Here is a 143,771-nt window from a genome sequence, read left to right on the forward strand (position 1 = left end):
GAATTGGAAGATCAATTTCCTAAGGAACCCACACCAGCTACAACTCAAGCATCAAAGCCCTCTGTGGTATTTGAAGACATAAGGGTGGTGGATCCCTACAGGAATATTCATGGTGAACCTATTATGCCAAAGGATGAGCCAATAGAGTGGGATAATATACCAATTCCTGACTTCAGCTTACCAATCCTCAGCAAGCCAAAAAGAACAAAGTCAAGGGCAGTCAAGAAAGTGAAGCTGTCACTTCTCAAATCCAAATCAGTAGTTAAAGCTCAACCCAAAGCCAACATGGGAGACTACTTGTACTTGTGTGACATCAAAGAATTTTCAGATCTAAATCTTTATCTGGATGAACTGGATGAAGTAAGGGGAATTGATGCATACAGGAACCTACCTGAAAGGTTAGTGTTCAAGTACAAAGGAGGAAAAGAGATTGTGTGGCCACTTCACAGGATTCTTCAAGAGAGCCAAGCTGTGCTGATTAAAATTTATTCATCCTTCAAAAAAAACTTTGGGTTCAATCTCACTGCAAGAAGACTAGTATTGAAGAAGATTGAAGAACTAAGGAGTGTTAGAGCTAAAGATGCACTCCCAGAGACTCTAATCATCCCATACACAGGGAGAAGAGTGCATCTTAGGCCCTACTGGCTGATGGAGTTCATGGATGACAAGGGTGTGAGAAGATTCTTTAGACTAGAAGACCAATTGAGTATCTCTAGCAATGAGACTCTCTTGGAAATGCAAGAAAAGCTAGATCTCTCAGAATCTGATGAACTGGAATTCCACAGGCAGCTCCAAAATCAGATTGAGGAAAATAACAGAAAGCTTGGAAGAAGATCCAGACCTTCAAGGAACTAGAAAAATCTGCTCAGACTAGAGGAGCATCTTGAAATGACTGTGAGTCAAACTTTGTACATTTTAATTAATTAAAGCACTTTCAATATTATCTACTTATCTTTAAAGCTGTATGTTTAGGATATTTTGTTATCATCAAGTATTCCTTAATTTATGGCTACAATTCCAGTAGACATAAATTGGGGGAGATTGTTGTGCATATGTTGTGTACTTGATGATTTCATAAACAAAACATCTAAGTAGATTTTACTTAGTGAAATTATGTAGCACTCGACGAATAAGAATTATAGTCCCGACGGATGTTAACTTATTATCCATCGAGTGAGTAGCTTATGTAATAATAAGTCTGTAGCACAGTTATGTATACACCTTTGTATAGAATCTGTAGTAGCATATAAGTCATGTTGACTTTAACTAGATATGCATAATAGGTTAATTAATTGTACATAAATGATGTCTTGTAATTCTATATAAGTGAAATGAAGTCATATGCTTGATTGCTACCCGACGGATAACCTACAAAGCAACCGACGGATGATCAACAACCCGACGGATGATCATGTACTCAACTAATAAAGAATTCAAACAGCAGTTGAACAGTGAAAAGCTGAGCACAACCATCGAGATGTATACAAACCTACTGTGGAAGCCCATTAACTGGGTAATAGAGGACGAAAAGCAGCAAAGCTTAAGACTGATAGTTTTTATATTTATTCAGTCTTTTTGACTTTATAATCTTGGTAATATATAAACCAAGAATGTAGCAAATAGAAAAAAAGAGTTGAAATACAAAAAAACAGAGAAATCTTTGTAAGCAGAATTATTAGCATTTCCCTGTAATCTCAGTAGTTCAATTTGTAAGTAGCTGTGAGCATTCTTGCACACAGAATCCTCTCGATATATAATATATATCTCTGGTGGAATTGTTTAAATCCACCAGAAAGTTTTTAAAGACTCTTGTTTTTAATTACTTATATTTTGATTCAATTAAGTTTCTATTCCGCATTGTGCTAATCAAAACAGGTATATCTATATTCGAGTTGAAGGTTCAAGAATTCCATTCAACCCCCCTTCTGTAATTCTTGCTATATTGTTAAGGGACTAACACTGGGGCATTTCAACATTGAGATGGATGTATATCAAGTACTTGATTTGGCTCGATGTCGTCTCCTGGCGACCACCTTTAGAGAAGGCGCTCAGCAGTGGTTCCAGAAACTTGGTCCAGGTGTGATCACATCTTGGGAACAGATGAAAACTTTGTTTCTAACTCAGTTCTAAGCTGCAGTGAAGTATACGCCACCGGTTACCACACTGGCCAATGTGAAACAGAAGGAAGAAGAAAGCTTGACCTCATACTTTAAAAGGTTCAATGCAGAATCCACTTTGGTGAGGGGCGCAACTGATGAAACACTGAAAATACTTCTTATAGCTGGTCTGCGTGTGGGAACAGATTTCTGGAAGCACCTGCAAGGGAAGGACCCTGTGTCGTTAGCTGATGTGCTTGCGCAAGCGGAATCATTCAAAGCGATTGAGCAGTCGCTTGCAGAAACAAAAAAGAATGATAACACCCACAACTCCGAGGGGCGAGCCAAGAGAAGAGATAGATCCGGGAGCCCGGATTATCTGCGGAATGCCATAAGCCCTAATAGGGTGAACACCGTGAACACGCGGAGAGAATGAAGCCCGCCATCGAACTATGAAAGGAGAGTAAGCAACTACACTCCACTGGCAGCATCCATTGATCATATCTTCGAGGTGAATAAGGATAGAGGAATCTTCAAGAAACCAGACCGTCTGACTTCATGGCAGAGTAGAGATAAGAAGAAGTATTTTGATTACCATGAGTCTACTGGCCACGACACCCATGAATGTCGTTACCTGGAAGATGAAATTAAAGAATTGATCAAGGCAGGATACCTGAGAGAATGGATTGACAAGGTAAAATGACGCATGGGGAATGATGACAAAGGGAAAGATGAAAGGCAACCCCCGCGGGAAGAGGATGCTGAAAAGACAGCGGAGGTTAAGTTCCAAAGAGCTAGTAGTATCAGGGCAATTTTTGGAGGACACCCCTTTGTCGGTGATAGTAATCGGGCAGTGGAAAGAAATGCAAGAGAAGCAAGACACCCGCCACTTACCAACATTCATAGTTTGGGAGATAGACCTCCAAAAATATTCAAAGGGGAATCAGGTGATATTACGTTCAGGGAGAGAGAGTCGAGATGGGTACATCATCCCCACAACGATGCACCGGTAATAACTATGCTTATTGGGGCAATGAATGTGCATCGGGTCTTTTTGGATAATGGGAGCTCTGTGAACATCCTGTATTACAGCACGTACAAAAAACTGGGTTTTACGGATAGCGACATGTATTTTGAAGATGCACATGTCTATGGCTTTACTGGAGAAGCAGTGGGAGTTATGGGTTCGGTTAGGCTTCCCGTCACACTTGGGGAATGAGCTCTGTCTGTCACTCAAATGATAGATTTTAAAGTGCTGGATCAAGACTCTGCGCACAACATGCTGATGGGCAGACCTTGGTTACGGGCGTTCAAGGTAATAACCTCGATACATCACTTGATGATAAAGTTCCCAACACCTAACGGGGTAGGTAGTCTGAGAGGGTCGCAATACGGGTCACGCGACTGCTATCATAAGGCTGTTAAGGAATTCCGCAGGAGAAAATACGAGGGAAAAGGTCTTCCATTTGAGGGTGTAGAGGACATTCATACAAAACCAAGTGGAGAGGTTCATGCCCACTATTTTGTGGAAGACCCAGAGGAGGAAGAAACCCATACTACCAAGACCCCTGTTTTGACGTTGGGGAATGTTTCGAGGATTCGTAGTGTGGAAGAAGTTGTGGTGAACCATATAGAAGAGATCATGCAAAAGAAGGTTAATGGAGAAAAGTTGGAAGAAAGAAGTGAGATTTTACAAAGCCTCGAAAGTAGCCTCAAGGTGGATGCTCCTCAAAAAGAGGACGCGCCCTTGAAGAATGAAAATGGAATTGAGGTTGATGCTCCTCAAAATGAGGACGTGCCCTCCACACCTGCGTTGCACAAGACCATGCCTTGTCCTGCAGGTAGATGCTCCCACACATGGGGACGTGCCTCGGATGCAAAAATGGGCGTCGAGGACCCCCGTGACTTTGATCTGGATCCCAGGATCCCTATGTCTGCCGAGAAGACGGGGCCGGCCGAAGACACAATATATGTTTCGGTCGATAAGGGTGACCCGAGCAAGGTTTTGAAAGTGGGATCTCAACTAAGTGATGAAATGAGAAAAAGACTTACTCATTTTCTGATTAAAAATCTCGATATCTTCGCATGGAGTCATTCGGACATGGTGGGAATCGACCCCGGAGTAATGTGTCATCGGTTAAACAATTCCCCTAATTGCACGGGCGTACGACAAAAGCGTCGTCCAGTGAGCGGGAAAAGGGCGATAGCATTAAAAGAAGAGGTGGACCGACTATTGGAAGTGGGGTTGATCAAAGAATCTTACTACCCCGAATGGCTTGCAAATCCAGTGCTCGTAAAAAAGCCGAACGGGAAGTGGAGGAGGTGTGTAGATTTCACAGATCTCAACAAGGCATGTCCAAAGGATAGTTTCCCGCTCCCATGAATTGATTAATTGGTTGACGTAACGGCATGGAATGCCTTGCTAAGTTTCATGGATGCATACTCTGGTTACAATCAGATTCTCATGTATGGTCCCGATCAAGAGCATACATTCTTCATCACTGACAGGGGGCTATACTGCTACATAGGAATGCCGTTTGGATTGATTAATGCCGGCGCAACCTATCAGCGGTTGGTGAATATGATGTTCAAAAACCAGATTGGGAGAACTATGGAGGTGTACGTGGATGTATGTTGGTAAAATCCAAGAAGGCGAATGACCATATCGAGCACTTGATGGAAATGTTTAACATTCTAAGGAGGTTTCGCATGAAGTTGAATCCAAAAAAGTGCGTGTTCGGCGTGGAGTCGGGCAAGTTTCTTGGATTCATTGTCAACCATAGGGGAATTGAAGTTAACCCCGCAAAGATCAAGGAATTGTTGGATATGAAATCACCCACCAATGTGAAACAGGTGTAGAGCTTAACTGGAAGGATCGCCGCGCTAAATCGATTTGTTTCCAAATTGTCCTACAGATGCAAGGAATTCTTTAAGGCGATTAAGTTGGCAGGGAAAGATTTTGTATGGATGTCAGAATGTGAAGAGGCTTTTAGAAGGATCAAGGAACAACTGGGAAACCCTCCCATGTTGTCAAAACCGTTAGATGGAGAATCTTTAATACTGTACCTTGCAGTGTCGGAGTATTCAATCAGCGCTGTTTAAGTAAGGGAGGAATATGGGCAACAGTCACCAGTGTATTATGTGAGCAAGCGATTATACGACGCTGAGACTCGCTACACAAGCATGGAGAAACTGGTTTATGCCTTGATCTTTGCGTCAAGGAAGTTACGGCCGTACTTCCAGGCTCATAGAATTGAAGTCCGCACAGCATATCCACTACGGCAAGTCCTTCACAAGCCAGAATCATCGGGGAGGATGTTGAAATGGGTCGTAGAGTTGGGACAGTCTGACTTGGAATACATGCCCCGTACAGCAATTAAAGGACAAGCCTTAGCCGATTTTTTGTTGGAATTTGATTCTGTTGTTGATGATAAGGCTTTGGTAGTGCTACAGCCCCCTCGTAATGAAGAATCTTTGGAGGATTTTTCACATCCCTGCTGGATCTTGCATGTGGATGGGGAAGTTAACAATGGAGGATCAGGTGCGGGTATAGTACTCGTGTCTCCAGAAGGCCATCATCTGATGAGCGCAATTCACTTCAAATTTTATGCAACAAACAATGATGCAGAATATGAAGCATTGATCCATGGCCTAAAGATCGCTTTGGAAATGGGAGTGCGGAACCTAATTGCGAGGAGTGACTCAGAGCTAGTGGTAAATCAGGTGAATGGGGGGTTTCAAGCTCGAGGACCGCAGACAAAATTGTACTTGAGATGCGCGCAGCGCCTGATTGAAAAGTTCAGAGAAGTTAAGCTGAAGTGTGTACCGCGGGAGAAGAACAGCAACGCGGATGCCCTGGCAAAAATAGGGTCGCAGTAGGAAGTTGTGTTATTGGGATATATACCCCTAGAGATCCAGGAGAATCCCTAGCATCCCGGAAGTAGAGATGATGCAAGTGGATGTGGCACCCAAGGAAACATGGATGACACCCATTCTCGCTTATATTCACAAGGGAACCCTCCCCGAGGATAAGTTCAAGGCTCGGCGACTCCGCTACCAGGCTGCAAGATATGTGGTGTACGATGAAATTCTGTATAAGAGGGGCTTCAATCAACCGCTGCTTAGATGTGTTGATGAAGAGGAAGGAAATCATATCTTAAGGAAAGTGCATGAAGGAATATGTGGCAATCACTCGCGGGTAGCTCGTTCGCAATGAAAGTTTTGCGCCAAGGATACTATTGGCCTACAATAAAAGAGGATGCTGCAAATTTCGTCAGGGCATGCGATCGCTGCCAGCGCTTTGCAAACTACTCATCTATGCCAGCGACGCTCTTGACGTCTATGATAAGCCCGTGGCCATTTGCCATATGGGGGATAGATCTTATTGGGGAGTTGCCCAAGGCTAAAGGGGATATCAAGTATGCGGTGGTAGCGGTTGATTACTTTACTAAGTGGGTAGAGGCTATGCCATTGGCAACTATCACGGCAAAGAAAATCAGAGATTTCGTTTTCAACTCCATTGTTTGCAGGTTTGGTATTCCTTACAAACTTGCCTCTGACAACGAAAAGCAGTTCGACAGCAAGGAGTTGCGGCAATTATGTGAGGATCTGAAGATTAAGAAGGAGTTTGCAGCAGTTTATCATCCTCAAAGTAATGGACAGACAGAAGCCGTGAATAAAATAATAAAGCACACCCTCAAGAGTGATGTGGTCCTACAACACTACTCCACGATCTACTACGGGAGAAACTCCTTTTATGCTGAATTACGGCTATGAAGCTATGGTCCCCGTGGATGTTGGTTCGGGATCGCTTCGCAGAGATCGTTACACAGAGGAGGATGCAGAGGTTAATTAAAGGCTTCATTTCGATCTCTTGGAAGAAATAAGGGAGAATTCTCAGCTGAGACTTGTGGCGTATCAGCAACATGCTGCAAGGTATTATAACAAGAAGGTAAAGGGACAGCTGCTAAAGGTAGGGGATTTGGTGCTTAGGAAGGTGATGCCAAACACGAAGAATCCCCAGCATGGAGTGTTTGGAGCTAATTGGGAAGGACCATACAAGATAAAAGCCATCTTGTGGAAAGGGACTATCACCTTGAGGATAAGGAAGGGAAACTGGTTCCGCGAGCTTGGAACGCTGAGCATCTCCGGAAGTATTATCAGTAAGGCGCGGCTTTGGCCCCTTACGTATCTTTTTATCTACTTAGGGTTGTGCCCAGATTATAGACTAGAAGCAATAAAATTCCTCCTAGCCTAGGGGGGTAGTGCATGTACTACTTACCTTAGAACTAGTTGAAGGATCATTTTTTCGAATAAAATCCCCACAGGGCATAATAGTCGCGGGACTGGTGCACCTTTGACACCAGAGCGCATTATTAATAAAAACTTTGAAATTCTCCAAAGGGTTGTTTATTTGTTGATTTACTTGGTTGTATGACGCGTCCTAATCACAGGACGCGCCTTGAGTGGTAATTCTATACAGATGTTAATAGAAACGGTAACTGTTAAAGGGAACAACAAAATCAAAGTAAAAATGGAACTAAGGCGCGTACTATTTCCAAGGACGCGCCCAAGTTATCTTGGTTAATGCTCCTTCAATTTTATGTTTCTTTGATTACGACATTTCATAACTAAAAAGAAAAGACACTCCTTACAAAAGACGCGACCAGTACGAAAGGCTAAGTGTATATTTAAAATAAAGGGTGGACGCGTCAAGACATTAGGACGCGCCCCCTCTTGCTTTGTGCCTTATCTACATACACAAGTGCAGCATGGTATCATGCTCGTGAAGTATATACTATTCAGATGATTCAAGGACGTGCCTAACTAAATGGACGCGCCTATTAAGAACAATTACTTGACATATGACAGTGGAGGGAATAACAACAAAATTCCAATGTTGTCGTGTCCTCATCATAGGACGCGCCCCTATCTATGATAAAACAAGATTAAGAAAGTAAAACGATATGCATAAAAGTAATAAAAGAGAAATATCATAAAAGTGCAAGTAAAAGGAGTTCAAAGATAATCATTGCAAGTTGCAAGGCTTGAAGGGGCCCGCACCCTTAAAGTAGTTCACATAAAATGGAGAAAATAGACATAGGACGCGTCCTAGGAAGGAGGCGCGTCCTGAGACTTGTTTTGGTTGTCTGGAAGAGGAGGCTGAACGTTAAGTGGAGAAGGCGCTGGGGACGCGTCACCTTCCTCCAAGCCTAGAAAAACCCTCTTGCTTTTGATGGAATCCGCAGCTCTGATTCTGAAATCACTTACCCATTTCTGGGTGTCTTCATCAAACTTGGAAAAAGAATACTCTGGGTCATTTGCAATAAACCCAGAGCACCATTCCTCGAACCCAACTACGAAACCATTCTGACAGATTAGCTTCTTCTCCTCTTTCCATCCATGCAGTCTGTCATCGTTCAGAGTGTCAAGCTCCAGCTGCATGGTGGAATTTAGTGTGATAACACTCTCCATCGCTTTCTCCATAGAGGAGACATTACCTTCCAACACAGCTTTCTCCCCCTCAAGACGCGTCATGTCCTCTTACAGGCGCTTGATCTCGGCATCTTTCTCTTGGCCAAGAAAGTTGATGTACTTTTTCAATGATTTGATTTTGTCTTCAGCCTGGCTTTTAGCAGTGTCAGTAACAGCAAGACGCGCCCCGAGTCTAGCAGCCATGTTGGCACTTTGTCTGGCGTGCAAATGAAGCTCGGCTACAGCCCTCACCATGGCTTCTTCTGTTTGTTCCTCAGTCCTGAACGTCCAGCCTCAAACTTTATCTTCAGTTTCAGTGTCTTTCTTGCATCTTCTAGCTTCTTTCCGCCCTTCTTTCTGCTTGTTGTTGCGTTCTGCCTCTTGCTTCATCTTCCTATTTGGTTCAAGCAAGGTATTAACAAATTCAGTGATTATCTCCATAACTCTGTTAATCAATTATGTCTTTTTTTCACATTAAAGACATAAATGCAATTAGTATATATTTGATTCTCCTGGTATATGTATGATTTACTTTGTGTATTTCTGATATGTGTATCATATATTTCCTTAACAATCGTTATATATACCTAAATGACAAGATTATTTTTGATTTTGTGTCCAGATAATCTAAACTTAGATCTGCATTTTCACTATCAAAATTGATTTCATTTCTGATTTTGTTGAATTTTGAAATTTGATTTCTTCTGATACATTTCTGATAGTGTGTATATATATATTTGGGTTGATGAATTATAAGTTCATACTCAAGTTTGCTAGGGTCTCCGTTTAATCTCGATAGTGGTAGATGGAATAATTATGTTTGTTTTTATCACGATGTAATGGTGGTTTGTTGATTTCGACTACTGTTTATCACTATCATCATAGATGTAGCAAATTATGAACTTCTATTACCAAGGTCTTACTTTCTGTGTGTAATCTGCTTCAGTTTGATTCTTTTTATATAATAAAATTCTGAATTTGTGGCTTTAGAACCTTTTAATAACCTGAGCAATTTTGGTTCAGCAGCACATCATCAGTAAAGAGGACATTTGCCTGTTTCAGTACAAATTGAACATTCATACTTTGGATTTGATCAACTACACAACATCCTACATTTCCACATCCTAAAATTATTATTTTAATATAATTGATATGGTCTTTTACTTAAACGAGAGTCTTATCACCTGGGTATCTCAAAAGCAACGCTGTGTAGCACTTTCTTCATGCGAAGCAGAATTTATGGCTGCTACAGTAGCTGCTTGTCAAGGAATTTGGTTGAAAAACTTGCTGAACTGCATAACAGACTTGAAGACTGGACCTGTGGTGATTTATATCGACAATAGGTCAGCAATCGATTTGGCGAATAATCCAGTGTTCCATGGCAGAAGCAAGCATATCGACATACGATATCACTTCATTAGTGAATGTATGGAACGCGGTGAAATTGAAATCAAACATGTAAGTTCAGAGAGTGAGAAGGCGGATGTCATGACAAAAGCTTTGTCTGCAGTTATGTTCGAGAAAATGCGGGAACTGTTCAGTGTCAAGAAGCTGCAGAAGAACGTTTAGATTATGGGGGTGTGTGTTGGAGTTTATTAATCTAAATGTTTTAATAATTAGCTGTTAAATAGTATTTTAATAGCAGCTGAATTAGTCATGTAGTAGTCAGAGTGTTTTTAGGAGTCTTTGAATAAGTCTTATAGATACTGGAGACACGTTAGAAGTAGTTGATGTTTTTGTGCCACTATGTGTGCACTGCTATCATTATATTTCCCTGTAATCTTTCATTCTAGTTAATCATCTGAATACATTATTTTTTTCTCAGTTTAAACGTAAACACATGTTCTACTTGTTTCTTATTCTAATAATGAGGCAGCCAGATCGCAGGTTTCCCGATCCCAGTCTCCAACCTTTATGGTGGGTGCTAGCGGGTCGGGTGGTGGTGATGCTGGTGGCTCAGGCCCAAAAAAGGTCAGTTTTTCTTTGGGGTTGCTCGTCGGAATAACTTGTCCCATGTCAGTACCCAGGATGAAGAGGAGCTGATGAAGAGGTACGACTACAAGACCTGATAACTTGGTTTCTTCCCAGGTCTTCTCCTTTCTCTCACGTGCTGGGACCCGGCCTCCGCAGTGGTTTGGGTGCGGTTAACCTGCTAAGTGGGGGTCTCTGCAAAACAGAACCGGAGGGGGGGTTGTGTCCCGCGGCAACTCCGGTGTGAGAATAAGAAATGGGCTTTCTTGAAGAAGAAGAAGAAGAAGAAGAAGAAGAGGGAAGAAGGAGCTATTCAAAAATATGTGAGGGTGTGTGTATGTGAGTATAGCAGTCAAATATTTTCCAACCCCTAAAACCCTCTTTTTGGGGCCTTTTATACGTCCCATGATTTAGGGTTTTTGGGGTTTGTACCTCTTCATCCTGGCCTTTGATCATTCTTGGTTGGTGATAGGTTGGACGGTCCAGATGAGCTGTGTGGTCAGGTGTCCTTTCTCCATCAGAGCTGTCTTGGGATGATTACCCATAAATGGTTAGGATGCCATTGTTCCATTTTGGGTAACATGAGACAGTTGACTCTTTTGTCCTGTGTCACGTGGCACCGGGGACCACTTCGGCTTGGGCCTGGGGTGGCATCTCTTTTAGGCCCCTGTTCTTCTATATGGGCCTGGTTATTTCTGGCCCATCATTTGCCTCCCACTCCCTTATGCGGGTTTTCCCGGATGGGGGAATAGGAAAAATTCACTTCTTTGACTTGTCTCATGACCCCGGGGTGTTGCTGGGTACAAGTCCCCGAGGTTGTGTTTGGGTAGGCCTTTTATTTCTTGGCACTTGGAAAAAAATTTGTCATTTTTCCTTTGTCTTGTGGCCCCTAACCCCGGGGTGTTGTTGGTTACAAGTCCCCGGGGTAGTGTTTGGGTAGGCCTTTTGGTTATTGGTGCTTGTAAAAATTTTATCATTTTTCTTTTGACTTGTGGCCCCTAACCCCGGGGTATTGTTGGTTACAAGTCCCTGGGGTTGTGTTTGGGTAGGCCTTTTGGTTATTGGCGCTTGAAAAAATTTTGTCATTTTTCCTTTGACTTGTGGCCCCTAACCCCGGGGTGTTGTTGGGTACAAGTCCCCGGGGTTGTGTTTGGGTAGGCCTTGGTACAGATGTGACAGGTGGTTAATGTTCTAGCGCTTTTCTCGGAGTGTCAGGCGGCGGTTGAGCTTCTTGTACAAATATATGTGTAAGTATATGTGTATGCACGAAACATTGCAGTTTTTCCCCCCCTTTTTGCCTCAAAAGTCGCGCATGTTAAATAATTACTGCTGTGTAATCATTAACTGCAGCGGTTATTTTCTGGACGCTCAAGATTGCGCCACGTGTTCTCGATCAACGGACCGGATTGCGGGGCAGTTGAGGGGGTTAAAGCTCCTTTGGTGCCTATAAATACCCTCTCCTTCTCATTTCTTTTTCCTTTACGCAACTGCGAATACATCTTTCAGCCATTTTTCTAAGTCGAATTTGGGAAACTCTTCGCTTTTTGAAGCCGATTTATTCTCCTGCTTTCTTGTAAGTTCTTGAACTTACCAATATACTTTTCTTATTTCTTCATGATTGTTTAGTGAGTAACTGTAGTTAGGCTTTTTGGAATGCATGTATACTCAAGTATTTGGATTTGTATATCTCTATTGTGTCGAGTTTTGGTGAATCAAAATAGGTTGTTTGCTGTTTAGATTTATAGTTTTTATTTTGCGAAGAAAAAGTCGGTGTTTGTAGAGAATCTGGGTTTGTGTTTTGGTATGCATATGTGTGCAAATGAGGGTTTTAATCTGTGTAAAACTGGGCTTGATTTTTACTTTCATGACTGTTCATAACATGCGATATAGGCTTGTATATGTATGTGTAGGTTTGTTTGATATGATTTGGTATATTGATTTTGAAGTTAACTGTTTCTGAGTAGCTTTTGTGTTTCTTTCTTTTCTTTTACTTCCCGAAATGGCATAGACTCCGGGGTTATATGGTTCAGAGGGGTAGGAAGAAACAATTAGCTAACCTGAAGCATAGACCCGACCGTCCCCACTTTGGATTTCCCAAATTTTCTTCTAGTGACTCTTCCCCGGAACTGGAAAATATGCCTCCCCGTCGCAAGCCATAGTTGAGGAGCTGCCTACCTTTCTATTAAACCTCGGGCAGACCTTGGGTAGGAGAGACGGGTCATGGATAGACATTGACCATTACTTCATTCGGACTCGTGAGAACAACCCTCCCCATGATTATTACTTTAGGGATCTCACCACTGCTTATAGGCCCGGGGGCTTAGAACCTTATGATGAGGCCCGCATGGATCAACTTTTTTATAATGCCCCGGGACAAGATATGTTCCTGCCCCCCGTCATCCCGACCTCTCCGAGTACACCTTCCAGCAGATAGATGATCTGGTGAAGGCTGTATTTCACTTCGGGGATGATATGGAGTGGAGGTGGCCTGAGCCTCACGAAAGAGTTTATCACCGTCCCGCTGGTGGTTGGGTAGGAATTCCCTTGGAGCATCTGTGTAGTATGAGACCCAATCTCCATCAGTTTACCAAGTCCCTGTGTCGTGACGTCTATGGGATACCCTTCACCCAACTAGCTCTGAACTCTATTAAGTGGGTTTCCTGGTTCCTGGCCTGTTGCCATGTGAAGAAGTACCTTCCGACTTTTAAGCTTTTTCATTATCTTTTTAAAATCAAAAAGTCCACCTTGCCTTTTCTTTTTGAGTTTACCTTTAATATAGATGGTTATGGGCTCCCTTCTGATGCCAAAAAGGCTCCAGTCTTCATGTTGAACTCGCTCCGGGGCTGGCACCAGGAGTTCATCTTCGTCCGGGGGTGGGATATGGAGTTTATGCCTTTGTACAAAACTACTTTGAAAAATAGCAGGTTCCCATCCGAGAGGCTTGGTGGAGATGCCTTGACGAAGATGTACGACTTTGTGGTTGCTCTTGGTGCCCAGTGGACCCGGGACACCTTTTTAGATAATCAAACATTGTATAATGTTGGTTGTAAGTGTTTTGCCTTAGTAGTTTTTTCCTTGTATTTTTCCTGTTGTGTATCTCTGTCTTGTTCATTTGAATGACTGTTGTTCCTTGTGCAGGTCTTCCCTTCCTGAACCCCTTCAATTACGCTATATCGCAGCAATTTAAGGATTTGGCTGGGAGGTTCAAGAAGATTGGTGGTGTCGTGCAATTGGACTCGGGAAAGAAGGTAGTTGATGCAGGTAGCGGTTCGCAGACCCGGGATGCTGGTTCCTCGGGCAACAGTGTGAGGCAGAGTGCTCCTGTGATTACCCCGCCTGTTGCCCCGGAGCCTGAGGAGGTTGAGGTGGTTGAGCTGGAGAAGGTGGAGGTCGGGTCTTTAAATCCGCGGAAGAGGAAGGCTGTGGCGGAAGCTGTTGGAGGGTCCGGAACCCCACAGCGCAGGAGGGTTTCGGGTTCGGGTCCTTCGAAAGAAGAGAGCCAAAAGCTGGTGGAGGAGGATGCGCTGAAGAACCTCCTGGCTCGGATGACCCTGGATGATCGCCGGAATGAAATGTTTGATAACTATGCTACCCCGGCTGACTTTGACTGCTATGCCACGGAGGATCTGGATACCTTCCTCGATCATCTTGTCCGGGACGTTTCGGAGGTAAGGTCGTTCCCTTAACATTTCCCTTTTCTATCCTTGTGTTGGTACTTAGCCGTTTTGTTTTCAGGCCAATGCTCGGATCAGCGGCTGCTCTACCATTCTCCACAACTTCCGCATAAGGGAGACGAAGACTAAGGCTACGCTGAAAGAGCTGAGTAAGGACAAGGAGAACTTCGCCAAGTATCGGGAGGTGAAGGAGAAAGAATCCTGGGAGCATAAACAAGCCGTTGCTGAGACGGTGAAGTCTCGGGAGGCTGCGGAGCAGTTGGTGGGATCCCTCCGGGCGGAGGTGGAGAACCTGAAGAAGGAGCTTGCTGCTAGGCCCCCGACAGAGGAGGTGCTGGAGTCTTTCCGGGGTACCCCTGCCTACTACGAGGAGCTTAACAACAAGATTTTTGAGAAGGTCAATATCTGCTGGGACGTTGCTTCTGCCTATCTTGCTGAGAATCCGGGCGGCGATATGGACGGATTCATAGAGCTATACCTTGCTGAAGAGCTCCGTCGTGAGGAAGCCCGAGCAGCTGAGGCAGGTACTTCCGGGACTCAGCCGCCTCCGCCTCCCGAAGAGGGCCGCGAGAAGACTCCTCCTCCTCCCGAGAATTGAAGAATGAAGACCCAGGCCTTGTGCCTTGTAATTTACTTTTCGTAACTTGCAGTTATTTCAGACTTAGCCCTTGTGGCTTTTAGACTTTGTTATTTGGTTTCCGTATTGACTTTGATTTGGATTTGTCTCGGGGCTTGATTTGCCTCGGGAATTCATGTAAATATATTTCCCTTTTGTATTTGGTTTTGCTTTCTTTTATCGAAATTTTTCTAAGTACATGTGGTTCCTGTCGCGGTCCCCGGTAGGGGTTCAAAATTTTAACTGAGAAATTTTCTGAGTACACATGGTTTGTGTAATAGTCCCCGGGAAGGGGTTTTTAAAATTTTAACTGAATAAAATTTTCTAAGTACACATGGTTTGTGTAATGGTCCCCGGGAAGGGGTTTTTAAAATTTTAACTGAATAAAATTTTCTAAGTACACATGGTTTGTGTAATGGTCCCCGGGAAGGGGTTTTTAAAATTTTAACTGAATAAAATTTTCTAAGTACACATGGTTTGTGTATAGTCCCCGGGAAGGGGTTTTTAAAATTTTAACTGAATAAAATTTTCTAAGTACACATGGTTTGTGTAATGGTCCCCGGGAAGGGGTTTTTAAAATTTTAACTGAATAAAATTTTCTAAGTACACATGGTTTGTGTAATGGTCCCCGGGAAGGGGTTTTTAAAATTTTAACTGAATAAAATTTTCTAAGTACACATGGTTTGTGTAATAGTCCCCGGGAAGGGGTTTTTAAAATTTTAACTGAATAAAATTTTCTAAGTACACATGGTTTGTGTAATGGTCCCCGAGAAGGGGTTTTTAAAATTTTAACTGAATAAAATTTTCTAAGTACACATGGTTTGTGTAATGGTCCCCGGGAAGGGGTTTTTAAAATTTTAACTGAATAAAATTTTCCAAGTACACATGGTTTGTGTAATAGTCCCCGGGAAGGGGTTTTTAAAATTTTAACTGAATAAAATTTTCTAAGTACACATGGTTTGTGTAATGGTACCCGGGAAGGGGTTTTTAAAATTTTAACTGAATAAAATTTTCTAAGTACACATGGTTTGTGTAATGGTCCCCGGGAAGGGGTTTTTAAAATTTTAACTGAATAAAATTTTCTAAGTACACATGGTTTTTGTAATGGTCCCCGGGAAGGGGTTTTTAAAATTTAACTGCATAAGATTTTCTAAGTATTATAGCGACGGTGATCGAATGATAGTAGAATGATTTTGGGCTATGGGGCGCTCCAAATCGGTTTTTTCATTTAAATCATTAGGACAACAGTACATTCTGGCAAAATGTTGAAAATTACATCAAGCTGCTATAGCCTAGAAATTGAGGAGATGTCGGAATGTGTGGTCTACCTTTATTGGTAGAATTTCCTTAGGCGAGCTACATGCCAAGTGTTTGGGACTTCGGTCCCCCCGAGGTAGCTTAGCTTGTAAGTTCCTGGCCGGAGTACTTCTTTAACCCTGTAGGGGCCTTCCCAATTGGGCTGGAGCTTTCCCTGATTATTTGGGTCTGAGGCCTCTGTGTGTCGGAGTACCAGGTCTCCTTCTTCATATTCCCTGATTCTGGCCTTCTTCCCAAAGTGGAGCCTTGTCTTTTCTTTGTAGACTTCCATCTTTCTTACTGCTTCGTCTCTTATCTCATCTAGGAGTTCCAGGTTGGTCTTAAGCCCTTCAATGTTTGAGATTTCGTTGAAATTGACAACCCTGTAGGAAGGGGATCCGGTTTCGATTGGAATGCGGGCTTCGGTACCGTATGCAAGCTTGAAGGGGGTCTCATTCGTTCCCGCTCTGGGGGTGGTTCTGTAGGACCACAAGACTTTTGGGAGCTCGTCAGACCAAGTTTTCTTGGATTCTTTTAGTCTCTTTTCCAGACCCCGAAGTATGGTTCTGTTGGTTACTTCGACCTGTCCATTTCCCTGAGGGTGTGCAACCGACGCTCTTTTGTGCTTAATTCTGAGCTCTTTTAGATATGCTTCAAATTCAGACCCGACAAATTGTGGGCCATTGTCGGAGATGAGGACTACAGGGATCCCGAACCTCATGACGATCGCGTCCATGAACTTGATACAATCCTGTTGGTTGATTATCCTCATGGCTTTAGCTTCTGCCCACTTTGTCATGTAATCAATGGCTACCAGGACGTAGCGGAGGTCGCCTTTTACTCGGGGGAATGGGCCCATGATATCTATGCCCCATACAACGAACGGGATAGGAGATAACACTGATGCTGGCAAGCTCGGGCTTTGTCTGGGGACATTGCTGAATTTCTGGCACTGGGAGCACTTCTGGACGTAAGCAACGGAATCGGAGTGTATCGTGGTCCAGTAATACCCTTGCCTGATGATTTTGTAAGCTAGAGCTTTGGCTTCCAGGTGGTCTCCGCAGATGCCTTCATGAACCTCCCGGAGGCAATAGTTGGCCTCCTCAGGATCTACACATTTCAAGGTAGGTGCGGAAAAGGTTCTTCTGTATAGCTGACCCTCTTCCAGGAAGAAACGAGCAGCTTTGTGCTTCAAATATCTGGCCTTGTTCTGGTCTTCTAGGAGTGTCCCATCTCTTAAGTAAGCTATATAAGGGGTCATCCAATTGTCTGGGCTCCCGATGCACAGGACCTCAGCTCGCTCTGTGCTGGGTACTTTGAGCTCTTCGAAGTATACCGAACTAACGAGATCGGAGGAATTTTGCACGAGTTTGGACAGCTCGTCCGCTTTGAAGTTCTCTTCTCTGTTGATCTGAAGTATGGTGATGTCGGGAGTGGCTTCCAAGATGCTTCATACCATTGTCTGGTACTGTGCCAGTGTTGGATCTTTCGCGATATATTCTCCGGTGGTTTGCTTGACCACGATCTGAGAATCACTGTGGATGGTCATTCTTGAGACGCCGAGAGATTTCGCCAGCCTGAGCCCGGCAATGAGCGCTTTATATTCAGCCTGATTATTCGTTGCCTTGAAAGCGAAAGTTATTGCCTGTTGAATGGTGAAGCCCTCCGGGCTAATAAGGATGAGGCCCGCTCCGGACCTTTCGGCCGTGGATGAGCCGTCGACATAGAGCTTCCAGGAATCCATGCCCGAGTTGGTTCTCTCCGGGGATATCTCTCGGGGTAAAGGTTGAGTACTTTTCGGGAAGGTGCATTCCATCACAAACTCGGCTAAGGCCTAGGCCTTTATTGCCGTGCGTGGCACGAATTTGATGTTGAATTGACTTAGTTCAATGGCCCAGTTAACTAACCTTCCAGAGGCATATGGTTTGTGAATGACCTTCCTGAGCTGCTGGTCCGTGACCACTCTGATTTCTCGGCCTTGGAAGTACTGCCTCAGCTTCCTGCTGGAATGTATAAGGGTCAAGGCAAACTTTTCCAAGTTTGGGTACCGAGTCTCGGCATCCTTGAGGACTTGGCTGACATAGTAGACGGTGTTCCTCCTTCCTCCCGGACCAGTGCCGAGGAGACGGTTTTGGGTCCGGCGGCGATGTAGAGAGACAGAGGTTCGCCGGGCTTGGCTTTGGAGAGCACCGGGGGGTCCATCAGGTGTCTCTTGATTTCTTCAAATGCTGTATGACATTCTGGTGTCCACTCCACTAACTTCTTGTTTCGGGCCCCTCTTAGTAACTCAAAGAATGGGAGACATCTCTCTGCTAGTTTTGGGACAAATCTTCGCAGGGCTGTTAGGCATCCAGCCAACTTCTGGATGTCCCTCTGTGTTTGGGGTATCTTCATTTCCATGATGGCGGTGATTTTCTCTGGGTTCGCTTCTATTCCTCTTTCGCTGATCAAGAATCCCAGGAATTTGCCTGAAGGTACCCCGAACGCACATTTCTCCGGGTTCAGCTTCATGTTGTACTTCCTTAGGTTGTCAAAGCACTCCTTGAGGTCTTTTATGTGATCCGGGGTGGCGAGTGACTTGGAGATCATATCGTCTACATAAGATTCCATGTTCCTCCCCAACTGGCTCTTGAAAATTGTGTTCATCATTTTCTGGTAGGTGGCTCCAGCGTTTATGAGTCCGAAGGGCATCATGATAAAGGCGTAGACCGCCCTATGAGTAATGAAGGCCGTTTTGGCGATGTCTTCGGGATTCATGCGAACCTGGTTGTATCCCAAAAAGGCGTCCATGAAGCTGAGCATGGTATGGCCCGAAGTCGCGTCAATCAGCTGGTCAATATTTGGGAGGGGATAGGAGTCTTTAGGGCACGCAGCATTGAGGCTCGTGTAGTCGACACACATTCTCCACTTTCCGTTTGGCTTCTTGACTAACACCACGTTGGCGAGCCAGTCGGGATATTTGATCTCGCAGATGATGTCGACCCTGAGCAGTTTTTCTATCTCCACGTCTATTGCTTGCTGTCGTTCGGGAGCAAAATTTCTCCTTTTTTGTTTGATAGGTTTTTTCTTTGGGTCTACGTCCAGGCTGTGCATTGCCACCGACTGATCGATTCCGGGCATATCCTATGGCATCCATGCGAATACATCTGCATATTCTTTAAACAATGAGATGAGCTCTTCCTGAAAGGATGTCTCCGGGCCTTTTCCAATTTTCAACTTTCGGGTGGGGTTCCCGGGGTCCAGTTCTATCTCTAACGTCTGGGCGGCAGGCTCTACCTTGCTTTTCTCTCTGACTTCCATGAATTTCTGTATTCGGGCGTCGGCATTGGTTTCGCTGTATCCCGAGTCCTCTATCATGTTGACATCCAGCTTTAGCCTTTTGTTGAAGTGTTCGCGATGTTTCTTGCGGCTTTGGCCTTTGGGTAAGGCCATTGCCTTCTTTCTGTTTTCCGGGTCTGTTTCAGCCATGACCAGCACCTGTCCATAGCATCTCCCCGAAGCGCCCCGGTCCCCCTTGAGTTCCCCAATGCCTCCCGGGGTGGGAAACTTCAGCTTTAGGTGAATTATAGACGGGATGGCCCGGAGCTTGGTGATGGTAGGTCTTCCCAGGATCATGTAGAGGATGCAGCGCTTATCACGTAGAACTTCATGACATGAGATACCTGTCGGGGAGCGGTGCCAAAGACCATGGGGAGGTATATTACCCCGCGGATCGGGATCATATTGTTCCCGAACCCGTAGAGAGGATCTTCGAGGCATGGATCCATGCGGAGGTGTCCCAACTTCATCCTGTTAAGGGTGTGTTCGAAAACAATGTTAGCTGAAGAACCATTATCAACCAAAATTCTTTGTACCTCATTGTCGGCGATATCGAGGGTCACGACCAGGGCTTGGTTGTGTTCGGGATCCAGGCCTTCATAATCTGCATTGGAGAAATATATGTGCTCATCTCCTGCCGTCTGTATCATCAAGACATCGCTGCCCTCATCTGGACTTCGGGGAGGGGAGGAGGTCCCCCCAAAAATCATGTTGACCACATGTTTCCCCCCACCGGAGGGTTTATCTCTGCCATCAAGCCTTCTCTGTAGGTACTGGTTCATGTTGCCTTTCTTTATCTGATCTTCAATGAACATTTTGAGAGAGAAGCAGTTCTCCGTGGTGTGGCCATGATCTTCGTGGTACCCACAATGCTTGTCCCGGGCCCTGTTCCCGGGGGGTGCCAACAGCGGCTTCGGGGGGTAATAAAAGGGCTTCCCTTTGACCTCTCTCAAGATGTCGGCCCGGGGCCGATTGAGCGGAGTCCACTCGGGCTCCGGTTTTGGTTCCCTCTTAGGTTTGGGCTTCTTTTCATTTTTCTGGTGTCTGGAGTAGTCATCCCGGGGTGGGGTCCCCCTGGATTGCTGAATATAATTGGTCTGTCTATCTGTCCTGTGCCTCTTTTCTTTCCCGTAGGGGCGGCGGTGTTCCAGGGACTCGTCATCCTCCCAGATCCTCCTGTTCATCTTCATTGAGGTGAGGAAGTCATTCTCTTTGATAAACTTGGACGCCATTGCATAGGCTGAAGCAAGGCTTTGGGGTTCCCTATGGATTAGGTCCTTCACGTAGCCTTCACATGAAACTGGGTGGAGATTTCGCCGGAAAATATTCACGGCTTCCTTTTCTTCAAGGTTGGAGAGCTGGTTGACTGATTCTTGAAATCTTTTGATAAACTCTGGGAGAGTTTCTCTGCTTCTCTGTTGTATGGTTTCCAAGTGGCATATCTGGAGTTCATTCATGCGGTTCGCCCTGAACCTCTTGAGAAATATCTCCCGGAAATCCTTCCAAGAGTCGATACCCCGGGAGGAGATTCGACCGAACCATTTTTGTGCTCCACCCTTCAGTGTTGAGGCGAAGAAACGACATTTGGTGAGGTCACTGTAGTCGTATATGTTCGAGATCTGTTCAAAGTAGTTGAGATGTTCTTCAGGGTCGGCAAGTCCATCAAAAGAGTCGAAGTTGAAGTGCTTGAGCGCTGATTCCCTGGGGGTGGATTCCAGCTTTCTGGTGAAGGGCGTGGCCGCCGCCCCGACTTCCACATCTCCTTCCACTTTTCTTTTAAGGTCCCGGAGAACTCGGGTCATTTGCTCCTGTTTGGATTCCTTTTCAGGTTCTGAATCTGAGGAGACATGGATCCGGCGTGCCCTTTTCTTCAGTTTGGCTTCTTCCTCTTGCACTCTTTTTTCAATATTGGCTTTGGCCTTGGCCTCTTCTTCCTTTCGAATACGGTCCCGGAGCGTGGCCCTCTTGATCTCGTCTCGTGTGTCCTCTGACGGCCTCTTAATTTTGCCGATTCGATCCAAGACTGAGCCCCGAGATTCTTCTGAGTGCTCTTCCTGGTCTTCAGGGTGGGTCTCAGGGGCTTTGTTCTTTTCTTTCCACAGGTCCATAGCCGCTTGAATCTGCTCCGGGGTCATATTTCCCCAGGGGTTTGTAGAGGTTTCTGCATACTTGTGGGCTGCTTTCTCTATGGTTAATCTCTGGTCTCCGGGCTGAAGCTGAGACGAAGCACGAGCTATGGGGGGCTCTTCATCTATATCTTCCATCTCGCCGTCCCTGGGCGGGGCGACCGTGGGCTGAATGGTTCCGGAGACCGAGGTCTTACTCTTTCGCGTGGTCATTATTCTCAGGACACAGTAAGGGTGATGGTGCTAGGATATGTGATCGTTCTGGAGAAATAATAAAGAGAGTGAGTTGTAAAGAGGGGGAGGGTTTTCGTTCTTACCAGAGAGGGTTTCTTTGGTTTTGTAGCTGTGCAACGTAGCTGGAGTTGACACCACGTCACCGGAGGTTCGGCCCCTCCTTCTAGCGTCAATGATAACTCGGTTTCTTCCCAGGTCTTCTCCTTTCTCTCACGTGCTGGGACCCGGCCTCCGCAGCGGTTTGGGTGCGGTTAACCTGCTAAGTGGGGGTCTCTGCAAAACAAAACCAGAGGGGGGGTTGTGTCCCGCGGCAATTCCGGTGTGAGAATAAGAAATGGGCTTTCTTGAAGAAGAAGAAGAAGAAGAAGAAGAGGGAAGAAGGAGCTATTCAAAAATATGTGAGGGTGTGTATATGTGAGTATAGCAGTCAAATATTTTCCAACCCCTAAAACCCTCTTTTTGGGGCCTTTTATAAGTCCCAAGATTTAGGGTTTTCGGGGTTTGTACCTCTTCATCCTGGCCTTTGATCATTCTTGGTTGGTGACAAGTTGGACGGTCCAGATGAGCTGTGTGGTCATGTGTCCTTTCTCCATCAGAGCTGTCTTGGGATGATTACCCATGAATGGTTAGGATGCAATTGTTCCATTTTGGGTAACATGCGACAGTTGACTCTTTTGTCCTGTGCCACGTGGCACCGGGGACCACTTCGGCTTGGGCCTGGGGTGACATCTCTTTTGGGCCCCTGTTCTTCTATCTGGGCCTGGTTATTTCTGGCCCATCAAGACCCATGCCATTGATGTGCAGAGGGCTATGGGTTCGGTGAGTTCTTGAGTTCTGATTTTTATTTCCTTGGTAAATTAGTTTAGAATTATGCTTGGATTTTTTCATGGGTTTTTTATCTGTCTTGCAGTTGGTTTCCCAGGTCAATGGCTACATTGCTCGGGGCATTGACTTGGAGACGCAGCTGTGGGAGGAGAAGTGTTGGGCTGATGCTCTCGAAAAGGAAAAGGATGCAGCAGATGCGGAGGTAAGGAGGCTTCAGGGTTTAGTTTCTGAGGTCAATGGCACCCTTGCACGGGTTTGCTGGTGTCATGCATTATAGTTTTTTTAATGCTTTTGGTTTATACTATGATGCTTAGTCCGACTTTAACATTTGTTCGGACGGCCCTTTGTGGTAGGTTTCTGGCTTGAACGCCCTTTCTTTTGCGGTACAAAATGCATCATTTAGTTTTGCCGTTCACAATTGCTTTATTTTTCATTTTAATTGTAAAAATTGTGCTTTTGCGATAGCTATATAGCACACCTAGTTAAACCTAATAATCAATAAATTAATAATCTCGCTAAAATAATATTTTTCAAAATAATTTTTAATCCCGATAAAGTAATAAACTTTCTTGGTCCGGATCTTATTAAGATTTAACTTTAATATAATATAGTTGTAACAATTTAAAACTATTTTTTTTAATTTTTAAAAAATAAATGGCATGAAGTAGACAAATATATTTGAGATTTGAAATAAGATTTATTTAATCTAATTAACAAAAATTGTTAAATAATATGAAAATGCTAATAATTTGAATTCATTAATAGATAACAATTAAATATTAGTTTGTCCCAAAATCATTTCTCTTTTTTTCTTCTTTTCTAAACACTACATATATCAACTAACAAGAACAAGCATGTTGTATTAACAATGAAAAAAGAAACAATAAAATATCCGATAACAAAAATTACTTTGTTAAATGAACACTTAAGTATCAAAAAAAATGATAGTTAATTAATTACAGGAAAAGACATGAAAATTTATTAATTTTACTTCATTTTTTATGTTGGGATCTAATTTTGGTAAACATGATTTTGAAACAAAGAAAACAATTAAACACGGAAGGTTAAAATAATAAAACTGTTTGACAAGAAAAGTTGAAAAACGTGAGGAACAAATCTACACTTAAAATTATAAAAATAATTTATTAATTAATAAAATTAAAAAAATATTTTAAAATATTAGCTAAAATAACCGTACTAAATGACTCTGCGATTACAGAGCATCAGGCTGTACAGTACAGTGCGCCCTCATTTGCTTTTGACCCCAAGATGTTCGACGCAATGTCTGAAAGAGGGACATTTCTTTCTTGGGTCTCAACAAATATGTGAAAACCAGACGTGGGCTGGTGCTTGTTCTGCTTATTTTGTCGGAGAAAAATAGTTTTTCTTTAGGGTGGTTAAGAATGGTGGTTAGTGTTTATTAATAAACAAGAGGGGTACACCGGATATGTGGAGTTTGATTTTGTCGATTTTCATGAAAGTGTTGAGAGTCTGCTAGGGCGTATTTTGGGAGGCTGACTTTCAGTTTACATCTTCTTTACAACCGGGTTCCTCGTCTGATGGATCACTGTGAGGTTCTTATCTGCATTTATAGTTTTGCAATATTCTTATTTGGGCAAAATCATGAAATTGTTATGACAGAATGGTATATGCTTATTAGATGGTAGAAGATTATTAGAAATAATGCTGAGATGAACTTGGTATAGACACTTTTAATTTTAACCTAGCGAGTACCTTAGTATACAATAACATTTGCCAAACACAACACGTGATTATACCATAAGTAACATCAAAGACCATCCTTGCAGCAATGGTGTACTTGTCGTCAATATTGACACAGTTATTAAACAACAATTGTGTAGCTGCCTGTTATTGATAGTTTGACACGATTATTAAGGACACCCTATCAACAGGTGAGCCAAACCTTTCAAAACAATGAAAAGTATATGTTGAGAAGGCGTATTAGTCTAGAGGCGTTGTCGGGTTGGGCAACTACAGTTTATTTTAGGTTTTTTTAACTGTCATTTTTACTTTGGCACCTCCCTAGTTTCTTGTTATCAATCAGAAATCAATAGTGCAAACCTTTCTCCATTTGAACAGTTTTAACCCCCCCCCCGGCGCGCGGCATTTTGCATATTGACGTAATACAAATGATTTTCTCATTCAGTCATGAATCTTTTGAGTATTTTTTTCTTTAAAATCAAGTCGTTTCCCTTCCTCGTCTTGGGATTAGTTGTCTCATGTGTGGAATGCTATTTGTTTCATCAAGATAAGGCTAGCTGATAGCATAACCAGTCTCAACAATGAGGAGTAGCATATTCAGAGATGAACATCAAAGGATGTATCTACTTACCAAAGCAAGGTTATGTGCAGAAAGTGGCAGTATAAGTAAATATATAGAGTCCAGTTTCATAGTCAAGTGTGGATAGGAAATGATTTTGAATAAAGGTAATTATTTATATTATGCATTGTTTACGGATTGAATAATGATACAGATTATAAAAATTTAACTTACTTATGTTGAAAATCAACCCACTAAAAAATAGCAAAAAGTGACCGACATCTCTTTGATTGTGCATCCTGCCCACCAATGACATAAGATAATAGTAAATAGTGGAGTTATTCTTATAATCTAATTATCTTGATTTAAATTATGATCAAAACGACGCCTCTACTGTACCTACCTCCTACAAAACCAAGTCACGTAATATCCAAAGGCCTTCACGAGTCATTACCGAAGTAAGATCGGTTGTGTGATAGCTCCTAATCCTTCCCCGACATAAATGAATGCCTCACCCACAACTAAGAAACTAGAGATAAAAAAATAGCAAAGAACAACCATTTTTAAGAATAAAACATTTAAGAAAAGGGTCAAGTGGCAATAACACCCCTACGGTTTAGACTTAGGATTAAATATACCCTTGTGATTAATAATGGAGCAAATACACCCCTACTATTAGATTTATGGAGCAAAAAACCCCTCTCTGTTATGGTTTTTAACTAACATTAATTTTTTTTACGTATATATGTATTTATACATGATACTTCATAGCAATTTACACATATAGTACACAAAACGTTCAAACTCCCATCCCTGAATCTCATGAAGTAAATAATTAGTAGACATGAGTTTTTTCTTCTCTTTAATATATTTTTTGTGGGTCATATAAATATTTGATTCCTAATTATCTTCTTTTTTGTTTATATTAATTCATTGTATGTGGGAACCAATACATACACCTGATTGATATTGTTGTTCTTTAGTGTTTTTGACTAATTTTACTTTTTTACTATAGAGTGACTCGGAAGTGGACTTGTGTTTTTGTTACAGTGGTAAATAAAAATATGAACCCGAAATAACACACACAGGAGAAGATGTAAACATACAAAATAAATTGATCCAGATTTTTAAGTTTAAATGGATATTGCCGAGAAATTATTCAAATCTATATATATGGATAACAGGAGGCGAAAATAACATGTTGTATGGAGCATAATGTAGGAGCATATCTTTTTAATTTTTTTAGTTAAAAATTTATTTATTTTTAAATAACTTTAGTTAAAAATAGTTTTTTTTTCTTCAAATTAAAAGTTAAAAATATGACATACACACATTGACAAATTCAAATATAAATTTCAAATATATTATTTATATAAAATTTAATGTATGTTTTATATAATTTAAATTACTATATTATATATATATAATATAAAATAAATATAATATACTCGGATCAGGTCGTTAGCGGATTGTATCATCCTAAATCCATGTCCACTAGTTATCTGATCTGACCCTTGATTAGACCATTCTCCGATCGGATCATTAACGGGTAGGATCTTTTTTGAAGAATCCATAGTAGTTTATTTAGCTTCGGAACGGATCGAATTGGGTCAGATATCTGATACATCGACAAATCCTAACAAATAAACATATTTTTCGTAATTAACAAGTTCAAATTTTTTAACGTCTGTTAACTTCTCCGTATATTAGGGGCTTTTTTGCTCCACAAATATGAAAATAAGGGTGTATTCAGTCCCTTTTTAACCACAAGGAATTTATTTTATTCTAAACCTATACCAGACAGGTGTTTTTGCCCCTTAACCCTTATGAAAAAGCTCTGCATTACCTCCCATCTCCCCACCCCTGGAGCCCACTAATCCAATTTTTGATGCATTGAGACGATTTATTGTTTTTTGCTTGATCAAAAAGAGCAACTGGCTCCATAATTGGAGCATGGAGTTATCTAATAAAAATGTTAAAAAGAAATATTAAATTCTTAGATGACACACTTGCTAAGCTCATATATGAACAGTAAAGTAAAACGAACTTGGTCATATGTGTCTTGGCAATTGGCATGGTTAGTTGTGGTTGATAATCTCTTGAAAAATCTGTGTTGTTTTGTTTATTTCTCTTGGACTCCACTTATCTCGATAAAATTATAAAGCCTCACAACTATTGTTCATTGCACAGATATCTGAAATGAGAACCTTTTACACTAAGCTGCTCAGACCAGATTATGTAGATTATGTATAATTGCTTATTAGTGTAGAGGAAATCCTTGGTCTGTTGTTAACATGTGTAATATAGTAATTGATATACTCTCTAATAAACTCTTTGCCCTTTGCTCGACACTCTGCTTTGTCTTTCAAGGAAGTCTTGTACTAACTTTTCCTATTACCTATTAGTTTTGATTAAAGTATTTAATATGATGTGTTTAATCTGAAAAGTATTAACCTAGTGTAATATGTCTTATTAAGTTAGTGTAATATACTCGTATGACCTAAATTTTCCGTACATTTGTTTACTTTATCTAGTTTTGAATCTTAGTTGCATGTTTGCAATGGTATCGGGTTTGGGTTAATAACGTCATGCTTTCCGGAGATAGGACCTTTTCAAGGTTCGTAAGCCTTGTTATGGTTAATACATCTCTATTCAATATTATGCATATGTGTATATATATTACAGGATCCTGAATAATAATTTGTCATTCATACTACTAACCGGTGGTATACGGTATGTTCCAAAGGATCATTCGCTTCCTAAACAATGGATATGCGTGATTGATGATAAGACCGGATATATTTATTTTTGGAATCCAGAGCCAATGTTACTCATTATCAAAAGCTCCGTTGTTTCACTAATAATGCCCATTTACTGGATAAATGTATACCCGATCAATTCAAGTTCTGCAATCCTAACATGTACCAAAGGAGGAAGTTACTTCCATTGATGACAACTATTAAAATGGTAGAGGAAGCAATCATAGACCCGTCAAAGGAGTTATCAGGTATTTGGTTGATTTTAAATCAAGATTGTGTGGTTATTTTTTTTTAAGACGTTGACTGCATTGTTAAATATAAATTTAATCCATAAACTCAAAAAAATGTAGAAAATTTAGTTTTTCATTATTTACTTAGATTGGCCCAAATGGTTGTATATGTTAAAAATCTTAATATGATTATTATATATATGAAAGTTAAAAATATTAATTCGACTTAAAAAAATTTATGTAGTACATTATTATTTAAATTAGGAAAATTAATAGTCCTCTCAAGTAGAAGTTCAAAGTGTTTCAGGTTATAAATTGTTTTGGTGCATACAATCAGGGATATCTGTAGACTATTATGTAAAATTAATTTTAAATAAAAGTACCAGAATATAGAGGTGTGCAAGTACGCATAGTAGCAGTACGATTTATCGTCACTCCTCAAGGACTAAATATAGCATTAGTCACAAATGTTAATCAAACACTTTGGTTATAAAACACCAATATTTGGTGTTTGAATTTATGACCTTTATAATGAGGGTCCAGATTTAACTAGCTAAGTATATACTACCTAAAAGATACTGATGTATTTTATCTATGAGTAAAGGAAATGATAATTATTTTCCCTTAGTAGTGGTGGATAATATAACAAAGTCGCACTTTATTAGCCGAAGATTTTTTGTTTAGAGGTTTCTCTTGGTATTATGATATTTAAATTTAACTTAAAATAAAAATAAAAATACAAACCATCAGAAGATATTTAATAACAATATTATAATGTATCTATATATATACAAAAATACAAGTTAACACATACTCCGTCCTACCCATTTTTAGTTATCACATTTCCTTTTTTTAATGGTCAAAGTAACTAATTTTTTTACCAAAGTTTAAAAGTTACTCTTACATTATATTAAAAACTGAAAATTATGTAATAAAATAGATTAAATGTTCTTTCCAATGATGTAATTTTTTCATTTTACTCCATTATAAAATATTAATAATCTTCAGTCAAATTTTAGTCAATTTGACTGCACAAAAGTCAATTATGACACCTAAAAAGGGACAGAGGGAGTATATTATTATTAACAATATAATAATATTTCTATGCTTCGTATTAAATAATATTTAAAACATGGTTAGAAGAATTATTAACAAATAAAATTTGTTAATATATCTATTTAATACAAATAATAACATGTTAAAAGACCTCATGCATAAGATATAAGTTAATTTTATAAATTTAAGTAGCATTAATTATATCACTCAAATGTGAGAAGAAGATTAAGCACCAATTTGCAGGGCTATGCAAGGTAACAAAATTAAAATTAAATGATTCAATCATACGTCACTCAAGATTTAAAGTTATTATAACCTCACAGTATAAAAACTAATTTAACTACTAACTATACTAAATTTTATAAAGAATGAATTAAATTAAACACCACAATGTAGTATACTTAGAACTCTAGTTATCCCTTTATAACAAAACTCCAACAATCTTATAACGGGGTTTCACAATATTTCAAATTTGTAGAATTTAGATTATATAAATTCTCAAAGCAATATTAAAATAATCCAAAATAGTTAACACATACACATATGTGATCGAGATGAAGCAGAGAAGTCCAAAAGATTAGCAAAAAAAAAAACTAGTTTGAAAGCACATTTGAACGTCTTCAATGCTTGAGTTCTTTTTCGCGGCTATTCTTATAATATATTATCCAAATGCAAATTAGGCATGATGAGCCTTTATATATCTCTATAAAATAGTCAATTCAATATTTTAATGCAGAAACAAGAATTTTTCGAAAAACAATTGTGGCCCTCTGCCCTGGTTGTTCCGTTCGGATTATAATAGCTAGAGCACTTCTAAATTAAATATTTTTTCAGAAGAATTTTGTGGGTTGTTGAAACGTTTTAATTGGCCTTCCGAAAATCTTAAACTGTAAAGACTGTGCAAGATTTCCAGAAAAATTCCTCTTTAAGGTGCAATCTCCTTCTTTAATTAGATGATTCCTGCGAGTAAATATTATAACTTATCAATTAAAAATTCACTTTAAAAATTCATAATAAATTAACTTTTATATTGTGACAAAATTCATAATAAACATATGCATATCATACACTTTAAAAATCATGAAACAAGTACGCTAAAATAAAGACATGTAGTAAACCAGGGTTTTATATCAGAATGAGGTGATAATCTAGGAGTGTATGGTGTGTGGTTCCATTTTTGTGTTACATTCAGTTGAGTTGTATATTTTTATGTTTGTTAATGTGTTTTAACAACGTCAATGTCAAAACCATTTTAAACAACTTAGCAAATTGGTATCAAGGCTAGGGTTTGAGGAAGAAATCATCGGTCAAGTGTCAGCGACGAAGTGAATTGGTTTCTTGCAGATAGTTTGGTGTCGTATTAGTGTTTTCAAGAGGAGCTGTGATGTATGACTCGAGTCAACTGGGTAACCCTATGAGCCTTACTGAGGGCCATATTTTAGTGTGTAAAATGAGAGGCATAGCGCTGGCAAATCGTAGTTGAGGCATGAATATTTAGAATCCAAATAAAAGCCCAAATTCAAAACTAAATTTCGGCCCAAGTTTGTAATACATCATTAGAAAAAGGAAAACCCTAACTCAAGATTGGGTTTCATTCTTGTTTTGTCATTGCATCTTCTAGCCTCTTCCCGCCGCTTTTCGCTGTGTTCAGCCTCTTGCTTCATCTTCCTCGTTGATTTAAGTAAGTTATTAACAAATCTAGTGATTATCTCCATAACTCAGTTAATTAGTTATGTCCTTTTTCTTTTCACGTTATAAACATAAATGTAATTAGCATATATTCAATTTACCTGGAATATATGTATGATTTACTTGGTGTACGTCTGATATGTGTATCATATATTTCCTTAACCATCGTTACATATACCTAATGACAATATTATTTTTGATTTTGCATCCAATTAATCCACACTTAGATCTGGACATTTTGACCTTCAAAATTGATTCATTTATGATTTTGTTGAATTTTGAAATGTGATTTCTTCTTATATAGATTCATTTTTGATATTGTATATATATTGGGGTTGATGAGTTATAAGTTTATAGTCAAGTTTGCTAGGGTCTCGTTTAATCTCAACAGTGGTGGATGGAATGATTATGTTTGTTTTTATCTCAGATATAATGGTGGTTTCTAGACTTTGAGGTACAATTTATTATCATCGTAGATGTGGCAAATTATAAACTTCTATAACCAAGTTTACTTTTTGTATGGAACCTCCTTTAGTTTGAACTTTTTAATAAAAATATTCTGATTTTGGGGCTCTAGATCATCAGTGAGAGCACATTTGCCTATAACAGCACAAAGTGAACACTTATATTTTGGATTTGCTCAATTACATGACATCCTTCATTTCCACTTTCCACTTCTTCAAAGCCTAAAATGATTTAGTGGAAGCATCGAAACTACTTATCACTTTATATGGTTTACAATGTATATAATATTAGTATCACCGTATTGATGGGATTGTGATTCATGAACCATTAGAGACTTGTAAGGAAAAAGGAAATCCCTGAAAGCAGGAAAAGTAAAGCAAACACTAGTCTTTATCATAGTAAATCAAAAATTAAAGTTATGTGTAAGTATCATAAATTAAAGACAAAATGTGATAGATTAGCACATTTCATAGTATCTCTGCATTTTGAAAAATGAATAAATAATAATGTGATATAAAAAACGTATAGTAATTGAGGTGGACCGAACTTTAATCTTTTTATGTAGTTTTTGGCTTCGAATCCGTGAAGGCACTCCTTTTTTATGGTTTTTTTTAAATAATTCTGTCTCGATGTTTCTAAAGTGCTCATTGTTCTCCGTGGCTTTTAAACTGGCCAAGGGTTAGAAAATGATCATGTGGAAATGTTATTACTTAAGTTAAATTGTTTCTCTTGATATAATACACATGTAAGTGGCAAGTATTAATATATAAACATTTATATAAGTTCATACAACCCCATCCCCCTCCCCCCCTTTCTTATTTGCAAATTGTTTGCTTAATTGTGACTGGGTTCATGGAAAATGGGAGAAGCTGCTGTAGAATGTTTGCCTTATGCCCTTTGTGTAAATATACAGTGCTTATTAGCAGAACACCTTTTTTTATTGCGGAAAGGTTTAAGTGTTCTAGAAATAGAATTAGTAATAAGTCATCAAGTACAAAATGTAAACTAGTGGTTAGCACAAATACGGTTGATGGTTGAATGTTGATGTTTCTTTAATCTGTTTGGTCTGATCCTGTCGTAACATATTTTACATCAAGTAAGATACATGGAGATGGAGGAAGCAAGAGGGGGGGGGATCATTTAAAATACTTTTTACAGAGTCATCGTTGGAAAATTGGTGAAGACACGAGCAACATTGACTGCCTTTTTATGTTACTGTGGAGCACAATAAATGCTTGACATTTTCCCTTGCAAATTTAACTCAAACCGCACCCACTCTGCTATCTAAAATTGAAAACAAAGATCATTTGAGTTGTAGTAATTACCAAGTTATTCCATCCTATTCCTTTGATTTTTGTGTCTAGACTTTAGACTAAATACTTAGAAGCTCACTAGGAAGTCTGCATTATAATGTTACAGATTAACTACATAGCTAAGATGCTCAGTAGGCAGACTGCAAATTCAAACAGATTGGAGACGATGGCTGAAGAATTACAGTCCGAGTCTGGGAATTGTCCTGCTTCCTCAGGTATAAACATATCACTTGATAACATAATAGTAAATATATACAAGTTCAGTACAACCTTGAATAATGGTATTAAAAGAAGGATAATACTGGGGTTCATGTTGAAGAGATTGTTGACAGTGAATTTGTGTCTTGCAGGGGAACATTCGTCTGCTAAAAAAATTAGTGTTGAGAAAGTAAAAAAAGGTTCTGGGAAAAAGAGGGGAAGACCAAAGAAACATATAGGTTTGGTGAAAGATCTCCTACCACCATATACACACATGTGCACACATATATACATATATGTATAGAATTTGAAGATATTTTTTGTTAAGAGTATGTTGAACTAATTATCTGTAGGTGAGAGAAGCACAGGAGCGAACGTAGATATGAAAGATTCCTGTGTAGGGGATGAAATACCAAAAATTGGTGATTTTCATCCCTCTGGTAAGGACCTTATAGTGGCCCCAGTGTCATGTCGTAAATATATACAAGTTCCTACAACCTTGAATAATGGTATTAAAAGAAGGATAAAACTGGGGTTTATGTTGAAGAGATTGTTGACAGTGAATTTGTGTCTTGCAGGGGAACATTGGTCTGCTAAAAAAAATAATGTTGAGAAAGTAAAGAAAGGTTCCGGGAAAAAGAGGGGAAGACCAAAGAAACATATAGGTTTGGTGAAAGATCTCCTACCATCATATACACACACGTGCACGCATATATACATATATGTATAGAATTTGAAGATATTCTTTGTTAAGAGTATGTTGAACTAATTATCTGTAGGTGAGAGAAGCACAGGAGCGAACGTGGATATGAAAGATTCCTGTGAAGGGGATGAAATACCAAAAATTGGTGATTGTCACCCCTCTGGTAAGGACCTTGTAGTGGCCCCAGTGTCATGTCGTAAACAACCTAGAAATGGAGTGAAAAGACACAATGGTATGCTGAGAAAAACAGAAAAGACCCCTATGCTTGAGGGCAAGGCAGATGCAACACAATATCAAGGTATGCCCTGGAACTTGGTTTATGTTAGTAGAAAATGCAGGGCCATACCTTGAAAGTAAATTTCTTGTGTGCTTCTTAATTGCTGAAAGATGTCGAGTAAAAATCTGTAACCACTAATAGTCTTGTTTTGTGGAAATCTAATTACCCGCAATTCATTTCGTGATTTAATGCAATATGCTTTTACTTTCCATGCACCAGCAAGTTGTATTAATAAACATTGAAAATATATGCTTCATAGGTTTTCTTTTGTGGTGGTCAAACATTTAAGATTAGAAATGATTAACTTGCTTAATAGATATCTAGTTTAGATAAATGTGTTCTCTTCTGAATTTCTTACCAGTCTTCTCCAAGAATTTGGTTTTATATTTTTGTCCAGCTCGATGACATGTTAGGTAATGGGGAGTTTTCGTTCGGCGAACCTAATTATTTGAAACTCTGCATGTACTTCTGAAATTTGAATTATCTAGTTAAAGTTAAGTATTTTCGTATAAGTTGACAAGAATAGCAGTGGATTAATCATGAATATTAGGCAAGAAATTCGATGACTGTTGATCAGATTAACTTGTAAGTTCGATTTTGCAGGATTTCATCCGACATTCACTAAAATAAGATCTTTTATAATTTTCTTTTCCTGTTGTCTACTTTGTGTTATGCAGTTATTCCCAATCCTGCATACTCCCATGAAATTGATAATGCGAAATATGATTATATGATGATCAATGGAGATAGTGTTCTGGATGATAATCAAACTCTATCAATGTGCTATAACGCACGACTTCCAATTGGTTCGGATGATTCAAGTGAGCAAATATAATTTTCATCTTTAACTATCTGTAATTTTCGACTAGCGCTATTATATTGGTTATATAAAGTATTGTTGTTGTTTTCAGGAACTTTGCCCGTTGACATACAAGATGATAATGGAACTCCATCTGACCATGGGAATACCGTGAGGTCTTCTGATCTTCCGAATACGGATGGTCCTAGTAAGCTGACTCTCTGAACTCCAGTTCTGATAATAATCTGATATGGTAGCTTATTATTTATGTTACTGTTATATGATCCAGGAGATGTCCCTGATCTGAATCAATGTGCTGAGTTAAATGATGAAGGTGAAGAAGTTGGAAGAGCTGCGATTTTGAGCACTGATTCTATGGAGAATGAGGATGGTGGAGATGTTGGAACAGCTGCTTTTGTGAGCACCGATTCTATGGAGAGTGAGGAGACTATTCCATTTGTTAAGCGTTCTCCCTTATGGGAAAGTATCTGTTCCGGTAAAGCCTATATGAAGATAAAACGTAAGCCGCACTTCCAGCCTTTAAAAGAACAGGAAGAAGTACTCCGCGAGGGATCTGCAATTGGTCTTGTTGTAAGTTTTAATAATCTCTGCAATTGAAAGTATTTTGAGAACTCTGGATACGTTCAAACCTCACGGGTTTGATGTTGATAAAGTTGAAGAAGCTCTGGCCCAACTTAAGTTGAAGAAGCAAAAGCTCGAGGACCTCCAGAAAGACTACATGGAAAAGGAAAGTAAGATATTAAAAATTGTCGAAGAAGGCAAACTTGGCGATGAGGAAATCAGCCAACTCTGCCAGAAGCTTAGTGAGGCTGAAATGAAGAAGGAGAATAGGGAAAAGATCTCTTCGGCATTGCGGTCAGAGCGAGCGGTGGATGCAGAGAACATTCAGAGTTTGAACGCCGAATATGAAAAAATTGTTGGTTCCATTTTGTAAATGATAATTTTTCTGTAATGCATATGCACATTAAAATTGATCTTAGATGAATTTTAGTTGCCCGTTTAGCATAGAAGACTTGTTCAGGGTTCTGAGAAAGGCTAGATAATCTTGTTATTATTATTTTTTTTAATAAAGGCCAGATAAAATTGTGCAAAGCACAGAACCAGATCAGGCCCATTCTAGCATGAGATACGGGGGCCCAAACTTGACTCTACGTAAACTTTGCTAGTCATACTTGAAAAACCAACTTGACCTGCACGTGTGAGCCATAAACTTGTTCATACGCAATTGTCTTTTGTTTTCTGTTTTTTATCGTCGTTAACCCGGATCCGTTTTCAAGTGCGCACTAGATAAAATATATGGGCTCATTGCCCGTAAATCATGTGAACCAAGGTAAATTTAATTTAAACAACAGTCTCTGATTTAGGAAGTATAATCATAAATTTTCCTCCCATGAAATACGAACATGTAACCAAAAAAATAGTTATTCCCTCTTTTCTTCTTTTGAATTTTTCATTTTTTATTTTCCAGTCATCTTTCATTTAAAAAAAATAAAAATACTTAATATTTTTTTAACAATATTTTTTTTATAAATGCAAAAAACTTTCATTAATTTAAATATAGTACAATCAGGATAAAACCCCAACTATTGATACAACCAGATGGTAAAACAAATAATATACTAAAACTTGTTAGATGATTTTTTTCCTGATCGTTTAACACATAAAATTTAAAAATTCTTGAAGTTAAAAACGAAATCAATGACATCCCAAACAATCCAAATTGCACCAAAATATCTGAAAATAACAATATCGCAATTGACCATATCACATAAATAACCCATTGTTCAGACACACCAATCGCATAAACTGATATTGAAGAAGCGGCACCACAGCTATATAGATGTTGGACACCAGCTATAGACATGCCGAATGCACCCCAACTATCTACATACTGGATATCAGCTATAAACATTTCGAAAGTGTAAACTCGTGAAGGATGAACAATATTTGTTTGTGAAGTGTGAACTCTTGCAATAATCACCACCTCCCCAGATTCGATACAGACTTTGAAGATCAAATATCAATAAACTCGTTCTCAACATATCCAACACCAAATAAAACCCAATCATAACTAAACAAAAACCCAATCATAACTAAACAAAAACATAACAAAATACTCCAAAAGGAAAGATAAAACACACACTCCAAGAGTAGAGACACACTGATGTGGATCTCTCCACAAAGAAAGAAAAGAAGAAGAAGAAAAGGGATAAAAGAAGAAGAGGATATTTCAAAAGAACACGATCAATCCAGAAACGTGAACTTTGAATCTCAAATTGCTTAGATCAATCCAGAAACTAAGTAATTCGAATCTAATCTTCAAAACAATCCAGTAATTGAAGTTTAGAGAAAAGAAAAACTAATCATAGTTTATCTCAAAACACAATTTTTATATCATCCATTGTCTCTCTTAAAAGATTACATGAGAAGGGTATTTATATGCTTAGACAATAACCCAAACCCAACCCAATAGGATTCCAAAAGAAATTCAATATCTGCTTGAATTAGCCAATATCTGAATCCTTCCAGGAAACAAATTTAAAAACCAAATCCGAATAGAAAAAAGACCAAAATCAAATACAAATTGGAAAATAAAATCCTAAGTGCTTAAAACAAGAAAAACCCTTTCAAGTGAAAGGTAAAAACTTGCAAGTAAAATTCGAATTAATAATTATATAATAATCAGCTACTTGTCCAACTTCATGCATCGCTCCTTTATTCCTTATTGTCCAAGTAAGCTGCATAACCCATATTTGCGTCCTCTCCAATTGAACATCACCACGAGCACATATAACCAAATCCAAATTAACATATTCATTCCTTGATCCTCATCACACACAAACACACAAAAAATTAAAATTTATTGAAAGGAAATTAACGAGAATAAAAGAGAATGAAGGGGTTGGGATTTTCCAACGGAGAAAATCAATAGAAGCCCCTCGATTTATTTGAAAATGGACAAACACTAAGGAGAGGAGAGGAAGGAGGCGGTTGTGTATTAGATTAACTAAATTTTAAGTTAGGAGAAAAGATGCATTCTCCAATTGTATTATTGGTATTATATTTTTTTGAACAATGTTAATAGTACAAGGAGACGCATATAGGGAGCGATAATTAATTATCTACATCTTGTTTTTCTGTACCCTACTCCCATGTTTACAATACTTTCTGTCTATCTTCTTTAAATCTTCATAAATAATTTAGATAAACATGCAATGCATGCATAATTAAGTGAGTATGGCCAATGATCTATACATATTAATATTTCTGAATATAAGGACACGTACATCAACCATCACAGTTGTTGGAAATAATACTAAATATTACAGCAACATAGAGGCAATTATATTACATTTAGCAAGACAAGACCAAGATAACAGTTAACGCAACAAAGCATGCAAATAAACAATAAACAATTAATTTATCATCCGTATATTTTTCAATATATGCATATTTGTTAGAAGATATTACAAAAAATAGTAAAAAATAAAAATAATACTGCAACAGTTCCATAAATAACCAAAAAAAATAAAAAATTTACAAAACAATATTATAACACATTAAAAAAATTTGAAAAATCAAAACATAAAACTTAAAAAGCCGTGTATCACACAATATAAACTAGAAAATCAGCGTGATGAATTTTTTCACACAAATCACGTGAGTTTAAAACATTTTATAATATTAAATTTTAAAAATAAATTTGTTAATAAAATACAATTATATATATAAAAATATCATATATTACATTTATTTTTTTAACTCAGTAATTCATCCTCAAGACCCGCAATTCCATCGGGTATGCTATAAAATCAAGTTAGTATCCAGTAGAACTCCAACAGTGCAGTAAGTTATCCATTAATTTTCCAACCCCGTAAATGACGTCCATCAAAATCATCATCTAAATTTATAAAACTCGGTAAACAGATGCCGATGGGCTTATGGGCCAAAGCAGAGAAACCGAAAAATAAGATAAAAAGTACTTATAAATGACTTTGCATATTAAAGAGCATCCGGGTGTACATTTGCTTTTGACCCCATATGTTCGACGCAATGTCTGAAAGAGAAAAAATTACTAATTTCAGTTTTCATGTGTCAAGTAAATAATAAAGAAAATGCTCCAGTAATTTTATATGGTGGAAGAATGGATTAGGTTAATATTGTTGTCAAAAATGGCGGTTAGAGTTTATTGGGTTGGGATGGGAATCTGACGGTGGTAGTGGTGAAATTGATAAACAAGAGGGGTACACCGGAACCGTTAAGTTTGATTGTGTTATTTATTTTTTGTATTAAAATTACACAAAAAACAATCACATGTCTAACTTAAATAACACCGGTCTACATGAAATATTGGCGGATTTAAAACAGATTGGATACGATACAGATTTATAGATTGGATATTATACAGATTTACAGATCAAAAATAGAAATTTTGTAAAATCTGTCTATAGTATATAAAAATATTGTCATATTGCTAAAATTTCAGATAAGGTTTTTTATTTTTTCACATTACCTTACGGTGGTCTGTCTTAAGAACAAGTTTAACTAGGTATTGTGGGCTTAATCCTTATTTATAGTACGATGATTTATCATAAAATCTCTCTTCTCTAAACCCGGTTATATAAATAGGGGCGCTTTCTCCCCTTTTTGTTACTCTTTTATTTTTGGTGTTTTGATAACTGAGAGAGAGAGTCAGAGAGAGAGAGAGCGAGAGAGAGAGATAGAGAGAGAAAGCTGGCTAGCCTCCTCGGAGGAGAAATTAAGAAAACCCCATGTCAAGAATTTACAATCCGATGATCTAAAAACTCATACAATTACTGTCTAGATAGAGAGGTAAAAACAAAGAAACTGAGACATATGTGTATATGTGTGTATCTCTATGTATCTATATCTTGTTTTTCTTGGTCTCTTTGTTTGATCTCCTGTCTTTGTTCTATCAGGGTGTACATTTGCTTTTGACCCCCAGGTGTTCGACGCAATGTCTGAAAGAGAGAAAATTACTAATTTCAGTTTTCATGTGTCAAGTAAACAATGAAGAAAATGCTCCAGTAATTTTCCATCTTTGGATTAGATTAATATTGTTGTCAAGAATGGCGGTTAGAGTTTTTTGGGATGGGAATCTGATGGTGGTGGTGGTGAAATTGATAAACAAGAGGGGTACACTGGAACTGAGGAGTTTGATTTTGTCGATTCTCACGAAAGTGTTGAGAGTTCCAGTGGGCATATTTTGGGAGACTGAATTTCAGTTTACATCTTCTTTACAACCGGGTTCCTCATCTGTTGGATCAATGTGAGGTTCTTATCTGCATTTGTAGTTTTGCAATTTTCTTATTTGGGCAAAATCATGAAATTGTTATGATAAAATCGTATATGCCTATTAAATGGTAGAAGTTTATTAGAAATAATGCTGAGATGAACTTGACATAGGCACTTTTAACCTAGCTAGGAACGTATTTTTGGAGATAAGTACCTTCGTATACCATAACATTTGCCAAACATAACACGTGATTATACCATAAGTAACATCAATGGCCATCCTTGCAGCAATTGTGTATTTGTCGTCAATATTGACACAGTTATTAAACAACAATTGTGTAGTTATTGACAGTTTGACACGATTATTAAGGATATTAACATTCAGCGGGACACCCTATTAACAGGTGAGCCAAACCTTTCAAAACAATGAAAAGTATATGTTGAGAAGGCGTATTAGTCTAGAGGCGTTGTCGGGTGGGACAACTACAGTTTATTTTATGTTTTTTAACTGTCATTTTACTTTGGCAACTCCCTAGTTTCTTGTTATCAAATACAACTCAACCAGAAATCAATAGTGCAAACCTTTCTCCATTTGAACAGTTTTAACCCCCCCCCCTTCCCCGGAGAGCGCGGCATTTTGCATATTGACGTAATACAAATGATTTTCTCATTCAATCATGAATCTTTTGAGTATTTTTTTTCTTTAAAATCAAGTCTTTTCCCTTCCTCGTCTTGGGATTAGTTGTGTCATGTGTGGAATGCTATTTGTTTCATCAAGATAAGGCTAGCTGATAAGATAACATAACCAGTCTCAACAATGAGGAATAGCATATTCAGAGATGAACATCAGAGGATGTATCTACTTACCAAAGCAAGGTTATGTGCAGAAAGTGACAGTATAAGTAAATGTATAGAGTCCAGTTTCATAGTCACATGTGGATAGGAAATGATTTTGAATCAAGGTAATTATTTATATTATGCAATGTTTACTGATTGGATAATGGTTATGATTTTTAAAAATATAAACTTAATTTATATTGAAAATCAACCCACTAAAAAAATAGCAAAAAGTGACCGGCAGCTCTTTGATTGTGCATCCTGCCCACCAATGACATAAGATAATAAGATGTTTCGGCTTTAAATTTGTTGGCTACCTATTTAGATACGAAATTCAATCTCTTATAAATTTACTAATAAGAAATCTAGATATATAATAAATGAGCTCCAAATAGTGCATTATAAGTGCCATATATCCTGCATGTGATGTTGACCAATATTGAAGCATTTTAGTAAATAGTTGAGTTAAATTAACAATTCTTATAATCTAATTATTTTGATTTAAATTATGATCAGAACGATGCCTCTACGGTACCTACCTCCTACAAAACCAAGTTTTCACGTAATATCCAAAGGCCTTCACGAGTCATTACGTAAGTTTAAGATCGATTGTGTGATAGCTCCTAATCCTTCCCCATCATAAATGAATGCCTCACTCAACTAAGAAACTATCCCTTTATAACAGAACTCCAATAATCTTATAATGTGGTTTCACAATATTCCAACTTTGTAGAATTTAGACCATAATTAAATTCTCAAAACAATTTTAAAATAATCAAAATAGTTAACACATATGCATATGTGATCGAGATGAAGTTTAGAGAGAAAAAAAACTAGTTTGAAGACATATTTGAATGTCTTTAATGCTTGAGTTCTTTTCGTGACTATTCTTATAATGTATTACCCAAACGCAAATTAGGTATGATGATCCTTTGTATATCTCTATAAAATAGTCAATTCAATATTGTTTGTTAATGTGTTTTAACGTCAATGTGAAAACGATTATAAACAACTTAGCAAATTGGTATCAAGGCTAGGGCTGAGGAAGAAATCATTGGTTAAGTGTCAGCAACGAAGTGAATTGGTTTCTTGCAGATAGTTTGATGTCGTATTAGTGTTTTCAAGAGAAGCTGTGATGTATGACTCGAGTCGAGTGGGTAACCCTATGGGCCTTACTGAGGGCCATATCTTGGTGTGTAAGATGAGAGGCATAGCGCTGGCAAATCATAGTTGAGGCAAGAATATTTTGAGTCCAAATAAAAGCCCAAATTCAAAACTAAATTTCGGCCCAAGTTTGTAATACATTATAGCAAAAAGGAAAACCCCAACTCAAGGTTGGGTTTCAGTCTTGTCTTGTCATTCTATCTTCTAGCCTCTTTCCGCCGCTTTTCGCTGTGTTCAGCCTCTTGCTTCATCTTCCTCGTTGATTCAAGTAAGTTATTAACAAATCTAGTGATTATCTCCATAACTCAGTTAATTAGTTATGTCCTTTTTCTTTTCACGTTATAAACATAAATGCAATTAGCATATATTCAATTTACCCGGTATATGTATGATTTACTTGGTGTATATCTGATATGTGTATCATATATTTCCTTAACCATCGTTACATATACCTAATGACAATATTATTTATGATATTGCATCCAATTAATCCACACTTAGATCTGGACATTTTGATGTTTTTGTTGAATTTTAAAATTTGATTTTTTCTTATATAGATTCATTTATGATATTGTATATATATATTGGGGTTGATGAGTTATAAGTTTATGTCAAGTTTGCTAGGGTCTCGTTTAATTTCAACAGTGGTAGATGGAATGATTAAGTTTGTTTATATCTCAGATATAATGGTAAGTTGTTGAATTTGAGGTAAAATTTATTATCATCGTAGATGTGGCAAATTATAAACTTCTATAAATCAAGTTTACTTTCTTTATGGAATCTGCTTCAGTTTGATTTTTTTAATATAAATATTCTGATTTTGGGGCTCTAGATCCTTTTAATAGCCTGATCAATTTGGTTCAGCAGATCATCAGTAAACACTCATATTTTGGATTTGCTCAATTACATGACATCCTACATTTCCACTTTCCACTTTTCCAAAGCCTAAAATGATTTAGTGGAAGCATCGAAGCTGCTTATCACTTTATATGGTTTACAATGTATATAATATTAGTATCACCCATATTGATGGGATTGTGATCCATAGACCATTAGAGACTTGCAAGGAAAAAAGAAATCCCTGAAAGCTGGAAAAGTAAAGCGAACACTAGTCTTTATCATAGTAAATCAAAGATTAAAGTTCTGTGTAAGTATCATAAATTAAAGACAAAATGTGAACATATGATAGATTAGCACATTTCATAGTATCTCTGCATTTTGAAAAATGAATAAATAATAATGTGATATAAAAAACGTATAGTAATTGAGGTGGACCGAACTTTAATCTTTTTATGTACTTTTTGGCTTCGAATCCGTGAAGGCACTCCTTTTTTATGGTTTTTTTTAAATAATTCTGTCTCAATGTTTCTAAAGTGCTCATTGTTCTCCGTGGCTTTTAAACTGGTCAAGGGTTAGAAAATGATCATGTGGAAATGTTATTACTTAAGTTAAATTGTTTCTCTTGATATAATACACATGTAAGTGGCAAGTATTAATATATAAACATTTATATAAGTTCATACAACCCCATCCCCCTCCCCCCCTTTCTTATTTGCAAATTGTTTGCTTAATTGTGACTGGGTTCATGGAAAATGGGAGAAGCTGCTGTAGAATGTTTGCCTTATGCCCTTTGTGTAAATATACAGTGCTTATTAGAAATAGAATTAGTAATAAGTCATCAAGTACAATTTGTAAACTAGTGGTTAGCACAAATACGGTTGATGGTTGAATGTTGATGTTTCTTTATCTGTTTGGCCTGTTCCTGGCATAACATATTTTACATCAAGTAGGATACATGGAGATGGACGAAGCAGGGGGGGGGGATTATTTAAATTACTTTTTTATAGGGTAATCGTTGGGAAATTGGTGATAACACAAGCAACATTGACTGCCTTTTATGTTACTGTGGAGTACAATAAAAGCTTGACATTTTCCCTTGCAAATTTAACTCAAACCGCACCCACTCTGCTATCTAAAATTGAAAACAAATATCATTTGAATTGTAGTAATTACCAAGTTATTCCATCCTATTCCTTTGATTTTTGTATCTAGAGTTTAGACTAAATACTTAAGATGCTTACTAGGAAGTCTGCATTATAATGTTACAGGTTAACTAAATAGCTAAGATGCTCACTAGGCAGTCTGCAAATTCAAACAGACTGGAGACGATGGCTGAAGAATTACAGTCCGAGTCTGAGAATTGTCCTGCTTCCTCAGGTATAAACATATCATTTAATTACATAATAGTAACTATCCACAAGTTCCGTACAACCTTGAATAATGGTACTAAGAGAAGCATAATACTGGGGTTCATGTTGAAGAGATTGTTGACAGTGAATTTGTGTCTTGCAGGGGAACATTGGTCTGCTAAAAAAAATAATGTTGAGAAAGTAAACAATTGTTCTGGGAAAAAAAGGGGAAGACCAAAGAAACATATAGGTTTGGCGAATGATCTCCTCCACCATTTACACACACGTGCACACATATATACATATATGTATAGAATTTGAAGATATTCTTTGTTAAGAGTATGTTGAACTAATTATCTGTAGGTGAGAGAAGCACAGGAGCGAACGGGGATATGAATGATTCCCGTGTAGGGAATGAAATACCAAAAATTGGTGATTTTCACCCCTCTGGTAAGGACCTTATACTGCCCCCACTGTCATGTCGTAAACAACCTAGAAATGGAGTGAAAAAACACAATGGTATGCTGAGAAAAACAGAAAAGACCCCTATGCTTGAGGGCCAGGAAGATGTAACACAATATCAAGGTATGCCCTGGAACTTGGTTTATATCAGATGCATGCAAGTTAAAATCTAGCCTGAAAGTGCAGGGCCATACTTTGAAAGTAAATTTCTTGTGTGCTTCTTAATTGCTGAAAGATGTCGAGGAAAAATCTGTAACTACTAATAGAGTAATAGTCTTGTTTTGTGGAAATCAAATTACCCGCAATTCATTTCGTGATTTAATGCAATATGCTTTAACTTTCTATGCACCAGCAAGTTGTATTAATAAACATGGAAAATATATGCTTCATAGGTTTTCTTTTGTGGTGGTCAAACATTTGAAGATAAGAAATGATTAACTTGCTTTATAGATATCTAGTTTAGATAAATGTGTTCTCTTCGGAAATTTCTTACCCGTCTTCTCCAAGAATTTGGTTTTATATATGTGTCCAGCTCGATGACATGTTAGGTAATGGGGAGTTTTCGTTTGGCGAACCTAATTATTTGAAACTCGGCATGTACTTCTGAAATTTGAATTTTCATATTTAACTATCTGTAATTTTCAGCTGTGAAAGTTCTACTACTGGCTAGCGCTATTATATTGGTTATATAAAGTGTTGTTATTGTTGTCAGGAACTTTGCCCGTTGACAAACAAGATGGTAATGGAACTCCACCTGACCATGGGAATACCATGAGGTCTTCTGATCTTCCGAATACGGATGGTCCTAGTAAGCTGACTATCTGAACTCCAGTTCTGATAATAATCTGATATGGTGGCTTATTGTTTATATTACTGTTATATGATCCAGGAGATATCCCTGATCTGAATCAGTGTGATGAGTTAAATGATGAAGGTGGAGAAGTTGGAACAGCTGCGATTGTGAGCACTGATTCTGTGGAGAATGAGGATGGTGGAGATGTTGGAACAGCTGCCCTTGTGAGAACCGATTCTACGGAGAATGAGGAGGATATTCCATTTGTTAAGCGTTCTACCTTATGGGAAAGTATCTGTTCCGGTAAAGCCTATATGAAGATGAAACGTAAGCCGCACTTCCAGCCTTTAGAAGAACAGGAAGAAGTACTCCGCGAGGGATCTGCAATTGGTCTTGTTGTAAGTTTTAATAATCTCGTGGAGAGCGCTTCAAAACTACAGCCCTCTTCTGACATCTCTGCAATTGAAAGTATTTTGAAAACTCTGGATACGTTCAAACCTCACGGGTTTGATGTTGATAAAGTTGAAGAAGCTCTGGCCCAATTTAAGTTGAAGAAGCAAAAGCTCGAGGACCTCCAGAAAGACTTCATGGAAAAGGAAAGTAAGATATTAAAAATTGTCGAAGAAGGCAAACTTGGCGATGAGGAAATCAGCCAACTCCGCCAGAAGCTTAGTGAGGCTGAACTGAAGAAGGAGAATAGGGAAAAGACCTCTTCGGCATTGCTGTCAGAGCGAGCGGCGGATGCAGAGAACATTCAGAGTATGAACGCCGAATATGAAAAAATTGTTGGTTCCATTTTGTAAATGATAATTTTTCTGTAATGCATATGCACATCAAAATTGATCTTAGGTGAATTTTAGTTGCCCGTTTAGCATAGAAGACTTGTTCAGGGTTCTGAGAAAGGCTGGATAATCTTGTTATTATTATTTTTTTAATAAAGGCCAGATAAAATTGTGGAAAGCACAGAACCAGATCAGGCCCAAACTTGACTCTACGTAAACTTTGCTAGTCATACCTGATAAACCAAGTTGACCTGCACGTGTGAGCCATAAACTTGTTCATACGCAATTGTCTTCTGTTTTTTATCGTAGTTAACCCGGAGCCGCTTTCAAGTGCGCACTAGATAAAATTTATGGGTCAGTAAATCTGGTGAAGCAAGATAAACCAAATTTAAATAACAGTCTCTGATTTAAAAAGCATAATCATAAATTTTCCTCCCATGGAATACAAAGATGTAACTAAAAAAAAGTTATTTCCTCCTTTTCTTCTTTTGAATTTTGAATTTTTTATTTTCTAGTCATCTTTCATTTAAAAAAAATGTAAATACTTAATATATTTTTAACAATTTTTTTTTTTTTACAAATGCAATTATTTTTTTTTGCTAAGTATATATTAAGAAACGAAAAAATAAGGAATTAACCCAAGCTCTATGACAAGCCATAGAGGGGAACTATCTATAACCAATCTACAAGCAGATTGGAGATAGAAAGCAAAAAAATATCAAAATATCAAGTCAGACCTACTACAAACTATCTTAGTAAACTTTAGAGATCCAGATAATATAGCTTTAAAATCAACCATAATCCCATCAAAAAGCTGTTGTGGACCAAAGCATTCTTTATCATGAGCTCGAGATTTTCGTTCCCTCCAGATGTGATAACAAACGATCTGTAAGCAATATAAAGAGAGAGCTCGCAGAGGCCTATCAGAAATCTGAAGAGCTAGCTCCAAACAGTGAAGCCAAGAGTCACAAAAAATATGCACCTTCAAAACGTGATAAATCATCCCAAGCACCCAGGCACTATAAGGGCAATGCCTAAGAATATGATTATCTGTTTCAGTACCTCCAATGCACAAGTAACACAGTTGAGTGCTAGTAATGCCAAAGCGAGCTAGACGAGCAAGAGTAGGGAGACGTCCATGACAAGCCACCCATTGATGATGCGCATAGCGATAAATCACAAGTTTGCTCCAAACTGCAGGAGCCCAAGAAACCTCATGCTCCTTGTTCCTAAGAGAGTTCCAAATATCCCAGTTTGTTACCTTAGTTACATCAACACCTGCCCAAAGAATTTTGTCTTCTCTATCAAGATGCACCTCTGGGAAATTATCGATCAAGCCAACGGAGAAGAAGAGGGTCAATATGATGATGCCTAGAGTTGGGCCTAGGCAAAACCCAGGTACCAGAATGAAGTAAAACACTAACCATTGCATTGCTAGTTAACCTACATTGACGAATGATTGGAGAATACAAAGTGGAGGCCAAACAGATGCCTTCCCACCAGGGGTCAAACCATAAAGAGGTAGAGCACCCATTCCCGATAACATAGGTAATGAACTGAAGAACAGTAGTGCAAGATTTGAGGATCTTCTTCCATATCCAAGATGAATCAGTAGGAATATGCATGATTCATAAGTGTTTATTGCGAAGCAGAGTTGCATGAACCCAGTTAGACCACAAACTATTGTGTTTAGTGATAATCTTGAGTAAATGCCCCAAAATTTGAGCACGATTCCAATCAATCATGTTCTTAACTTCAAGGCCCCCTTCCTCCTTTCGCAGGCAAACTGTTGTCCAAGCTATCTTGGCACCACCTTTTTGATTGATGTTTCCTCACCAAAGAAAACGAGTTAACAAAGATTGGATATGGGCATGCACAGCAATAGGAAGCATGAAGTGGTTGCAACAGTAAGCCTGAATAGCTGTGAGAACAGATTTGATAAGGCGAACTCTACCAGCAAAAAAAAGCAATAGAGAAGTCCAAGAATTGATCCTAGCAGAGAGCTTGTCAATGAGAAGAATGCAGTCATTAATGCACAGTTGAGCAGAGATGAGAGGCACTCCAAGAAATTTAACTGGCAGGGAACCTCGAGGAATACCACAGGTAGTATCAAACCAAAGTAAAAAATCTGCAGAGGCATTACAAATAAAACTAGAGCTTTTATGTACGCTTGGGGTAAGGCCACTCATCGAAGAGAAGAGAACAATATTATCCATGATATGCTTGACTGAATCGACATTAGCATGAGCAAAAAATAAAACATCATCCGCAAAAACCAAATTAGTGATGTCCATATGTTTACACTTGAAATGGTATTTAAAGTTAGGGGGCCTGGGTTTCAGTAAACAAGATAACACATTCATACATATGGTGAACAAATAGGGTGACAGGGGGTCACCTTGACGAATGCCTTGAGCACCAGCAAAATAACCATGCACAATACCATTAAGTTTCACAGAGAATTTAGGAGTGCATATGCACGCTTTGATCCAGAAAATGAAAGTGGCATTGAACCCCATCTTCTCTAAAGAGGCAAAAACAAAAGACCATTGCAACGAATGAAAGACCTTGTGTAAGTAAATTTTGAGAGCACACGGCGGAGCACCTGTTACCCTGTCATAACCTCTAAAAAGTTCTTGAGCCAAGAGAACATTATCTGAGATAACTCTACCAGGTATGAAAGCACTCTGAGCAACATCAATAAGAGAGGGGAAAGCTGTCTTCAAACAAGAAGCAAGGATCTTGGAGACACACTTGTAAAAAATAGTGCAAAAGGATATAGGACGAAAGTCTTTCATTTGTGTAGGAGTTTGAATCTTAGGTATCAAAGCAATGAAGGTAGAATTATGCACAGAGTGCTTAGTACTAGTCTCAAAGAAAGCATGCACAACTTCACAAAAAGAAGGCCCCGTGATATGCCAAGTTGCCAAGAAGAACTCAACATTCAGACCATCGGGGCCCGGCGCCCTGTTCTTCTTCATCTTCTTTAAAGTGAAATGAATAAGATCATTCGTGACTTACAAGATTGAGCTTCTGTGATGGTGGGGCATTGAATGCTCGAGAGATTAGCATCAACACAAGGAGAGGCCTTCCCCAAGAACTCCGTGAAATATTTAACTGAAACAGTAGCACAATTGGCTTGACCATGCACCAAGCCCATTGAATCCTCAAGAGCTAAAACTTTACTAGAATTCCAATTTTTCTTGTATTGGTTAAAGAAAAAACTGTTATTCTCATCCCCCTTATGCATCCATTTGACTCTAGCCTTTTGAAGTAAGAAGTGCTCTTGTTGAAGAAGACATTGAGCCAACTTATCAGAGAGAGATTTCTCAAAAGCGAGCAAATCACAATCCTTGTGAAGGACCAGTTTATCTTGAACCACTCGGAGAGAAGCTCTAGCAGAAGTCACATTATTATTATTGATATCACCATGATTTTTGTTGAGCTCCCTAAGAGCATTCTTGGTAAGTTTAATCTTTCTAGCAAGCACAACCATAGGATTACCAAATAAGACAACCTGCCAAGCACTCTGAACAGTTGACAGAAAATTTGGCAACTCAAGCATATAGTTAAAAAATTGAAAAGGTTTACCAAATTTTTTAATCTGCATAGGCTCATGAAATAAAATAGGATTGTGATCCATAATCCCTCTATTTTTGATGAAAGCATTCCCTTCTGTGAATTGAGAAAACCAAAGACCATTGGCTAACATTCGATCTAAACGTTTGTGAATAGGTCATTAGACCAAAGACCAAGTGAAAAGATCCCCCACTGTATGCACGTGCCGAAGGCCAACTTGCACAACACAATCTTTAAAAGACTGCATCTCCGGGGTCCAATGCTCTCTACCTCCAGAAACCTCATTTAAAGACAAAATACAGTTAAAATCCCCCAAGACACACCAAAGCATGAGACAAGTGCCGAGAGAGCTCAAATGAGACCAAAGAGCATGTCTATCCGCACCATCATTGAAAGCATAAACAAAAGTCACCAAAAAATGAATATCTTTCTCAATAAAATGAGCATTGCAAGTAATATGTTGAGCTGAGCTAGAGTGCAAAGTAATGTCCCAAATATCTGGATTCCAGCCAACCCAAACAAGACCATTATAATGGTAGTCATAATTATACAACCACTTCCAAGCTCTATTAATCTTTTTTGAAATACAAACTGCATTATGTAACTTGACTTTGGTTTCTAACACACCTATAAAATCTAAATGATTATCTAAAATAAACTTAATCAACTCATTCTGGTGGGGGCTCTTATTTAGCCCACGCACATTCCATGAGGAGAACCTCATCTAAGTCTGTGAAGAATAGCCGATTGCCCCAACCCCCCCAGCTTGGGGCTCTTCCTGTTTACAACCAATGTGAAGCCATCCTCATCAGTAATAGCTTTAGAGTGTGGTTTAGGGATGTTAGGTTTAGGTGTTGAAACACCAAGCCCAATGGCCACCTCCTTATGCACCGGTGTCTCCTCAACAGTAGTAGTAGTGCTTTTACTTCTGGTTCTCTTCCTTCCAGAGGTGGAAAGGTCAACAATTAGTCCTTCTGCAATAAGCTCCATATACCTTGGCAAAGCCTCAGTATCTTCATCCTGGGCTTCATGCTCAATTGTGTCAAGGGGAGGAGCCTGCACAGTGGGCCTTGCATCAAAGTTCTCCAAATCATCCTCAAGGACATGATTAACTTGTTTGGGCTCATTAATCTGAATATCATCTCCATGTTGGTCATCATCAAGAACCACATCACACCCTGCAAGTTCACCAATGATAGTGGGATTAATATCATCAACAAGAGGCATCTCAAAACCTTTGTCACCCACAAGTTGAGCAGTCTCTGCGCACCGCTCATCAGTCTGGGGCTCAATTGTGACTCCATTAGATGGAGGATCCATTTTTGGCCCGTTTGTGCGAGGCTGCGTCCCAACCCCGGATCTATTTCTGGCTCGAGGCGCAGGCCTCACAGCATCAGGGTTATTAGCACAACGAGATAGAGAATGGCCAAAAGCTTTGCACAAGCTACATGAGAAAGGTAGCTGTGAGTACATGACTAACACTTTGACAAGTTCTTCATTTCCTTCATGATCTAACACAGGAACCCAAACAAAATCAGGTCGCGGAGCAGCATACGATAACTGAACCTGAACCTGTGCAAACTTCATTGGTTCAAATCTAGAGGTATTATCATCAAATTTGAGTGGCACCCCCACTGCTTTAGCAATAAAACTCAGACCTTCACGAGACCAGTACGAGTGTGGAATATCTACCAGTTTAATCCAACAAGGCACCGTATGAATAACATTTCTCTTAAATTGGTTCCCCTCCATCCAAGGCACCAAGTACAAGGTTTTGCCCCCCATTTGAACAGAATGCAATCTGAGTATTTCATCCTTCTCTTCCACAGTTGTGAATTTGAAGGTGAAGTACCCCTTAGAGCTATAAAAAAATTTACTCAACCCTTTGTTTTTCCACATCTTGAAGCCTTGCTCACGAACAAACTTGAAATCAAAACTCCCCACAATAAAATGACCAATCAAGCTAGAATCCCAAGACTTTCTAGCATATTTGAGAAAATTAGTGGGTGGCTTCAAAGTGGCAGGCACATCCTCATTAAACATGATGCGAGCATTATCACAATTCTGTGTGCTAGTACTTGGAACATTTTTTGTAACAATATTTCTCCACGAGTTACCAACAGTGGCATTAGGAATCACAATTTCAGGAGCCTCAACATTAGTATCATTAGGGACTAAAGTTAAGACTCCCTTATTAACTTGTAGATGATCTTGTAAAGACTCTAGAGAAGCAGGAAGCAAGTCTCTAGACATACCTTGTGAAAGAACCTTAGTTTGAGCATGACTTGTAACTGAGTCAGGAGAGCAGGTTGTACGCACGTTTCCAACAGCGTGACTGTGAGAGTGCTCTGGACCCTAACTCGGACCCGTTTCATGGTGGGTAGAACCTCCATCAATAATGAGTTGAAGGCCTCCATTCAATCTCTTTGCAACAGCAGGAGACAGTGGTGCATCAAACATAACATCTGTTTGTTGAATGTGAGCAAATTTATTCTCAAAATCCAAAGCTTCAAGTGCAGCCAAAGGTTGAGGGACATGTGGTGGAGCAACATAATTATGTCCAATGAGTTGAGACATTTCATCAGAATCCATGCTACGTGAGTTTTCAGAGTTTCTTGAACCCATAAAGTGAGGAAGTGAAGAAACTAAAAGATAGAAGGGTTCTTGTTATATGGGTGTTAAAATAAAGGTAATGAGGCGGGGAAGAAGAAATTACTAAGCGTGTATAGAGTAGAGATGCACAAAAGGCCGACCGGGCTTTGACCGGGCCGGCCTTTTCGGACTTTGACTTTGACCGAGCCGGGCCAGGCCGGGCTTTCCGAAAATGACAGAGCCCGTTTGGGCCCTCGAGGCGGGCCTAACCGGACTTTTTTTGGGGCCGGATCGGATCGGTCCAGGTTTTTTTCTAATTTAAATCGGATCGAGTATTATTAGAGATTCCGAAGAATATATATGTTAGCAACTAGATCATCGTAAAAATGTATTAGTTTACATGAAATATTTTATGAAAACATTACTTTGTCGAAAATATTTAAGTTCGGCAAAAAATAAACATGTTTATAGAATAATATGTTTTATCATTGTTATGATAACAATGATATCCAAATATATATAATGTACTTATTATATCTTCTTCCATTATTTATGCAACAAAATATATAAATAATATTATTAATCACAAATATGTAAATATATATGTGTTTAAAATATTATTTATATTTATAGTAAATGTGAATTTATAAATATATAAGAAAATATATTAGAATAATCAGATTATAACCGGGCTTTTTCGGGCTTTTAATCGGGTCGGGCCGAAGCCCGGGCTTTTAACCGGGCCGGGCCGGGCTTTGCCTAAAAATATAGGGCCCGTCGAGGCCCGAAATTCGGGCCGGCCGGGCTTTGCCTAAAAATATAGGGGTCGTCGAGGCCCGAAGCCCGGGCCGGGACCGGGCCGGGCTTGACCGGATCAGGCCGGCCCAGATTTTCGGGTCCGGGCTTTTTGTGCATCTCTGGTATAGAGTGAGTGAGTATAGGAGCCGAGATGAAGGTCAGAAGGAAATACAGTTAGAAGAAAGAGAGGGAAGGACTGCTGGATAATAGCATGCACTGGATATTAGATCTGTGTAATAGTTAGGCGGGAAAATGAAATTCTAGAGAGAAGGATGAGCTTCTCACTCTAGAAAACATTCCAACTGTCGATACAACCAGATGGTAAAATAAATAATATACTAAAACTAGTTAGATGATTTGTTTCATGATCGTTTAACACACAGAATTTAAAAATTCTTGAAGCTAAAAACGAAATCAAAGACATCCCAAACTATCCAAATTGCACCAAAATATCTGAAAATAGCAACATCGTAATTGACCATATCACATAAAACTATTGTTAACCCATTGTTCAAACACACCAATCGCATAAACTGATATTGAAGAAGTGGCATCACAGCTATCTACATGTTGGACACCAGCTATAGACATGCCGAATGCACCCCAGCTATCTACATACCGGATATCAGCTATAAACATTTCGAAAATGTAAACCCGTGAAGGATGAACAATATTTGTTTGTGAAGTGTGAACTCTTGCAATAATCACCACCTCCCCAGATTCGATATAGACTTTGAAGATCAAATATCAATAAACTCGTTCTCAACATGCCGAATGCACCCCAGCTATCTACATGTTGGACACCAGCTATAGACATGCCGAATGCACCACAACTATCTACATACCAGATATCAGCTATAAATATTTTGAAAGTGTAAACCCGTGAAGGATGAACAATATTTGTTTGTGAAGTGTGAACTCTTGCAATAATCACCACCTCCCCAGATTCGATACAGACTTTGAAGATCAAATATCAATAAACTCGTTCTCAACATATCCAACACCAAATAAAACCCAATCATAACTAAACAAAAACATAACAAAATACTACAAAAGGAAAGACAAAACACACACTCCAAGAGTAGAGACACACAAACACACAAAAAATTGAATTTTATTGAAAGGAAATTAACGAGAATAAAAGAGAATGAAGGGGTTGGGACTTTCCACCGGAGAAAATCAATAGAAGCCCCTCCATTTATTTGAAAATCGACAAACCCCAAGGAGAGGAGAGGAAGGAGGCGGTTGTGTATTAGATTAGCTAAATTTTAAGTTAGGAGAAAAGATGTATTCTCCAATTGAATTATTAGTATTATATTTTTTTGAACAATGTTAATAGTACAATGAGACGCATATAGGGAGCGATAATTAATTATCTACGTCTTGTTGTTCTGAACCATACTCCCATGTTTACAATACTTTATGTCTATCTTCTTTAAATCTTCATAAATAATTTAGATAAATATGCAATGCAAGCATAATTAAGTGAGTATCGCCAGTGATCTATACATATTAATATTTCTGAATACAAGGATAGGTACATCAGCCATCACAGTAACAGTGACCCTGGCTGGCTGCAGAAGCAGCAACATCGACTACGTTCCTGTTATAGCCATGTTTGGCATTGAATTTTACCAAACTACCCACCTTTTTGTTTGACTTCCCACCCTACACACCTTTTTATCTCTCACCTCCTTGTCCCTTTTTGTCCGCTTATGAGGGTGCAGATTGCACAAATGGATTATGTTTGTTATTACAATATTTTATCTAAATTTTATTTTTACTTTCTTAACTATAATTATTATATAATAAATATTCTTAAATATTTATTTTCCATTTAAAATTCACTTAAGTAATTTGAACTGGCAAATAAATATGCTAATCATTTTATTAGATTTTAAATCATATAATTAATAAATAATGATCATAAAATAATTTAAAATTATTTTAATAAGTACTTCCTTTTAATATTGATATGGATAGAACACCTAAACACATATTAAATGTCACATTAAATTACGCTTAAAATTATTGTCCAAAATGCAATGCAAACCAGGTTGGTCAAGACTTGTTACAGACTAAACTCGTCAAAGTCCCACGAGCAGAGGTCGTCAAGTTCCACGAACATCAGACCCAATACGGCTGGAAAAAACAGAGACATGACGTCCAACATAGGCACTAACTCCTGCAAGGAAGAATCTAGGAATCACCTGCCTTACAAGATTCCTAATTACCATCTAAGTTGAAGACTTGTCTACCAAGTCTTACAACACCAATCTAACCCTAGACTCAACTCTATATAAAGAGTTTTATCCCCTCAATTTAGAACTACATTTTGCCTTAATTCTCTACAACACAGAGATATGTAGGCATCTTGCGAGAACAACTAGTCTCCACTGTGAGAACATCCATTAAAACTCGAAATTCACAAATCCTAACATTAAATACTAACAAACCCTAGTTTTTATTACACAACAAATATATAATTAATAAATTTTAAATTTTGAATTTTGAATTTTGAATTTAAAAGTATCATTATTACATCAATTTGTATGAATTGTCAAATTGAACTTTTCAGAGAGTTGTTAAATCAAATTTGCAGTGACCTGTCAACTTTAACCTTTCAATGAATTATCATTTTTAATTTCTCAGTATATAGTCACTTCAAATAATTATATCATTGAATTAACTTCCACCGCAGTTGTATAATTCAACAAACTCATCAACTTAGTTTTCTAAAAAAATTATTGAAATGAGTTCTATATATTCATAACACTAATTTTTTTATATAACATATGAATAATTCTATTCTTTAAACGAAATTGTAAGACCAAATGCTATATATAACCTGAGGGGTGTAGATGATAATCAAGATTATCATCCCGAGTCAGAAACTTATGAATCTGAAGGTGATGAAGCATACAATGAAGAAAAAGATTATTCAGATCATAGCACCGACAACGACGATGAACATTTTTCAATTGCTCCATAGTTTACAACTCAAGAAATCAATGTCCCGTCAGGTAATTGTTCAAACGTTAATCCACTTGACGATGACTTATTTGAAGGTCAAAATTTTACAGACAAGAAAACTATAATAAGTACTATAAAATAATTCACCTGAAAAATTCAAGAAATTATCATGTAATAAAAAGTGATACAACACAATATGAGGAAAAATGTGTTGTGAAAATTGTCTATGGGAAATTCAGGTTATGAAATCAAAGTGATCTGTTTTTTTGTAACCACTAAATTACCTTAAAAACATAACTGTATTTTGGGAACAATTCAAATAAATTATAAGTAAGTTACATCCAGAATAATTGCAGATGTAATTAAATATGAAGTAAGTATAACACAGGTAGATATGTCAACAACGTGGGTCATATATATTTCCTGAAAAGTAGGTAGCATTATTATAGTGTTTAAGTATGTGCGCAAAGATTATTGTAAAAATATTTACTTATATATTTTTCTTTTACCTTTATCGAGAGGAATTGTTTGTCGAATTTTTTTGTCAAATTCTTTGGTTCAAAGCATCCTTCCACTATAATCGTCAAAAAACAACATTCAACTCCATTGACTTTTGAACCTTTTCTTTTTATATTTTTACACTTGAATTCTATTTTTTTAATCTTTTGACATAATAAAATAATTTCTTAATTAATAAAATTAAAAAGTATTAGCTAAAATAATTTTGGACCATAGGCCAAAAATCAACCTTTACCGCGATAACTTGGAATCAATTTTTTAAAAATATTTACCACCCCAAATGTGAAATGTTTAGTTTAAGAATATTATATCCTTCGAATATAATAAGTGTAACAGACTTATAATCCAAAAGTTTGGTCAACAAAATAATTTCAACCGTTGTTCTAATATAATAAAAAACAGTCGGTTCAGATTATATCTATTTAAAATAGATATATTTTTAATACAATCATAAACAGAAAACAATTACTGAAACACAAATTACGATACAATATCCTAATAAAAATATGATTAGAAATCTAAGCACTTATAAATATAAAAAATTATATTGTTATCCTAATATTCAAAAACCAAAATATAATATAATGATACAATAGTAGATTGAATATAATTTGATATTTTATAATATATATTTGTAAATTAATTTCTCATCCGTATATTTTTAAATATATGCATATTTGTTACAAGATATTACAAAAAATAGTAAAAAATAAAAATAATATTGCAACAGTGCCATAAATAACCAAAAAATTAAAAAAATTAAAAAAACAATATTACAACACATTAAACAAATTTAAAAAATCAAAAAGTAAAACTTAAAAAGTCGTGTATCACACAATATAAACTAGAAAACTGGCGTGATGAATATTTTCACACAAATCACGTGAGTTTAAAACATTTTATAATATTAAATTTTAAAAATAAATATGTTAATAAAATAAGATTATATACATAAAAATATCCTATATTACACTTATTTTTTTGAACCTCAGTAATTCATCATAACGGCCCGCAATTTTATCAGGTATGCAATAAAATCAAGTTAGTATCCAGTAGAATTCCAACAGTGCGGTAAGGTATCCATTAATTTTCCAACCCCGTAAATGACGTCCATCAAAATCATCATCTAAATTTATAAAATTCGGTAAACAGATGTCGATGGGCTCATGGGCCAAAGCAGAGAATCTGAAAAATAAGATAAAAAGTACTTATAAATGACTATGCATATTAAAGAGCTATCAGGGTGTATTAATTCGTTCATGTTCAGATATATTATTCATTCAAAAATTTGAATCAATCAGGTATATTTATTCAGATTTAACAAATGACCCCCAGGTATTGTGGGCTTAATCTTTTTTTATAGTACGATGATTTATCATAAAATCTCTCTTCTGTAAACCCTAGAGGCGCTTTCTCCCCTTTTTGTTACTCTTTTATTTTTGGTGTTTTGATAACTGAGAGAGAGAGAGTCAGAGAGAGAGAGCGAGAGAGAGAGAGAGAGAAAACTGGCTAGCTTCCTCGAGGGAGAAATTAAGAAAACCCCATGTCAAGAATTCACAATTCGATGATCTAAAAACACATACAATTACTGTCTAGATAGAGAGGTACAAACAAAGAAACTGAGACATATGTGTATATGTGTGTATCTCTATGTATCTATATCTTGTTTTTCTTGGTCTCTTTGTTTGATCTCCTTTCTTTGTTCTATCAGGGTGTACATTTGCTTTTGACCCCCAGGTGTTCGACGCAATGTCTGAAAGAGAGAAAATTACTAATTTCAGTTTTCATGTGTCAAGTAAACAATGAAGAAAATGCTCCAGTAATTTTCCATCTTTGGATTAGATTAATATTGTTGTCAAGAATGGTGGTCAGAGTTTATTGGGATGGGAATCTGATGGTGGTGGTGGTGAAATTGATAAACAAGAGGAGTACACCGGAACTGTGGAGTTTGATTTTGTCGATTTTCACGAAAGTGTTGAGAGTTTGCAAGTGCGTATTTTGGGAGACTGAATTTCAGTTTACATCTTCTTTACAACCGGGTTCCTCGTCTGATGGATCACTGTGAGGTTCTTATCTGCATTTATATTTTGCAATATTCTTATTTGGGCAAAAATCATGTTGTTATGACAAAATCGTATATGCTATTAGATAGTAGAAGTTTATTAGAAATAATGCTGAGATGAACTTGGCATAGACACTTTTAATTTTAACCTAGCTAGGAATGCATTCCGGGAGATAAGTACCTTGGGGCAAATCCAACAAGATCCAAAGATCCAAATTTGGGGTAGATTACCCCAAATTCTATTCCAACAGTGATCCAAATGGTGATCCAAATTTGATCAGTTTTCACTGATCCAAATCTGGATCACTTGGTTTAATATAAAATAATGGTTTTGTTATTTGTAGTTTATGAGATTTTAAATTGATTTTTGATTGTTTAATTATATAATTAATAACTTAATATAATTAATAGCTAACAAAATTTATTTTAATAATAAAATTTAAAATAATGAGAAAACATATTTTCATTAAAATTTAAAAGTAAAAAATAAAGAGTCACATATTGCACATTAATTGAGCATTTTTGAGAAAAATATACTAATTCGGAACATTAGTGTGTATCAATAATATTTTTTATGTTAATTATTGCAATAAATGTGTTTTTCGTGAATTAAGTGCACAATTTTAATATTTTTATGTGTATTAATTTTTTTTGATTTAATTAATTTATGAAATGTTATATAAATTGTTAATAATGATTAAATGATAAATTTAAGATAAAATTGCTTAATATGAAATTTATATATTATTATGTGTAAAAAGTAATTTGGATCAAATATTTGGATCACATTGTTGGAGTTGATCAGAAATTTGGATTAGTAATTGGATCAGTTGGTGATTCAAATTTGGATTTTTGGATCACAGCTGTTGGAGATGGCCTCGGTATACAATAACATTTGCCAAACACAACACGTGATTATACCATAAGTAACATCAAAGACCCCTGTCAAAAAAAAGTAACATCAAAGACCATCCTTGCAGCAATGGTGTACTTGTCGTCAATATTGACACAGTTATTAAACAACAATTGTGTAGTTATTGACAGTTTGACACGATTATTAAGGATATTAACATTCAACTGGACACCCTATTAACAGGTAAGCCAAACCTTTTAAAACAATGAAAAGTATGTGTTGAGAAGGCGGATTAGTCTCGAGGCGTTGTCGAGTCGGACAACTACAGTTTATTTTATGTATTTTTTTCTTTCTTTTTTTAACTGTCATTTTACTTTGGCAACTCCCTAGTTTCTTGTTATCAAATACAACTCAACCAGAAATCAATAGTGCAAACCTTTCTACATTTGAACAGTTTTTAACCCCACCTTCCCCGGCGCGCGCGGCATTTTGCATGTTGACGTAATACAAATGATTTCTCATTAGTCATGAATCTTTTGAGTACTTTTTTCTTGAAAATCAAGTTGTTTCCCTTCCTCATCTTGGGATTAGTTGTGTCATGTGTGGAATGCTATTTGTTTCGTCAAGATAAGGCTGGCTGATAGCATAACCAGTCTCAACAATGAGGAATAGCATATTCAGAGATGAACATCAGAGGATGTATCTACTTACCAAAGCAAGGTTATGCGCAGAAAGTGACAGTATAGGTAAATATATAGAGTCCAGTTTCATAGTCACATGTGGAAATGATTTTGAATCAAGGTAATTATTTATATTATGCAATCTTTACAGATTGAATAATGGTTAAGATTTTAAAAATATAACTTACTTTATGTTGAAAATCAACCCACTAAAAAAATAGCAAAAAGTGACCAGCATCTCTTTGATTGTGCATCCTGCCCACCAATGACATAAGATAATAAGATGTTTCGGCTTTAAATTTGTTGGCTACCCATTTAGATACGAAATTCAATCTCTTATAAATATACTAATAAGAAATCTATATATATTATAAATGAGCTCCAAATAGTGCATTATAAGTGCCATACATCCTGCATGTGATGTTGACCAATATTGAAGCATTTTATTAAATAGTTGAGTTAAATTAACAATTCTTATAATCTAATTATTTTGATTTAAATTATGATCAGAATGATGCCTCTACGGTACCTATCTCCTACAAAACCAAGTTTTCATGTAATATCCAAAAACCTTCACGAGTCATTACCTAAGTTTAAGATCGATTGTGTGATAGCTCCTAATCCTTCCCCATCATAAATGAATGCCTCACTCACAACTAAGAAACTATCCCTTTATAACAGAACTCCAATAATCTTATAATGTGGTTTCACAATATTCCAACTTTGTAGAATTTAGACCATAATAAATTCTCCAAACAATTTTAAAATAATCAAAATAGTTAACACATATGCATATGTGATCGAGATGAAGTTTAGAGAAAAAAAACTAGTTTGAAGACATATTTGAATGTCTTCAATGCTTGAGTTCTTTTCGTGACTATTCTTATAATGTATTACCCAAACGCAAATTAGGTATGATGATCCTTTGTATATCTCTATAAAATAGTCAATTCAATATTTTCAATGTAGAAACAATAATTTTTTGGAAAAAAAATTGTATCCGACTTTTTGGCTCTCTGTCCTGGTTGTTCCGTTCGGATTTTGATAGCTAGAGCACCTAAATTAAAGATTTTTCCATAAGAATTTTGTGGGCTGTTGAAACGTCTGAATTGGCCTTCCGAAAAGTCTAAACCGTAAAGACTGTGCAAGATTTCTAGAAAATTTCCTCTTAAAGGTGCAAATCTGCAATCCTTCTTTAATCAGATGATTCCTGCAAGTAAATATTATAACTTATCAATTAAAAATCCAAACTAATACAAATTAACTTTTATATTGTGACAAAATTCATAATAAACATATGCATATCATACACTTCAAAAATCATGAAACAAGTATGCAAAAATAAAGACATGTATTGTAAAAGATAAACAAGGGTTTTATATCAGAGCGAGGTGATAATCTAGGAGTGTAGAGTGCGTGTCTCCATTTTTGTGTTACATTCAGTTGAGTTGTATATTTTTATGTTTGTTAATGTGTTTTAACAACGTCAATGTGAAAACGATTATAAACAACTTAGCAAATTGGTATCAAGGCTAGGGCTGAGGAAGAACTCATTGGTTAAGTGTTAGCGACGAAGTGAATTGGTTTCTTGCAGATAGTTTGATGTCGTATTAGTGTTTCTCATAGTGTTTTCAAGAGGAGCTGTGATGTATGACTCGAGTCATCTGGGTAACCCTATGGGCCTTACTGAGGGCCATATCTTGGTGTGTAAGATGAGAGCCATAGCGCTGGCAAATCGTAGTTGAGGCAAGAATATTTAGAGTCCAAATAAAAGCCCAAATTCAAAACTAAATTTCGGCCCAAGTTTGTAATACATCATAGCAAAAAGGAAAACCCTAACTCAAGATTGGGTTTCAATCTTGTCTTGTCATTCCATCTTCTAGCCTCTTTCCGCCGCTTTTCGCTGTGTTCAGCCTCTTGCTTCATCTTCCTCGTTATTTCAAGTAAGTTATTAACAAATATAGTGATTATCTCCATAACTCAATTAATTAGTTATGTCCTTTTTCTTTTAACGTTATAAACATAAATGCAATTAGCATATATTCAATGTACCCGGTATATGTATGATTTACTTGGTGTCTATCTGATATGTGTATCATATATTAATTTAACCATCGTTACATATACCTAATGACAATATTATTTCTGATATTGCATCCAATTAATCCACACTTAGATCTGGACATTTTGATGTTTTTGTTGAGTTTTAAAATTTGATTTCTTCTTATATAGATTCATTTATGATATTGTATATATATTGGGGTTGATGAGTTATAAGTTTATGTCAAGTTTGCTAGGGTCTCGTTTAATTTCAACAGTGGTAGATGGAATGCTTATGTCTGTTTATATCTCAGATAAAATGGTAAGTTGTTGAATTTGAGGTACAATTTATTATCATCGTAGATGTGGCAAATTATAAACTTCTATAAACCAAGTTTACTTTCTTTATGGAATCTGCTTTAGTTTGATTTTTTAATATAAATATTCTGATTTTGGGGCTCTAGATCCTTTTAATAGCCTGATCAATTTGGTTCAGCAGATCATCAGTAAACACTCATATTTTGGATTTGCTCAATTACATGACATCGTACATTTCCACTTTCCACTTCTCCAAAGCCTAAAATGATTTAGTGGAAGCATCGAAGCTGCTTATCACTTTATATGGTTTACGATGTATATAATATTAGTATCACCCATATTGATGGGATTGTGATCCATAGACCATTAGAGACTTGCAAGGAAAAAGGAAATCCCTGAAAGCAAAGCAGGAAAAGTAAAGCGAACACTAGTCTTTATCATAGTAAATCAAAGATTAAAGTTCTGTGTAAGTATCATAAATTAAAGACAAAATGTGAACATGTGATAGATTAGCACATTTCATAGTATCTCTGCATTTTGAAAAATGAATAAATAATAATGTGATATAAAAAACGTATAGTAATTGAGGTGGACCGAACTTTAATCTTTTTATGTAGTTTTTGGTTTCGAATCCGTGAAGGCACTCCTTTTTTATGGTTTTTTTTTATAATTCTGTCTCAATGTTTCTAAAGTGCTCATTGTTCTCCGTGGCTTTTAAACTGGTCAAGGGTTAGAAAATGATCATGTGGAAATGTTATTACTTAAGTTAAATTGTTTCTCTTGATATAAGACACATGTAAGTGGCAAGTATTAATATATAAACATTTATATAAGTTCATACAACCCCATCCCCCTCCCCCCCTTTCTTATTTGCAAATTGTTCACTTAATTGTGACTGGGTTAATGGAAAATGGGAGAAGCTGCTGTAGAATGTTTGCCTTATGCCCTTTGTGTAGATATACAGTGCTTATTAACAGAACACCTTATTTTAATGCGGAAAGGTTTAAGTGTTTTAGAAATAGAATTAGTAATAAGTCATCAAGTACAATTTGTAAACTAGTGGTTAGCACAAATACGGTTGATGGTTGAATGTTGATGTTTCTTTATCTGTTTGGCCTGTTCCTGTCGTAACATATTTTACATCAAGTAGGATACATGGAGATGGAGGAAGCAGGGGGGGGGGATTATTTAAATTACTTTTTTATAGGGTAATCGTTGGGAAATTGGTTAACAAACAAGCAACATTGACCGCCTTTTATGTTACTGTGGAGCACAATAAAAGCTTGACATTTTCCCTTGCAAATTTAACTCAAACCGCACCCACTATGCTATCTAAAATTGAAAACAAATATCATTTGAATTGTAGTAATTACCAAGTTATTCCATCCTATTCCTTTGTTTTTTGTATCTAGAGTTTAGACTAAATACTTAAGATGCTTACTCGGAAGTCTGCATTATATTGTTACAGGTTAACTAAATAGCTAAGATGCTCACTAGGCAGTCTGCAAATTCAAACAGACTGGAGACGATGGCTGAAGAATTACAGTCCAAGTCTGAGAATTCTCCTGCTTCCTCAGGTATAAACATATCACTTAATTACATAATAGTAACTATCCACAAATTCCGTACAACCTTGAATAATGGTACTAAAAGAAGGATAATACTGGGGTTCATGTTGAAGAGATTGTTGACAGTGAATTTGTGTCTTGCAGGGGAACATTGGTCTGCTAAAAAAAATAATGCTGAGAAAGTAAACAATCGTTCTGGGAAAAAAAGGGGAAGGCCAAAGAAACGTATATGTTTGGCGAATGATCTCCTACCACCATTTACACACACGTGCACACATATATACATATATGTATAGAATTTGAAGATATTCTTTGTTAAGAGTATGTTGAACTAATTATCTGTAGGTGAGAGAAGCACAGGAGCGAACGTGGATATGAATGATTCCCGTGTAGGGGATGAAATACCAAAAATTGGTGATTGTCACCCCTCTGGTAAGGACCTTATACTGCCCCCACTTTCATGTCGTAAGCAACCTAGAAATGGAGTGAAAAAACACAATGGTATGCTGAGAAAAACAGAAAAGACCCCTATGCTTGAGGGCCAGGAAGATGTAACACAATATCAAGGTATGCCCTGGAACTTGGTTTATATCAGATACATGCAAGTTAAAATTTATCCTGAAAGTGCAGGGCCATTCTTTGAAAGTAAATTTCTTGTGTGCTTCTTAATTGCTGAAAGATGCCGAGGAAAAATCTGTAACTACTAATAGAGTAATAATCTTGTTTTGTGGAAATCAAATTACTCGCAATTCATTTCGTGATTTAATGCAATAAGCTTTAACTTTCCATGCACCGGCAAGTTGTATTAATAAACATGGAAAATATATGCTTCATAGGTTTTCTTTTGTGGTGGTCAAACATTTGAAGATAAGAAATGATTAACTTGCTTTATAGATATCTAGTTTAGATAAATGTGTTCTCTTCGGAAATTTCTTAGCCGTCTTCTCCAAGAATTTGGTTTTATATATGTGTCCAGCTCGATGACATGTTAGGTAATGGGGAGTTTTCGTTTGGCGAACCTAATTATTTGAAACTCGGCATGTACTTCTGAAATTTGTATTTTCATCTTTAACTATCTGTAATTTTCAGCTGTGAAAGTTCTACTAATGGCTAGCGATATTAAATTGGTTATATAAAGTATTGTTATTGTTTTCAGGAACTTTGTCCGTTGACAAACAAGATGGTAATGGAACTCCACCTGACCATGGGAATACCATGAGGTCTTCTGATCTTCCGAATACGGATGGTCCTAGTAAGCTGACTATCTGAACTCCAGTTCTGATAATAATCTGATATGGTAGCTTATTATTTATGTTACTGTTATATGATCCAGGAGATATTCCTGATCTGAATCAGTGTGCTGAGTTAAATGATGAAGGTGGAGAAGTTGGAACAGCTGCGATTGTGAGCACTGATTCTATGAAGAATGAGGATGGTGGAGATGTTGGAACAGCTGCCCTTGTGAGAACCGATTCTACGGAGAATGAGGAGGATATTCCATTTGTTAAGCGTTCTACCTTATGGGAAAGTATCTGTTCCGGTAAAGCCTATATGAAGATGAAACGTAAGCCGCACTTCCAGCCTTTAGAAGAACAGGAAGAAGTACTCCGCGAGGGATCTGCAATTGGTCTTGTTGTAAGTTTTAATAATCTCGTGGAGAGCGCTTCAAAACTGCAGCCCTCTTCTGACATCTCTGCAATTGAAAGTATATTGAAAACTCTGGATACGTTCAAACCTCACGGGTTTGATGTTGATAAAGTTGAAGAAGCTCTGACCCAGCTGAAGTTGAAGAAGGAAAAGCTCGAGGACCTCCAAAAAGACTGCATGGAAAAGGAAAGTAAGATATCAAAAATTGTTGAAGAAGGCAAGCTTGGTGATGAGGAAATCAGCCAACTCCGCCAGAAGCTTAGTGAGGCTGAACTGAAGAAGGAGAATAGGGAAAAGACCTCTTCGGCATTGCAATCAGAGCTAGCTGCGGATGCAGAGAACATGCAGAGTATTAATGCCGAATATGAAAAAATTGTTAGTTCCATTTTGTAAATGATTATTTTTGTGTAATGCATATGCACATTAAAATTGATTTTAGGTGAATTTTTGTTGCCCGTTTAGCACAGATGACTTGTTCAGGGTTATGAGAGAGGCTAAATCAAATTGTTCTTTCTTTTTTTTGATAAAAGGTAGATAAATTTTCTATCCATCTTCTTTAAATCTTCATAAATATTTTAGATAAACATGCAATGCAAGCATAATGAGCATGGCCCAGTGATCTATACATATTACTCCATTTGTCCTAAAAAAACGTTTCTCATTTATATTGGACACGTTTGTCAATGTACATTTTTAATTGTTAATATCTTTAATTTCGTAATTTCGTAGTAGTATTAAATATAAAAATTTCACTGTATTAATGTATTTATAAATAAAAATCCAACAAGATCACTCATGACTATATTTACTTTTATAAATTAGATATAAATTAGTAGTCAACTTACGCTGAACAGTGTAAAAAATCAAAATGGAAAACGACGGGGAGAGACTAATATTTCTGAAATATAGATGCAAGGACAGGTGCATCAGCCACTACAGTAACAGTGACCCTGGCTGGCTGCAGAAGCAGCCGCATCCCTCCCTCTGCTGTGCACCACACACAAGATGACACCTTGTCTTTTCTCGGTCCAACTGGGCCCCACACTACCCCAGCTTCCGTGGTGTGTAGGTTCTACTCCCTTCTCTTCTCAGTTTAGTATCAGATAATCTTAGCTATCGGTGGTGCGATTTTTTCTCAAATCGTAAATTAACTCGTCTTTGTGGTTAGATCAAATTTTCAAACCGCACACGTATTATGTAATTTCAGAAAATCACATAAATCACATCATGAAAATATGGCGCGGTTTGTGCAGTTCATTTATTAAAAAAATTATTATTTACACATAAAGATAATAAAAATTTAGCTAATATGGGGCTAAAAAAATTTGCTTTCGGTTAAAAATAAAAAAATATCACTAATTGTAATATTTAAGTCAGCATTTATATAACACAAAACTAAAGTAATTAAAAATTGAATCTATAGTATATAAATATTTATATATATATATTATAAATAAATAAATATATGAAATTGCAGTACGGCGTAATTGAACTGCAATATTAAAATGTCAAATCATAAATTATACCGCATTATACGGTTTATTAAAAATTCAAAATATAACTGTACCACAAAAAATTAAACTCACATTTTATGGTGCTGTATGAAACAATTCGGACGATTTTTGTGATTTACGTGTTTTCATAGTCACCCCTAGGATATCTTCACTTGGACCAACTACTAATGCATTTTGTGTACCAAAAAATTGGAGTATCTACGATTATTTCCTATGTCCTAAACTCTAATGCCACGTACATGTTTGATACTCACTCTTTCTCTCTTCCATTTGTTTACACTTTATCCCTTCCATTTATTTATATTTAAAAAAAATCAAAAATAATAAATAATAAATTTTTTATTATTTTTAAAATAACTACATCCACTCTTTTTTTAATATACCCACTTTATACCTATAATATTAATCGATCTCACTATTTTACTTATTTTTTTAACTTTTCTCAACTATTTTATCATTTTTTTTAAACTACATGATCAACCCAAATGTAAGAAGAGATTATGTTTTTTCTTTTGTAGCACGAGTAGGAGTCGAGTTAGATATGACAATCAGTGCAAAATCTTGGACCACAAAAGAGGACACTGTCATACTTTAAAAACAGCCTCCTCTTATTCAGCTGACACCCACTTCAATTCAATCCCCCCATGTCCTTGTCCTTCTTCTTGGTCAACTTTTTCATCACCACACACCTCTTGTTTGGTTTTTCATTTATGATTTTTACTTGTAATGATCTGATCGATACCAGTCATATTCGTTTGTGTCTGTAATCGCAATCGTTGGCTCGGTTGCGTCGATGAAATCCGTTTATTCGTACAAGTTTCCGAGTACCCGTATTCAACATCAAAATGCTCGGCCAAACTCGGTTCGGTTGCGAGTAGCCGAGCACTCTGTTAAATTTGTTTGATTCAGTTCACATCCGATTTTCGAATAACATATGTTGTTTTCTTAAACACTAAATATATACATCAGAAATCTTATTGCACATAACTATATTATTGACAATACAGGATTATCTTTAAGTTGTGATTTTGCATCTTCGCAAGACATAAGTGGAATACTAAAGTCTTAAGGTTGCAACTTTTATTCATGGTAATGAAATCTAATTACAAACAAGCTTATTGCATTACTAGCAATCAAGAACTACTTGATTAAGACCAAAACCAAAAGGTTTGTTCATCAACAGAAGTACCCAAGTTGCAATTGTCTGCTGTCAAGTCGTCGTAAGACTCGATTTTAAGCTTTGGGAGACATGAGGCTGGCAAAATCCTGCATGATTCATCATCATCTTCATCTTGGGAGAAATCGGATAAATCTGGTTCTAAAACTCGAGAAGAATCTACAGGCTCGAATAAGGATACATGGTTTGCATCAGCGCTATGTGGACTCTCTGAATCGACAACATCGCTCTTGGCTGAATTTGCATCCTCCTGCTTAATTGTCATCACATTTGCACTGATTAAGTGAGAAATTGGACTTGAATATGGTACTTGTGTTGGTTCTGGACCGACTGAACTCGTATTATGCAGCTCAAGCTTCTTCTCCACAATAGGTGTTTTTTGTCTGAGTGATTCAACCTAGTTGAAGTAAAAGATAAGACTTATTATTAAATCCAACAATGCCACACTTTCTGCTTTACACTATATTCAGAAAACTAACTAATTACCATGTTAGACAACTAAACTGCAAGTTTCCAAGTAATGATTAAGTCGCAAAACATAATTAGACTCAAATCTTTAAAGTAATAGTAACTACCTCAAGCCTCAATTTCTCATTATCTTTAGAAAGGCTATCATATTCAACCTTAAGCTCATCATAGCTTTCTTTCAAGGAATCGTAATCCTTTTCAAGCTGTTTGGTTTTAAACCGGGCTCGTCGGTTCTGAAACCATATAGCAACCTGCCTAGGCTGCAAACCAAGATCCTTTGCAAGTTGAAGTTTTCTATCAGGTTCAAGCTTGTTTTCTATCTCAAAGCTCTTCTCAAGAAACTTAACCTGATCAATTGTGAGTCTCCGCTTCTTTTCGGGCTGATGAAAGCAAGGATCATAGTCATCATTTCCACTCTCTTCTTTTTCCATAGGAGGTGTTAATCCCCCAAGTCCAGCATTTTCATGTGGGGAATTATGAAATTTAACCATATTTGTAGAGCCAGAAGCAGAGTCCCCTGCACCAAGATCACTTACATCTATAAACAAATAGTACTTCTACTAATGAAAGCATAAAGCAGATAATTAAGCTATAGTAAAATTTTCCTCTCAAGTATAGCAGAAGAATTTAACAATTAGAATCAAATTAACTTCAGGATCAGGATGCAATCTTCTTGGTATAAAAAGTGAAAGCTTTACCTCAAAAACAGCTGGTAAAGGTACTACAAGTACTCTAGCTTATGGACATGTAAATACAAATTCATCCTACTTAATAAAGTTGAGTAGGTTTTTGTTATGCAAGAACTCATACACAGAGTGTAATAAAGAACTGGTGCAGTGTGTGTGTGTGTGTGGAGAGAGAGAGAGAGAGAGAGAGACAGAGAGCGAGAGAGAGAGAGAGAGCGAGAGAGAGAGCGCGAGAGAGAGAGAGCGCGCGCGCGAGAGAGAGAGAGAGAGAGAGAGAGAGAGAGAGAGAGAGAGAGAGAGAGAGAGAGAGACCTTGAAAAGAAGGAGAAGACTTGGAAATCCAGAAGGAATCAAGAAACTGAGAAGCAGAAGAAGGTGGTAGCATTTCAGTGGGAAGCAAAGCATCACTATCATCATCATAAACTTTATCAATCTCCATGCCTTTTCTTTTAAAATCCCACAAGCTTAAATTTAAATCTTGTTTATTGTTCTTGGGTGAACAAGAAATGGAGGAGAGATGGGAAAGAGTAGTACTAGTTGTTGAGTTGAGGGACTAGACTAGTGTAGTCAATAGTGTCTGTGTGAAGAAGCTAGAAGCTAGTAGGACTAAACATCAAAGGGGCATGTGAAAGATGTAAGAATAGGAATAGGTGTTGCCTCAAGCCCATAACTCACAAGCAGAAAATAAAAGAGAGTGACAAAACACACACACCCGGATCGTTAGATTATTCTCTCTGCGAACAGGAGTTACCTTGTTGGGATTTTAAGTACTTTCTTTTTTACGGTGTAATTTATGAAATATGAAAATTTAAAACCTTTAACAAATTATTTATAGCATTTTTAATAGCCTCTTTATTCTAACTCTTAACAAAAAATTTGGAGAGTGAGAATAAAATCGTTGCTCCAAAAGATTCTTAATTGCTCTTTATATCACTAAAAGCATCTTCTCTCTTCGCAATTATTATATTATATATTTTTAACTCCACTGTCTTTCTCTCACCATTTATTTTTGTTATTTTGTGAATTCAAAATATTTTTAATAATAAAATATAGATTAAGTAGTTAATTTAAAGAGTATTGTTGGAGATGAGTATATATTAAATTACTAAGAATTAATAATTTATATTATTTTTAAAAAATTAGCTAGGAGTTTTAGATATTTTTGAAATTTGTATAAAATTTACATTTTCATTTCTCAAAGTTAAGAATAACAATCTAAATTAAGAGGTGCCGACTCTTTGGCGACTTGATATCATTTAATTTGTTCAGTTTACTGCCTAATAATCGTTTAATTCTTAAAAATTAAATTATTTTATGATTCATAATTGTTCAATCCTAAAATCTCCTATATTATATATACATTTTAAAATAATAAAAATTTTATTCCTTAAATCTTACTTTTAGAAATTGGTAAATAAATACAGAAGGAAAAGGATGAAAAATTCGAGCCGCAAACGAAACAAGTTGATCGTGTGCAACTCGAATTCGACTCGATAAGGGCTCGATTCTTCAAAACTCGAGCTCGAACTCAAATGTATTATTTGAATTTAACGAGTTCGAGCTGACTTTTAGCATGTGCGGTTTGAGATCGTATGGAACTCGGCTCGTTAAACTCGAAAAAAATATAAATATATTTCAAGTTGGTCTAAGTGGGTTTCAACCATTTTTTTTAAATTAAATGTGATTGTTCGTTAAGAACTCGAGTTCTGCTCAACCCGTTTTTGTTCGATAAAAATTTGGGCGCGGTTCGATTCGTTAACAAGTCCGAGCTTGAAAACAATTTTTGTTCGATAACTCAATTCCGGTTAGTTAAGAAAAAAAGTTAAATTTAAGCAATTAAAAATAAAATTCGACTCGGCTCTATTCGTTTACGGGCATGATACAGTCAAAGTTATCAAAACAGGTCCTATCAAGGGTCACTGTCAAAGGGGAAACGTTTATTTCCCTCCACGCCCCTGCCTTCTTTTTTACTCTCTGAAACTCTCAGCTATGCTCTGAATTCTGATATACATTTTGCCTTTTCCTGCATTTCTTCCCAAACATTTCATTCATGCACGTCCCTCGTCACTTTCCACAGCAGTTGTTCCAGTCCATGGTTTTTTTATCTTAATACAGTATGAGTTATTACTGTCCGAAAATATTTGAATAAAAATTTATTTGTATTTATTTTATTTGATTTGTTACTTATATATTTTGAATTTTTGTAACTCTTATATTAATTTCATGATTTTAATTTGATCATTAATTTTGATGTAATTTTGTAAATTACAAGTTTATTTCCCTATAAAAAGAGGCCTTGCCTCATTAGTTTGACACACACAAAAAATCATAAAAATATCATTTTCTTACATTTCTCCTAGTACTCTAGGTTCTTGTTTATGTGAGATAGAAAGGGTTGTTTGATAGGTTCGTAGAAGTCAGGTCATCAAGTATTTGAGACTACCTTTGTTCGTTGTATTATGGTAAACGGAAGTCACACCACTTTCAAGCACATACGGAAGGGGCTCATCTGTTTTAATGATAGCGTGGTGCTCACGTGACTCGAACAATTTTTTCGGTATTTTGTCCTTGTATTCTTAATTTCAGGTAAATTCTATATCATACTCCCTACAATTAGTGTTGGTGAATTTCGACCAAATTTAGAGAAAATTTAGGTCTGAGTTATTAGTGTCAGTGAATTTCGGCCAAGCTCAACATTTTTTTGATAAATAGAACGGTTGTAGTAAAACTGACACGAGCAGACAAAGCTAAATTTCGCCCAAACCAAGTCTGGATTATTTTTGTTTAAATTGTTAGAATGATGCTTTTGAAAAAGGAGGTATTTTAGTTAAGAGAAATAAAAGAGATGTAATGTTTTAGGTGATCATGTCATTATATATCCTTAATAGCGTGGTCATATTGTCCTCAACGTGATCATGTCATTACTCTTTGCGTGTCTCGTTACACCCTAGTTGTACACTGAAAATCCATTGACATGAGACTCGTTCACTTTAAACGAATTTGATCTCGAGTTATCATCTGCGATAACAATTACACCGACTTATTGCTTTATATCAAAATTGTGAAAATCACGAAATTTTCAAACTTCTCAAATTATATGTTAAATTTTGAAAATCGCGAGAATTTAAATTTTAGGAATGGTTAATCAAATTAAGTTGTCTCCACTAATGTGTGTAGGACCGTCCAATGTTATTTGAGATAGTTCATTAGTTATCAATTACGTGAGTGAACATTATGTGATTGACATTGTTAATGTGAAATATAATAATACTTTATTTTTTTATGATATTGATGTGGATGCATGTCAGTTGCTAATGGGCATATCACATCAATTTGATTTGAATATATGTCTTAAAAGCATAGAAAAAATATTTGAATTCATGAATAATAATGGAATATATGTTTGGTATCCGTTGGAAGATAATAGTATCCCGTTGAAAGATAAGACTATCTTGAAGTCCCCAAATAAAAGTGCATTATCTCTTGGTATAATATTTCAGTTTTATGTTGTCGGTTCCAAATTCCTGCTCTCAAAAGTTTGTCATGATTGGCTTGGGTTGGTTTTTGTGATATCTTTATACATTAGAGTTTTTGGGAGGATGCAATGAAGTACAAAGTGTTCGACAAGAACTTTGCTATTAAAAGTACCATCATGAAGTCGATATAATTGTTATTCTATATGAGAGCAAGTCGATGTAATTGTTATTCTTTAAAAATTCGTGGTCATTTTTTTTGAAGTGCTTGAGTTTAATGTATGATGATTTTTGGTACATATTAATGGTGCAATGAATGCGAGAAAAGTAAATGTATGATTATACGGTCATATTGATGACTGCATGATCACGCTACTGAAAATGTATGATGACATGATCATGCTGGTGGAGTGCTCGATCATGTCAAATTAGGATTTTTTATCAGAAGCTTTTCTGGACGATGGGCAGAATGTGCACTATCATGTTAAAATACTATCTGATCACACGTTGTTTTTAATTATTATTTTTTTTTTACTATTATTTATTTTTAATTAGAATTTGTTTTGTTGCATTTTAGGGTTTTCTATTCATGTATAAACAATATTCTGATATAGCATATAAATAATATTTTATTAAAATTAAAACCCTAAGAGTTTTCTCTTACCGTTCCTGTGGATTTAAGAAACACTTGTGAATTTGAGATTTACCTTGCGGATTCAATGTGATTTAAGGATTTCTCCTGGAACAGTATTTGCGAGAATTAAGTGTTTGCTTAGTGTCGAATATTATTATAAAATGACATTCAATATTGCGGATTTTTTTATAATTGTATTGTATAATCTATTTCAATTTCAGGGGACTAGTTCACTACATAGCCCAGTCTAAATTGATCTTAAACTGTTCCTTGTGAAGCTGTGGTCCAGGTTAATATCACCAACATCCATTCGTTTTATCAGTGAAGCTGTTGCAGTTGGGCTAGCCCAGTGAAGTTTTGGGCCATAATTCAATTGTGTAAAAATCACCACATTATCTAAACATTCTCTTCCTCACTTAACTATTCACACAATTATTGTCTAGATAAATTAACAATTTGGATTTGAAGAATTTGTTAATTATACCTGCCTACAATTTTTTTAATTTGCTAAACCTTTCTCTTACAACATTTATCACGCGTGAAGTTAAAAAAAATGTTCAAAAAATCAAAATATACCCGAAAAACTGACAATCATTTTGTATTCTCTCCGAGGCTTAAAATATATTTACCGTTTTTTCAATATATTAAACAATTCATTAATCATAAGTTATACGATATTTATAAATTAATTTAAATTTAACAAAATATATTTACCGCATAAATTGCCTGAAATTACGTGACAGAATACAATGTCGGTGTCCGGATAGCCTTACACTCTTACAGGATTTGTGACACGAAATAAATGAATTTATTCGTATTTTCAAAGAAAAAAAAGATGAATTTATTCGAAGCCTCTCAAACGCTTTATGTGACCACAAGTATTTATAGATCAAGCTGGGCTTAGATCCAAGAATAATAAAATGTTCGGCCTTTATTGCATCAATTAATTAAAGTACTCTCTACCTTTAATACACACTTATTGTATGAACAGAATGGATCGAATGTTGAAATTTTAATAAATATTGGGCATGTTTATCATAACTTATAAGCCCGTAAATATTTATTTCGGACTACTTGTCGACCCAACTTAAAAGTAAAATTTACAATTTATAAGTTGATAAGTTAAATGTTGGTAACGACGTATTTTTTTTCAACTTATTTTGATTTTTCACTTTTTTATTAATTTTAATTTTTAAATATATATTTTTAAATGTTAAATTAATTTAAAAGTAATGAATTAAGATTCATATTTAAAAATTATATATTTTAGTTTATTTAAGTTAAAAAAATTATGACTTATAAGTAAAATTAACCAAATACTTACATAACTTATAAGTATTCATTTAATTATCATTTTTAAGTCACTTATTAATTTTAAGTTATAATTTATTTATTTTAAGATTTTCTAAACGGGCACATTATAGTGTCTGACTTGCTTTATTCATGTAAAAAATATTTATACACTTCTTATCTGCAGGAAATTTTAAAAATTTTAATTTATTATCGTACATTAGCCTTTTTAATGTTTATGTGTATTATATTCTCAATTCATATTTAATGCGTTAATTATATGCGGTTATTGCGGTATAAAGATTTTTAGCGGAATTTTAATTTTTAGGAATATAAATTTTAGCGGTAGCATTGATGTGATTTACTAGTACGTATTTAATTCATTTTTTATAAAGTCATTTTTTTCATGATATTTATTACATTACTCCATTAATCTATCTTTCGATGATTAATTCCATCAAACCATAAAGCCATAATTTATTTCATGATCGATTCCATTGATAATCTTTAATCAGAAACGTTAAATACGTGCCCTCGTGACTTTCTATTGTATTCATCCCCTTTTTTTAATATTCCCTCCATCACATTTTAGTTGTCACAATTGAATTTGTGTCGGTCAAATTTACTTAAGTTTGACCGAAGTTTATTAATAATTTATAATTGGACAAAATAAAAAAAATTATATCACCGGAAAGTAGATTTAATCTACTTTAATATATAATTTTCAGTTTTTTAAAATAATATAAGAGTAATGTTTAATTTTTTGTCAAAAAATAATTAATTTAACTTCTATAAAAAGAAATGTGACAACTAAAATGAGATGGAATAATTGTTAGTGATCTTGTATTGAAAAATTGGTAGGTAAAATGTTGAACCTTGGAAAGGTTACTCTGTAGGTGAAATTTAAAATGTGGGTAAAATGCCGGGTAAAGCTTTTAACAAAGTGCTCGGTACTTAACGCGGGGCATAGTGGAGAGAATTAGTGATGTAATTATTTTAAAAATTATAAAAAATTTAATATTTTTGAAAATTTTTGAAATGTAAACAATTGGAAGGAACATAAAAAAAAAAAAGTGTAAACAAATTGGATAGATAGAGGGAGTAATTTATTATTTTTCCTTTAATTTTTCTATTACTGTTTTGATAAATTCGGAGTTATTTTAAAATAGCCCCAAATTTGTAAAATGGTCAATTTCATAAATGAATTATGGATTCTAATTTCTAAATTATATTGTACGGTGACTCGGTGAGTAAGCTAAAGATATTTGGCCAAATTTTGTCTACTTTTGCACTTTAATGTCCAGGGTTTAGAATTTGAAGTATGTTGGCCATAACATTGCTTATATTGCTTAAGAATGTAAGGAGTGATCATTTTTTAAGATAAAATAATAAAATGACCCTTAACCACATTTATGTTTCAGGAAAAATGACCCTTAACAACATTGAAGAACAAAAATAATATCCGACTAATATGTTATAAAATACAAACTCTAGTCATCAAAGCATCAAAATTAATAAAAAATTTGTCACAATTTTTTAAATTATTATAATTTATTAAGTCACATAACTCACGAGCAATTACAATTCTACTAAAAGACTTTAATCTGTAATCCTAATGGTGAAAAGATTAAAGACTTTCCAAAACTTTTAAATGAGAGCGCGTGAAAAGACTTTCCAAGGCAAACCAATAGAATCTGAGTTCCACTAGTAAAAAAAGAAGGGAAAAGAATCTAAGTCCCACTGACATAAATAATAAAGTGGACAAGGATAAAGTCCTTTGTAAATTCATAAATTTCTTGTAACATAAAAGTTTGAAATGGAATTTCAAACCTCTATTTGATGTGCTATCTCCGTCCTATTAGATTTTTTACGTACCTTTTTTCAAGTTTTTAAAATTACTATAAAGTATAATTTTATAGGTATAAATATTATATTTTTATTTTAAAAAATTATTTAAAATTATTTAAAAAATTATATTTACAGAAGTATTAAAATATGTGTCTCGTCTCAATATAAATAAACTGGTGGGACGGAAGTACTATAATATAATAAGAAATTAGATATGTGGGGACAGCAATATCAAGAAATCACTGTATTTCCTTTTTGTTGTAACTAGCAATTCTTTTCGAATTTGACTGTCTATGGCCTTCTTAAACTAGAGCACATGGCTCAACTCTCAAGTGATAACTATTTATTTTTTATTATTTTAAATATCAATTCAATTTTAGCTTTATTCCTAAATTTATTTAAACGGATACTCATTTCAGGGGACACATAATTCAACAGACGTTAAAATGTTGAAACCAATTCATAACTCCTAGCCTAATTAACAAAACGTTCACTTTTATTCGTTTCAAATTAGTGAATTTTGATGGTATGCGACTTAACTTTATTAGTAAAATAGCAATATAAATTATATTTTTCTTATTTAAAATTTTCATCTTTAAAGAACACATAATTAATAAAACATCCCAGCAAGTAAACATTCAAATTAATCGCAAATGATCAATCTTTAATAACGTGACAATTTATTTTGGTTGAAACAAAGAAATATTGGATACAAATTAATAAAAGTCTTCAACGTTATTTTTAGAATAAATTAAAACATAATTGATTGATATGCATGATAAATTGATAATTTAAATTGGACTAAATTTAGCAGCAATATAATTTGTGATTTATAAAATAAAATAATGTCACATTATATAATTATAAATTTAAAGCTAATATATATATATATATATATACTATTATAAGCGAAACATGGTTTCGTTTGGTCGGTTAACACCTTCCTAAAACGTATGTTAACACCTTCAAAAATAAAATTTAAACAAATATAATTTAGTTAAAAAAGTTAAATCATGTATCTGATATAATTACCAACTCTATGAATTATTATCCAACAAATATTATTTAGGTAAAAAAGTTAAATCATGTATCTGATATAACTTCCAACTCTATGAATTATTATCCGACTTGATTTTTAATCGCACTCAACATAATTTAGTTAAAAAAGTTAAATCATGTATCTCATATAACTACCAACTCTATGAATTATTATCCAACAAATATTATTTAGTTAAAAAAGTTAAATCATGTATCTCATATAACTTCCAACTCTATCAATTATTATTCAACTTGATTTGTAATCGCACTCAACTTATTTCTTATCTCTTTTGTAGGGAAACTTAAGATTTTACCTATCTAAATTTTGAATCATTCAATAATATAATACAAACAAAATAATATGTAAATATTTGAACTTCATTACTCTTAATAATAAATAAATATTGTATTTTATAAAATAATAAAATTATAAATGTATAATTAGTCCGTGCATCGCACGTGTTATAGGATATTATATGTATAGGGGGCTACTCCAATAGAAACCAATTTAGAATAGAAACTAGAAACCAAATATCTTTTTAAAAAAAAAAACTAATTCAAAATATAACACATATAGTATACAAATCGATCGTTGAGAGATGTAGAAAAATATAGTGAAACCGGATTTTAAAAAAAACTTACGGTTTGACGAGAAAAATCAAATTAAAAACGGAGGGGAAAAACTGAAATTGGGTGTGTGAAGCAGAGTAGTTGATTGAATGAGGTGATTTAGGGGGACCATTAGATTATGTAGATCTAATGAATTAGATTGGTTCCTAATTTCTATTTTAGTTTTAGTTTATATTTGATCATTCCCCTGTATATATATATGGAACTACACTAATAGAAGTCAATTTTAGAATAAAAATTATAATCTTTTTTAAAATTACTTCGAATATAACATATATGGTATGCAAGTCGATCGTTAAGAGACGGAGAAAAATACAGTGAAGTCGGATTAAAAAAAAACTTACCGTTTAATGGGAAAAATCAAATTAAAAACGAAGGGGAAATACTGAGATTGTGTGTGGGAGGGTGTAGATTAGTTGGATGTGGCGCTTTTAGGGAACCATTATACTAGATTGATCTAATTACTTTGATTAATTTCTAGTTTTTATTTGATCATTTATCTATATATTAATATCTACACTATATTATTATAAGCAGAACACCTTCTATTTGGTAGTTGATCAGTTGTTCGGTATAGTTGTTTAGTACGTTAAATAACAACCGTCAGATTTAAAGACATATAGAGGGGAACCGTTGGATGTACTAATAAAATAATATTATATTAATATTTAAACTGCCCTCATAGGTTCAAGGTTCAAATCCCGTCAACAGCATATTATATTAACAATTTATAGAGGTTCAAAATTCGAGTCCCATGAACAACATATTATATTATTTATTTTAAGTAAAGTCTCAAATTATCGAAAAACATATATTATTATAACTTATTATGTTCTTCAATTTATTTTTCAATCATTAAAAATCTATATTAATATATTATTATTTTTAAGACAAATATATTATTAAAAATTATTCAGGTGTAAAAGCAATTTGTAAATCGCACGTGTTATAGGTTAATATATATATATATATATATATATATACGCACTGTTATATTAAAGATGAAATAATGAAATATATATATATATATACACACTGTTATATTAAAGATGAAACAATGAAAGTTTGGTTAATAGTTGATTTGGTCATCGTAATTATAGTAATATCTAAAACACTCTCACAAATAGATTCATATTTACAATAAAATTATTTGAATACAAATAAAATTATAATGTCTAATGATCTTGATTTAAACAAATTAATATATAATATTCACCCGAGCTGGGCTAAACAAAATTATATTATTAATTCAACCTTAAATAGAGATTAAAAGTAAATTGCATACAGTTAGCTGGATTTGTAGCTTGAGACTAAAACAAAATAATAATGACTAATAAAAATTTGAAAAAAAATCGTTTAATCAATATAATGTAATCAGACTAAAATACAAAAATAAACGGGCTAAAAATAAATCAAAATTTTAAAGCAAATTTTTTTAGTAGATATAATGTCATTAGGCTAAAACAAATTTATATATTATTCATTCGGTTTAAAACAAAATAATATTTACCCCATACTAAAATAAAATTAAATAAAAAAATAAATATAAATTGTTGGATCTAGTTGATATAATAGGTCTAAGGTTAAAACCAATATTTGTTATCTCATGCCAAAACAATAGTACTAACGATGTGGCTAATTTTTTTTATTGAACTAGGCCAAAAAATGAAATTTTAAACATAATATTTTCGTCGATATAATGTTATCATGCTAAAACAAAATATATCATATATTAAATTTAAAATAAAATAAAATTCACCTTGGACAAAAATAAAATAAAAAATAAACTAAATATAATTAGGGGTTAATATATGTCAGTATATTAAACGAGCAGCAGCAAAACCTGCCTAGTGTGATCTGAATGTGAAGCATGCACATCTAAACGGAACAAATGTTCCACCCACCACCAAGACATACGATATCTCTATCAATAAATGTAACTCTATCTCTATACATGTATGAGGTCACTTTCTACATATATTCACAGATTCTACAGATTTTGCAGTCTCTAATTTATTTTTATTTTATCTCTCCAATGCCACAGTCAAAGAACAAAGATCATCTCTATCCAATCCATTTGAAATGCTTTGGCATATGGTATATAAATTAACTTACAACCTACCCTATCCAACTCTGTTGAAGTTCAACTGTCATTTTACGTACCTAGTTTGGATATACATATTTGAAAATTTTACATTTATTATGGTACAAAGCATACACACTGTAGATAAGTCAAGGATTGTAAAGATGCCAGTATGATAACAAGTCAATTTTTAATTTAAAGGTTCCTCTACAAATGGATACTATAGAATATATTCAATCCTATGGCACACAACAAATTAGTTTTTTTTTGACATATATGGCTTATAGCCTTACAAATGAGTATTGTTCTTATAAATTCATAATAAATTAGTTATTAATATTTCTTTACGAAATCAAATTTAAATATATTTTCTATTTTTTAATAAAATAATGAATTTCCCTATGCTCATTTTTATTAAATATTGAAGATTTTTTTTTATTTTTCCCTATTTTGTTTGCTTTGAATACTAAAATCTTGCGAAATAAAATTTCTCAATTTTTTTTTATTATAGACGTGTAGGACAAAAACTGGTATGCATGTATGTTATCTGTAATGCATTGGCCAACTGCATGCCATAAATGGAAGGTAGGTCATTCACACACATTATAATATATTAAAATTGAGTATCGCAGGGTCAAATGAAATAACACACGGGCCCACACGTTAGTCATTAACTCTAATAAAAATAGGTTATTTTTATTGGTGGAATTGATAGAAATACAGGGGGTCATTAGCATTTATTATTTAACCACCAATAAGAAAAAGTCCATTTATATGGGAGTTAGTGACTATTATATCCTTTGGGCACACCATAGAAAAACCCATTATTTAAACAAGTTGCAGATAAATGGATGGATGCAAGAATACTTTGACACTTTTCCCCTGTATACATGACACACATGCGTATCTATACAACGCACTTGAAATGCTTTTCCCCCTTATAAAGTGAAGATATGATTTTGAGTAGGGGATTTTGACTGCTTTGCGAATCATTATGTGGATTTTCTAAAATTTAGACAATCTTTAAATTATATTACTTTATTTAAATTATTATTCTCTTTATCCCTTTTTAATTGTCACATTTATCAGTAATTAAATTGATAAATTTTTTATTAAAGATTATATATTATTCTTATATTATTTAAAAAATTATTTATTAAAGTAGATTAAATATACTTTTCAAAAATATAATTATTTTATTTTATTCAACTATAAAATATAAATAAATTTCAGTCAAATTTTGATTAGTTTAACTGCACAAAAGTCAGATGTGACAATTAAAAAGGACGAACGCGTGTTACTTTTAAATTTTAATACAATATTCAAAATGATGAACACTAATTTTATCATTCCTTTTCTAACTTACTAGGTATAAAGTACATTATTTTTGGATTAAACGTGTACGGTGGAAACATATACAGAAAGTAATAGAGATAAAAACAATGTACACACGCAAATATAAAAGGAATTTAAACTTAAAGAATAATAGAATATATAGAAAAAGTTATAGTTTACTCCAATAGTTAAACCACATTTTCCTTGCTACAAAATCATCTAATTCCCAAATTCTTTTATAAGAAAAAAAGAAAAGATTTTTAAAAATTTAGATGAATAATTTTTATATAATTATGTTTGAAATCTTCTTCGAAGAAATCCCGATCATTTTTACTTATTTTTTATACATCGGTCTTTCTAATGTGTGCACAAGCACACACAATAAGCATTAATTCCCATGAATTTGGTGTATTTTCATTGGTGGAGTTGTTGTAAATGCAGAAAATCATAATATTTATGATCAGAGGACCAATCATGTACCAAATTTATAAAAGTTAGTGTTGTGTGACCCACATTAGAAAACCCGTTTATACATTTGTCTCTAGAATCTTGTTTCCGCTTTCAGAAAAATCAGTCATTTTATTTATTCTCTCGTTGATTCGGGAACAAACGTTACAAGTTACAACACCCTACAAAGGGAAGTAGAAGTCGGTAGATGAGCTAAGATTCGGTACTTGGGGACTGGGGAGTGGGAGGTATGCCTTAATAAATAAGAATGTTACAAACGGTGAACAAATTAAATATTCTACGAAATTTATTACTAGCTCTAGATATTTTAGTATAAATATAAAGTCACCATGGTCCTTTTCATACTGGTCTAGACCATTCTCGTGACATACATATTATTATTATTATACATTTGCATTGATGCTCTTTCCTCTCTAAATCACTCACTTCTCACCATTTATCACCCCTCTCCTCTCTTCTCCTCTGAAAATCATCTCAATTCTATACAAGCATAATTTTTTTTCCTAAAGAACTATTGAAGTTACGCATATATAATGGTGAGTTTACCATTATAATTTATTTTGGTACGGTGTTAGAATATAATATATGATCCTGGTAAACCCGATTCGTGGTACCCTGTTTCGTTATGCTTTTAGTTGTTGGCTGACATGATTATGTTTGTATATGATTTTTATGCAGGAAGGAGTTGAGCAACAGATGAAGACATGGGAAGGCTATGTAGAGTGGAGAAACCAGCCGGCGATCAAAGGCCGTCATGGTGGCATGGTTGCTGCATCTTTTGTGTTAGGTTAGTTAAATAAAAAATCTACAACCTGATTATTTTAATTACTGTTAAACTGTTGATTAAAGTGGTTGATCAGTGATGCAAAGTGGTTGATATAGATTTTTATGATCACGGATGTTGTTGACAATTATGAGGGATATGAATTTGAATGCAGTGGTTGAGGTGTTGGAGAACTTGGCATTCCTGGCAAATGCAAGCAATTTGGTTATATACTTGAAGGACCACATGAACATGTTGCCATCAGATTCTTCAAATTCAGTCACAAATTTCATGGGCACCGCTTTTCTTCTCGCTCTTCTTGGTGGCTTCCTTTCTGATGCTTTCTTTACTTCTTACTACATCTATCTCACAAGTGCTGCCATTGAATTCTTGGTTAGTCTCTCTCTCTCTCTCTCTCTCTCTCTCTCTCTCTCTCTCTCTCTCTCCCTCCCTCCCTCCCTCTCTCTCTCTCTCTCTCTCTCTCCCTCCCTCCCTCCCTCCCTCTTGTGTGTGACTGTGTGTGTCTGCAGGCAGGGCCTTGATGAATTTAGTTGCACCTAGTTTTGTCTAGGCTTTAGGCAGTGGCGGAACCACGAGGCTAGAATTATGTATCTTTAATTTTTAGCTGTCGCTAAAAATAATTCATTGCAACTTTAAATTTGATTTTCAGCTACAAGATAGGCTAGCCCCTAATCGGGCAGGGGCTTAGGGCCGAAAAGGCCATCGTGAACGATACCAAGTATTTTAAGATACCAAGTATTTTAAGATATGACAAATCGACTTTTAAAAATATAATAATAAATATATGTGATATTATTTGATGCAAGCATATTTACTGATATCTTATTTGATATGGTTCTTCTACATGAATTTTTTTATACAAATATTTATTAATAAAATTTGACTTGGTCTGGAATTTGATGGAGACGACGCAAAGCCACTGGGGGTGCCACGAGTATAGTGAGGTAGGGCTGTGTCTTGAGGTAAGGATCACAGACTGATGCAACCTGGGACAATAGTTATTGTAGCTGGGATCTGCATAGTTATATAGATAACAAAATATATGTATTTAACTTGAAGTGTCGTACAGATATCGACACTGACCTACTTTCCATCTCATCCTGCATTTAAGCCTTGTTGAAGGAAAGTGATACTGACATGATTTTCTTGCATCAAATTATTGGAATATTATTAATTTATTGATTAGTTCACAAAAAAAACACAAGTTTCTTACTACAAAGTTAACATTATTTCCGCCTTTTGAGTGAGTACACAGTACACTTGTGACTTTTAGCCTAGTGGGAATGCATAGCCTATAGCCTCTTGCACATTTTCTACATTTCCCTCTTTCAAATTATGATATTATACCGTTAATTATAATTCTAAAGTCTTGGAACATTTAGAATTTAGAGCGCCCATACAATCTAGTGGCATTCTGCATTTATTTAGATTTTAAATAAGACATGCAAATCCTTATAATGGAGCCTATAGTCTATACCAAACTACTATAGATAAGACCTGTTTATAGTAGTGTGTTCTATCTCATTGGTCCCCGAGTCTTTCTACCAAGAAAGCTTGAGATTTATGGAATTATGATTACAACCGGAACATCAGTACTTTCTCAAATTGTCCTCCATTAGGTGAATGTCAAAACAAGGCCACAAATGGATAATAAAGTAGAGAGTGACTAACGTGTAACTACACTCCTTTATATATTATCTTAGAGATTTTTCTCTTTTTTCTTTGGATCTTCCGCGTGAAGCTTGAAAGCAATGGAACCCACTCATTCTTCCATTTCCTAATCACTTAAGATTTAGCTGATTTCCCAACATTAAGTGGTGCTTTAGTGGGATTGATAGATATTTGGTTTTATGTGGCTACATACCATTTTTGATTGTCTTTGCTACATATTGGTACATGATTGTTGTATTATAGATGACATGTTTGAATTAGTACCTCGACAATTATAATGTATTTGGAGAGTTAATCAACATGGAATCAAGTCTGAAGTTCAATGTAATTCAAAGCTTACAATTCAAACTAAATTGAAGGTTGCTCAGTGTGTAGATATTGTATGGTTGGTGAATTGATGTGTTTATGTGATTTAATTTTTGGAACAGGGCTTGTTGATACTCACTGTTCAGGCTCGGTCAGCTTCTTTAAAGCCACCAAAATGCGAAGTCCATGACACCAGTTGCCATGAGGTAGGTGGTGCAAAAGCGGCAATGTTATTCTTAGGACTTTACCTTGTGGCCCTCGGCGTTGGAGGGATCAAGGGATCCCTTCCGACACATGGTGCAGAACAGTTTGATGAGCAAACTCCAGAAGGAAGAAAGCAGCGATCAACTTTTTTTAACTACTTTGTCTTTTGTCTTTCACTTGGTGGGCTAATTGCGGTGACCTTAGTGGTTTGGATTGAAGATAACAAAGGTTGGGAATGGGGATTTGGAATTTCTACATTGACAATACTTTTGTCAATTCCAGTCTTCCTTTCGGGTTCTCTTTTCTATCGGAACAAAATACCTAATGGAAGTCCACTTACAACCATATTTAAGGTCAGAAAAATTGAAGTAATTCCAAGAAATACAATGGAACTGAATTCTAGTATAGTAGTACTGATACTGTATTTGCATGACAGGTTCTGATAGCTTCTGCATTAAACAGTTGTGTATCAGTTGCCAGAAACCCAAGCAATGCCATTGCAAGTATGTCTCCAAGTCCATCTCATCAAACACCATCTAACACAGAAGCTGAGCAAACAACTGAAAAAAGTAGTAAAGCAGAGGATTCAAACGATGTCCCATCTGAAGGCTTTAGATTTCTGAACAGAGCAGTGACTAGGAGGCCAACTTATAGATCACTACAGTGTTCTGTAAATCAAGTAGAAGATGTCAAAATTGTGCTCAAGATTCTTCCTATATTCGCCTGTACAATCATGCTCAGCTGCTGCCTGGCCCAACTTTCCACGTACTCAGTCCAACAAGCAGCTACAATGAACACAAAACTCGGATCCTTAAAAGTTCCACCAGCATCGCTCCCCTTTTTCCCTGTCGTCTTCATCATGATTCTTGCACCAGTCTATGACCATTTAATCATCCCATTCATGCGTAAAGCAACAAAAACAGAATCAGGAATCACACATTTACAACGCATTGGAATCGGACTAGTTCTATCCATCATTGCAATGGGAATTGCAGCTTTAGTCGAAATCAAACGCAAGAGAATCGCTACTGATTCTGGTCTAGACACTATTGCGCCATTGCCCATATCATTCTTCTGGATCGCATTTCAGTACTTGTTTCTTGGATCAGCCGATTTATTCACCATAGCTGGACTACTAGAGTTTTTCTTCACAGAAGCACCAAGTAGCATGCGATCTTTAGCTACCTCGCTAACATGGGCTTCATTGGCAATGGGATACTATCTAAGCTCATTAATCGCTTCAGTAGTCAACAGCGCGACAGGTACCTCCAACAACACACCATGGCTCTCTGGCAAAAACTTGAACCACTTCCATCTCGAAAGATTCTACTGGCTACTGTGTGCATTGAGCGGATTAAACTTTCTGCATTATCTATTCTGGGCAAGCCGATACAAGTATAGGTCAGTGAACTAGCTAGTAGTACTAAATGTGTAGTAAAGAGAACTTCAAATGCTAATGCAAACTATAGAGGGGGCAGTGTTAAAGCAGTTAAAATCATTACATAGTTAAATCAAGTCTTTAGGTAACTATGTATGTGGATTTTGATTCTCTTGATGCTGTATGACATGAGGATTGTAGTTGCTGGAGTTTAGATATCGATATTACAATATATCAAATACATTTGTGGCAGTTGATTTGCAACGACTTCATTGCGAGTTATCATCAACAATTCGTTATAACCAATAAATGAACAGGCCGAATGAGAATTCAAAAAAAAAAAGATTTAATTCAGTGAACTTTGATTAAATGATGGAAACTTTCGGCATATTAGGACTTCCTGAAGATATTTATGCAATTGCAGATTTTTAAAATAAAACATGATTATAAATCATAAGTAGAAATAATAAAGTTTGTAGTTATTTCTGTAATTACTTAAAATTTAGTCATCTTTATATACTTAAAAATATTTTGTATGAGAAAAATGTGTCTAATACATTTTTATATAATATTTAAAATTATGTATAATTGTATATTACTTAATTTTAATACCATTATTGAACACTTTGCCTAAAAGCGAGGATAAATAAGTACTCAAAATAGACGTGTGTCAAAGTTCTGGAAGCATCCAGAAATGATTATTTTGCGCTGTGAATGAATATTTATTATGCCCATAGGTAATGATGAATGTTTATTAAGGTTTATTATGCTTCTTAAATAGTAGTAATTGCTTAACTCATTTGACATGTGGAATTGGTGAATCAGCTGTTGCTGATATGTGAGTAAGTTCACTAAAAAAATTTATATGCAAATGAACCCTTTTTTGACACCAATAATATCAAATAAATTATTTATTGTTACTTATTCCTGTTACTATCACTTTAAAAATAATTTTTTGTAACTGGTTTATTACAGTTTATTAGGTGCCTGTGTGCTCCCAATCTCTGTAAGAAGAGAAAGAAAGGTGATAAAATTAGTGATTTTTTTTATTCTTAATAAAAAAATTGAATTTGTCTCTGACTTCTGAAGTCAACTCATTAGTTCTCACATTACAATATTACTATGCTACTATGTCTTTTATTATTTTAAGCAAACACTTGATATATGTATGTTGCTAAATAGTTAAATTTCAGTTTGCAATTACAATTTATGAAATAACATTTTTAATCATATTTTTCCTTTCATATATATATTGATTTAGTTAGCTATATATTTCTAAATAACTAAAGTTAAAATTAAGATAATAATTTGATCAATATTTAACATATAAAGACAGCTATTATATGAAAAATATAAATAAATTAAGATATAACATGTATTTAGTAAATAATGTAATATGTTTTTAAGTAACGGTCTTATTAAAATATACGATATTATATATAAGAATTAATTAAGAATGTCAAATATGTTCACACTAATACGAAAAATAAATAAATAATTAATGCGTATTTATTCAATAAACATTATATTGTTAGCAAATATATGTTATATAATTTTTAGAAAAAAATAGAATCCAAAATTTTTGTTATCTAACCAAATTGACGGTAAAAAATTAAATAAGTGAATATTTATAGAATAAATGCTAGATGTACACATAATTCAAATATTAATTCAATTTTTGATTTAGACCAATCTATTTTGTATTGTTTCGAACATATCATCAGAATCTACTCGCTCTTAAAAAAATACAAAATTTGATTATTTTTCCCAAATGTATCGGATCTCAATCGAGTTGAACTGCATTTTTCAATTAGCTGATTTAGAAAGTTTATTTACTGGATCGATGAGAAAGTTTTATCAATGAAATAAGATATTTGTAAAAATTTACATTCACTATTAATGTGTACGAGACCTTTATAAGACCATATTCATAGATAATATATATCAAGGGTTAACTCAATTGGTTAAAGAGGGAATAACTATTCTCTTAATCACATGTTCGAATCCCACGGGAGGAGAATTTATGATATGCCTCGTGAGTGAGAACATGTCACTTAAATAGGGTTTACCTTGATTCACATGGTTTGCACTCAAAAGTAGCGGCTGCGGGTTAATTACGATAAAAAAAAATTGTAAAATTGATTTATTGTGATTTGTCGTGTGCTTACCCGATTATTGCACGATTGGGTAAAACTACGGGCATTGTACTCATCCAATTTTTTCCCCATATTTCACTTTGTTAAAATAAAAATATACACTAATATTAAAATTTAACCTATATGCATGCAAATTTTTAATACATGCGAATTTTTAAAGAGCAAATTTGATATTTTAATTTACATTTCATACATATTCAAAAGAAAGATATTAATTTATTTTATAATTAAAAAATTCTAGCAATTAAGTAATTTGAAGAAGACATTACCGATTTTAATTAGTACCCTAGTTACAAAAAAATATATAACATACATTGTTTTATATAATTAAAATTATACATAAATTAAAATTTTTTTGAATGAAACACTGAACTTCTTCCATTGTTTATATCAAATTATTTCATGTTATTATAAAATTATTTTCATGTTTGAAATTATAATGAAATTTATATACACACTAAACTCTATAATTTGATTCGCTCAATTTTATGTTAAAAATGAAAAGTAGTTATACTGATCACATAAATTACCATATTCTTTCTTTCATAATAACTTAAAGCATTATAAATATAAGTACAAATATTTATGAATATTTAATCGAATTTAAAAAAATTTAGCAAATGAAGCCAATATATATGATTACTAAATATGTATGTGAAAAAGGTTAAAATTATTAAAAAAATGATAAAGATTAAAATACAACTATATTAGTCTTTATATTATATATAATATTAGTATAACACCAACTCTATCGCACATAATAACATATTCTAAAGTATATATCTCATATATAAATAGTTGATATACATATATTTGTAAACTAAATAATGTCGTAAATAATTTAATAATATTATAATGACACTTCAACACGAGAAATTTGTGATTGGGCTATACATATTCTACAACACGCAACAAGTTTTCATCACTTAACGCTATAATAAAAACAACAGCTTATTTGATTTAAAAATCACGTACAATCAAAATATTAGTTATCAGCGTAATCGCCAAGCCTATAAAAAAATAAAAAATTGTAACATAACAAACCATCAATTTAAAATCTAAATTTTCATTGAAGATAAATTATCTATAATGCTATTTTTCGTACATTTTAATTAAATTATTAGGAAATATACTTCATTTATTAATCTTTAAAAAAAATCAAAAACCTTATACGCCGAATTCCGATATATTGCTAGAAAATAAGTCGGGTCTCGTAGGAGCTATTCTGCTAGTTTCTTTAATAACAAAATAACAATAATTGCGCTAAAAAAATATAAATATAAGTTAAAGAAAATTTTACTCACATCGGTTGAGTGCAGTTGTGTGATTGATTTTGTGCATGATTTTATTGTTCACACATTTTAAAATTACCCTATTTTTGCTACTTATCAGTAGTAGCTGCAGTAGAAATTTGTTAGTTTGTTTCATTCACTAAGGAATATTAGAGGCAACTAATTTTTAATTCTCGGGATTTTGTTCTAAATGATATAGTTCGAATATTACAAGTCTGGAAAACTGCACTTTAAATTTTTCATTAATGTAGTCGAAAAATTGCAATTCTGAAAAATATACCCGTAATTATATGTAACACAAAATAACTTATTAAAACTATTATTAACTAATATGCGCAGCATAATTTAACAATTTTGTGGATATATGGATATATGTTACATGTATCTTCGGATTTCAATCTCATGATTATATATTTATTTATTTAATTTAGGGTGATTTTATACACACCCTTATTTAGTTTTGGATCAGAATACCCTTATTATTATTTTTTTGTTTATATGTCACATTTCCATGATTGCCATTTTAGTCTATTTCTTTTCAATTTAATATTTCATTTGTGTTTTTTGTGATACATGAGATTTTATTCGTTAATTTATTACAATTTATTCGTTAAATTTAGATGATACATTCGAGTTTAAATACTTTTATAAATATATATGTGCTTGATCTAAAAACACTTTATTTTTATAAATTTATTTTATTTAATTGATCTAATTATAAGTTGATGACTTTCTCAGGAATTAGGGTAAATTAATATTTTGAAATAATTTTTTTTTATCACGGTAGATGGCCCAAAAAAGTCATTTTTTTGATAAAAATGACATATTTTTGCCCTTTTATCAGATTTGAAAAATGTCATTCTCCAAACATCTAAATGAAAGCATCTAATTAACTAAATTAAAAAAACCTCTCTCTCAGCCTTAGTCGACCTCCGTTTTTAAATCTAGGTTTTAATCACCCTTTCTATTAGATATACTATCCAGTCTCACCGTTTAATATTTTTCACTCTTCCATCTTCTCTTTTATTTTACTCTTTTTCAAAAATTCCGAATAAACATAATTTTTGGGTGAGATCCTGTTATCTTGTTATTTGTCCCAAATCTTTTTGGGTGTGAGTATATTTTGTTTAAAGTTTTTATGTGTTTTGATGTTGGTTTCGTTGAAAAGGATTTATGTGATTTTTTGGAAAGTTTGAATTTTTTGCATCAAAACTGATACCGTGGTGAATATTACAACAGCTTACTTTTCACAATAAAAGATTATTCATACTTTGAGGGCAGTTGTTTCTCTGATTTTAGTTGATGTAACTAAAAAATCTGAACATTGGGCTGAAGATGACATTTATGTGAAGATCAATTGTGATTCTGCTAGTTTCAGAGTTGGCCTAGGCTGGATTGTTGGGAAAACTATTATAATCCTTTTTTTTAATTTTTTTATTCAATTTGTTAAGCAATCTGAAAATAAGACAGCTATTTGTTTCCTAATTAGGTTGTATTATCAGAGGCATGTTCCAACTGTATTCCGATGTTTTAATGAAAGCATTTTATTTTATTGACTTAATTGCAATAAAGTGGCATGAATTTAGCAAAAAAAAAAAAGTAACTCAACTACTGAAAGTATAACAGAAATGGCTTTAAAATATTATTTGTAACACACGATTGCATTCCGTTAACAGGGTTAACGAAACATCAGTCTATTTTTGAATTAAATAAAGATTAAGGTTAAAAGGGTAAATTTAGTCCGCATAAGGTAAGATACCACTTCAATTATTGATTATCTCACTCTTATCAAACTCCTTCAAAAAAAAACCGCAATGCCCTCTTCTCTCGAGTAAAAACCCTAAACTAGTACAATCAGGCGATCGAAGCAAAATCAAGGCAAAATGGCGCGGGTGTTGAGATCAAAGGAAGATCAGAATCGCTACAAGCCATATGAATGTCCCCAATATATTGGTAATTGCTGAACTCATAATGCATGTGTATGGTGTTTATTGTGATGTTGAAAATTGGGGATTTTAGTTGTGGATGATAGTTATGTGTATGGCATATATGTTTGTATATGTATTCAACATATTTGCACAAGTATATGTGTATGTCTTATATGGGTAGTAATTTTGAGTTTGTATTCATATTTTTTGCTGAATTTACTTAAGTTTATGTTGATGGCCTGCACAAAATTATTCTTTTAATATTTTGTTCATTCATGTCCAAGTATGTATCCTGTAAATATGTTCTTAATTTGTAATACATGTAATTACAAACTTGTTAATTTTGGTATATATATAGCAGATGATGAATTTTTCACAATCAAAATATTTTATAATGGAGAGTTTAAGGAAAATCTTAAGATGTATACATGAGGTCTAGTTGCGTATTTCAAATTTTGTGATTCTGATCAAATCAGTTTGATTGAGATTAATAGTATGCTCGTAGAATGTGGTACCAAGGGGGGTTGTTATAATTTACGGTATAAGCTTCCAAAGACAACAATGGACAGGGGCTTATTTGAGTTACAATCTGATGATGAATTGATGGTTATGTGTACTCTACTTAATCCAGATAATAGGCCTAAAACTAATAGATATGTTGAAATTTATGTAATAACAACTGAGCCTTTAAGTTGTGAAGATGAGAGGGTGAGTAGTGGGGAAGAAATTTATATGGAAAACCCTATCCCATGCTCAACACAACAGGAGCTGGAGCAAGAAGAAGTAAGTAGGGAACTTGAGGGAGTGTATAAGGATTTTTCTGACCCTGATGACAGTGAAGAATATGTTATGAATCCAAGTGTAACACCCCAGTCCCACATCGAGGAGATTTGAGACTTCTGTTCAGTTTATAAGATAAAGTACTACTGCTATGTGCACCAACAAAACATGATCTTTTGGGGGCATGTGGTGGGCTTGTCGTAACCCAAGTTGGCTGCACTGGGGACAGTAGGCTTCGGCTTATTTTGGACTCGTAATCGGGACTTGACCCGATTTTCAAATAAGGCTCGAGATTTAACCCGGGTTGTCACATATGGTATCAGAGCCGACTCTCGAAAGTTTGATGCGTCAAGTTGCCGGAGGTGGGGACACGAAAGCTGTTGGTATTATCCCACAATGGCAAGAGATCCGGAGGTGGGGACACGAAGCCACCCGGTATTATCTCACAATGGCTAGAGAGGTATGATCTTGGACATATGAGCTATCGGTTTCAAGCCTGACGAGGATGTCAGGAGTTTAAGTGGGAGAGTTTGTAACATCCCAGTCCTACATCGAGGAGATTTGGGACTTCTGTTCAGTTTATAAGGCAAAGTACTACTGCTATAAGTACCAACAAATCATGATCTTTTGAGAGACTGTGGTGGGCTTGTCGTAACCTAAGTTGGCTGCACTCGGGACAATAGGATTCGGCTTATTTCAGACTCGTAATCAGGACTTGACCCGGTTTTCGAAAAAGGCTCAGGATTTGACCTGGGTTATCACACCAAGTGACAATGATGATGAGAGTTTTCATTCAGATGCTTCCAACCAGGATGATAGTGATGATGATCTAGTATTTGACAAAAATATGGATAAAATAATTCGTGAAGACTTTGAGTACAATGAAGAACCTTTTGAACAAGGTGAGAGAGAAGAGAATGTAGAATCAGATGATTGTACTGTGTATGCTGGAAGTGATGAGGAGAGGATGACAACAAATTCCACTGATGATGATGAGCCAAACTATCCAGTTTTTAATAAGGAAGTTGATATGGAGAGGCCAGTTTTTGAGCTTGGGATGATGTTTAAATCTTCTCAGATTTTCAGGAAGGCAGTGATGACTCATGCTATCCTTGAGAGGAGGCCTGTTACACTAGTCAAGAATTTTGGAAGGAAAGTGAAGTACATTTTTGAGAAACCTTGTGAGTGGAGAGTTTATGCTTCTCCAATGAAGAAGACTTCCACTTATCAGATCAAAACAATTATCAAGAGGCACACTTGCATGCCAACCTTCCAGCAACAACAAATTACCTCTACATGGCTAGCATAGTTTTATGAAAAGGAGATAAGAATGAACCCAACCTGGCATGTTAGTGCTTTTCATAAGAAAATTTTTTAGTGATTTAAAATGTCATGTGTCAAAGTTTGCCGTGTAGAGAGCCAAAAAAGAGCACTTCTGAAGAACAATGAGACTCATTCAACTCAGTTTGGTCAAGCGTGGGATTATGCACATGAAATAAAGAGGGTACTTCCAGAAAACACAATAAAAATTCTATGTGAGGATCCAGAGTCAGGGACAGGATCTGGTAGATTTATGATAATGTATGTATATTTGGGGCCTTTGAAGACTACATTCACATAGTTTTGTAGGCATCTAATTGACCTAGATGGTTGTCATCTCAAGGGGCCTTTTGGTGGACAAATTTTAGCAGCAGTTGGGGTGGATGCCAATGATGGCATGTACCTTATTGCCTGGGCTTTTGTTGAGTCAGAGACTACAGAATCTTGGACATGGTTCTTGAAATTCCTTGGCCAAGACCTCAAGATACGAACTGATGATGAAGCTGAATGGACCTTTATCTCTGATAGGCAAAAGGTGTGTTCGTGCTTGGTATTTTTTCAATATATTTTGCACTTTTCATGTATGAAATACTAATTGTTTATAATATTTTTTGCAGGGCCTGATTAATTCATTAGAAGTAGTGGGGCAAAATGCAGAACACAGATTTTGTGTTATGCATTTGTACCAAAACATGCATAAAGATTTTAAGGGAATTACCCTTCGACAGTTGTTATGGAAATCTGCAAGAGCTACCACTGAATGGAAACTTAACTTGCATATGAATAAGATGAAAGAGGTAAAAAGTTTTACATTATGTATCTTGTTAGTTGTAGTTATATAGGAATTAACATAAGTATGTCCATTATGTAGATTGCTCCTAAGTGCCATGACTGGCTAATGGCAAAATCAAAGACCCAATGGACAAGATCAACATTTAGAACACTTGTTCACAGTGATATATTTGTTAACAATCACTGTGAAGTGTTCAACAACAATATAAGAAAATATAGAGACTTGTCAATTATTACACTATTTAGAGAGCTTCACAAATCTGTAATGAAGAGAATCCGAGTTAGGAGAGACAAGCTAGCTGCTAAGGATACTATCATTTGTCCATCTGCATTAAAAAAACTTGAGAAGTAAGTGTATTACTTTAATCATTCACTGCATTCTATTACTTTTGCATTAAGATTGCTTATAACACAATGAATATAGGACTATTCAATTTGCTGAAATTATGTTATTGTTTGGTCTGCAGACACATCTTACTTGGTGACATGTACAGAGGGTGGACATGAATTAGTTGTGGATTTGTCCAAGAAATCATGTAGCTGTAGAAAGTGGGATCTCACAGGGATCCCATGCTATCATGCAGTGGCATGCATTGTTCTTAAAAATGAGTCATGAGATCTCCATATACACCCTTGCTACTCCAAGAATTTGTACATGAAGGTAAATTACTACCTTATTGTTTGGATGCATTTAACTCACTCAATGTATTTAACTTATTTTTTTGTCAGCTGTATAATTCCACTCTAGAGCCTATTGTTGGGCCTGAATTCTGGAAAAGGGCTAATGAGCCAAGACGTAGGCCTCCTAATGTTAAGACTCCTACAGGAAGGCCCAAAAAGATAAGGTCAACAAAAAATGACATTTACAAAGATCTAACAAAACTAAGAAAAGTTGGCACTATCATCAACTGCACATACTGTAAAACTCAAGGCCATAATGCAAGAACCTGTGCTGCAAAGGTAAAGTTTTAAGTGTTCAATTTTTTTTTCTTCGAGTTTTTCTATTAAGTTTTGCTACTGAAATTATAATTATTTGTTCTCCTGTTGCACAGAAAAATGACTCGATGAAGAAGATGAAAAAGAGTGGGACTATACCTGTTATTGCTAGATCAACAGTTGTGTGCAAGACTTGTAAACAATCAGGCAATAACTCAGGACATTTCCAGCTAAGGTAACTTTTTTCCTCTCACTTATCATGTTGTGGAAAGTAAAAATGAACATAATTATGAGCAATTGTGTGCTATTTTGAAAAAAAAGAGCACATCCTCCACAACAAATGTGATTATTTTGGCCACAGGACATGACCAACAAACCATTCCTCAGATGACGAAGCATCATCAACAACAACAGGCTGAGATTCAAGGCACCCAAGACAGCTCAACATCAGCCTTCCAAAATCATAGGAAGATAACTCTGAAAAGAAAGAGAAAGAAATGAGTAGGCTGAGAAGTATGAATAAGCGGTACATTTGTCGGTTAGGATGATATTCATTACTGAATTGATTGTCATGGTTGGTTGCAACTACTTAGGTATATGGAATGTGTAATGGCTGGTAACTTTGTGTATTTGGGCATGACAAACATTTTTTTTATTGTAGATAACCCGCAGCCGCTACACTTTGGGTGCGCACTGGGTAAACCCTACGGGCTCACGCAATAGCCTGCAAACCACGTGAACCCAGGTAAACCGCATTTAAGCGACAGACTCACAGACTCTGACTCAGGAGGCAAAATCATAAATTTTCCTCCCGTGGGATTCGAACCTATGACCAAGAGGATAGTTATCCTCTCTTTAACCAGCTGAGCCAACCCTTGCGGGCGACAAACATTGCAACTATATGTAATACATTTCCTGTTTTGGATGGTTTATGCTTATTTCTTTTATTGTTACTTTCTTTTCCATTTCAATTTCAAAAACAAAAGACCATTACATTACCAAAATAACATAAAATGAAGACATTAAATTAGTATTCATTTTAAACAACAAACAACCATATAAGTTATACCTCTTCTACATGAGGCTGGGACAAGAACATATACAAGATACAAAATAAAGCTAAGAAAATAAAAGTTTGTTTCCATCTTTTGCTCTGTAACTTCACAACCTCAATTTCCATTTGTAAACACCTTACCGACTACAACCATTAACCCATCGGAAAAAACCACACCCACAGCTGCCTTCAACACATCCCACGAACCTTCTTCCCGAGTTTGTATTTGTTCGAGCTGTTCTCTCCACCGCCCACTTCCCACAAAAATACATGCATGCCATATTTGACAAAAATAAGCTAATTTATTTAAAAAGGAATTGAAAGTGATGCTTGTGTTCTTGAGTAAGGTCAAATACATTGGATATATGTATATATAGCAGATTCTGTAAGTAGATAGTCATTAGATTGATATCCAGACAATTGTACCATTGCAAACTTAACGTCCGTCTCCGTCTAACCCAGTTAACACAATGCATCGTGTGTTAAAAATAATATTTTTGAGACACTTCTGTGATACTTTCAGTAGTTTGGTTACTTTTATGCAAAAAAATTATAGTTCAGGCCACTTTACTGCAATTAAGTCTATTTTATTTATCAAAAAAAATATGAAATCATCTAAATTCAAATTTATCATCTAAATTTAACAAATCAACTATAATGAGTTAACCAATAAATCTCATGCATCAGTAAAATTTAAATAATATATTGAATTGAAAAAAGAGAGATTAAAATGGTAAATTAATGAAAACTTCAGTATAGAAAAAAGATATAGCATGGATACTTGGTCCAAAACAATGTTAATGCTCAACATATGATTTTAGTGCTTAAAATGGTAAAGATACTCGGCACTAAAACACACAAATAGCAGCGAGAACAAATACCAGAATTATAACATTTTTTTGTTCCACGAGCTTTAAATTATTCTTGACTTCCACATTCACCAGAGAATGCAATCGCCAAAGTACATAAAACCAATACCACCACATCAACAGAACATGAGTTTTTCTTATCCAACAAAAATAGTTCCGAGAAATCTCACTCGACCTACTTTATTGCTCTGCACCAGACAAAAAACAGGGCTGGAACATCACTTGTTTTCTAACAAGATTTCATGGCTTCAGGGCTAAAGCGATTCCAACCTTGGCACTCTTTTCAATAGCCCTGGTATCAACCTCTCCAGAGATGGTAATAAGGGACTTTGGGCGCCATGCATGCTGGATCAGAGCACTTGCTATTCCATTGTTGTTCACCCGAGACTTCACGCTAGTCAATGGGTCCAAGGCATGCTGCGTACCAATTGTGAGAGTGTTTTCATTGCTTGAGAAGCAATGGGACAACTCAGCACCAACAGCTGTGTTGGTCGATGGATTTACTGTGTGCATATAGGATGCAGTGAGGGTGTCAAATTTATCGTTCCTGTTCCAATCAACATGAATAACCTCAATAAAGAAAGAAAGCATATTTAGTTCAAACAAAAATATAACTATATAAACCACTCAGACTGCTACCATCTAAATTCCCTCAATAAAGAAAGAAGGCATATTTAGTTCAAACAAAAATATAACTATATAAACCACTCAGACTGCTACCATCTAAATTCGGAAAACCAAGAATTTTCAACAGTTTTTCCTAGCTACTGATTACTGAATGACCCCATGCTCCTCTATTAAAAAAAAAGCTTACTCACAATGCAAAAGATGCAATGAGGTCGCCAGATGAAAAATTCAGAGCAGCATTATATTTGGTAAAGTTTCCTGAGGCTGTGTCAAAAGAGACATCGGTCCCAAGTGCCAATGTGTTACTCCCCACTACTCCAGAGAAGCTGACAAGTGGAGTAGCAGCCAAACCAATGCTGGTGCTTATTCCAGCATGTTCATGGAAATACTGTACTTCCACCTGTTTCCAATTTTTTGAAGTTAGATCTTTACATAAAAACAGTATCAAACCTAGACAGGTGACTTATAATAGACTCTGCTTAAAAACTGAACAATAAAATAGTGAAAGAGTACAATTCTGGCAGAATTTAAAAATGGACACTACCTTCCCAGATCTCTGATCAGGAGCAACAAAGCTTAATATCGTCTTCAGTCCAGGTGCGAGTTCATCAATGGTAATAGTTGAACAGAGCTGTACATCCAAATAAAATCAGCAGAAGTAATCTCACACATATAGAAGAAGTCGTTTGTTCAATGCGACAGCCACATTAAATTTAATAAATTATTATTTTGGTTTTACATTCAAAAAGTAAAAATCTACCATTTCCTATGGAAGAAAAATCACATTTAATGTGAACATATAATAGATTGATTAAAGTTCATATCAATGATCAAACTTTGGAAGAAAGAGGATTCTTCCTATTTTTGACAAATGCTGCAACATACGTTCGAGTTAATGTCCAACTTGAGATCGGTAGTAATATTATTGTTCTTCCATTGGGCGTTCACATCAGCCAGAAATGATTCTCCTTTTATATTAGCCGAAGGAGTGATTGCCTGAAATTTGAGGAAGGAAAAATCAGAACAAGAATAAAATTTAATCTAACTAAAAATTTTCTTATTTACAAAATCTAACTAACATGTAACAGCTATAGCTGAGGATGATGTATCAGAACAAAGTACAAGCCTATGTAATGAAAATGCAAAGAAGCACCTTGTTTTGTACAAGAATGAAATTAAGGCATAACAGATACTGAGCACATGTAATGTTTACAATAAGTCTTATATTAAAAATACCAAAAACACAAAACTGTATCATTAGATGTAACTCCCATCTCCAATTCACCGAAGGGGTGGAAGAACAATAAGGACACAAAGGGCAATGACAGAAGTGAAAAGTAACTTAAAATTCAAATATCATTACTTCTAACCCTCATGTTAGAGGTTAAAACATAGACGCCTAGAGAAATAAATTATATCACCAGTGGATGGATCCCTAATCCCCATGAATATGAAACCGAACCCCGGCTTGCTTACGGGGCATCAATGGTCAAGAAAAACACGGGGTGTAAACATAAATTATCCCTAAAAAATAGACAATTTCATACGCTGATTATTCCTAAGAGTAGACAACATTTGAAAATAAGCTCGAACACACGTCACAACCTCTGGAAATAAGTTATATTACAAATGACCTACAATCTCAGTTAGATAACATACACCATAAATCTATATTCCTTCACCCAACCAATAACACAGGTTAAAGCTAAAAACACACAAGACCAGAAATTACGAATAACCCAGTAACACCAATCGCAGAGGACACACCGCATATAATAATACAGAAAAATCGTATAGAACCACTTGTTCCCCAAGTTATTTGGCTACAATCTCAGCAGATGTTTCTTATTTGCTCAGTCATATATCTAAACTGCAAAAATCTATCATCACATGTTGAATACACATTTCAGTAAATATACTTTAAATCATTTTTTTGTAAAGCCCAAATATTTTACACATATATACACAGAAAGAGAGAGAGAGAGAGAGATACATATACATAGAGAGAGGTAGAGAGAGGGAGGGAGAGAGAGAGGATGGAGAGAGGGAGGGAGAGAGGGAGGGAGGGAGAGAGGGAGAGAGGGAGAGAGAGAGAGAGAGAGAGAGAGAGAGAGAGAGAGAGAGAGAGAGAGAGAGAGAGAGAGAGAGAGAGAGAGAGAGAGAGAGAGAGAGAGAGAGAGAGAGAGAGCAAACCAGTCCATTAGCGGCAACGGTAGAGACAGTGAATTTATGGTGGCTTTGATAGTCTCTGTACAAAAGATCTACATGAACATACCCCAAACCCCATTACAACTTAATTTCAATTCGATTCAGGGCAATTACCATACATACATAATAAAAGTGTACAATAATGAAATTGAGCAGTTATAAAACAGAGAGTACCTCTTGCTTTCTTGCCGATGTCGGAATAGAGACCTGGACCTTTTGCCATTTCTCCTTCTCAGATGCTTCAGCGAGAGAGAGAGAGAGAAAGAGATGAACGAGTAAATAAAATTAAAAATCAAATGTACAGATATAAACCCAACTAAGCATATGCCCTTATTTATTCCTCTTTTGTGGCATAAAAAAAACTATTTTATAAATTAACATTTTCAATGAAAAATTCAGTACATATTTTATTTCAGATGCTAATTTTTATATAAAAATAAGTTTAATTTAGTTTTTATTTAATTTAAAAGATAAAATCGGAACAGATGGAGTAATATTATAATTTAATAATATTTTCCACTGTCGTTGTAATCTTGTATAGAAATTTAAAGTGTTAAACGTATTTATATGCTAAAAGATAACAATAAGAAAATATGTCTTCGTCTTCAGGATAACCAATTAAATCGATTTTTGAATGTTATTATTTGGTTTTATTGTTGGATTAAAAGCAAAATAAAATAGACTCTATAACTTGTCTCTCAGACATTTCAAGTCAAAAACGACAGGCTTGTTGTTGTCTAAACTGAACACGTGCTTCATACGTGGAACTATATCATCTTCTTGTTTAAGGTGTACAGTGATCAAGAGAGAGTACGGCTAAGTGCTCAATTTTACAAAAATTTGTATACCATAATATAACATAATATAATAATTGATGTGAAATGTTTTGATTGTAGTTGTTGATGTAAATATATGTGACCGTTTCAATTAAAATTTAATGTATATTATTTTGTGCAAAATTTTATATCCAATTTTGTAAATCAAGCATTTTCCGAAATGTGAATTTGCAAAGCAAAAACTAAATGGTTCTGAATTATGTTTTTAATTTTAAAAAGACAAAATTGCACTATTTATACCCAACATTTTAATATTTTTGCACTTTGGTGGCTCAAACAAAAAAGTTGCCAAATGTATGGCTGAAATGACCATTTTAAAGCAATTAAAGGGCTCGGGGCTAAAGGAGTCAGACGGGGTTAACGGTCGTTAGAGTATTTTTGTCCTAATAATATTCCAACGTCTATATTTTCCTATATTTATATGAACCACACATCCATTCTTTCAGTGACCTAAAAAATCTTGCCTCTCTTTCTATTACAACTAAAAAGCCCTCATTTTCAATTGATCCAAGAACATGAATCATCAACGTTTTTGTAACAATTGGGCAGTGGAGAAGGCCTCGTGGACTGATTATAATCCGGGCCGTAAATTCCTCACTTGTGCTATTGGTGGCTACAACTTCGTTCGTTGGGCTGAACCAGAGTTTGATGCGCGGAGCATAGCTGTGATTAACGGGTTGAAGGGGCGCATCGAAAGGAGAGAAGATGATCATATCCTGGAGTCCGTGGCTGCCCGGAATGTGTACACTGAAGAATTGAAGAATGCGAAGCATGAAATTTGGAAGTTAAAGTGTTTGTGTATTTTGTTGTTGTTGTATGTTTTTCATACATGGTTTAGCCCAGTTGGCAAGGATGTTGAACGAAGATGATGTATTTGGCCGTTGGGTTGTTGTAAATGTGGTCTACAATGTGATTAATGTGTAGCACTTACAATGTTGTTGTTGTTGTTGTGTAGTATGTTATTTGGATAATGTATTGTGGTCTTTTTATTTCAATAAAATGCAACCCTTAGTTATGTTTTGTGCTTTGCAATCATTTATATCTCGTAAGTGAACAAAACCAATAAATGACAGAAATGGACAACGAAAGAACAAAAATGCGCCAAACAAATATTCTTAGACTGCAACAAGTAGCAAAATACAATAGGTTTAACAAAAGAACCATTCATTACATGAAGTACTTGATGGTTATCCCAAACCAAATTGCAAGTCTTAACACAAACTAATCTTAGACCGGCATAACATCAAGTAAAAGTCATTATGGTGCCTTATTTGCACCACCATCTTTGTCTGGTTATCCCAAACCAAATTGCAAGTCTTAACACAAACTAATCTTAGATTGACATAACATCAAGTAATAGTCATTATGGTGCCTTATTTGCACCACCATCTTTGTTCTGAGACAATATCTTCCTCTTTACCTTTTATGCAAGTTGGAGGCTTTTAAGACTGACATGATCAACATCCCCATCTGTTGGAACTTGTTCAGGAACTTGACCTTCATTTGCATCTTCATGTGGATCAGTATTTCCTCCACTTGCATATATTTCTGGCCTATACCAGTTTGGTGGAGTTTTCTTCACTTTACATATCCTTGAGTTATGGCCTTCTTTGTTGCAATTCTTACACCTGACTTTGAATTTTTCAACTGGAATTTCTCTCCCTTCTGTTGCAACCTTTGTTGCCACATCAGATTTCTGCAAGTATACCACATATCATCAGTACATGACAAAACAACAAATAAGGTTTAAATTTGCAGGTTGAGATCATACATTTGCTGTACAGCTTCTTTGATTATGACCAGGAGCTTTACAGTATGTGCAATGAACTTTTGTATTAGTCCTCTTCAGCTTTGTAGGGTCTGTAGGAACATCATTCTTTTTGTTCCAATTCTTTTTAGGTCTTCATGTAGGTATCTTCACAGCTGGTGGCAATGGATTTGATTCTGGGGTATCATCCCAGAATTCTGGACCAACAATGGGTTCCAAAGTGTTGCCATATAGCTGCAGATAGGTCTCCTTCTTGTAACAGTCATGGATGTAATTTTACCATGGCTCATTCCTTAGTGCTATACATGTACATGCATGATAGCAAGGAAGGCTTGTGAGATCCCACTGTGTGCAGGAACAAGTTCTCCTTAGCAAGTTCACCACCAACTCATGGCCTCCACCACTGCAAGTAACACTATAGGAAGAACCTCCAGACCAAGTGACCACACAATTTTCAGCATAATGGATAGACCTGTAAAAATTGATGACAAGTTACAAAAACAAAACATTATGACAAATGACATTAGGGCAAGGTTTGAAACTTACTTTGTCAATTTTTTTCTGAGCACTATGGCAAATGATAATATTTGCATTTGCCATTTTGTCTCTCCTGATCTGGCTCCTCTTCATTATGGCTTTATGCAATTCTATGAATAAAGTAATGATAGGTAGGTCCCTCATTTTTCTTAAACTACTGTTGAATATCTCATAGTGATTGTTAACAAACATATCACTGTGGGAGATGGTCCTAAATGCAGACCTAGACCACCGTTCCCTAGGTTTTTGCATTAGCCAATCTTAGCAATTTGGTGAAACCTGCACATATTATATTTTAAGCACACATATAATAGATGCCTAGCATTAATGCATATAATAGATGACTACCTCTTTTATTTGGTCCATGTGGTGGCCCTAGCAGCTTTCCACAGTAAATGTCTCAAAGACAGGCCTTTATACTCCTTATGCATGTTCTGGAACAAGTGCATCACACAAAATCTGTGCTCTGCTTGAGGCACAATGGCTTCTAATGCATTTATTAAGCCTTAGAACAAATGCATATAAAACACATTTACTAGTAATAAAATAGGAAAATAATAATGACTAACAAAAATAGGAAATTATACCTTTTGTCTATCATAAATAAAAGTCCGTTCTTTGTCAATTAGAATTTGCAGGTCTTGACATAGAAACTGTAGAAACCAAGTCCATGAATCAGATGTTTCACTCTCCACAATTTCCCATGCCACTGGATACATACCATCATTTGGATCAACACCAACAGCTGAGAGAAGAGTGCCACCAAAGGGCCCTTTCAGGTGGCATCCAACAAGTCCAACAATTTTCCTGCAGTGTTGTTTGAATGCCTTATTTAATGGTCCTAAACACAAGTAGAATCTTAGGAATTTGCCACTTATTTGATCATGTTCGGGATTTTCAGTTAATATCTTCACAGTACTCTCAGGAAGAACCTTCTTCAATTGGTGAGCATACTTCCACAGGTCCGCATATTGCTCTTCATGTGTTCCATTGATCTTCTTCAATGCCCTCACCTTTGCTCTGTAAACTACATGTTTGCTTACATGGCATTTCAAATTGTTTATAATCTTTTTATGGAATGTATTGATTGACCAGCTAGGATTCATTCTTATTTCTGTTTTATAGTAATCAGCTATCCACTTGGAGTTGATTTGCTAATGATAAAAGGTCATGTATGCTTCTTCACATAGGTCTTAATCTGGTAAGTGACAGATCCTTTATGCAGTGGAGATGCATATATTTTTTCATTGGCATGGAGGCTCACACACATATTGGACCTTCTTGCCAAAGTTTCTGCAATTCATAATTGGCCTCCTATCAAGAATTGCCAGTTTTTTAACTGCTTCTCTAAAAATCCTGGAATTTCTGGAACACATACCTAGGTGGAAAACAAGGTTAACCATGTCTGCGTCCTCATTAAACACTAGATAGCTGGTTTCATCTTTATCTGTGTTGTTGGTTGCCATTTTCTCCTCATCAAAATCAGCATAGACACTTGAATGATCACTCTCATTCACTATCTCAGTATCAACATCAAATTTCCTTCTAGCAGTCTCATCCTCATCAAAATTTGTATCAAACAACAAGTCATCATCACTCTCATCCTTATTTGAATGGTCAGAGTGGAAGCTCTCTTCACTATCATCACTTTCATCACTATTAGCCTCATATTCTTCATCAGAACCCTCAAAACTCTCATCACCTTCATTCTCATTCAGGTTAGATGCAAATGCCTCTTTAAATTCTTCCTCTCCTATAATAACAACCTCTTCAAATTGTGTACTATTGTAGTAATTTTCATCAAACATGGCTTCATCAGCTTCAACTTGTGTGTTCGTTTCAATTTGTGAGGTATAAATTGGTGGAATAACTTCTGCAAATACCTCTATATATCTATCTAATTAAAGGCTCCTATTTACTATCAGTTGACACATCACTAGTACATCACCATCAGTCTCCAACTCAAAGCACCCTGCCTCCATTGTAGTATTAGACAACCTATACCAAAATGTACGAAAGCCTTCACAGTCATCTACTTTTTTCTTTATCAAGGTTAATTCTATAAGACTCATTTCCTCTCCATTACAATGGTCAACATATCAACACGACCATTTACATACTTCTTAGGATTATACTGCATCTCTCCACCATGTACCAATTTTTATAATAAAATAATCCACATCTGCAATTTTACAAACAAGACTCTAAATTCAACATGTTCGTAAACTCGAACTACCTACATTAATCACATACAAGTAACATCATTCGAACAAGTAAGTCACTTTCAAACCCTAATTGTAAAAACCCTAACTTTAAAGTAAGAAAACATTATTTATAAATACCATAACCACTTCGATTAAAAGGGAAATATCATAATTGAACATGCATGTAAACAAGAACAACATTTTCACATAACCCCCAAATTGCATATACGTATATACAACTACTCAGTCCATGGATGTACCTGTATACTTGGATTTTGTCGTGATTTGTAAGCTTCTACATCTTTCTTCAGTATTCGAAACCAAACCATTTCTTTTACTGCTCACCAAGAATTTGGTCGCCTTGTACAGTACGAGAATGAATTTGGAGGGAATTGGGGAGAATGGTAGTGTTATGTAATCATAGATTCTTTTAGACGTCAGTTTACCCAAATACCCTTGCAACCCTTTACTTTTCAAAAGCATATCAAACACTGTTAGGCTTTTTTTAACGGAAGTCGCCCAGAGCCCTTTAATTGCTTTAAAAAAATATTTTCAGCCACACATTTGGCAACTTTGTTGTTTGAGCCATCAAAGTACAAAAATATTATATTCCGGGTACGAATAGTGCAATTTTGTCTTTAAAAAATGTAATGAAATGTAAATCTCGAGTGTTAACCTCGAACTTTGCCTTTGGATGGAAATTGAACCTATCCCTCTGTTTTCAGAATAATACTTTAAACTTTTCTCTGTCTTTGTATTTTTGCAAAAGCTACAAGCAAAATTACCATGATCATTAAAGAAGATTCTTTAAAATAGTAGATATTTTTTTTGTAATCCAGCTATTCAAAAAAAAAGAGATGAGTTTAAAAAAGCAGGGGAGAAAAAAGAGAGGCAAGAGTATCAACCTTTTATCTTGGGCACATGTACTAATCCAAGTTATCAGATAGACTCGGAACATATATGTTAGGTGATCCTTCATCTAAAATCTTAAGGTGTCTAAGTCCAGAAATTCGGTGAAAAAACCATAATGCAGGTAGCAATGTAAAATTTTATGTAATATGGGACACGTTACTCAAAGTTATAACTGGTTCTCCATGGGTGAAAACTATTGTTAGTCTATTCTACTTGCAGGGTATGTCCCTAGATTCTGATTCTTCTGAGTATTATTATTTTATTTAGCAAAAAATAAAATAAACTATGCAAGTTCTACTTGCATTGATACACCTGTTATTTTGGAAGAAACAATCAAATTGTAATATTTTTAGCAAAAAAAATGAATTTTGATATTTTGGATTAAGAGCCCTCAGAACAGTAAAGAAAAGCTGTTGTCATTGTGGCCTTTTCACCTTGTTAAGAATAGATATGTAATTATAGGCTTGTAAGATTGGTCCAACATTTTTGCAGCCTATTTTTACTCAATTGACTGGTTTTCAATTTTCTCCTGTATTAGCGTGGAAGCTTTTCTTAGTTGTTTCTGTACATTATAAAACCTGTTTGTTTAGTTTTCCTGGGTTTGCACCCGCAAATAACAAGCGAATCGCCAAGATTCGCTTGTAAGGAATTTGTTTGTGAGGGGGCATCGTTAATCTACAACGTGCATGTAGCACCCCCCACAACACAAATTTCACAATAATGACAATGGGTAAGGGTGGACACGTTGTTTTCTTCTTGATTTTCTTGTCATTTGCGTCGGCAATCCATGCAAATATCGCAGAATTTGATGATTTCCTTAAACATCGAGCTGACCAGGCTAAGGCATTAGCAGCACAATCTTATAATCCTCATCCAGAAGAAGTTGCTAATAGCTTGAACAAGCAAGTTGGCGCGTAAGTAGCTAATTTAGCAGACATGATCAGTGCCTATACTGGATTTGAAATGAGCTTCCAAATGCATTTGTGACGATAACACATCATAAATGCCCTATTTGGTGGCTCATTAGATTCATTTGTGTTTGATTAAAAGTTTTATTTTTTTCATGCATGTATGAAGTTTGTTAAGTTCCAATGCCACAAGGAGGCATCTTTTGAGAACGGAGTGCAAGGCAACAAACCCTATTGACAGATGCTGGAGGTGTCATGGGAATTGGCATGTGAACCGAAAGAGGCTTGCTGACTGCGGTAAGGGCTTTGGCCGTAACACCATTGGTGGTAGAGATGGCAGGTTTTACGTTGTAACTGATGCATCCGACTGTGACGTTGAGAATCCAACACCAGGAACTCTACGACATGCTGTTATTCAAGAGGAGCCTTTATGGATCATTTTTTCAAAGTCAATGGTGATTAAACTCCAACAAGAGCTAATTATAACAAGTAACAAGACAATTGACGGTAGAGGTGTGAATGTTCACATTGCTTATGGTGCTGGACTTACCCTCCAGTTTGTCCAAAACGTGATAGTTCATGGCATTCGGATTCATCACATTATCCCAACTCCTGGTGGTATGGTCAGGGATTCAGTATTTCACCTTGGACTTCGAACAGTTAGTGACGGTGATGGAATCAACATTTTCGGTTCAAGCAACCTCTGGATTGATCATGTTTCTTTGGAAAAATGTTCTGATGGCCTAATTGATGCTATCGAGGGATCAACAGCTATTACAATCTCCAACTGCAAATTCAACAACCATGATCATGTATTTAATATCCAACCTTAAAAAAGAAACAAACTTTTGTACAAATTTGTATTGTTGCATTTCATATGAATAATGTTATGTATGATACTGTTATGCAGGTGATGTTGCTAGGAGGAAGTGATTCATACGTGGAAGATAAAATAATGCAAGTAACAGTTGCATTTAACAGATTTGGAAAGGGCTTAATTCAGAGGATGCCTAGGGCTCGATTCGGGTTCTTCCATGTGGTCAACAATGATTACAATCGATGGCAAATGTACGCCATTGGTGGCAGTGCCAACCCCACCATCATTAGCCAAGGCAACCGCTTCAAAGCCCCTGAAAATCGTTTTGCTAAAGAGGTAAGCATATAGACTTACCTGTGAATGTATTACAATAATGTCTGTAATTAGAACGTCTCTAATTAACACAAGTTCTGAGATTTTTGCTCGTGCTATGTTGGTAAAGGTGACAAAGAGGGATTATGCTTCTGAGTCTGAGTGGAAGGACTGGCAATGGAGGTCCGAAGGCGACTTGTTTTCAAATGGAGCCTTCTTCCATGAGTCTGGACCACCTTTTTCAAAAGAGAATCTAGAGATTAAAAAGAGTCTGATCAAAGCAAAACCTGGAAGTTTTGCTGGGAGACTTACACGTTATGCAGGCGCCCTCAAATGCAGGCCTGGCCATCCTTGTTAATTAGCAGATGTGAAGGGTACTTCGATGTTTACTACATTTTTCCTATTGGGATTCATTTGGAACAGCATAAACATACACTGTGGTCGCAAATTATGGGAAATCAAGACTATTGGATTAACCGGTTAAGATTGCTTTACCATTACATATTTTGTTTTAGTTTTAGTTTGTTGCAAGGGAATATATAACCAAATGGGAATGCAGACAAGCAATTAAATTGTTTAATCACGAAAGAAAAGAAAACACACATGTATCCAGTACCATCACTCATCTCGTGTGATAGGGTTAAGTTAACCAGATTTTTGAGCTGAAAATGTCCCTACATATTATAGTACTTTCCCATGTCACAGATCTGTTATACTCATTCCTGCAGCCTCCAGAGTCTAATTGGGGATTTATTCCGGTCTCAATACCTAACTTCAAGAAATTAATATAAGGTCACATAATCTGCTGTGGATCAAAATATTGCAGAAGCATAAAACAAGCTTATGCTGGTGAGCATTACTGGCAGTCTCTTATTATAGGTCATGTCCTCTCGTCCTAATTTTTCCGCCTTTCTTCCAGTATTGAGGCTCTTTAATCATCTGAATAAACAAAGAAACTTACATCCATGAACTAGACAATATGCCTGGTCAGTTGCAAATACATGGTTTAGGAGTAGCAAAACCACAATGAAGATATTAAAAAAGACATAACACATAAAATACACATCACGCGCAAATGGATGTCATGTAATGTAAGGATTGCAAACTCGCCACCCACACAGAATTAATCCTACACGACGTGGTTCCCCAATAATCCTAGTGTTGCGAGGTTAAGGAACCAGTTACTTTAAAATCTCAAGGTGTTAGAGAAGCTCTGATATCATGTTAAGGAACCAATTACTCTAAAACCTTAACGTGTTAGAGAATGACCATTTCCAGGATCTTATATTATTCTAACATGCCCAAAGTTCAACCACAAAGTTCAACCACTTAACACTGGATTGTCTGAGGCCAAATACATCATGCTCGCAAAAAGAATTAGCTGCTAGTTTGGCTTAGTGCAAATAAAGCTACAAGTTTTCATTCTTTATTTCCTGGTAATCAACTCTAAATATTGCACCTTAAAATGAAAATGAACTTCAGTGAGAAGAAATTTTTTTAGCATTAACCGAGAAGGTAAAGATTTCAAAAAAATTAACTATTAACTCGATATCTGATGCAGCACTTTTCTGCTACAAAGATGTGATTTCCATGTCCTTGAATCGAATTAGGCAATAACACCAGACCATTCTTTTCCTGCTTAATGTAGAAGAGGTACCACAAACTCTCTCAAAGAATTCATTATTACCTAATCGATTAGTCCTTATTAGTCATTACAAAGATAATGGTCACTGTGAAATATCATAGATGATCATGCACTGCCAATTACATACATGAATACAGTAAGGCTGATTACATTAAATAGGATAATTAAGTGTCTCTTCACATATTACTACTCATTCTCAGAGATAATTAAGTGTTCAAAATATAAGTTTCAACAAGATACACAGCAAAAACTAAGTGTCAATCAAGAACTTCATATCCAGCAAAACCATCTTTTGTAACCACTGAATCATTATTAACATACAAGATTTGTGAGAACACGCTAGTGGCATTATGTATATGAGGTGGGAATGTGGGGGATGCATCCAGTTTTACTAGTGACAAAGGATGCACAACAGGGGAAGTGCTTTTATATTTGTACCTGTTTTATTTGGTCATCTCATTTTTATTTTGTGGCGGGACTCTAACTCTTGCTTTTCAGCCAGAAACAGAAACATAGCCAAAGAAAAATAATTTTTTTACACTTACTTAATAATTTATAGAGAGTAAATTATACTTTGCACCCCTATAGATATTCACTTTTTCGGTTTGATCTTAAATTTTTAATATTGGTAGAATGCATCCCTCAAATTTTAATTTATTTTCATATCACACCTCTTTTAACAATTTTTAAGGATAAAATCGGAATAATTTTTTTATGTTTATATTATTACAATGTGCACCCCGTATTTATAATATTGTAACAGATTACACCACGATTTTAACTTCGACTTGTTTCAAAAAATATATAAATTTGTATGATAATATTAGATAATATTTTTTTACTTAAAATATTTAAAATATAAACAGTCTCTATTAAATCTAAATTGAAATCACAAATAAGTCTTTTATTCAAATCAATTTAATTTAATATTATGCACATTAATTTTAAATCATATATATTTTTAAATAATAATATCAAAAGATATATATTTTATCAAATATACGTGTCTAGGTTTTGATATCACTTTTTGGCACAATCTTAATAATTTATAATTTCTTATTTTTGTTTTAATATTTTTATAATAAATCTCTATTAAAACTACATGTTTCCTAATTTTTCAAATTTTTTAGTGTTACTAAATATTTCTTTTGATTCACATTCTTATGTTTATTTTTAAAATAAATTAGCTTTAAAATATATACCAAATTAAAAACTTGTAAAATGCATGCAATGTTATTTAACATTCTTTTTCTCAAAATCCACTGAACTAAACTACACAAACCAAAATTTTCTATTTTATTCGGTTTCGTTTGGATTTCATAATATAATAATCTATTAAAAATCATCGAATTTTATGTTTATGTTTGGGTTCAAGATTTCATTAATTTTATAGCATTTGGTTTTGATTTGAATCATTTTCATAATATTAATTTTGGGTTTTTGTTTACTTCTTTTTTAAAAAAAATCACATTCAACCCTAGTTATTTTGTGTATTATATGTTTTGTTTTTTAATTTATTTTTATAATATATATTTTTATGAATTTCAAAAGTTATAAAATTTAAAATAAAGTATAAACTATAAAATTATGTAGGGTGCAAATTGTCTAAATATTAAAACTATGGTATGCATATCGTCATTATATAAACTTTTGAAAAAAATTCCGACTTTTCCCTGGCAATAACGATTATTTTGGACAAAAAATATTAAAAAGGTGTAATATGAAGTGAAATTTAAAATTAAGGAATGCATTCTACCAAAATTAAAAGTTTAAGATCGAACCGAAAAAGTGAATATTTATAAGGGGCGTAAAATGTCTCTAATTTATAAATACTTCTCTTATTATGTTCGAATTCTAGAAAAGATTCGAATTCTCAATATTTAATAAAGAAAACGAGGAAACTTATGAAATAGCTGGGTAAAAATTTTAGAAGTATGCAGAGAAATCACAAAGTAGTTCACAAAGTTGATAATTGAACTCCATTTATTTGAGGCAAAAACTGAAAATAAATAAATTTAGACTTAACAAATTAGACCCAATTTACATGAACTTTAGCAAAGGTGAAACAAAAAAGGAGGAATAAAGAAGGCACAAAGTCACAAACACAGCCTCCACAGGTGTTCCCTAATCACACCTCACAATTCTGAAACTTGTAAAACCCTGTGAAAAACCATTTCAAACCAAAATCAAGAATGTTAAATCCAACCTTATCACAACCATCATCTACTTCAGGGTTTAGCCTATTAAACCCTATTCATTTCAATACTAAACTTTCATCTCACCTTCACTATTCTTCTTTCTCCTTAAACCCTAAAAAACCCAAAACCCCATTTCCCAACAAACTTTCTGTTAATAAATCTCCACACTTTGAACACTTTCAGCATCAAAACAACAAGTTCACTGCTACAAACTCCTCTTTATCTCCACCTGGTATGCAATTTCTTGCTTCCCCATCTTATGTGTGTGTTTCAGTGTGTTTTAGTAAAGTATTGTGTTTTATACAAGTTCTTGAAAAATTGATTTTTGAGTTAGAAATGTGTAAAGGTTTGATCTTTTGTATGTTTTGGCTACTGGGTCATCATCACTTAAGGCTTCCTCATCTTATGTGTTTGTGTTTTAGCAATGTATTGTGTTGTTATACAAGTTCTTGAAACCTTGAATTTTGAGTTAAAAATGTGTAAAGGTTTGATTTTTAGTCTTTTTTAGCTACTGGGTCATCATTACCTAGGTTCTTTGTTGGGCACTCTATATGTAAAGGCTTCCTCGTCTAATCATCTTATGTGTGTGTGTCAGTGTGTGTTTTAGCAAAGTATTCTGTTTTATACAAGTTCTTGTAATCTTGAATTTTGAGTTGAAAATGTGTAAAGGTTTGATTTTTTGTCTGTTTTAGCTACTGGATCATCATCACCTAGGTTCTTTGTTGGGCATTCTATATATAAAGGGAAGGCTGCTCTTACTGTTGAGCCTCGGGCTCCCGAATTCACTCCTTTAGATGTGAGTGTTTGTTTTGCGAGTGTTTGTTTTGAGAATTTTTCTTTGTTATTTTTACTTTTTTAAGTTCTTGTATTGATTTTTGTTGTAATTGATTGTTTGTGGATGGATGGTGTTTTGCTGTGTGTATAGTCAGGTGCGTTTAAGTTGTCGAGAGAGGGGTTTGTGTTGCTTCAATTTGCCCCTGCAGCTAGTGTTCGTCAATATGATTGGAGTAGGAAGCAGGTAAATGAAGCTTATCTTGGACTACTTATAAGACTTGTTAATTTATTGCTTTATATTGCTATTACTCTTAAGATTTTTAAAAGAGGGTTTTTTAGAGGGTGGCATTATATAGCAATATAATCTCTTATGGTATTGATTATGGACGGTTTTTAAATTTTTATATTTCAGGTGTTCTCTTTATCGGTTACTGAAATTGGAACTGTTATGAGCCTCGGTGCTAAAGATTCATGTGAATTTTTCCATGACCCCTTTAAAGGAAAAAGGTATACTTTAGCATGTTATGAAGATTAGTGATCTAATAAACTAGACTTTGTGCAGCTAAGAACTGTAATGAAATGATTGAGCTGCATAATGCATATTCAAGTCTTTTTACTCACCACATTGTTGTGATTCTGATGTAGGCCTTACTAATCTTCATCCGTGGTTTAGTATTTGTTTGATATTTTGTATCAAGTCATCAGTCTGAGCTGTAGTTCATAAGCTAGCTGTGTAAAATGATAAGTATAATCTTTCCATGTTAAGCTGTTCATTTTTGGTATCAGGAACTTCACATGTTGAATTTATGCATTTGATAATATTAATAATTTAGCGTTTACAATGGGAGTTAGTATGCTAAAATTAATTTGATATGTTATTCCATGCATTGCAGCGATGAAGGCAAGGTCAGAAAGGTTCTGAAAGTAGAGCCTCTTCCAGATGGCTCTGGACACTTCTTTAATCTCAGTAATCCTCTATGACTAAAATGCTTTCTTTAAAACCTTTCATCCTGATGTAAAATTGGATTTACTTATATTAACTGTCTGGATATATTCAAGGTGTTCAGAACAAGCTTGCGAATATGGATGAGAGCATTTATATACCAGTTACCAGGGCAGAGCTGACTGTTCTTGTATCAGCATTCAATGTATGATTCAACCCTCCTTGTTATAATTATCATGGGAATATTGTAGTTACTTCTTTAAGTTCGTAAAAAACTTTAAATGACTTTGTCGATAATGAGTTTAAGGGATGTGAAAGATAGAATTCAAAATTCAAACATGCATGTTCTTAGTTTGGTACCTAATAGGACCATGAGGCACCTGTTTCTGCATTTAAATTCAGAGATAAAAGTGTGGACTTGGAACTTCGAAGAGGAGAGTGATGTTCAGTTGCGAAGGGATAGCGTCGGTCGATATTAAACCCGTAAAAAATTGCTCTTACTGTCACTTCCCATTTGCACAAGTAAATGTGGAATATTTGGATTATGACTGCGTAAATGTTTCAAAATGTGATTTTGCAGATATTGATTTTTTTTGTTAAAGAAGGTAAATCTAAGATAAATCAAGCTTTTTAGGTCATGTTTTTGATGTGTGATCTTGTGTGTTCAAGTTTTAAAAATTTATTGACAGTTGTGAGTAATTTCATTTTATATGGGCAGGTCTTGTAAATTGATGTTGAGCCTTTTTAAATAGACGAACCAAATGTAGAAAGAACCTCTTTTTGTCTACTTTAAATTTCTGCTGGTCTAGATGTGCAATAGAGCTCTTTCCTTTGTCATTTAGAGAGCCTTGTTTGCATTGCGACTACCTGCCTTCGTGTTTCACTTTTACCTCTTTCAATGTGCTATTTTGTGATGTCCTGCAGTATCTCCTCCCGTACCTTCTGGGTTGGCACGCCTATGCAAATTCCATAAAACCTGATGATTTAACTCGGGGGAACAATGCTAATCCCAGAGCTGGAGCTGACTTTGAATGGAGCAGATAGGTGTGAATGGTATTTAGTATGCCGTTTCTGGTAAAATGGAAGAACCAGTATGGCTCTAGCCATTCTTGACTAAATTTTGGTAGCGAAGCCCTTAATTCATCCTGTGCAACGTTTTAAGACTTTTAGTAATAGGGGAATTGAGAAAAAATTTCGTATGTAATGTAACTGATGGTCTGTCAAGTCAAAATGACAAATTACAGAATGATTTGTAGAGGGGCTGAATTGAGTTATGTACCGAAGAGAATGTTTTATCTGCTTTAGAATTACTAGCTTTTGTTTAGCTTAACTGTTGTTTTCTCTCGAACTTGCAATTTCAAACTCAATATGCATGATCCTTGCACCAATATTGTGTGATCAAAACAGATTGTAAACAATGATGGTAGTACGATTGACATAGTAAAGTCATGTCCAAATGACAACAAGCCATTACTCGTGTATATCTTACTATGGTATTAGTTGCTAAGCTTAAAAGTGTAATTTTCCCAAGATTTGAAATTATTGTGGAAGCAAAACAGATGAAGCACCTGTGACCTGTCTACCCGAACTTGCCTTGCCTTTGGCAATACTACATATTTATATTGTCACAGATGCTCAACATGACCAAGCTCTTTTTTCAATTTTTTTTATCTTGTCGAAGCTACTGTCTGTTTACAATGAAAATTATAGCATATGCTTGACAGAACCCAGTTGCCGATATCAGGTCCCGGATGTACGTACTCAGGTTCTGGTGCTTACAAAACTTGACCTGTTCCAGCTAATGTTCCGATGGTCGCTTAATGAGAAATGAGTAGTACTGGAATTTAGGCGAGGCCAGTCATGTTGTCATAATAAATTCCAATTGAATTATCTCTTAGCAATGCTGATCTTGGATATGGTAAGCCATCAACCATGTGTGTAGAAAACATCCATAGTAGTTGCATTTTTTTTCTTTTTTATAAGACCTAGACTGTGTGAACTGGAATGATATATATTTGGGCTTATGCAGCTCAATCCAATCTTCAGTTTTTTATAGTTAAGCTCAAAGAAAAACCTAGTTATGAAACTGATTTGTATCTAGGTAGAGAGAGTTATGCAGGAAAATCTGACTGATTGGTTCTTCACTTCGGTTCATTACGAGTGTTTGCAGACACTACAAAAAGAAAACAACTTTCCTAGGTATGGTCTCTCCCTCTCTCTTGCAGACTTTTCACTATTCTATGTTTTGCACTTCATCCGATCAATTTATATTAAGAGCTAATCTGTGATCTTGATGTTCGTAGCTAGGCACCTAAGGTTTCGTTAAGCAATAGGCACCGAGTTGAACAAATTAGTTTTTGCTTTAGTTCCTAAACAGACGCCTTCACTTGTGATCAAGTTCTTTCCTGCTATAGTGCTGTGTCAAGGTTAAGTAATATTTGCCTCATTCTTCTGGCCAAGGTAGAGAGCACCATCAAGCTAAATATTCTACTATCAATTGTCAACTTCTTTACTATATCATGCACCATATGTTTGTCCCTTCATCAAACAAAAACCAAGTTGTAAAATATAAAATTCAATAACCAGCTAGGTTACAAATGTGCTCTTTATAAGTCACCATTACCTCCATTCAGACATTTTAAATCCACATATGTCCTATTTTAGAGGGAATAAAACATCAACTATAATTTGTTAACACATCTCTAAGCATTTAGTAGACAAATTTGAGAATAGTTTGACAATTCACAACCTTGTTTTTAAGACAAATAATCATTTTGTTATTGGTTGTCATGTTATGTTAGATTGAATTCATTGACTTATCTTGTATTAATAATCATGGCACTGCAGATCATTCATGGATATGTAATGACAGCCACTTCCCCGTAATTATATTATATAAGTCTTCCTAATAGCAGGTTAGATTCATTCCACTAATTGTTAAACTATCAACTCTTAAGTTTACTTGTCCACCCAAGTAACCTTAAACAAATGCTGTAAAATTTCAACAAGTACTAAACAATTTCATTATAGAAGAAAGTGCAGCATTCTGTTTGGTGTTATTTAACTTATTGTATTGCAAGGTCAATACATACATGCAAAATGATATTGAACTCTGAAATTATAATTAGGAGTAATTAGTCAAGGCATTTGATTAATTAGTTATAATCAAGTTGGGATTAGAGTAAAAAAACTCAGTGTTTGCAATAACACGAAGTTAATAGTCCTCTTTGATTGAGCTGGCAGAAACCCCACTTGTCATTTTATGTTCTCAGATTCTCTAATATTATTATCAATTTTATATTAATATTCTAATAAAGCTATAGTCTTTTCAATTCTCTCTGTGGTCAGTTTGAAAAACCTTTAAAATATTTGTAATTTTAGACAATTGGAAGAGAGTGTTTTTGTAATCTAATTGTAATTTCTAACAACATGATAATTGAACAAACTGAAAATTCAATGGTTTTCTGGAATATTTGTTAGAACATAGTACGTATAAAAGCTTGACTAATTTATTTTATTGGTAAAAAGTCTAGTTTTGTTTTGGACAGCAGTTGAGTTTTCCAACTAGGATATTTCTTTGATAGCTATCCGCTCTTCTCAAAATTCCAACTAATCTTTTCTTCTTCTTTTAAATATTGATTTTTCTAATTTTACTCGGTTGTGTAACTTATATTGAATGTGAAATAACTGCAGAACATCTTTTCAGTTGATTTTTCTTTGTACACAACTCAAACGATAAGCTAATACAGTTAAACTTTTTCAAAGTAACAAGATTGGGACCTATATAAATTATTATTTTAATAAATTTATTATTTTATCGGGAGTAACGAAAGTAGAAATCTACCGTGTCTTTAATATTTGATCCGGAAAAAATATTATTTTAACGATATTATTACTTATTACTTTATCAATTATTACCGGAACATAAAATAACAAACAAGTTCAAAACTCAATGTGCCCACACCATAAACTCACAAAAAGAACAATGCCTCTGAGCTCTTGTTCGAGTTCTTGATGACTGAAAGGGGAGACAGAAGTATCAAATTCCTCTTCTCCCTGAAGGCTTTTTGAAATTTTCATAATGAAAAGCTATCTGATTTTTCTTTCGAGATAAATAAATGTTCTAACAAATTTGAAATGTAGGATTACAGAAAATAAATTTTTACTTATATGAATATTAAATTTGTTAATTAACCGAATTACCTAAAATCTAAAATATCATAAAAATGTCCAACATATCTTATACTAACTCTCTAAATTTCTAAATGATCTAAAATTTTAAAAATTGTATAGTAAGTAATGAAGGATGATGCATCCACTGTTGCTGACTTCTTGATAGAAATTGGAATATAAATAAGCTAAGGGATCATATTTCTTGTATTTCTTGTAGCGTCGGAGACTTTCGCGATCTGTTTATACGAATAAAGTATAGTTCTTGTGTTGTTGTGTGGATTTATGTGAATATAATTAAGGATAAATGATTTTTTGGTTTATGTATAATTTCTGTGAAATAGTGATAAGTAACGGGTAAAGTCTCGTTCCAGTTTGATGAGTCAGCTAAGAGTTTAAACTATGATTGTCGGGGCGTCAAGTAGAACGGAACCCGTTATTCAAAGGATGGATCATATTATAATGAGTTATGATAAATGTGAAGACCTCTGTATGTCTCTGTGATTTGAGTTTGTAATTAAAAAGTTATTTTGATTATTTTATCAAGCGATTGTTACTCGTATAATAAGAAATTAAAAGAGCATTATGTGCTAAGGTATATAAATGAGAATGGTGGTGCCTAGTGTTATGTGAATATGTATTGTTTGTAAGTACATGTATGAATTGTAGATTCGTGAGCATTTAAATATTTTAAAAATGATTTATTTAATTTAAACAAAGATTTAATGGTCCTTATATATTTTTTATTAAGTAATTGAAATGTGATCAAGGTGCGAAATTTATTTCATTAGTTTTAGAATAATCCAAGATACTTTTTAAAATGATAGATGGATTTATCTTGAAGTTTTGATATTTTAAAATGATTTTTCAAAGTCCATTTCTATTATTTGGGATTTATTTATAAAATTCATAATAAATAATCTATTCCCTCAAAACTTTATTTAAAAATATGGGAGAAGAGCTAATTTTATGATCTTTATTTTAAAAATGGGATTTATAATATTTTCTAGATTTATAAAGAAGTTTTATAATTTACAAAAGAGTTTTTGAGAAGTGTTAGAGACAAGAAGTAAGATTAAGGAAAGTAGATTTTGTAAATTACCAAAGTGCTTTGGCTATAAAAATCCACTCCCTCTCTCTCTTTTCTTTCTCCACCCGGCCACTCTTTCTCTTTCTTCTCTCTTTTCTTTCTCTCTCGGCTCGACTTTTCTCTCTCTCGGTACAAAACTCTCTCTCTCTCGATACAAAACTCTCTCTCTCTCTCTCCATCTCTCTCTCTCTCTCTCTTGTTTTCTTCCAAATCCTCCATTAAAACTCAATAATTATCTAAGATTTGAGTTTCTTGTGTTCAAAGTATACATATACATACTTGCATGCATGTGTTATGTGTGTGTTATTCGGTTTTTATCAAGAACCACTCGATTCTTAAGTTTCAGTTAATTTTTGAGTTTGATTCTTTGCAATGAAGTGATGAAATGGTCTGCATGCTAGTTATCTTGTGTTATTGATGGAGAATCTGTGGTTTTTGATTGGATACCCTCGAGTGATAGTACCACCGAGAAGCCACCGCCACCGGCGATGAACTCCAGTAAGTCGGTGGTGAGCTTTGATGCTTGACTGAGCTCTAGCAAATTGAAAACGATTAGTTCGATAGTTGCATGTCGTGTTTTTTTTAAAAGAAACTGAATGCTAATTTGGTTTTAAAAGAATTGGGTTGAAATTATTTTTAAATTAGATGATCATTCCAATATAGATTCTAATTATGTGTTGAGTTGATTGTATGGTTGATTTGGATAAGTTTTTAGGTTAAAAGTCATATGCATGTCAAGTTTGAGACTTGCATATAAATAATTTAGGCTTAAAAGAGTTAAAAAGATTGGTGGTGATCTAGAGTAATGGATTTAGTGAATTTAAGAAGCAAGTTGCTATTGATTTGAGTTTTACAAAAACAATTTGGTGGTGAGGTTCGGTTTTTAATAAAAATGGTTCAAATGGATGGTTTTTGTCTTGGTTTAAAGTTTATGTATGACTCTTGAACTTGCATGTTGATTGGTTCTAATTGATTGATGATTCTTGAACTTGCATGTTGATTTTGCTACTTGCATGTTATCATTTTGATTGAAAACTTGGATGAATCATAGCGTTAGCAAGGTATTGATTTGAATAACTTGATTGAGTCGATGTGATGTATGATATAGATCGAGATAGGTTTGGTTTCTATCTAAAATGCATGAATGTTTGGTATTAGTGAATGCATGTCGATTAACCAAAAGAATTTGTTTGGTATACTTTATTTTGGTTCGAATTTTTGATAAAAGGAAAGGGAAAATGTGTTTTTCATGTCGTAATATTAGAATCGATGATTATGTGCTAAATGATAAGTATAGTTATGATATTAAGAGTATAGGAGTATATCATATTATGTGTTATGTGATTATACTCGAGTTTATAAGTTGAAGTTTAAAACATCGGGGTAGAAGTTAGACGTTCTGAGAAACGTCGGGAGTTGATCAAGTTCCTAATTATGGTTCTGTTTTGATTGTAGATTTGGATAACAGAGACATCCAGGCTAGAAAAGGGAAGGATATCCTAGGTGGAAGTAGCTCAAGTTCCGTAAAGCAAGAAAGCTTTTTTAGGCAAATAACTTTGCGTTCTATATTGAATTGATAAAGAGAGGATATTATTGACGCCATGATAGAATGAAAGTTCTTTGTTATACTTGTTATCGATTCTTGAGAAAACCTAAAACTGTTCCCTGGAATAAGCTCGTTATAAGTTCATATGCCGATCCCTAACAGTAACCTCTTGTTTCTTGAACTTATTACCCTATCCTTGTATCTTGTTAATTGTGAATCCTTGACCCTAAAAAGAGCTTTATGAACTTTTCACATGTTATATCTTGTTAACCGAGATGCCCTTTTATTCCTTATACCTTGTTACATATCGTTCTTTGGGACTATCCTTATTGCAAACTTATACACTTGTTCAACGATCGATCAATACCTTTAACTTATGATCCCCTTTTATTTTCGATTTGTTCATTTTCCTTGAATTCTTAAATTGGACTTGAGAATGACTTTCGACTTGAAAGAGTCCAAATGATTTCACTTATCGGTAATGTTAAAACTGAATTCAGATAAACTTTCTTGTATTTAAACACAAAGGTTTTCCAAATGAATTCCTTGAAGATTGGATAGAGACGTAAGGGACTAGTGGGACTAGTCCAGTCATATAAGAGGCTAGTGGGGCTAGTCCACTATAAGGCTGGAATATTGCCATAGGTACCTTAATGACCGATGGAGGTTAGTACGAGCTCATCACCCGTATTATATTTAAAAGATGGATATTTCAACCAAGGGTTCTTTAGTAATTTATAAAAAGGGTAATACACGTCTTTGATAAAGCAACTTGCTTAATTACTTGAAATGGAACAAAATGAGTAGTATCTTCTTTAAAGTGATGAAATTTGATCAAGAACCCTGTCATTTTACGTTGTATTGATTCTCGAAGCCTGATTGGTTGCTTTCTTTGAAATGAGAAACTCCTTGAGAACCCTATTATTATTTTGTGATGAATGTCGGCTTTCCCCCAAACTTTGAATCTTGAACGCCCGGAACCTTTTCAAATGCCTTTACCTAGCCAATAAAAGAATACTGCCACTTAGCTTAGTTGTATCCAGAAATAGAATGCCTCGGTTAATGTTATTTATGTTGATATTTAGAACCGCTATATCGTTACTTGCTGAGCGACGTCTTTGCTCACTTATTTGCTTTGATCTAACCATGGCAATTAAGCAAGAAGATGGCCAGAATTAGGCGCACCACTCGTAAGAGCGTTCTTGGCGGTCCCTACCGTGTTGTAGGTTTTCATATGCCAGATCAGGTAGTTGCTGCGTGAACAAGCGATAGAGGGAGGGGTAATGGTTGAATAAGATATTTTTGGGTTATCTGTCGATTCCAAGTCGGAATCGAATAATTTGAATTTATTCATATTTTGGGTTGTAATAATATTATATTCTGGTTGGTAGCTGTAATCTTGTCTTATACTTTATCATGTTTAAATCCTATTAGTATCGGGGTTTATTATATTTCTGCTATTATGGTATTAGTATTTTGGTGTGTGGGTCCTCATTTCCTAATCCCGAGATTGAGGGCGTCACAAGTTGGTATCAGAGCTACAGGATCTAGTCCTGAGACAAGTTAGGATAAAAAGATATTTGGGTAATTATATTGCGAGAGTGTTCGACTCATATAGAGTTGAGTTAGACTATTAGGTATAGTCTAATTTAAATAAATAGGTTAAGGTGATAAATAGAGTTAGGGCATTGAGTCAGTTGGAGGTTTTATTTAACCCTAATGCTGTTTTCATGGATGTTGTTTTATATTTCATCTCAGGACCCTAGTAGTGGTAGTGATGCTGATTCTGAGGATAGTTTGTTTCCTGGTTCCCTAGTAGACTCTATTTCACCCCCATCAGTGGAGCCCCTGTATATTAGTTAAGACCCTGAGGAGGATTTATCGGGGAGCAGTGAGACCCCTATGCCTGTTTCTCCCCTTAGACCAGTTCCAGAGACCCCATCCCCTGAGTGAGAGCATGTTATACTTGTGCCTGCCCATGTTGGTAGTAAGCTAGCCTGGGACCGAAACTTTGTGTACTCTCGTATCCCCGAGTTGAGATCATTGGTAGATAGGATGACACATAAGTCTAGGCAGCAGCCGTCAGTGCTAGAGACCGAGTGGAAAGTTCATATTGAGATGGTGGAGCAGGTTTCCCGTAGGTTGGATGAAGGACCATCTTTTAGTGATGCTGAGGCCCCAGAGGGTTCATAAGATCATTAATTGGATGCTGTCAGTGTTGAGGGAGATCCTTGATTTTGATGGTTAATGAGATTGTGAGATCAGACGGGACATCTGGTGGAGCCCGTAGTTGTTATGGTTTCTTTTAATCGCCGGCAGACTTTGGGATACTTGGTCAGATGCCGAGATCCCTTTTTCTTTTCATGATGTATTGTCCTTCAGAACTTAGTGTTGGTTGTAGTAGTAGTAGCTAGGTAGAAGTTAGGGGTAGATAGGGGATATTTTCCAGTTTTTCCTCTGTTTAACCCTGCTATGTTATTGTACCTTATTCCAAGAACTTATTGTACTTAAACTATTTATGTACTTTGATTATCTTACAAGAAGCCAATGAATCCCCTGAACTATCTATCTATGCATTTTATTTCCATATTGTGGAATCTTAAGTTTCATAAATTGTTTTACATATCTTGTTTTCCAAGTAACCATATTCGAACATCTTTGTGATAATACACCTTATGTCATGTGAGAACCCTAACCAGTGAGTGAATTATGTAGTAATAGGATTGAATGAGCAACTGGGTAAAACTTAAAACCCGCGAAACTACTTCTAAAAGAATCTTTATTGTTATCTATGCCATGCTATTGTATTGCTAAATAATTGCTCATCAGGTTTATAAAATGGCCACTTCACCAAATCACCAAGAAGAAGAAACTCAAACTCAAAACCAAGAGCAAAACCAAGACACCCCTATGATGAACCGACTCTTCCAAGTTTTGCAACAACCCTCAGCTCATAGAGTCGGGAACTTCAAACATTTTCAATCTGTTCATCCCCCAGAGTTTGTAGGTTTGCCAGATCCGATTAAAGCTCAGTCCCGGTTGAGAGAAATGGAGAAGGCCAATCTCAAACTGATGATTTGATCCATTAACCACTGCTTGCACTGCAAGAAGAGAGTCAGATTCAATACAAACTCTTCCCTGAGTCATAACCATGATCCATGATAATGCCTCCTCAATACCCACCACCTCTGCTTCAAATACAGTAGTTGAACTGCACCACCTTGCCTCCCAAGTATTGACCATTATGATCCCTCAAGAGCATACCTATAGCAAAGGATAAAGATACCGAAATAACATGTGCATCAACATTTAGTTTCAAACAATCAACTTCTGGCCTTGCCCATTTTGCTTGAGTAGGTTGAGCTTGCTGACCACCTGCTACCTTCGGCTGCTGCACATTAGCAGATGCTGCCCTCCAAACTGTTAATTGCTTGAAACTCCACTTCATGGAAAAATGAGACGTGACAACCTTATTCTCCAATACCCTTTTGTTTCGGAAAAACCATATTCCCCACAATGTCATTGCTATTTGACACAAAGTTTCATAATTTTCAGAGCTAAGTTTATGTACTAACCACTCTGTTACATCCTCCACTTCCACATATTAAAATCTAAACCCACCGCTTGCCAACAACGAGATGCAAAATCACAGTAGAACAAAATGTGCCCCAGATGTTCCACATCCGAACTACACATAGGACATAAGATGGGTATAGTATGGTCCCTCGTATGAAGAATATTACGAACAGGGATTATATTTCTGCAGAAACGCCAAAGAAAATTCTTTACCTTTGGTGGTATCTTTAGACTCCACATTCTCTTCCAACCGCATGAGTTGGCATTGTAAATTTATGGTAAATTATCATCCTGCCACACATGATACCCAAATTTAACAGAATACAAGCCCTCCTTTATAAACTTCTATACCACTCTGTCTCCCACATCGCACTGAGGAATTTTAGTTTCCAAAATCGCTTTAGCATCAACATCCTCAAAATATCTACTATCTTATCCTCATCCCATACTCTCGAATTTGTCTTGAAAAGATTACAGACTTTAATGCACCTATTTATACCGTAGTCCTTGTTCTCCACCCTGAAACTATTTTTCCTTTTCAACTATAGATCCGTACAAGCATCTATACTCTTCCCATCTCCTAGCACCCAACGCAAACCACCCTTCAACTCCTCTTTGGATGTAAATAAACCAGACCAAACAAAACTAGAACCCCCATCCCTAGAAGCTGTCAAAATATTACCATCCGAGAATTATCTCACCTTAAACACCCTGGCTACCTGTTAGGTCTCGAATTATCGTAGAAGGGGGGGTTGAATACGATAATCACTAAATTAAAAATTCTTTCGAATCTTTAGCGGATAAAATATTTAGTGCTCGGTTAGTGGTTTCGTGTTCTTGAGAGGAATAATGTTTGGAACGATAAAAACGAGGAACACAAGATATTCGGGGAAATATATATTCGTATATAAATCCCCGAGGGTGTTGCTACACTCCGGTAAATAAATTAACCGGCTACAATCTAAGAACAAAAAAGTTCCTAGCTACTACAAAGATTTACAAATCAACTCATATACAATAATCTAGCTTTTATTTGTACTAGGATTTAATTACCGGGTAATGATTATAATGCCCCTAAGAATATACAAGAATTAAATCGGGCATTATAACGTTACTCCGGTGAGAAGTTAAACGGATATTCAAGTAGCTTGAGCTCCTCTGTAAATCTCCGCTTCTTATTTTATCAACTCTCTTTTTGTTGGAGAAGAAGATAAACAGTACTCTTCAGATCTGCTGCAAAGTGTAGACTTTATACACAATAAAATTGTGTGGCTGAGAATGAGTACTCTGTGTGGCGACCAAACCTTCTGTGGCGACAAGAGTGTGTGGTGACAAGGAGTGCAGGAGGATCTTGCCTTAATACATTTTACTGCATTCCTCTGTGGCGACAAGGGGGGAGGGGGATCCTGTGTGGCGACTAGCTTTACAGGTACATATACTTGTAAACTAACTTAAACACAAATCAAACAAGTTGCATTCGTTTGCTTTTTTTATTTCCTTTCTTTTATTGTTTTCTTCCTTTTTCTTTTTGTTTTTTGTTTTCTTTTTCTTTTTGTTTTTGATTTTCTTTCCTTTTTTTGTTTTCTTTTCCATTTTCTTTTTCTTTTTGTTTTCTTCCTTTTTCTTTTCTATTTTCTTTTTCTTTTTTCTTTTTAAGTTTAAATTGTAACTAAATTAATTTATAAAATAAACTTAAATATAACTTATATAAATAAACTAATTTAGATTTATAAAATAAACTTATTTAAAGTTTATAAGATAAATCAATTTAAGTAATTAAATAAATTATGTTAAAGTCCATTAAATAATTTATTTAATTTAACAATTAAACTTTGAGCTTCGCCAATCCCCTGAGCTGTTGAGCTGTATACCCTGCGCACCTCTTCTCGTACTTTAACAGATAAACGTTCAATCCAAATACGTTCCTCAACTTAATAATCCTTCTATAAATAATGCCCAGATTCCTTTCACGAGCTGTTGACGCCTAGTGCAACTGGTCTGGTTCACAGACGACTAACCCCGATTCAGGTCTTCGTATTATGGCCTTGATTACATTGTTAAGCTTGCCTCAACTTTATTGCTTCAGACACTGACTGTCAATAAACAACTGTACTTTCACTGGAATCCTTTCTGGTACTCTAGACAACGTCTTCATTAACCTCTGTCTATACCCTTTCTTCAATTCTTCAGATTCCTATGCTTCGAACACTGTCTATCTTCAATCAATGCCAATACACTGAAATCTTCCGGTAGCACTTGTATACTGAATCTTCAACATTTCTAAAACCCTGAAAGTCTTTAACCTTTGTTCTTCACTGAGGCATGATCATATTAATGAACTTCTTTCAGTGACCTGTAGACAGACTTCAGGCTTTTTTCTAATCTTCTGATTCTTGTATTTGCCTTGTCTTCATTCTTCCTGATTTCTTTTGTAGACGTAGTATTATTAACCTGTCATGTTCTAGTGTTGTTATTGTGTTGAGTTATCACGTAACTGTTCATACAACTACGCAGTCTCACCAACAATCTCCCCATATTTGATTGTTAAACTTAACAAACAAATTAAATAGAGAGGATAACTCAACTAACAACTAGAAAAAGTAATGTACCAGGACTTGTAAATAATGCTACTAGTTTTCTGGATCAAATACTGCATTTCTACATTTCTTGAGTAACTGAAATGAAAGATGCTTGTTCTTCTAGCACTGAACTGATCTTCAAGTAGTTTCATCTTCATTTTCTTGGTTCTTCAAATCTCTGCCAGATAATACTTCTCAGTCTTGAAGTAATCATTAGCAGCTTCTTTTGTACAACCACATTTCATGTTGAGAAGCACATATTTCTCTTGCTTCTCCCCTATGAGAATCAACTGCTTAAAGGAGATCACCTTCGTCTACCACCTCTCCCATATAATAGGATCCGCAGATAAGAACTAATGGTATTCCCCTTTTGGAAAACAGCTTCTCCCCTTATGAAAAATAGTGATGAACCAAACCACTTCTTCTGATTACCAGGAAATCACCTTGTGTTTACCACCTCTCCCGTACAATAGGATCCGTAGTTACAAACAACAATGGTGTTGTGTAGTGTACATGTGCTTTACCTTTTTCTTTCCTCCCTGCTATTTCTCCCCCTTAGTTGAGGAATCCTCCAAACTATTATTTAAGCTTTTATCTCCCCCTTAGAGAAGGAATGTATGTTGTTGTTTGAAGGAGTGCTCATATTTTACTTGGTTGGAAAAGAAATAACAAGTCAGAGTCTGATCAACTATGTCCCTTTATATGCTGCAAGAATGACTTCACTGTTAATCATCATGTTCACCAATCTTCCCAACTCCTTATACCTCCCAAATGTGAGATCACCAAGTGTTACCAATTGTGAGCTCCCAAAGGTCCCGAAGTATTCTAATCCAATATGTAAATGTTAGGTTCCTAAGAGTTAAGTTCCAATCATAAACAGAATCGAGACCCGAAGTATCAAGAACCATATTTAGGGATAGGGAATGGGATATGGTGTTTCTGTCTTTCTTCCTCACTGTGAGTGTGTGATTCTGTTTCGTGTACCTCAAAAGTGTTTTACTTTTCTCTCCACTCGTGTTTACAGTCCTTCTCACAAGTGTATCACTCCTCTCATAGCTCCAAAATCCAGTTGTACCTGCAAGGAAAATCACCTTAGCCATCCTTAAGGAGGTCACAGGTGGTGCAATGGGAGTTCGTAAATCCCCATCCTTGTTAAACTCGTCAGATGAATCTGAGTCATAATCTACAAGTTGCTAGTTTCCCTTTTAGGGTTCCAGATTTGAACTCTGGGAAGGTAAATAATGATCCAAAGAATTTAGTATAAAGATCAAAGTTCCCTTCTAATGTCTATGAAGACATTTCCTTGTGACTCATCAGGTAATATCTGAATCATTGTCAACAAGTTGTCGATCTGCACCTATGTCAGATCCACTATCCACAAATACATCCAGGTTTATTAGTCCTGGGGAGGTAGACACTGACCACTGACATATGGCTATTGGATCAGTATCCTCTCCTAACACCTGTAAAGGCAATTGGTCCATTAAAGAACCTTGAACAATCAAATCTGACCGTAAAATGGTTGAAACTCTTGTTTCCGTCAACTCATCCTATGTGTGTGTAACCTTTCCTTGTGCATCAAGAATTGTTTATGTCTGAGGTGGTGACACTACATCGGATGCCTTGGCCGACAGGCGAATTTCAATAGACGCACCCTGTTGAGAGGATGAATCTAGTAACTGTTTTGTGCCTTTTCAGCCATTACATCTTTTTGAGAAGATGTATGGGAGCTAGCAGTTGTCTCGTTTTAAATACTACTCATCTTTGTAGGAGACAGAGTTGTTGGGTTGACATCAGAACCTTCCTTATGTGGTGCCCTAAGGCACTTTCTCCCTCACGCTCATTCATACTTCATTTTAGGGGTACGAAAGTGTTGGTTGGTTCTGTTTCTGTGTTTGTCTTTACAGTCTGGGATAGAAGTTGTGGGTTTTCAACCTCATGACTATCAATGAAAGAATGCCATTGGAGGCTGAACCTGTATCATATAGCATATGGCAATATAAAGATAAAATGCACTTAAGATCTATAATGAATGAAAATTATGCATTTAATCTTTTGAGAGAAATGATGTACAGTAGTGATTTCAAAAGATTTTAATAAAATAAGCAATCACCAATGTAGAAAGAAGTTTGATTTTCTCCTAAAACTATTCGAGCGCACAAGTCTGTTTTTATGCCTAAAAAGATAAGTGATTTGATAAGACACAGACTGATGACCTAGCAGTATTAAGAAGAGAAAGAAAGATTTTATCTTTCAATATGAATGAGTTTTTGTAAAAGCATTGATCACTTAGAGTAAAGTCGAAGCAAATCTCATTCATGTCAAAAGCTCCATAATCTATCTTTATAAAATTATAATCAACAACATTGTGTATTGATAAATAATCTTAATAAGACTGACTATGCTGCTGATTTCAAATTGTAGTGAATCTGTCAGATATACCAACTCATATAAATTCACCAGAACTTAAAATCTCACAATTATCTGCAACAAAATATTAACAATATATCATTGACTAATACTTGTCAAGTACTTTGGATACCAATAATTATGTTGCATCCTATTTTAAATATTAAAATAAGATATCAATGAATTAAATATCAATTATCTATCAAAAAGACATCAACATTCAATTTCATATATCGTACAATTGTTAAATCCTAACAAATGTAGTATCTCAAACAATGTTGGTTCGATAAATAAAGCAACATTAACCAACATTGTCTTGTTTGCAATCTTAGAAAAATATTCTAAGTTCCATATACTTTGATCCATTGAGTATTGCATCTATTATCAAAGTGTTTAGGAATTTGCAAGTAAGTATAAAAATTATTCTAGGTGAACAACATATGGTTACTTCTAATAAAGCAAAATCTTCATTGACCATAGTTGTACTTCAAAAGATATTTTTACACTTTTTATATTAGTATAAGTGACTGAGGATAAACATTGATTACTTAGAGGAGTTCTAAGTAATGTCTTAAATACTAATACTCCACAATTAGTTCATAGTTAAACTCTTAACTAAGTATCATTGACTGATATGAGTCAAGAATTAGCACACAACTAATCATGCTACAATCATGATTCTGATTTCAGTGAATTCTTGAGATATAATCATTGCTAAATTCACTAAAACCAAAATCTCATAATTAACTTATAACACATAAGTTACAATCAATATACTAGATATCAATTGTTGACAGTTTTAGTTATAATCAATCATGCTGCTTATTTATTTTAAGTTAGTTTGAATTATGGAGCATATAAAATTATTGAATTGCTTCAATTTCCATAATCCAAACTACCCAAAATAAATATTAAATAAGTAAATACTAAATATCTATGAGTTAGATACTAGCACTTAAATATTTATAATTATCCTTGAATAATTACCAATGGGATATATAATTTATACACATGGCCATCACTCTCTGGATAATTAGTAGTTTTAGAAATACTTTCTAAGCATATAAAATATTGAGAGTTTTATACACATGACTTAGAGAATACTTCAACTTTCAATATCAGTGATTCTAGAAATAAGCATTGATTACTTAGAACAAAAATTCTAAATAATATCACTAATACTAAAAGTATCATAATTATTCATACATGATACAAATAACTATGCTGCATATTATTTTAATATAATTCAAATTATGAGACTGATATGGAATGAAATTGTCTACAGTCATAATTTAAATCAATTGAAATAATATTCAAACTTAATGCTATAATACTTAACTACCACAAATGTATATGACATTATAATTATGATAATCAAGATAGTAGCACTAAGTACGAGGTACTGGATTACTGATAAATTCACAAATCTTTAAATATTGAAGATTTAATACTTGTAAATTTATATGAAGAATTCTTTACAGATGGGATTTCCAACTAATATGCAATGAATGATATCCCACACTTACAAACCAGTCTTGAAAAATTAACTTTATCAAGTGATTTAATAAATGTTTCTGTCAGTAACTCTTTAACTAAAAGACATGCTCTCGAATTAAATGATACCTGGTGTGAATGTGCCTTGTCATAGAGTGTTCACATAGTTGTTGGATTTGAAGTTATTCTCATCATAACAAGAAATCAATCCTCTTCCATGAAGTTGACAGCTTCCTGAGATGCTTCTCCTGTCACTTAGGTTGACAGCTTCAGAGATGCTTCTCCTGTCTTTCTTACAACCTGCATAATCTGTATCTATATAGCCAAACATGTTAAGCATAATATCTTTAAGGTACTTTACTCCAAGAGTTGGTAGTCCCTTAAGATATCTAATAATCTTGTTAATAGCTATAAGATTGGATTCTCTAGGATCCACTTGGAACCTTGCACATTGGCATCTTGAGAACATTACATGTTGTCTATTAGCATTTGAGTAAAAGAGTGAGCTCGTCATACCTCTATAGCTTGTCATTATACCCGAGTTGCACTTTAGTGGTTTCTTTTGGTAAGTAGTCTTGGCATGTTCAGAATCTTCTAAATTTTACATCTTCAAAAGATCCTTATACTTACTTGTATTTCCATCATCCTTTTGGTTTACTCGTGCTCCTAAAAGAATTGTTCTTTTGGCTTGCTTGAGCTCCTAAAAGAATTATCCTAATGGCTTGCTTAAAGTAATTCCAAAAAGAATTGTAATCTTTCCAACACGCTCCTCCATACCTACTCTGCAATTACTTAACAAATAATCTTGCACAAGTTTTTGTTAGTAGACCAACATATAACATTATCATTATATCAGAGCACATATATAACATTATGTTTATGCCTAGTGATAAGAGAGTTATTAATATGACTGTAAGGCATATGTCATAGCCTATTTGTATATTCGAGGATTTAACTCAACTCAAATAAGAATGTAATAAGTAAATAGTGGATCTACCGTCAAAGAGATCTCGCTAAGTAACATCTGTCAAAGGATTCAGAAACAAGGTTCATCTACAGACTTGAGGAATTAATTCACTGGAAGAAGTTCAAGAAATTGATCAAGCCTCAGTGATATAAATCAAGGTTGTGGATTTAATCAAGTGACAGAGATCTCGTCAGGGTATCAGATAATTACAAGGATTTAATATGAAGAAAATCAAGTATCAAAGTCAAGACATGAAGAAACGTCACGGAAGTTAGTCACTCATGAACCAGACAGTACATCGAGTGTCAACATTGAAGTGGTGGAATTGATTCATAATTTTCAGTAATTTTCAGAAGATTTACAGAAGAATGGTTGCAGTTCAAGAGTAGTATTAATTCTCTATTAATTAATTAAGTCATATAATTTAATTAAGAAAATAAATTATATCTGCAAAGATTAATTTATTTATTAATTGAATTAATTGATTAATTAATTCTGAATTAATATTAAGATTTTTCAGAATTGTTTTTGGATTAAAATCAGTTTAAATCAGCAAGACAATTGAAAATGAACTAGCATGACAATCTGGATTGTCATACCGATTGTCATGCCAAGTCATTTCAATTGTCATACCGAAAGTTACACTAGGAGGAGGATTGTCTTGCCAGTTCATTCTGATTGTCTTGCTAGTTCAATCAATAGTCTGACCGAAAGTCTTGCTAGCTCAATGGATTGTCTTGCTAGCTCAATGGATTGTCTTGCTGAGCTAAAAGGATTGTCTTGCCAACAAATCAGGTGGTTGTTTTATTATTTAAACAACAGAAGCAGTAGAAGTCGATCATTCATCTGAAAAACAGTTCAAGAACAAAGAAAAGCATAAGCTGAAGAATATATCATCTCTTCTCTGCTAAAATCAAGATCACAATTTCTAGCTAGTAAAGTTAAATCCAAACCACTAGAAATCATTATCTTGTTCTTGTGTAACTATCTAGCGGATCAAAATCCTTAGAACTTAATCTCAAATCGCGTTTAGCATTTGATTCTAATTATTGCAAAAATAGAAAAAGTTCATGTCGAATTTATTCTAAATTTGTGATAATTAATTTGAGATTAATTCCTTATAATCGATACAGTTGTTGTAACACCTTTCAAGTTTAATAATATTTTTATTTAACTTGAATTTTGTTTCACATTTTTTATTCCGTATTTAATTCGATTATTCGGTACTGTTTGTATTCAACCCCCCCTTCTACAAACACATTGGGACCTAACAATGACGACTCTACTAGTTCATATTAGACTATAACTTCAGTTAGAGTGTCATACCATGTCCTTGACGATTGCTTGAGTAGTATACAGTTCATACCAACCTGAAGTGAGCTTGTGAAGAAGAGATATACGTAGTCCAATAGGTCTGCAACTGCAAATTCCATGAACTGTTGTGCATTGACTTCCTCTTTTGACTCACCAACCAGGAGTGCACTTGTACACATCTACTAGAGTCCAATTCCAAGTGTAATGTGCATCAGGTGCCTGATATGTCGTAATATCCTCAAGTCTCGTCACTGGTGCTATCTGTTAGATACTACTTCCTGATAATAACCTAGCATCCAGTTTGGCCTTGTCCCTCGTAATAATGCCATTGTCATCCAATGTGACTTCTGGTTATCCTTGTACCAATTACAATATTGTCATTTGGTTTGGATACCAGCTTCCCTACAATCTGCTTGCTGACTGATTGAGCTCATCTTACTTTGCAATCACCCAATCAATCCGGATCTATTAGAGCTTCTGTAACTTTCTTAGTTTCTTCTTCAGATAGAAAACTAGAGAAATAATTATTCACACTTAGTAGCCCTTCTAATCATTACTCCACCAACTGGATCACTTAAGAACTAGACTCTAGGAATAATATTGACATCAAACCCTTTGTCTCAGCAGATATGTTCTTTAGTGTCCTCTAATATTCAATGTGGTGTTGTGTTAGACTAGTTGATCCTTTTATTGCTCCCCCTAAGCTGCTGCTGGGATTTCCTGAAAATCCTTACCCTTGCTGATTGGCTTCATTGAAATAATGAGTTGTGTATTATACACTGCCATTCCACTGCTTGGATATGAATCATCAATACCATTAGTTTCTCCTTTAACAACTTGGAGCATGGAGTTGTTGAACTGTGCATTTGGACTTTCTGTCACCTTCTGTTGATCAACCACAAATGCCCTGTAGGTTGTAGACTCCACTGAGTAGCCATGGAAAATATCCTAACTGTAGAATATTCTCTCCAAACACTTTAAGATTATCCAGTGTTTGCTCCTGTTGGCCATTAACTCATTAGTGGTCTTCATGTATACATCCATATCAAGGCTTGATCTTACTTGTTGCAAACTGTTTTGACTGCTCCATCCCTTTGGTATTTAGAAAGTCTTGATTAGCTTGATATTTCCCTTGTAGCTTTAATCAAGTTCTATTTCTTCCTTTGTACCACTCCATTCTGACACGGAGCTCCCAGGGCTGAATATGTCTCTACAGTTGCTTCCAGTTGATCTTCTTTGATGTAATCAATCACCATCTGTGATGTCTTGTCTTGAGAACGACGAACAACAACTTTGTTTGATAAGAGTAGTCAACCACCATCACTGAGGTATATCTTTACTTTGATGTGATGTTATCTTTGACTTCTCTTTCTGACATGCCTCACATTTATCATCTTCTGAATTCTAGATGAGGCAGTCCTCTCACTAACCCTTTTTCACAAAAGAGTTCCTTGTGTTGATGATCAAGGGTGAGAGCTTCTAACTTACTCTTAATCAGAGCAAGCTTCTCAATCTTCCTGCTTCAGATGAGACACTAATCCTTCATTGAATTGACATTTTTGTCCTCTGATACAGAACTGTCTGATAAGAGGATTTGTGCCTTGATTCTCCAGAAAGGAAGTTGCTTCAATTGTTATCAGTGACACCAATGATTAGTTGTTATCAGTGATACCAATTGTTCAATTCATGATGACATCCCTTTTCTGCATAGCTTGTCCCGTAATAAAAACTTTTGCTGTCATCTCCAAAGATTACTGACGGAATAGCTTTTGTTAATCACATTTGATTGTGAGGCTCTTTCTTTGATCATATGCCTTGAGTTTGAATTACCAACAATACATATGAATCAATTAACCTGTTATGTCCTGCACTCACAAATCAATCAACAGTTCTTGGTACCCAACTTATTAGTTTGGGTCCAGATGGATTAGAGATATTATTATAACCATAGATAACAACAGTTGCAACCTAATCATGCTAATTCTTATCTTTGACTGGCCATTTTCTCCATTTAAATACCCTTGACAAATTTGTCTCTAGGCTAGGGGAAAATGGTTCCAACCTTACATAAGGAGGACTAGCAGTCTTTGCCCTATTGTAATCCTAAACATGCTTTTATATAATTAATGTAAGTACTAGGAGATGCATTCATAGTATTGAAATAAGCAAGCATTGTGTTAAGAATACATGGCATTCATTCATAAACATTACACATAAAAATTAAGCAAGACAGGCATGATATGGAACAAACAGAATTAATAAATAAATCACTAATTCTATCTAGTCCAATCCTGTTAATGAATCTCATCTATCTATCTCAATCCAATTATAAATTAACACCTTAACAAACAATTCAGATTAAAAGAATAAATCACATTGTGATAGGATACAGGAGATAAACATAAACAAAGGTCTTATATGCTGGAAATATCTATTTCACTAAAGAAATTAATCATGTTCAACAAATATTCAAACAATTGTTTAAGATCATCTAATGTAATATGCACAAGTTAAACAACAATCCTAGTTACCAGAAAATAATCTAGTGAACTAGTTCAGCATTATCTATGTGTGATGCTATCATGCTTGTGCGAGTGTTAAACATTTAAACAATATGATCTTATCATGCATTGAATATTGAAAACAAAATATTGCAGTGGTTCAAGAAATTGAAACCTGAGATATGTGAGTTGGACCATCTTCAGAGATTGCTATGAAAGCAAGATATTCATGATTCTCGTCATCTGATCCATCCCAACTCTTTCCCGTGCACTATAAGTTTTGACTGGCTGCTTCAAGAATACATTCCACCTTTGTCTCAACTCTTCAACTGAATCCCTACTCATCCTTGTTTGTCAAGCTTCTTGTTCTGTTGTAGCAAAACCCCTGATAGTTACTTGACACATATTGCTTGTCATAACTGTAGCTATCAAATCTTGTATATGTCCCATTCTCAGTCTTGTAATCACCCATTGAACTGAATCTGTAAGAATCTCTGCTTCTGAATAGATAGGCTTGATCCTTGGATATCGCTTATGTATTCCTTGTGAATCTGATACGACCAAACTTCCCTGACAAGTGAAACACTGCCCTGACGTCCATGTTAGATATATTTGATAATGTCATGGCTAATGTGATTTATGTTTAGTTTTCAGATCTTACTTAAACAGGATAAATCAGTACTTACTGGAAATCAGGACTTAAGGATATCAGTACTTATATTATCAGGAGATAATCATCAGAAGATGGATATCAGAACTTAAGTACTGAAGGACGTTTAGATAAGGAAAGCAGCTGGTTAAAGGATAGAAGATTGAGACAAACATAAGAAGATATATGCATGAAGAAGGAATTCTATGAAGAATAAAATACTTGGAAGAAAATATATCTGATTGATATATTTTAGGAAGCAGAATTATATTCCATATCAATTAGCGATTATCTTGTAACTGTGTAGTATATAAACACAGACATAGGGTTTACACTAAAAGTGTTATCACAATCGAGAAGATTATTCTTTGTAACCCTAGCAGCTCTCGTGATATTTGTTCATCACTGAGAGAGAACAGTTCCATACTGTAACAGAGTTTATTGTTTCAATAAAATTTGTTTTCTGTTACTTGAGTTAATAAAGTTCAATTTGATTGTACTATACACTGTATTCACCCCCTCTACAGTGTGTGTGTGACCTAACAAGTGGTATCAGAGCCTATCTGTTAACGTACAAACAGTTTAAGATCCAAACACAATCATGTCTGAAACAGAAACTCCAACTAAGCCCACCAAAACTGAAGAACCTCCAAAGACACAAATTCAAAGCCGATATGAGACTATCAGAGTTCCCATATTGAGACCATCTGAATATGCCATATGGAAGGTGAGGATGACCATGTTTCTGGAAGCTACAGATCCAGAATATCTTGATAGAATCAAGGAAGGGCCTCACAAACCAACCAAGCTCGCTGTTGCAGTTACAGGTGAAGCAGCAAAGACTGTAGCAAATGAGAAGAGTGATTACACTGCTGAAGATATCGCATCAATTGCTAAGGATGCTAAGGTACGACACTTACTGCATAGTGCCATTGATAATGTAATGTCAAACAGGGTAATAAACTGCAAGACTGCAAAGGAGATATGGGATGCCCTGGAAACAAGATGTCAGGGAACTGATACGATTAAGAAGAATAAGAAGACAATACTCACTCAAGAGTATGAACACTTTGACTCAAAGGCTAATGAGTCATTGACTGATTTATATGATAGATATGTCAAACTCTTGAATGATTTGTCACTGGTTAATAAGGAGTATGATCTTGAAGATTCAAACCTTAAATTCCTGTTAGCTCTTCCTGAATGCTGGGATTTGAAGGCAACAACAATAAGAGACAACTATAATCTTGATGAAACAACTCTTGATGAAATTTATGGAATGCTCAAGACTCATGAACTTGAGATGGAACAAAGAAGCAAGAGGAAAGTAGGAAAGTCAAGGACAGTTGCTCTTAAGGCTGAAGAAGAATCCCCCAAAGCAGCTACCTTAAGGAAAGACAAGGGTAAAGCTCTTTTCACAAAGTCTGATACTGAGTCATCAAGTTTTGAAAGTGATGATGACTCAGAATCTGAAAGCTTGCCTGAGACAGATGCTGATGAAGAGATGATGAAACTGTGTGCTCTTATGGTGAAATGAATCACAAAGATTGCATACAGGAAGTTCAGGAAGGGAAAGAAGTTTTCCAGGAAAGGCGCAAGTTCTGATAAGAAGAATTTCAGAAAATCTGAGGGAAGAGGAGGAAAGTCTGACAGAGGAGATTATACAAATGTTAAATGCTACAATTGTGGTGAGAAAGGCCACATATCTCCTGATTGCAAGAAAGTGAAGAGTGACAAAGGCAAGGCTCTGGTCACAAAGAAGAAAAGCTGGACAAACACCTCAGATTCTGAAAGTGAGGAGAATTATGCCTTGATGGCAAATGCTGGTAAGGCAAGTGCTGAAAGCAGTTCTGAAGCTGCTGAATCAAAGGTACCTCAAACTACTTATGCTTTTCATACCGATGATAGTAATGAGTTGAGAAAATATCTTAAAACCATGTTTATTAAAGATTAACTTCTGAAAACCTGGCTTTTAAGAAAAAAAATGATTTCTTAGAAAAGGAGTTAGGGATGATGCTTTTTATGTTAGGGATGAAGTGCTAAAAATGAATGAATCTCTAAAAACTGAGTTAGAAAAGGAAAGAGAGATTATCAGGACTTGGACTAACTCTGGCAGAACAACTCAGAATTTGTTTAAGTAGTGAAAACTGGAAAGAGGGCTTAGGTTATGGAGAAGATAAGAATGATATAGGAACTGTAGATATTAAGCCTGTAGTTGTTAAACAAAAGCCAAAGTTAAAAACTGTTAAGTTTGTAGTTGTAAAGTCTGATAATGAGAAATCGGAAGTTAAAAAGGAATTAACTTCTGACAAACTAAAACAGGAAAAGACAACTGAAGTAAACGTAGGCTTAATGACTAAGAAGCAGCTTAAGCATAAGCTGAAAGATGTTAAGAATGCAAACAAGGTAAAATCACCTAGGAAAAATAGGAATGGAAAGGAAGGTGTGAATAAAAGCAATGATTATAAGCCTGTTCCTGAAGCTCCTAGGAAAACGTGTCATAACTGTGGAAGTTCTAACCATCTGGCTTATTTTTGCAGGAAGAATAAGAACATAAACTCCTTACCTTCAAAGTCAGGAGTTAAGAGTCAGTCTGTTAGATATAAGCCACAAAATCCTTGTTTTCATTGTGGTAGTTTATGGCATTCCATTTATACTTGTAAGGAGTATCAAAGTTTGTACTATGATTATGATCAAATAAAACCTTCTTTAAAGAAAGTTACCATTGTTCCTTCTAGTGTAAGTTCTGATTCAAAGTCTGATAGTGTAAATTCCGATAAGAAAAATGTTAACATAAACTCTGATGCTAAATCCGCTGCAAATGTTAACAAACTTAATAATGCCAAAGGATCCAAGCAAGTATGGGTCCTTAAAACTAATCATTAGTGGTTTTTATGATTGCAGGGAAACAGGAAAAACATCTTAGTTCTGGACAGTGGATGTTTAGGACATATGACTGGAAATAAAGCCCTGCTATCAGACTTTATGGAGAAGGTTGGCCCAAGTGTTTCTTATGGAGATGGCAACATTGGAAAAACATTGGGATATGGCAATATCAATCTTGGGAATGTCATCATTAAAGAAGTAGCTCTGGTCTCAGGACTTAAACACAATCTGCTGAGTGTTAGTCAAATCTGTGACAGAGGTTATCATATGGGTTTCTATGAAGAATACTGTGAAGTTGTAAGTAAATCTACAGGCAAAGTTGTTCTGAAAGGATACAGGCGTGGTAACATCTATGAAGCCAAGCTTTCAACAAATACTGATGGTTCTGCAATCTGTCTGATGAGTAGAGCATCAATTGAAGAAAGCTGGAATTGGCACATGAAACTCTCTCATTTAAATTTCAACAATATAAATGAGTTGGTCAAGAAAGATCTTGTAAGAGGACTGCCAAAGTCAGTATTTGCTCCTGATGGTCTTTGTGATTCTTGTCAGAAGGCCAAACAAAGGAAATCTTCATTCAAGAGCAAGACTGAATCATCAATTCTTGAGCCTTATCACCTACTACATATTGATCTATTTGGTCCAGTAAATGTCATGTCTATTGCAAAGAAGAAATATGCTATGGTCATAGTGGATGAGTTCACCAGATACACATGGGTGTATTTCTTGCACACAAAAAGTGAAACTGCATCTATCTTGATTGATCATGTCAGGCAACTGGATAAATTGGTCAAAGATTCTGTGAAAATAATAAGGAGTGATAATGGTACTGAGTTCAAGAATTTGATAATGGAAGAGTTCTGCAAAAACCATGGAATCAAGCAGGAATTTTCTGCTCCTAGAACTCCACAGCAAAATGGAGTTGTTGAAAGAAAGAATAGAACTCACATTGAAGCTGCACATACAATGCTTGATGAAGCAAAACTTCCAACCTATTTTTGGGCTGAAGCTGTGCAGACTGCTTATTTTACTCAGAATGCAACACTCATCAACAAGCAAGGAAAGACACCATATGAGATGGTGAAGAAAAAGAAGCCAAATCTGATGTATTTTCATGTATTTGGATACAAGTGTTTTGTTCTTAAGACTCATCCTGAACAACTATCCAAATTTAATCTAAAAGCTGATGAAGGAATTTTTGTTGGATATCCACTTTCCACAAAAGCCTTCAGAGTCTATAACTTGAGAACAAGAGTGGTCATTGAATCTATCAATGTCTCTTTTGATGATAAGAAGATTACTGGACTTGAAGATTTTATTGATCATGATCAGCTGAGATTTGAAAATGAAGACTCAAATTCTGATACTGAAAATCCTGATACTGCAAACTCTGATGGATTAAACTCTGATGTTATTGAAACTGTGGTGACTACGCCAAAAGAAGATGCACCTATGCAGGGGGATCATACTCAAGATATAACCACATCGCAAGAAGCATCAGAACATACATCTGGCTCTTCAAGTTCTGATTCGTCAAGTTATGATAAACCAAGTACTGATAGTTCTGAAAATCTAAATTCTGAAGAATCCAACTCAGAGAGCATAGTTTCAGGGGGAGCATCAGAAAATGTTAATAAAGACAACATGGATCATGGGGGAGCATCCAGTTCTAGAGAAAACCTTTCATCTGCAAGGAAGTGGACTAAATCACATACACCTGATTTGATAATTGGAAATCCTGATGCAGGTGTCAGAACTAGAACAGCTACTTCAAGTGAATGTCTTTACAATTCTTTTCTTTCTCAGACTGAGCCAAAGAAAGTGGAAGAAGCTCTTCAAGATGCTGATTGAGTGCAAGCAATGCAGGAAGAGTTAAATGAATTTGAAAGAAACAAAGTCTGGACCCTAGTGCCAAGACCAAAGAACAGACCTGTCAATGGTACAAAATGGGTATTCAGAAACAAAACTGATAGTGATGGCATAATTACAAGGAATAAGGCAAGGCTGGTTGCAAAAGGATATTCTCAATATGAGGGAATTGATTATGATGAAACATTTGCACCAGTTGCTAGATTGGAAGCCATAAGGATATTTTTGGCTTATGCTGCTCACAAAAAGTTTATTGTCTTTCAAATGGATGTGAAAAGTGCTTTTCTCAATGGATAATTGGAGGAAGAAGTATATGTTGAAAAACCTCCAGGCTTTGTAGATTCCAAATATCCAGATTATGTCTACAGGCTTGATAAAACACTTTATGGACTTAAGCAAGCTCCAAGAGCATGGTATGAGACTTTAGCTCAGTTTCTTCTGGAAAGTGGATTTAACAGAGGAACAATAGACAAAACACTGTTCTACCTCAACCATGGAAAGGACTTACTTCTGGTCCAAATTTATGTTGATGATATCATTTTTGGTTCTACAAATAACAGACTTTACAAGAAGTTTGCCAAACTGATGCAGTCAAGATATCAAATGAGTATGATGGGGGAACTTAGCTATTTTCTGGGCCTTCAAGTCAAGCAGAATGAAGAAGGCACTTTTATTTGTCAAACTAAGTACACCAGAAATTTGCTGAAGAAATTTGGAATGCAAGATTGTTCAAGTGCATCCACTCCCATGGCCACTGCAACAAAACTGGACAAGGATACTGGTAAATCAGTAGATATTACTGATTACAGAGGTATGATTGGCTCACTACTCTATCTAACTGCTAGTAGACCTGATATCATGTATGCTACCTGTCTTTGTGCAAGATTTCAAGCAGATCCAAGAGAACCTCACTTAACAGCTGTGAAAAGAATTTTTAAGTATCTTAAGGGAACAGCTGATCTGGGATTGTGGTATCCCAGAGAATCAGATTCTAAACTAATAGGTTACTCAGATGCAGATTTTGCAGGTTGCAAAATTGACAGGAAAAGCACAAGTGGAAGCTGCCAATTTCTTGTAGGCAGATTGGTTTCTTGGTTTAGCAAGAAACAAAAGTCAATTTCCACATCCACTGCAGAAGCAGAGTATATTGTTGCAGGAAGTTGTTGTGCACAGATTCTTTGGATGAAGAATCAGTTACTGGATTATGGGTTAACATATTTCAAAATCCCTATTTACTGTGATAATCAAAGTGCTATTGCTATGACAGGTAATCCAGTTCAACACTCAATGACAAAGCACATCAGCATCAGGTACCACTTCATAAGGGAACATGTGGATGAAGGTACAGTGGAATTGCACTTTGTTCCAACAGATCAACAACTTGCAGATATCTTCACAAAACCACTGTGTGAAGCTACTTTTACAAGATTAGGAAATGAACTTGGAATGGTTTCAGGTTCTTTCTCCAAATCTGCTTAGTTTTGTTCTGATGCATCAGACTTTATGATCAATATTTACAGAAATTACTCTCTTTGTGTATTCTGTGCTTAATTGAAAATTGCTTAAGTACTGACTGGTGTCTGAAGTGACTTTCTAAACTCTGATAGTGATATGTCTGTTTAAGTAACTATTATATCCTATGAAGATACATGTGCTAGATACTGACCTAGTAGTCTTCAATATACTAGAGATCCCATGTTAGAAGTAATTATTTATGTGGAAATCTATTAACATAAGCAAATTCTGATATTGAGCTTAGTTGAGTTTACTTTGTCTATCTTATTACTAAGTCACAAACTAGAATAATGCTCCTTATCTGTTAAGTTCTGATGCTAGTAAATCTGTTGAATGTACTAAGTGCTGATAAACCTCACTTATCAAAAGAAAAAGAAAAAGAATCAAGGAAATAAAATCAGGCACTCCTTTGAGGTCTAGAGTAAAAATGTGGAAGGGACGACCCAAGTGACTTTTCACACTCTATGATTACTGGAGAAATACTCTGATAATAGCATAAATTCTGATAATCAGTCGTGACTCACTTACACTGAGAAGCCACTGTAAAATGGAATTTAAAAAGATGCACAAAATTAGCACAAAACAGTTGAGGTGGACTCAAGCATGAACTCATTCAATAGTAGGTTTCAGAATAATGACATATTTTTAGTAAAGTTTTAGTTATGCCTTATTTCTAAGATGTACCGAAGTGAATCAGACTTTACTCTTTGTCTGATATTTAGCTTAATGCACACACAAAACACTCCATATGAATGATGAAAATTACTGTTGTGATCTATGTTATTTTAGATGAACAGTTTATGTGTCACATTGCATAAATTCTGAGGACAAGTTCTGTTGAACGTTCTGATGATTAAGTTTTGAAGAATC

The 143,771-nt window shown here is 35.2% G+C and overlaps 12 protein-coding genes and 1 long non-coding RNA gene across 21 annotated transcripts; 9 read left to right on the plus strand and 4 right to left on the minus strand.

The window, feature by feature from the left end:
• The first annotated feature begins 5,279 nt into the window (after positions 1-5,279).
• LOC141664574 (uncharacterized) lies at positions 5,280-5,975 on the plus strand. Its single transcript, XM_074470531.1, has one exon. The coding sequence runs from the start codon at positions 5,280-5,282 to the stop codon at positions 5,973-5,975; it is 696 nt and encodes a 231-aa protein (XP_074326632.1).
• Positions 5,976-24,061: 18,086 nt separating this feature from the next.
• Positions 24,062-46,082, plus strand: LOC141663739 (uncharacterized). Of its 5 annotated transcripts, none has more exons than XM_074469545.1 (7): positions 24,062-24,199; positions 27,658-27,918; positions 43,787-43,895; positions 44,031-44,117; positions 44,231-44,452; positions 45,042-45,137; positions 45,219-46,082. In XM_074469545.1, the coding sequence occupies exons 3-7, from the start codon at positions 43,805-43,807 to the stop codon at positions 45,923-45,925; spliced, it is 1,203 nt and encodes a 400-aa protein (XP_074325646.1). In that variant the 5' UTR covers positions 24,062-24,199; positions 27,658-27,918; positions 43,787-43,804; the 3' UTR covers positions 45,926-46,082. The 5 variants fall into 5 exon arrangements, with proteins under 5 accessions (XP_074325646.1, XP_074325647.1, XP_074325649.1 ...); XM_074469544.1 differs by lacking the exons at positions 24,062-24,199; positions 27,658-27,918 and adding exons at positions 39,055-39,254; positions 39,362-39,711; XM_074469546.1 differs by lacking the exon at positions 27,658-27,918 and having other exon boundaries at positions 24,065-24,199.
• LOC141663740 (uncharacterized) lies at positions 24,066-35,485 on the plus strand. 3 transcript variants are annotated; one of them, XM_074469549.1, is made up of 9 exons: positions 24,066-24,204; positions 32,530-32,638; positions 32,774-32,860; positions 32,975-33,061; positions 33,200-33,286; positions 33,401-33,622; positions 34,279-34,422; positions 34,495-34,608; positions 34,690-35,485. In XM_074469549.1, the coding sequence occupies exons 1-9, from the start codon at positions 24,190-24,192 to the stop codon at positions 35,016-35,018; spliced, it is 1,194 nt and encodes a 397-aa protein (XP_074325650.1). In that variant the 5' UTR covers positions 24,066-24,189; the 3' UTR covers positions 35,019-35,485. The 3 variants fall into 3 exon arrangements, with proteins under 3 accessions (XP_074325650.1, XP_074325651.1, XP_074325652.1); XM_074469550.1 differs by having other exon boundaries at positions 34,513-34,608; XM_074469551.1 differs by lacking the exons at positions 32,774-32,860; positions 32,975-33,061.
• A 540-nt stretch (positions 46,083-46,622) lies between the features above and the next one.
• Positions 46,623-47,438, minus strand: LOC141664575 (uncharacterized). Its single transcript, XM_074470532.1, has 2 exons — positions 47,375-47,438; positions 46,623-47,287 (listed from the first exon to the last, which is right to left on the minus strand). Exons 1-2 carry the CDS (start codon positions 47,436-47,438, stop codon positions 46,623-46,625), a joined length of 729 nt encoding a protein of 242 aa, XP_074326633.1.
• A 2,205-nt stretch (positions 47,439-49,643) lies between these two features.
• On the minus strand, positions 49,644-50,207 carry LOC141664576 (uncharacterized). Its single transcript, XM_074470533.1, has one exon. It carries the CDS (start codon positions 50,205-50,207, stop codon positions 49,644-49,646), a length of 564 nt encoding a protein of 187 aa, XP_074326634.1.
• A 7,564-nt stretch (positions 50,208-57,771) lies between these two features.
• LOC141663818 (uncharacterized) lies at positions 57,772-66,018 on the plus strand. Of its 2 annotated transcripts, none has more exons than XM_074469647.1 (7): positions 57,772-57,969; positions 58,077-58,431; positions 63,787-63,895; positions 64,031-64,111; positions 64,232-64,453; positions 65,043-65,138; positions 65,220-66,018. In XM_074469647.1, exons 3-7 carry the CDS (start codon positions 63,805-63,807, stop codon positions 65,924-65,926), a joined length of 1,197 nt encoding a protein of 398 aa, XP_074325748.1. In that variant the 5' UTR covers positions 57,772-57,969; positions 58,077-58,431; positions 63,787-63,804; the 3' UTR covers positions 65,927-66,018. The 2 variants fall into 2 exon arrangements, with proteins under 2 accessions (XP_074325748.1, XP_074325749.1); XM_074469648.1 differs by having other exon boundaries at positions 58,077-58,426.
• A 2,087-nt stretch (positions 66,019-68,105) lies between these two features.
• LOC141663819 (uncharacterized) lies at positions 68,106-70,111 on the minus strand. The gene is made up of 3 exons (XM_074469649.1): positions 69,691-70,111; positions 68,800-69,209; positions 68,106-68,621 (listed from the first exon to the last, which is right to left on the minus strand). Exons 1-3 carry the CDS (start codon positions 69,815-69,817, stop codon positions 68,196-68,198), a joined length of 963 nt encoding a protein of 320 aa, XP_074325750.1. The 5' UTR covers positions 69,818-70,111; the 3' UTR covers positions 68,106-68,195.
• A 12,413-nt stretch (positions 70,112-82,524) lies between these two features.
• On the plus strand, positions 82,525-86,772 carry LOC141667083 (protein NRT1/ PTR FAMILY 4.6-like). Of its 2 annotated transcripts, none has more exons than XM_074473435.1 (5): positions 82,525-82,713; positions 82,856-82,964; positions 83,116-83,333; positions 85,061-85,495; positions 85,579-86,772. In XM_074473435.1, the coding sequence occupies exons 1-5, from the start codon at positions 82,711-82,713 to the stop codon at positions 86,554-86,556; spliced, it is 1,743 nt and encodes a 580-aa protein (XP_074329536.1). In that variant the 5' UTR covers positions 82,525-82,710; the 3' UTR covers positions 86,557-86,772. The 2 variants fall into 2 exon arrangements, with proteins under 2 accessions (XP_074329536.1, XP_074329535.1); XM_074473434.1 differs by lacking the exon at positions 82,525-82,713 and adding an exon at positions 82,748-82,771.
• Positions 86,773-94,063: 7,291 nt separating this feature from the next.
• LOC141664577 (uncharacterized) lies at positions 94,064-95,295 on the plus strand. Its single transcript, XM_074470535.1, has 5 exons — positions 94,064-94,257; positions 94,306-94,531; positions 94,614-94,793; positions 94,868-95,136; positions 95,256-95,295. Exons 1-5 carry the CDS (start codon positions 94,064-94,066, stop codon positions 95,293-95,295), a joined length of 909 nt encoding a protein of 302 aa, XP_074326636.1.
• A 2,239-nt stretch (positions 95,296-97,534) lies between these two features.
• Positions 97,535-100,815, minus strand: LOC141666900 (mitochondrial outer membrane protein porin of 36 kDa-like). Its single transcript, XM_074473143.1, has 6 exons — positions 100,657-100,815; positions 100,468-100,535; positions 99,160-99,270; positions 98,819-98,905; positions 98,466-98,674; positions 97,535-98,194 (listed from the first exon to the last, which is right to left on the minus strand). The coding sequence occupies exons 1-6, from the start codon at positions 100,703-100,705 to the stop codon at positions 97,888-97,890; spliced, it is 831 nt and encodes a 276-aa protein (XP_074329244.1). The 5' UTR covers positions 100,706-100,815; the 3' UTR covers positions 97,535-97,887.
• A 6,513-nt stretch (positions 100,816-107,328) lies between these two features.
• On the plus strand, positions 107,329-109,260 carry LOC141663742 (pectate lyase-like). The gene is made up of 4 exons (XM_074469552.1): positions 107,329-107,653; positions 107,817-108,459; positions 108,558-108,800; positions 108,907-109,260. Exons 1-4 carry the CDS (start codon positions 107,460-107,462, stop codon positions 109,132-109,134), a joined length of 1,308 nt encoding a protein of 435 aa, XP_074325653.1. The 5' UTR covers positions 107,329-107,459; the 3' UTR covers positions 109,135-109,260.
• A 3,220-nt stretch (positions 109,261-112,480) lies between these two features.
• On the plus strand, positions 112,481-115,643 carry LOC141663557 (single-stranded DNA-binding protein WHY1, chloroplastic). The gene is made up of 7 exons (XM_074469338.1): positions 112,481-112,851; positions 113,312-113,415; positions 113,545-113,637; positions 113,806-113,900; positions 114,287-114,360; positions 114,453-114,541; positions 115,261-115,643. The coding sequence occupies exons 1-7, from the start codon at positions 112,614-112,616 to the stop codon at positions 115,378-115,380; spliced, it is 813 nt and encodes a 270-aa protein (XP_074325439.1). The 5' UTR covers positions 112,481-112,613; the 3' UTR covers positions 115,381-115,643.
• A 264-nt stretch (positions 115,644-115,907) lies between these two features.
• Positions 115,908-117,254, plus strand: LOC141663912 (uncharacterized). The gene is made up of 3 exons (XR_012551720.1): positions 115,908-116,254; positions 116,438-116,535; positions 117,184-117,254. It is a non-coding gene; the product is annotated as an uncharacterized LOC141663912 (long non-coding RNA).
• Positions 117,255-143,771: the final 26,517 nt, after the last annotated feature.

This window comes from Apium graveolens, chromosome 6 (genome assembly GCF_009905375.1).
Source record: "Apium graveolens cultivar Ventura chromosome 6, ASM990537v1, whole genome shotgun sequence".
NCBI classification, from domain to species: Eukaryota; Viridiplantae; Streptophyta; class Magnoliopsida; order Apiales; family Apiaceae; genus Apium; species Apium graveolens.

What these genes read in the sequence shown, in the direction of transcription:
- LOC141664574 (XM_074470531.1), top strand. Translation starts at nt 5,280, where the DNA reads ATGGAGAAACTGGTTTATGCCTTGATCTTTGCGTCAAGGAAGTTACGG.
- LOC141663740 (XM_074469549.1), top strand. An exon ending in AAGACCAAAGAAACATATAG is followed by an intron (nt 32,861 to 32,974) that starts GTTTGGTGAAAG and finishes AATTATCTGTAG; the next exon opens with GTGAGAGAAGCACAGGAGCG. An exon ending in AGATGCAACACAATATCAAG is followed by an intron (nt 33,623 to 34,278) that starts GTATGCCCTGGA and finishes TGTGTTATGCAG; the next exon opens with TTATTCCCAATCCTGCATAC.
- LOC141663739 (XM_074469545.1), top strand. Translation starts at nt 43,805, where the DNA reads ATGCTCACTAGGCAGTCTGCAAATTCAAACAGACTGGAGACGATGGCT. An exon ending in AGATGTAACACAATATCAAG is followed by an intron (nt 44,453 to 45,041) that starts GTATGCCCTGGA and finishes TATTGTTGTCAG; the next exon opens with GAACTTTGCCCGTTGACAAA. An exon ending in TCCGAATACGGATGGTCCTA is followed by an intron (nt 45,138 to 45,218) that starts GTAAGCTGACTA and finishes TATATGATCCAG; the next exon opens with GAGATATCCCTGATCTGAAT.
- LOC141664575 (XM_074470532.1), bottom strand. Translation starts at nt 47,438, where the DNA reads ATGGGTGCTCTACCTCTTTATGGTTTGACCCCTGGTGGGAAGGCATCT. An exon ending in ATCTGTTTGGCCTCCACTTT is followed by an intron (nt 47,288 to 47,374) that starts GTATTCTCCAAT and finishes GGTTTTGCCTAG; the next exon opens with GCCCAACTCTAGGCATCATC.
- LOC141664576 (XM_074470533.1), bottom strand. Translation starts at nt 50,207, where the DNA reads ATGAGGTTCTCCTCATGGAATGTGCGTGGGCTAAATAAGAGCCCCCAC.
- LOC141663818 (XM_074469647.1), top strand. Translation starts at nt 63,805, where the DNA reads ATGCTCACTAGGCAGTCTGCAAATTCAAACAGACTGGAGACGATGGCT. An exon ending in GAATTCTCCTGCTTCCTCAG is followed by an intron (nt 63,896 to 64,030) that starts GTATAAACATAT and finishes TGTGTCTTGCAG; the next exon opens with GGGAACATTGGTCTGCTAAA. An exon ending in AGATGTAACACAATATCAAG is followed by an intron (nt 64,454 to 65,042) that starts GTATGCCCTGGA and finishes TATTGTTTTCAG; the next exon opens with GAACTTTGTCCGTTGACAAA.
- LOC141663819 (XM_074469649.1), bottom strand. Translation starts at nt 69,817, where the DNA reads ATGGAGATTGATAAAGTTTATGATGATGATAGTGATGCTTTGCTTCCC. An exon ending in GTCTTCTCCTTCTTTTCAAG is followed by an intron (nt 69,210 to 69,690) that starts GTCTCTCTCTCT and finishes ATCTTGGTGCAG; the next exon opens with GGGACTCTGCTTCTGGCTCT. An exon ending in ATGAGAAATTGAGGCTTGAG is followed by an intron (nt 68,622 to 68,799) that starts GTAGTTACTATT and finishes TACTTCAACTAG; the next exon opens with GTTGAATCACTCAGACAAAA.
- LOC141667083 (XM_074473434.1), top strand. An exon ending in TGCTGCATCTTTTGTGTTAG is followed by an intron (nt 82,965 to 83,115) that starts GTTAGTTAAATA and finishes ATTTGAATGCAG; the next exon opens with TGGTTGAGGTGTTGGAGAAC. An exon ending in GTGCTGCCATTGAATTCTTG is followed by an intron (nt 83,334 to 85,060) that starts GTTAGTCTCTCT and finishes TTTTTGGAACAG; the next exon opens with GGCTTGTTGATACTCACTGT.
- LOC141664577 (XM_074470535.1), top strand. Translation starts at nt 94,064, where the DNA reads ATGTCATGTGTCAAAGTTTGCCGTGTAGAGAGCCAAAAAAGAGCACTT. An exon ending in TCTGGTAGATTTATGATAAT is followed by an intron (nt 94,258 to 94,305) that starts GTATGTATATTT and finishes ATAGTTTTGTAG; the next exon opens with GCATCTAATTGACCTAGATG. An exon ending in ATATGAATAAGATGAAAGAG is followed by an intron (nt 94,794 to 94,867) that starts GTAAAAAGTTTT and finishes TCCATTATGTAG; the next exon opens with ATTGCTCCTAAGTGCCATGA.
- LOC141666900 (XM_074473143.1), bottom strand. Translation starts at nt 100,705, where the DNA reads ATGGCAAAAGGTCCAGGTCTCTATTCCGACATCGGCAAGAAAGCAAGA. An exon ending in CATCGGCAAGAAAGCAAGAG is followed by an intron (nt 100,536 to 100,656) that starts GTACTCTCTGTT and finishes ATGTTCATGTAG; the next exon opens with ATCTTTTGTACAGAGACTAT. An exon ending in CTCATTGCATCTTTTGCATT is followed by an intron (nt 98,195 to 98,465) that starts GTGAGTAAGCTT and finishes TGATTGGAACAG; the next exon opens with GAACGATAAATTTGACACCC.
- LOC141663742 (XM_074469552.1), top strand. Translation starts at nt 107,460, where the DNA reads ATGACAATGGGTAAGGGTGGACACGTTGTTTTCTTCTTGATTTTCTTG. An exon ending in TTGAACAAGCAAGTTGGCGC is followed by an intron (nt 107,654 to 107,816) that starts GTAAGTAGCTAA and finishes GCATGTATGAAG; the next exon opens with TTTGTTAAGTTCCAATGCCA. An exon ending in AATTCAACAACCATGATCAT is followed by an intron (nt 108,460 to 108,557) that starts GTATTTAATATC and finishes ACTGTTATGCAG; the next exon opens with GTGATGTTGCTAGGAGGAAG.
- LOC141663557 (XM_074469338.1), top strand. Translation starts at nt 112,614, where the DNA reads ATGTTAAATCCAACCTTATCACAACCATCATCTACTTCAGGGTTTAGC. An exon ending in ATGATTGGAGTAGGAAGCAG is followed by an intron (nt 113,638 to 113,805) that starts GTAAATGAAGCT and finishes TTTATATTTCAG; the next exon opens with GTGTTCTCTTTATCGGTTAC. An exon ending in GACCCCTTTAAAGGAAAAAG is followed by an intron (nt 113,901 to 114,286) that starts GTATACTTTAGC and finishes CATGCATTGCAG; the next exon opens with CGATGAAGGCAAGGTCAGAA.